Raw genomic sequence first — 144,179 nt, 5'->3', positions numbered from 1 at the left:
TTTATTCAGCTTTTACTTTCTTTTTAAAACTCATGATGAGGTCAGAGTAGCATCTACTAAACTTCTTACCCACTAGATCAGAAACCGAGATCTCCTAGCTCTCCCCATTAACTTTTATTCTTTGACAGGACATAGGACTTCTTAGGGAGTGTGCTCCAGGAGGCCCGCAATCTTTGAAAAGTGTGTTTTTTCTTCTTGTAGTTCCTTGTAGTTATAAACACTATCAAATAGGTGCCTCTCTGTCACTCTTAAACCCGAGTGTGCTTATAAACTGCTACCATGACTTGTTAAACTAACTTTTAAGCATGCATCCGTAAGAATTATGTTAGTGGAGGTATTTATGAGAGTGAGACACACTCATATTAACTAACCATCTAATCCACATCATAAGGCTATACATTCTTTTATGCCATTTGGTAGTTTGTCTTGTTTCTTGACCATTGAGTTCAATCTAAGATAAAAAATACTCATCCAGTAAGGTTATTAGTGACTGGGAATGAAACACAGTTGGCTATTACTTGTTCTCTAGCAGTAGGGACCTTTGCATGGTGCTATTGAGAGGGAAATGGCTACACACAAGTCTCAAGGTGCTTTTAAAGAAGAATGTAGGCTTATTCATCTCTAAACTGAGTTATCTTCTTGAAGTTGTTCAAATAGTCAATACCAGAAAAACTCCAACTGCACCAAAGAGTATCCCATATAGAACACATGTCTCCTGGTCTAGCCATTCCAGTGCGTCTTTCCAGACATATTCTATGAACACTGTTTTCTTACACATGATGGTAGGAATGGTGATGGCACACTATAACAGCTGCGATAGACATTCTGAGTATCTCACTTAATCCTCACACCCGATTTATACGATGTCCATAACCATCGGCCCCTTTAAAACAACTGTTTAAACAACCTGCCTCGCTGGTTCAAAAAAGCCAAGATTTTATTCCAGGCAACTCAGCTCCAAAGCCCAGGCTTAATCACTACAGTATTGGCAAATAATAATGCACATGCAATTTTGTATCTTTCATTGTTATTTATTGTTTAATCTTGGAAATTTAGTTTTATAGATGCATATAAAAATAACCCATTATTTTTGGCAGTTGAATTACATTCTGCTCCCAACTGAGACCCCTTTTGCCCTTCAAGGGACATTAGTAAGAAGATACCTTTTGGTTTTCATAGTGGGATAGACTGCTGCTACTGGCATGTGGGGCATAGAATTTCGAGGCATACCCTTACAGTAGACTGTTGATCAGCTCTCAATAACAAGAGTTTAATAATGGGAAGCCTACGTATTTATTTATTTGTTTGTTTATATTTATTCTTCCCTCATAGATTACATCATGACTGTAGTTCCTCCTCTCTCCTCTCCTCCCAGACCCTCTCCTCTACCTTCCTCTCCCCTAGCTCAACTTCTCCATTTCCCTTCAGAAAAGGGCAGGCCTCCCAGGTGTATCAACTAAACATATCAAATCGCAACAAGACTCATTCCTTATATTAAAGCAGGACAAGGCAACCCAGTTGGAGGAAAATGGTCCTAAAAGCGGGCAAAGAGCCAGAGACAGCTTCCCACTCCCCCCAGTTAAGAGTCTCACAAAAGACAAAGCTACACAACCATAATATACATGCATAGGACCTAGTCACACCTGTCCAGGCTCTCTGATTCTTGTTTCGGTCTCTGTGAGCCCCTCTGAGACCTGCTGAGTTGATTCTGTGGGTCATTTTCTTAAGGCATCCTTCATCTCTCTGGCTCCTATAATCCTTCCTCTTTCACAGGATTCCCTGAGCTCCACCTAATGTCTGGCCGTGGGTCTCTGCATCTGCTCCCATTAGTTGCTGCGTGAAATCTCTGATGATGATTATGTTAGGCTCTGGTCTGTGCACATAGCAGACTATCATTAGGAGTTATTTCATTGATATTTTTTTTGCCAGTCATATTTGGTTCTATCCTAGGTCTCTAAACTATCCGATCTCTGGTTCCTGGCCCTCCAGGCAGTGTCAGGAGTGGACTCCCTTTTATGGCTTGAATCTTGAGCTGGACCAGTTGGCCACTCCCACAAGTTTTGTGCCACAAGATGTGTAACCCAACACATCTTGTAGTCAGGACAAATTGTAGGTTGAGGTTTTGTAGCTAGGTTGGTAACCTAATCCCTCTCCTGGAAGGCTTGCCTGGTTATAGAAGATGGCTGGTTCAGGCTTCATATCCTCCATTACTAGAATTTTCCCCTAGAGTTACTTTTTAAGATTCCTGGGAGTTTCCATTGCTCTAGGTCTCTACCTCACTCCCCAATTCCAGTGGTCTCAGTACTTTTTTCCCCCATTCCCTACATCCTGCCCAATCCTGTTCCCATCCCACACACCTGCCAGGCCTCCCTTGGAATCTATTTTATTTCCCCTTCCCAGGGAGATCCTTGTGTCCTGCCTTGTCACATAGCCGCTCCGTGTCTGTGGATTGTAGCACAATTATCCTTTACAGCTAATATCCATTCATAAGTGAGTTTATACCACATTTGTCTTTCTAGGTCTGGGTTACCTTACTCAGGATGATCTTTTTCCCTAGTTCCATCCTTTTCCCTGCAATTTTCATGATTAAAAAAAAAACAGCTGACTAATATGCCATTGTTTAAATGTTGCACATTTTCTTTCTCCATTTTTTTTTAATTTTTTTGGTTGAGAGATACCTAGGTTCTTTCTAGTTTCTGGCTATTATGAATAAATCCAGTGAACATAGTTGAGTAAATGTCCTTGTGGTATGATATAGCATCCTTTGGGTATATGCCCAGGTATGGCATAGCTGGGTCTTGAGGTAGATGGAGTCCCAGTTTTCTGAACAACCACCATATTGATTTCCAAAGTGGCTGTTCAGGTTTGAACTACCACCAGCAATGGAGGACTGTTCCCTTGCTCCACATCCTCGCCAGCATGAGCTGTCACTTGTGTTTTTTATCTCAGTCATTCTGACAGGTGTGAGATGGAATTTCAAAGTTATTTTGATTTGCATTTCCCAGATGACTAAGGATGCTGAACATTTCTTCACATGTTTCTCAGCCATTTCAGGGAAATCTTACCATATACTTCCACTTAAGTTATTTCATACTTTTCTAAAAATTCAAATAAAAATTTGAGTTAGAAATTTGATTGTTCCAGGTGGTGGTTCTACACACCTTTAATCCCAGCCCAGGTGGGTCTCTGTGAGTTTGATGCCAGCCTGGTCTACAGAACTAGTGCTAGGACAACCAGGGCTACACAGGAAAACCCTGTCTTGAAAAACAAACATAAAAGACATTTGATTGTGTCGCTGTTGGCATTCTAGTTTCTATATAGTAGTAGAGTGTTTAAAAAAAAAACCAAAATCTAAATGAGAAGAGTCTAAATATTAGGGTTCATAGAAACTTTGCCCTTCTGTGAAATCCTTTAGGATCTGAGAGGGCAAAACTGAAAGAGTAGAGTTTTGAGTGATCTCCTCATTCCTGTTTACACGGAACAGTGCCATACTCTGACAGTGCAAAGCTAACTTCTATTTGCCTAAAGAGTTCACTGAATCCAGAATGCATTCAACCTCAGAGAACACAGCATTCTCTTTGCCCTCAAGAGAGGACTCCTGCCTGGCTTGGCTGCCAAGTCTCCTGCAGATCTGGAGCTCCTGGTGCGGGTGTCTTTAGAGATAAGCAATTATTCCCTGAAGAGTTTTACTTATATAACTTACATTTTTCTGTTAAAAAAAATAACAGTAGCAACTTAGTTGTGATCAGCCAGGTAATACTGAAGCAGACAAAGTAAACAATAATTTGCTTCCCTGCCTAACTTCACACTGTATAACCACTGTCAAGAAGAGTTTATCGCGGGGCAGGGGTTGTAGCTCAATTGGTAGAGTGTTCGTCAAGTATGGTGAGACCTTAGATTCAGTTCCCTAGCATCGCATAAACCAAGTGTGGTGCCACATATTTGTAACCCCCACAAAGGGGAAGTAGAGGCAGGAGAACCAGCGTGGGAAGGGAGATTCCGGGAAGCCAGGGTAAAGGGGAGACTATGGAGAGGAACAATTAACACTGAAGGGCATTTGAAAAGCTAGATATCCGACAAGGCCATCCTCTGCTACATATGCGGCTGGAGCCATGGGTCCCTCCATGTGTACTCTTTGGTTGGTTTAGTCCCTGGGAGCTCTGGGGGTACTGTTGGTTGATATTGTTGTTCCTCCTATGGGAATGCCAGGACAGGGCAGCCAGAGTGGGAGGGTTGGTGAGCAGGGAGAGGGGAGATGGATAGGAGGTGTTGGGGGGGGGTGGAGAATGAGGAAAGCAGATAACATTTGAAATGTAAATAAAGAAAATATCTAATAAAGAAACAAAAAAAGAGAAATCTACTACTGTAGAAGCTTCCTAAAATCTATACATTAATCATATTTAAGTAGCATCAATATATAACGGGGGAGACAATGCCTCACCTAGACATCTTATACCACCAAGGAAAACCTTCAGTGCCACCTTGAGTCTTGGACCCTTCGCCCAAATAGCACAAGCTTTTGCCAAGGCTAGTGGTTGTGCCCATAACCTGATGGTAAGTCCCTTTTGCTGAAAACAACACTCACTTAATGTCATGGAAAAGTTGAATTGGTGGTCAACTAGAAACGTCACATCTACTGACTAGAATTTACGAAGCTAGAAGATACCCTGCATGTTACTGGAGGAGAAAGGTCATCAATATTACCCAGATACTAAACTCTGCAACCTAAAATCATGATTTGCCTGAAAGACATACTGGTACATACATAACATTTGTGGCACAAATGTTATGGGAGTAGCCAACTACTTTTTGGTTCGATACAAGGCCCACTCAATCAGATGGGCTCCATACACGACACTGTTAACATGGCCAAAACCCTGAGACAAGACAGGTGATACATAGGCCTACGGAAAACCTATTGTTTTGGTAAACGACAAACTGCCACAATTGTAGACCACTGCACCCTGCTAAACCCTCTCCAGAGAGGCTTCTTGTAGTAGATGGTGATTACCAGAGGCCCATACGCCGACAATGTGCAAAGAAAGAGACTTTGGAGATCTCAGTCCCCAAGGATCAGGGATCATGCTTAAGGGTCTGTGTGGAAGAGGACGTAGGAAGATTGTCAGAGCCAGATGTGGTTGATAGTGCCAAGGAGATATTCTCCTCTAAAAACAGCAGGCATGACATGCAAACGAACCGACAGAGATTGCGACAGGATATACAGACTTGCACAGGTTCAAGCCTGATGACCCTGGCACACAAGGTCCTAGATCTAACCTAGATGCTATTTACAGTTGATACCTCTGGCAAAGGGAAAAATCAGTTTTCTCCAATCTAGTGCCACTGGGTACCAACCACACTCCAGGCAGGCCCCAGGCATAGCTGACAAACACAAAATGAACTCTATATTTTGTTTGATTGTTTCTTTTTCTTTTTTTTGGTGTGTATGTGTGTACTTTTTGTTTTGTTTTGGTGTTTTGCTTGCTTTGATTTTCAGTTTTTTAATAGAGAGGTAGAGAGAGAAAGAAAGAACATGAAGCTAGGTGAGAAATGTGAAAAAGACCTGTTAAAGAGGTGGGGGAGGGGGAACATGATCCAAATATACTGTACAAAAATTAATGAAAGTATTCTATAATAAACCACACACTCTAAATGATTATAAATTGTGCATACTTATTATAAACACACACATATAGATCACTCCTGGTGGTTACAGGCCTTTAATTCCAACTGGATAGGAAGATTGTAAACTCAAAGCTTACCAAGGCTACACAGTGAGTTTCAAGCTATCCTGGGCAACTTAGCATGATAACTTTGCCCTCAGACTCCAACATCTGCAGAGAATAAGGCCTGTGGCAAAGCTATTAGGGTAACCATAGGACAATGATTGGGTTTTTAGTTCTTACACATGTAGCTCTGAGGATTTTACAATGAATTTCCTTATAAGCCCCTCACTTCGACATCTGCCATTTCTGGAATTGCCTCTGCATAGTATATGGGACAGGACAAAAGAGGGCCAGTGCTGTGTTAGTTAATATGTGTTAATATGTGTTAATATGTATCACAGTGATAGGAAACAAGACAGTGTACAGGTGATACTCATTATAAATCGCTAATGGTTAAATTAAAAACGGAAACAAGTGACCATCAACATTTCCCACAGAGTGGTGCTGAGCCTAGAGAATCACTGGTTACCATGTCTAGTGTTTAAACAGAAAGGCTGTCTCTCTTCTATGCCCAGGGAAAATGGTCTGCAAGGCCAAACAACTGTTATTACTTACATCTTTGTATTTGCTCTTCTGTACGTACAGTTTCAAGTTTAACCAGACTAGGCAGCTGTCTGTGTGTCTCCATTTTCATAAGGCAATTTATTCTGAAAAGGTAAATATTCATTCAGTTCTTCTATATCCCTGACAGAAAGTTATCCTTGAATGAAGTGGTTGTTCTCTCTCTCTCTCTCTCTCTCTCTCTCTCTCTCTCTCTCTCTCTCTCATGTGTGTGTGTGTGTGTGTGTGTGTGTATGTGTGTGTGTGTGTGTGTGTGTGTGCATGTGTGTGTGCTGCACTATGCAGGATTTTCTTTCATGGCAAAATTGGAAATAGATTTCACTTATTCCATGGAAGAAAATGATCCCATCAGGCACGCTTTGAGACACTCCTCTAGTTAATCTTGGAAACTGGCACAACCCTTCACACTTCCTATTTCTCCCCAGAAATGTCTCCTTCCCATAAATGTACAGAGAAGCTCACAAGCTTGACACCATCCCCTGATTGGTTACACCCGTCCTTTCTAATGCAGTGCTTTCTATAGGATGCTCTCTCTGTGGTACATTCCTCTACCTTTCCATAGAAATGTCTAATTTTTTCAAGTCTCTTACTTCCAGACTATAGTGAGTAGGGAGATAATAGACAGAACTTCTTAGTGCTATAACTACCTGATGATTCCAAACATTATATTAATGCTTATTTTGACAGAAGCCATCTAGGAAAGGCTACGGCAAGCAAGTGAGTTTCCTGGAGATGGCCCACTGTTTCCATGGCTGCGATGGGTGCCCTCTGGAGAGGCTCAGCCCCAGAGACTTCATCCCAGGACTGCTTCTCATGGCTGATGTGCCTTTCCTGCCACTATTACACAGTCTAATGATTCTTGGGCCTTAGCCCACCCTATTGGCCAATTTTCCTGCAGATCAACATAAAGATAACGTTCACGAGGTAATGCTGTTAAGATGAATCAATGGCTTTATAGAATTCCTGATTTGATTAAAATATTTTAGGAAGAAAGTTTAAGGAGATGGTTTTAGTTGTTTTGCCAGAAAGATGTAATAAAGTTAGAATCAAGAATAGAGTGTCCCCCCTCAGAGAAAAATAAATAAAGGCAGCATAATAAGGAATACAATGAGCTTTCATAAATTGCACTAAGAAGAGAAATAGGTTCGGGACAATCTTGTGATCCAGGAAAAACATTCATTCTAGGTCAGGTCCAAGGATGAGGTCACAGGTGTGCACCATGACAAAACAAGGTCATGTGAAACTGCTGCTTTGAATTTAAAATGAACTTATAGAATGAAACACTGCTTTGAACTTACTATCAACATCTTTCTATAACTTCCCTTTTAACATTTTATCTATGAGGTAATTTTATAAACAATTTTTGTCTAAGAAGGTACAACAAAGCCAGAAGAAGAAATCCAGTGTGACTGCTGGGCCTCTGCTCCATCCATCAAACGTATTTATGTCTGTCTGCATATATGTATGTATACTTAGGAGTTAAAAGAGTTCAGAGTTTCTCACTGGGTATTCTTGCCTGCCCCAGATAACTTAGTTTTGTTCAGTAGTACTGACCTGTAAATCACCTGTTGCTGTCAGTGGGCCTCCAGAGTAAATCATCACGGCCCAATCACCAGTGCCATACCCACTTTCCTGCCTGCCCTGGTTTACCCTGAGATCTCAAATCAGGCCTTTGACATTATTTCTAGATAATTTCCCTACCAATAGACTAGAAAGGGTTATTTTAATAATCCTTATCACTTTGGTCAAGCCCTACCTTCGTGACTGTACAACATAGCTCTTTTCTGGGGGCTGTATGTAACTATTGTCATCTTGAACAATGATCACCCACAGAAGACATGCACAAGATCAGGCCTATTAATGCTGTCTTGTGGAGGAGGGAAGATGCTCGCAGGACTCCCTGGAACTGGAGTTCAAGGGGCTCTAGAACTTTCTGAAGGATCAGAAGGTCATCCTCATCCTGGGGTTGTATAGGAGATAAGCAATGGAGTGGAATTCTTCAGTAGCATAGGTCTGGCAGCTGCCCTTGGGACTCTTCCGTGCCTACAACAATTTTACTAGTCACCTACATTGCTGGGACTCTTTCCTAACATGGCCTCCTCAGTTCCTCAGAACACTGGGTGAGTCATGTTGGCTGTGCATAGGACTCTTCCACAGTGTTACTAACTGCCTTGAGTCATCCATGCTTCTATAAGTCACCCTAATGAACACCTTGGCTCACCGAGTTGCACTCATACACATTCTTTTCTTTGGTCTGTCCTGCTTTGTATATGATGAATAGGCACAGACGACTCAGTATGTCTTCTTCATAAAACAGTTTTGCCAGAGAAAATACAGTAATAACAACAGCTAGCATTTAACGAGCTTCCATTGCCAAGTGTGCTCTAACAGACCTACACAGTGGACCATTTTATTCCCCATTTTCCAGTTGAGAAACCTCAAGCACACAGAAAGAAACATATTCAAGGCCAGATGCCCCAGGGGCTCACAGTTCCTCGGGTAGAGACTCATACCCACTCTGCTGCTTCTCTTTCTCTCACAAGATACAGCTTTTGTTGTGTATCTTGAGTACACACACACTCACCAAATGGGGGGGCATAGGTTCTGGTTAGGCAGCCTTTGGTGGCAAACCTCCTGTTTCAACTTCGCAAAGGATGGAATTATAGATGTGAGATAGCATGTCTGGCTAAAGATTCTCTCTTTTGGCTGGAGATTATTACTGTAGTTTGTATGAGTGGAAAGCTTGGTCTTCAGCTAGGGTATTTCTGAGAGGGGATGAAAACTTAATGTGTGGGGAATCTAGCTGAAGGGTTGGGTACTTGGGGTATTTCCTTCACAGCCTTCTGTTCTTACTCTGCTCCTGGTGACCACAAGCCTTTGCTCCATTATGTTTTTTTGCACCCTGATGCCCAGATCTACTTTAGCCTGCAGGAATGGGGAACAAATAACATGGACTGAACCCTCTAAAACTGGAGTCACAATAAATAACTCCTTCAGAGTTATTTATTCCAGGTATTTTGTCCAGGCAATAAAAAGCAAACTGTGCTAGTTAGGGTACTGAGAAGAGACACCATGATCGAGATAACTCTTGTAAAGGAAAGCGTTTAATGAGGCTGGCTTACAGTTTCAGAGGTTCAGTCCATTATCATCATGGCGGGAAGCATGGTGGCTTCCAGACAGGCGTGGGACTGGAGCTGAGAGTTCTTGTCCCAAAGGCAAACAGGAGGAGACTGTCTTCCAGGTAGCTAGGATGAGGGTTTCAAGGCCCACCCCACAGTGAAACCCTTCCTCCAGCAAGGCCACACCTACTCCAACAAGGCCACACCTCCTAATAGTGCCACACCCTGAGCCAAGCATATTCAAACCACCACACAAAACAGCATAAATATCTCAGACATTCTTACTTCAGAGAAACTTAAGAATATGTTAGAGAAATGTAAGTTATGCTTATAATTTACGTGGAATTATATTCCAATCATTTTGAGAGAATCGGATGACTTTTTTTGGCATGTTTTTTATTTTTAATTAGTTTTCCTTTGCATTGAACAAAACATTTTTCACATGAGTTTCTTATAATAGATTTTTGCTGCTTTTATTAAGTTTTTATTAGATGTACTTTTAGATAATTTACTTCTGAGCTATTTAAATGGGGTCACTAGTTAAATTATGCCTTATATGTCATTACATCAGAGAAATGTTTAGAGTGCTTATTACATTTTTAAAAAATGCAACTGAATTTTGAGCATCAACTTTATGGGAAACATGTGTCTGTTACTTAAGGTTAGGATATTTATATGTGCTATCATCTCCATGTGAAATAATAATATTATTGTAGGGCATGGTGGCACAGCCTTAAATGCCAGTACTTGGGAGGCAGACCTGGTCTACATAGAGAGACCCTGTCTCCAAAAACAACAAAAAGTTCTTTTTCTTTTTAAGTTCTACTTTTCTTGCCTTTAAAAACAAGGCTGTTATTTTATTTTTTTAATTTTCTCCTGCATATTACATCCTGACTTGCCTTAATCTGCCTGAGGCTAAAGTCAAGAGACACCACGACCAAGGCAACTTTATAAAGGCAAACATTTAATTGGAGCTGGCTTAGAGGTCATATTGGAAACTCTTTGCTTTAACTATCATAAAATATATTTTCCTTAATGATTACATGTTTACTATAGATTAAATGCCAGGTGACAGTTTAATTTCCTAAGAAAAGTAGACAGAAGACTCACAGAATGGTGACTTTATTACTTCATTTATTTGCTGATGCAGGGTCTTACTACTTAGCCTAGTGTGGCCTTGCTCTGATGTCCGTCTGTCTCAGCCTCTGGAGGTCTGCAATTAAAGGTGTGTGTGCTTAAAATAATCATGCTTCAAAGAAGTATCCCACTTTATTTTCTACTCTCTGTGTTTAAGCTCTTGTAATATAATGTAGTAAATTAGGAGAAGCATGTCTTTCCACTTTTATGTCATATGATTTCACTTTTGTACCTCTGTGATTTTAAATTTAAAAGGCTTAGTTATTTCAAAAAACCCTAAATCCACTTAAAGTGCCATTAATTACATTTATTTTAGAAAAAGTCAGAAAATATTTAAGTATGAAAATTAATGATCATACAAAATATAAAAAGAAGTTACTTTTAAGAATGAAGCACCGTCCCTTTGTAGACTAATCAATAAATTGATTTGATTTTTTTCTAGGTTTGGTGGTCTACACTTGTAATCCTTGCACTTGGGAGTCTAAGGTAGGAGTATTGCTTTGAGTTCAAGGACAACCTGGGTTATACCATGAGCTCTGTACTAGCCTGTGCTATATACCGGTGAACTCTAAACCAATTGGTGCTGCCCATAGAGAGAAAACTTTGCCTCAAAAAATTATTCAAGTTTTTTTTAGAAACAACATAAAAAGTCTTAACAGCCTAAATAATCACACATTTTTATACACCACTGGAACCAAACCAGAGCACAAATAAGGCATTCCCACAGGAAATCTAAACAGTCAGCATTTGCCACTCTCAGACACCAAGTCCCAGGAATGAGTGCAGTTTACAAACATTGCCATCTAGTGTCCAACTTTAGAACTTTCTCTGTAAAATTCCTCTACCCTAAACTGATTATTTCAAAATGTAGATAGAATCTTGACTGAAATTTGAATTCAGAACCAGAGATCAAGAATGTCCTTTCTCGTCTCTCTCCACTTCTTCCTTTAATTTCTCTTCCCTCTTCCTCCCTCCCTTCTCCCTCCATATTTTGCCCTCCTACTTTTCCTCCCCCTCCCCGTCTGTAACTTACCTCCTGCCTTCCTGGAGAAAGGCCTGGCCCTGTAGATCAGACTGTGACATCCCTGACATATTCTTACTGACATTGGGATTACAGGTGTGCACCACCATGTTTAGCTAATGACAGAAACCATCAAGGTAACTGAGCCATGTTTTAAAAATGAAGGAAAGAAAATAACAGGCTACTAAAGATATGTATTTCCATTTTGTAGGATGACTTAGAGAAAATGCCAAATGTCCAGAATCCTTGAGGATGAACAAAGAACACGAGGAATTGATTGTATATTTTTAAGACTTGTGTGTGTGTGTGTGGTATGTGTATGTTTGTGGGCATTTGTTCATGCTGGTATATATGTATGCTCGTGTAACATGGATGTGGAGGGCAGAGATTAATGTCAGAGTCTTCCTCAGTCACCGTTCATGCTATCTTTGGAGACATGAACTTGGAGTTCATTATTGCCAGCCAGCAAACTCTAGCAATCCTCCTGTCTGCCTCCACAACACAGAAGCCATAGTTATGGAACTTCACTCAGCTTCTACATGGGCACTGGGGATTTGAACCCAGGTACTTATGGCTGTGTGACAAGTACTGTACTCACATTCATTTCCTCAGCACCAGGAATCAAGTCTGGAAAATGATGTAAAAGTAGTAGCTCTGGTCACTTTTTTTTTTTTTTTTTTTTTTTTTTTTTTTTTTTTTGTCTTTTTTTTTATTTGATATAATTTATTTACATTTCAAATGATTTCCCCTTTTCTAGCCCCCCCCCCACTCCCCGAAAGTCCCGTAAGCCCCCTTCTCTTCCCCTGTCCTCCCTCCCACCCCTTCCCAGTTCCCCGTTCTGGTTTTGCCAAATACTGTTTCACTGAGTCTTTCCAGAACCAGGGACCACTCCTGCTTTCTTCTTGTATCTCATATGATGTGTGGATTATGTTTTGGGTATTCCAGTTTTCTAGGTTAATAACCACTTATTAGTGAGTGCATACCATGATTCACCTTTTGAGTCTGGGTTAACTCACTTAGTATGATGTTCTCTAGCTCCATCCATTTGCCTAAGAATTTCATGAATTCATTGTTTCTAATGGCTGAATAGTACTCCATTGTGTAGATATACCACATTTTTTGTATCCACTCTTCTGTTGAGGGATACCTGTGTTCTTTCCAGCATCTGGCAATTATAAATAGGGCTGCTATGAACATAGTAGAGCATGTATCCTTATTACATGGTGGGGAATCCTCTGGGTATATACCCAGGAGTGGTATAGCAGGATCTTCTGGAAGTGAGGTGCCCAGTTTTCGGAGGAACCGCCAGACTGCTTTCCAGAGTGGTTGTACCAATTTGCAACCCCACCAGCAGTGGAGGAGTGTTCCTCTTTCTCCGCACCCTCTCCAACACCTGCTGTCTCCTGAATTTTTAATCTTAGCCATTCTGACTGGTGTAAGATGAAATCTTAGGGTTGTTTTGATTTGCATTTCCCTAATGACTAATGAAGTGGAGCATTTTTTAAGATGCTTCTCCGCCATCCGAAGTTCTTCAGGTGAGAATTCTTTGTTTAACTCTGTACCCCATTTTTTAATAGGGTTGTTCGGTTTTCTGGAGTCTAACTTCTTGAGTTCTTTATATATATTGGATATTAGCCCTCTATCTGATGTAGGATTGGTGAAGATCTTTTCCCAATTTGTTGGTTGCCGATCTGTCCTCTTGATGGTGTCCTTTGCCTTACAGAAACTCTGTAACCTTATGAGGTCCCATTTGTCAATTCTTGCTCTTAGAGCATACGCTATTGGTGTTCTGTTCAGAAACTTTCTCCCTGTACCGATGTCCTCAAGGGTCTTCCCCAGTTTCTTTTCTATTAGCTTCAGAGTGTCTGGCTTTATGTGGAGGTCCTTGATCCATTTGGATTTGAGCTTAGTACAAGGAGACAAGGATGGATCAATTCGCATTCTTCTGCATGCTGACCTCCAGTTGAACCAGCACCATTTGTTGAAAAGGCTATCTTTTTTCCATTGGATGTTTTCAGCCTCTTTGTCGAGGATCAAGTGGCCATAGGTGTGTGGGTTCATTTCTGGATCTTCAATCCTGTTCCATTGATCCTCCTGCCTGTCACTGTACCAATACCATGCAGTTTTTAACACTATTGCTCTGTAGTATTGCTTGAGGTCAGGGATACTGATTCCCCCAGATTTTCTTTTGTTGCTGAGAATAGTTTTAGCTATCCTGGGTTTTTTGTTGTTCCAGATGAATTTGATAATTGCTCTTTCTAACTCTGTGAAGAATTGAGTTGGGATTTTGATGGGTATTGCATTGAATCTGTATAGTGCTTTAGGCAAAATGGCCATTTTAACTATATTGATTCTACCGATCCATGAGCATGGGAGGTTTTCCCATTTTTTGAGGTCTTCTTCCATTTCCTTCTTCAGAGTCTTGAAGTTCTTGCCATACAGATCTTTCGCATGTTTGGTAAGAGTCACCCCAAGATACTTTATACTGTTTGTGGCTATTGTGAAGGGGGTCATTTCCCTAATTTCTTTCTCAGCCTGCTTATCCTTTGAGTATAGGAAGGCCACTGATTTGCTTGAGTTGATTTTGTAACCTGCCACTTTGCTGAAGTTGTTTATCAGCTGTAGGAGCTCTCTAGTGGAGTTCTTTGGGTCACTTAGGTAGACGATCATGTCGTCTGCAAATAATGATAGTTTGACTTCCTCCTTTCCAATTTGTATCCCTTTGACCTCCTTATGTTGTCGAATTGCCCGAGCTAGTACCTCAAGTACAATATTGAAAAGATAAGGAGAAAGGGGGCAGCCTTGTCTGGTCCCTGATTTCAGTGGGATTGCTTCAAGTTTCTCTCCGTTTAGTTTGATGCTGGCTACCGGTTTGCTGTATATTGCTTTTACTATGTTTAGGTATGGGCCTTGAATTCCTGTTCTCTCCAAGACTTTAAGCATGAAAGGATGCTGAATTTTGTCAAATGCTTTTTCAGCATCCAATGAAATGACCATATGATTTTGTTCTTTGAGTTTGTTTATGTAGTGGATTGTATTGATGGATTTCCGTATATTGAACCAACCCTGCATTCCCGGGATAAAGCCTACTTGATCATGGTGGATGATCGTTTTGATGTGTTCTTGGATTCGGTTGGCAAGAATTTTGTTGAGTATTTTTGCATCGATGTTCATAAGGGAAATTGGTCTGAAGTTCTCTTTCTTTGTTGGATCTTTGTGTGGCTTTGGTATCAGCGTAATTGTGGCTTCGTAGAAGGAATTGGGTAGTGTTCCTTCTGTTTCTATTTTGTGGAATAGTTTGAAGAGTATTGGTGTTAACTCTTCTTTGAAGGTCTGGTAGAATTCTGCACTGAAACCATCTGGTCCTGTGCTTTTTTTGGTTGGAAGACTTTCTATGACTCCTTCTATTTCTTTAGGCTTTATGGGACTGTTTAGATGGTCTAGTTGGTCCTGATTTAATTTTGGTATTTGGTATCTGTCAAGGAAATTGTCCATTTCCTCCAGATTCTCCAGTTGTGTTGAGTACAGGCTCTTGTAGTAGGATCTGATGATTTTTTGGATTTCCTCAGTTTCCGTTGTTATGTCTCCCTTTTCATTTCTAAGTTTGTTAATTTGGATACTTTCTCTGTGCCCTTTGGTCAGTCTGGCTAAGGGTTTATCTATCTTGTTGATTTTCTCAAAGAACCAGCTCCTAGTTTTGTTGATTTTTTGTATGGTTCTCTTTGTTTCTACTTGATTGATTTCGGCCCTGAGTTTGATGATTTCCTGCCTTCTACTCCTCCTGGGTGAGATAGCTTCTTTTTGTTCTAGGGCTTTCAGGTGTGTCATTAAGTTGGTAATGTATGCTCTCTCCATTTTCTTTTTGGAGGCACTCAGGGCTATGAGTTTTCCTCTTAGCACTGCTTTCATTGTGTCCCATAGATTTGGGTATGTTGTGTTTTCATTTTCATTGTGTTCTAAAAAGTCTTTAATTTCTTTCTTTATTTCTTCCTTGACCAAGGTGTCATTGAGTAGAGTATTGTTCAATCTCCACGTGTTTGTGGGTTTTCTGTTGTTTCTGTTGCTATTGAAGACCACTTTTATTCCATAGTGATCAGATAGGAGGCATGGGATTAGTTCTATCTTTTTATATTTGTTGAGGTCTGTCTTGTGACCAATTATATGGTCGATTTTGGAGAAGGTACCATGAGGTGCTGAAAAAAAGGTATATTCTTTTGTTTTAGGATAGAATGTTCTATATATATCAGTTAAATCTAATTGGTCCAAAGCTTCAATTAGTTTCATTGTGTCCTTGTTTAGTTTCTGTTTTCCTGATCGGTCCATTGAGGAAAGTGCAGTGTTGAAGTCACCAACAATTATTGTGTTAGGTGCAATGTGTGCTTTGAGTTTTAATAAAGTTTCTTTTATGAAAGAGGGTGCCCTTGCATTTGGAGCATAGATGTTCAGGATTGAGAGTTCTTCTTGTTGTATTTTTCCTTTGACCAGCAAGAAGTGTCCCTCAGAGTCTCTTTTGATGACTTTGGGTTGAAAGTCAATTTTATCTGATATTAAAATGGCTACTCCAGCTTGTTTCCTGAGACCATTTGCTTGTAAAATTGTCTTCCAGCCTTTTACTCTAAGGTAGTGTTTGTCTTTGACCCTTAGGTGTGTTTCCTGTAAGCAGCAAAATGTAGGGTCCTGTTTACGTATCCAGTCAGTTAGTCTGTGTCTTTTTATTGGGGCATTGAGTCCATTGATGTTAAGAGATATTAAGGAATAGTGATTGTTACTTCCTATCATTTTTGACGTTATTTTTTAAATTTGATTGCTTAACTTATTTGGGTTTGATGAAAGGTTACTATCTTGCTTTTTTCAGGGTGGAGTTTCCCTCCTTGTATTGGTGTTGTCCTCCTATTATCCTTTTTAGGGCTGGGTTTGTGGATAGATATTGGGTGAACTTGGTTTTGTCGTGAAATATCTTAGTTTCTCCATCTATGGTGATTGAGAGTTTTGCTGGATATAGTAGTTTTGGTTGGCATTTGTGTTCTCTTAGAGTCTGCATGAGATCTGCCCAGGACCTTCTAGCCTTCATAGTCTCAGGTGAAAAGTCTGCTGTGATTCTGATAGGTCTTCCTTTATATGTTACTTGGCCTTTTTCTCTTACTGCCTTTAGTATTCTTTCTTTGTTTAGAACATTTGGTGTTTTGATTATTATGTGACGGGAAGTATTTCTGTTCTGGTCCAGTCTGTTTGGAGTTCTGTAGGCTTCTTGTATATTCATGGGCATCTCTCTCTTTAGGTTAGGGAAGTTTTCTTCCATAATTTTATTGAAGATATTTGCTGGCCCTTTAAGTTGTAAATCTTCACTCTCATCTATGCCTATAATCCTTAGGTTTGGTCTTCTCATTGTGTCCTGGATTTCCTGGATATTTTGGGTTACAAGCTTTTTGCACTTTGCATTTTCTTTAACTGTTGAGTCCATGGTTTCTATGGAATCTTCAGCATCTGAGATTCTTTCTTCTATCTCTTGTATTCTGTTGTTGATATTTGCATCTCTGTCCCCTGATTTCTTCCCAAGGCTTTCTATCTCCAAAGTTGTCTCCCTTTGAGTTTTCTTAGTTGTTTCTACTTCTGATTTTAGATCCTGGATGGTTTTGCTTAGCTCCTTCCCTTGCATGTTTGTGTTTTCCTGTAATTCTTTAAGAGATTTTTGTGTTTCCTCTTTCATGAGCTCAGCCTGTTGACCAAAGTTCTCCTGTATTTCTTTAAGAGATTTTTGTGTTTCGTCTTTCATGACCTCAGCCTGTTGAGCAAAGTTCTCCTGTATTTCTTTAAGTGTTTTTTGCATTTCCTCCTTGTTGGCTTTTGTATTCTCCTGGATTTCTTTCAATGATTTTTGTGTTTCCCTTGCAAGGGCTTCTAACTTTTGATCCATTTTCTCCTCAATGACCTTCATGTGTTCCTGTACCAGCATCATGACCAGTGATTTTAAATCCAAATCTTGTTTTACTGGTGTGATGGGGTATCCAGGACTTGCTGGTAGAGGAGAATTTGGTTCAGATGTTGCCATATTGCCTTGATTTCTGTTAGTGACGTTTCTGCGTTTGCCTTTTGCCATCTAGCTCTCACTGGTGTTACTTGGTCTTGTCAGTGCTGGACTCACCAGTGCAAGCTGCCCCTTCCCCGTTGGCCTCTGGTGCACAGCTTACACTCTGCACTGCCTATAGACAGGGTGCTGTTTTCCAGGCTGTTCAGATCCCAAAGCAGGCACCTGAAGGCTCCCGCTGGGGCCCGCAGGATTTATCGGAGCACACCGACTTTTCCCAGCTGGCCGCCCGGAAGCCCCCACTAGCCTCTTGAGGGACCTGGAGATGTGGCGGCCACCCAGGCTGATCTGAAGCGGAGAGATTTGAGCTGGGGGCTTCTGCCTGAGGCCTTGCCCCAGATTGTGTCTGTGGACCAGGTGGAACCCGTGTGCACCCCCAGGGAGCTCCGAAGGTGAATGTTGCTGTGACCTCCCCTGTGTTCCGCTCACTCCGCTGGGCAGCCGATTTCCCCAACCGGGCTGGCGCACACTAGGTTAGCCTTGTCGCCTGGGCCCTGAGTCCAGGCAAACGCCTGGGAGGCCAAGGTCCGAGCAAAGTTCCCCAAGGGCTATGTCTGTTATTTGGGTCCGCCAGGTGACCCGGATGGCGGGCGTGCGCGTCCGCGCTCCGCGAAAGCACCGGGAGAGTCTGTTGTGCTAATAACCTCCTGGGCTGGTTGACACACAGATGGCCCACCAAGCCGCCCAGTTCTTGGGGTCAGTCCTGTGCCTTTTGGGGCCTAGACCCCCGTTTTGTTAGCCTCAGGCTACGCTTGTTAGCAGTCTCTGCCCTCCCGAGCACTCTGGCTCCTGTAGGCAAAATGGCGGCGCGTGCACCGGCCGGGGCAAAAAAAAAAAAAAACTCCTGGCTGGGTTGGCGCCCCGATGGCCACTCGAACAGCCCAGGGCCTGGGTGCAGGCCAACGCCCGTCTGGCTCAGACCCCTGCGGTGTTGGGCCTAGGATTATGTTTGTGTACCTCAGTCTGACTGATCTCTGGAGCCCGGGATCAAGATGGCGGTGAGTCTCTCCTGACTGGCGGGCAGCCGAGTTCTGAAGTGGCTTCCGTGCAGCGAAAGGCTCCGCAGAACCGCAGTTGCTTGCCGCCCGGCTGGTCAGCGAAGGTCAGTGGTCGTGGGCGCAGGGCCTAACTGGACCCTGTGTCGCCTTGGTTCCACTGCTGATGGCCCTTCAGCTGGAGCAGCCACTGCTACCGCCGCCGCCGCCGCCGCCGCCGCCGCCCCCCACCTCAGCTCTGGTCACTTAAGTGTTTTGAGTGAGAGGAAAAATCTACATTAAATGTTCATCACTTTTAAAGAATTAGTTTGTTTACTGACCTCTGACCATTGTTAAACATTTAGTGAGCTTACACATGAATGTTCCTGTCTCTCTTAGCAGTCAGCACTGAGCATGCCCATGGCATTGGTAGTGAGGTATCAATGTCGCTTCTACTTTAGAAGAGAGTTCTCTTTTACTCTTCCTCTCCTTGTGATATATATATTAAGGTATATGTGTGAGTGTGTGTATAAGTGTGAGTGTTGATGTGCATGTGTGTGTATGAATATATGTGTGTGTAGGTGTGTGTGTGTGTGTGTGTGTGTGTGAGAGAGAGAGAGAGAGAGAGAGAGAGAGAGAACTCTTTTAGTTTGTTGCCCATGCAGTTCAGAAGGTTCTGGATCTGCTGAGGCTGGTGATACAGGAGCCTGTGAGAAGCCTGCAGTGGTGCTAAAACCAAACTGTGGTCACCTAGTAAAGCTTGCTGGCTGAGTCATCTCTCCAGCCCTGTATTGCCATTAATTAAAGTGTGTTGGTTGTGAATTCCTTAGCTGAATTTCCATGCATTTCACATACAAGGCCCAGAGGCCCCTGAGCTGGAACCGACCAGAATTCATCCTCCCTGACCACTAGCTCTCAAGATACCAGAAGGCAGCATACAAGCTTCCAAAGGAAGGAATCAACTTACCCAACTATGACACCTGCGAACCACATCAGCCACCAGCACGGCACTGTAACCCTGAGGGTACAGTCACATGCATACCTTGGTGGTAACCAACAGCTGTCTAGTTGGACTTAAGACCTGATTAACAAGTAGGAAATCATGCCTGATAATGGAAATTTTACCACCTTCCCAGGGCTAGTGATTCATGGATCTTGGAGAAGAAGCTACAACTGCCACTTCACCAAACTAGCATGATTGCTAACTACATTCTAAATACTTGTCTTTATGCCCACAGATAAATGTATCTCTCACGTGTCATCAAGGAAACTTCTCTTTGCACAGAGAGGTACAGAAAATCACAACCCATAAAAATGCAGAGTTTAATGGATACATTTGCAACACATCTCCTGAACCTAAGGCTCAGGAGTCCCTCCAGGAGAGACTGAGAGACACTGTAAGAGCCAGAGGGACAGGGAGTTTGCTGTGAGATTGAACCTCCTAGGAACATCATGTCAGAAGCGACATTGATAGTCTCAATAACATGGCTATCTGAACATGAGCTGGACAAGGATGATATCCATGGACAGGCTAATGAGGAAAGGGGGAAGCTCAAGAGGCCTCAACCCTTCAGAAAGAACCATAAACAATGAAGGAATGCTGAGACGGACAGAAATAGCCCTCCCCAGGGAAGAACATACCAATTGTCTCTAGAGCACAAAATGGTCAGCTCTGAAAACATACATACATTCTACAGACTGAGCAGGCTGTGTTTATGTGTTTTGGAACAGACACACACCACACACACACACACACACACACACATGCACACACAAACACACACAAACACATACACTTAAACACACAACACATAACAACAATTAATGAAAAATACAATATGTCTATGAGGGATATATGGAAGAGTTTGAAGAGAATGTGGTGGTTTAAATATGTGTGTCCCAGGGAGTGGCACTATTAGGAAGTGTGACCTTGTTGGAGTAGATGTGGCCTTGTTGGAAGAAGTGTGTCACTGTGGGGGTGGGCTTTGAGGTCCTCCTTCTAGCTGCCTGGAAGACAGTTTCCTCCCGTTTGCCTTTGAAACAAGATGTAGAACTCTCAGCTCCTCCAGGACCATGCCTACCTGAATGTTGCCTTGCCTCCTGCCTTGATGGTAATGGATTGAACCTCTGAATCTATAAGCCAGCCTCAATAAAATGTTATTGCTTGTAAGAGTTGCCTTGCTCGCGATGTCTCTTCACAGCAGTGAAACCCTAAGACAGAATTTGGTACCAGGAGTGGGAGATTTCTGTGTTGGCCTGACCATGTTTTTTGTTTGGAGGAATGTGGAATGGGGACTTTGGATTTGTTAAGCAATGCAATGCTAGTGGGAACATGGACACAATTTGTGCTGAGGGTGATTTGAACTATGGGGGCTGGGCTCAAGTGGTTTCAGAAGAGAAGAATTTCACTTTGTGGCCTAGAGACTGTTCTTGTGATATTTTGTTGAAGAATCTGGCTGCTTTTTGCCCTTGTCTGAAGAGTCTGACTGAGGCTAAGGTTAGGTAAAGAGAATCAGATTAATTGCATTGACAAAGGAAGTCTCAGAAAAGCCCAGCATGGACTTTGCCCTCTGGTTTACTCTTATAAAGTGTGTTTTGATAAAGTGTAGCAAGCTTAAAAAGAAAAAAAATACAAATGTATGGTTAAAGTATTAAAGAGGGACCAGGAAGAGAAATAGAGCTGAATCCTGTGTTCAAGGAAATAAACTTATTAAGGGAGTGGTGACCTGGGGCAAGATCCCACCCAGCTAAGCTTATTGTTCCTGTGTTTGCGGTTGAACAGTTATGTTACCTTAGGTGTTATTACCTGGGTACTGTTTTCATTTGGACTTTTAATCTGGTATGAACTACAATCCAGAAGTGGAAGGTATGCCTGTGGTCCAGAAATTGAGGCTGGAAGACACAGGCTTTTGATCCAGATCTTGAGGAATAGTGGTCATGAAACCAGGTGTGGTGGTACACATTTTTAATCCCAGCATTCAGGAGACAGAGCCATGCGGATCTCTGAGTTCAAGGCCAATCTTCAGAGCAAGTTCCAGGACAGCCAAGGTTAGGCAGTGAGGAGGTTGGGAAGCTGAAAGATGATAATGTAATAGAACGAGGTGACCATGGTCCAGTTCCAGCAAGCAGCAGAACTCAGCAGCTTCGGCCATGTGCCTCTGGCTTTAGAGTCAAGACTAGAAGGTACTACAGGGACAATTGATGCTGGCTAGCCAGAGCTAAGACATTAATGGTGAGTAAGAAGAGACCAGCATTACTGAGGTGAAATTTTCTGGGAAGTGTTTTCTGAGAGCATTAAGGAGCTGTGTTCCAGAGACAGCCAAGGTTGTACCTTGCGCTGCAGCTCAACTTAGTAATATGTAAGAAATCCCCAGGTGGTACTTTGAAGAAATGAAGGGTCATGCAGAGCAGATTTTTGGCACTGTGAGGGGCCAGGGAAGGTTACTGGTAAAAGCGCAGCCTCAATTGCAGTTGAAGGCCCAGAACTGAAGGGATCATTCAAAGAAGTTGAGGCTTAGCACCATGAGGAGAGCCTATGAGAGGCTATTGGTGAGGCCTAGTTGCAGCAGAAGACCCCATCAAATTGGAGATGCTAGTACTATGGGATGATTACCAAAAATAGCAGCAGCAGTAGACTCAACCAGAAGTTAGAGTGCTACAGAGGGCAGAGCTGGAGAAGTGACCCAAGCTCCCTTTGGAGGAGCCCAGAAGATCATGTGTGGATTCCAGACACTGGATCAAGAAGCTGTAAAGTTGAAGTTGCCTTGGAGACCCCAAGAACATAGAGATGCCAGAGCCTGGAATACCTGCTGAGGAAAGTGGCTAATGTGGAGTGGAAACAGGCGAAGAGAAAGAAGTGCGCTGCTGCTGAATGTCAAATTCGTTAGCAGCAGTCAACAAGTACGAAAGGAGCTGGAGATCTGAAGAACTCTTTGAGATTGGTCATGGGGACTCAGAGTTTGGAGTTTCATTTTTGGCCTTGCTTTGATCCAATATTTCTTTGCTATGATGTTGGCATGTCCTGTGCTATGATATGTTGAAAGTATGTGATCTGCTTTGTTTATTTTGATTTTATAGAGAAAAGACTTTGAACTTTGGACTTTTAAACATTGATCAGACTGTGATAGACTATGGGGACTTTTAAAGTTGGACTAAATATACTTTGCATTATTCTATAGACAGGTATGGCCCCTATAGATTCATGTGTTTGCACAAACTTGTAGGTGCCCGGGATGAATTGTGGTGGTTTGAATATGCTTGTCCCAGGGAGTGGTGCGATTAAGAGGTGTGGCCTTCTTGGAGGAAGTGTGTCACTGTTGGGGTAGGCGTTGAGACCCTCCTCCTAGCTGTCTGGAAGACAGTCTCCTCTTGTGCCCTCCCCGCAGCCTCTGAGCTGGAATTTCAGACCTAGATGTTAACCACTACTTCCCACCTAGGGTGGAGCTCTAGCCCATTGTTCTTTAAGGACCTTCAGTTTCCTGAGGGTCACTAGCCACCTGCTAAGCAACCGAAAGCAGGCCTTTGGGGGAAGGGTCCCCGTTGCCCCCCTATATATTTGGAGCCCCTCATTAAAACTTTGAGCCTTGATCAGAAAACTTGTCTTGGCTCCTTATTTCTCTTGCAGGCTCATTCTATTTCATCCCCAGCTTTCCTTCCAGGTAACCCATCCAAGTAACTGTGGGCAGTTACATCCTCTTGCTTGCCTTTGAAACAAGAACTCTCAGTTCCTCCAGTGCCATGCTTGCCTGAATACTGCTCTGCTTCTTCCTGCCATGATGATAATGGACTGAACGTCTGAACCTGTCAGCAGCTCTAAGTAAATATCGTTGCTTTTAAGAGTTGCCTTGGTCATGGTGTCTGTTCATGGCAGTGAAACCCTAACTAAGACAGGGAGAAAAGAGAAAAGGAGGAAATGACATATTATAATCTCAACAAATAAAGAAATGATTAAAACCAAAACAACCTCCCAAACATATATATATATATATATAATTCATTATGTTAAATTGTGTATATATGTGTGTGCCTGTGGGTGTAGCTCTGTGCAGAAGAACGCGTTGGGTTCTCTGGAGAAGTCAGCTACAGATGCTTGTTAGTTGCTTGATGTAGATGCTGAGAACTTGGAGCCTCTGAAAGAGCAGCCAGAGTTTGTAACTGCAGAACCACCTGATGATTTCTTACTGCATTCTAGGATCCTATCTAGATCATAACTTTACTTCGTTTTTCTTTTTGTTTTTATTTATTTTATTTTTTTGGACGTGTCTCCATTGCATTCTCTTGCGTGTGCTAACTTCTGAGTTTTCCAGTGTTTTCAATGGCCTTGAGAATTCTGAGCATTATTTATTTGGGGTTATGTAGCATATCCTACTATTTGGAATATGATTTATTATTACGTATTATATCAATAGGATAATGATAATTCTGAAAATGTGATTTGATCGCAGAGGAAGAAATCACAGAGGCTAAGATTCATTTTCCTCTACGGTATGAAGGCTATGTACTAGCAACCTCATTGTTCACTTGCCCTGGCTCCGGTACACTCTGCCTGTTTCCTCACAATCAAGTTGCCGTTTCCTGCTTTGTTTCTATAACACACTCTATGGGGGAAAGCACACACAGCCCACGGTAAGGGCCAGAGGGCTGCTCTCCTGCGCCTTCAGAGGCTCTACAACATCAACTATTTAAAGTTCTGCATGGGAGGTTTCCTCCTTTAACTCCTTGAACCTCTTCCGGGCATCAGAGGATTCACAGGCATTTGTTTTACATTCCTGATACTCCAACAGCACAGTATTTGCTCCTCAAATGTCTTCAACTTTGGCCACTGGGAGCTCTCTCAGTTGGCGCCTGTGTTCTTTGGACAGATCCTTGTAAGATGGTGGATTTGTTTATTTAACATCCTTCTCTTCCCCTCTTCCCCTCTCCCAGGTCTTCTCTTTCTTCCTTTCAGCATAGCACCCAGTTTACAAAATGCTGGGATTGAATTTGGGGCTTTCTTTCTAAGTGCTAGTTGAGTACTCTGCACACTGAACTATATCCCCAGTCCTGCATTTTCTTATTTTCTCAGTAAAATAGGCTCTAGCTCATCTTATATGGTTTCTTCCATATTCCCAGAATCAGCCATTTCCCCATGGAGCCCTGGATCTTTTTATTGGAAACAAGATTAGAAAACATCTCCTTGTTTGTAACCGCAGTGGCAACGGAAATCCATTATCTTCATGCTAGGCATGTGTTCTGGTGGATGCTACTTCTCCTGAGGCCCTGTCAGCAGACAGATGAAGAGATACATTTGCATATTGGGCTGCACAAAATATTTCAGTTTCCTCTTACCTTGCCTAAGTTTCACTTTCCACCCAGTGTCATCCACCTATCTACTTACTGTTCAATTCCTTCACACTGACATCACGCAGTGAGAACTGTCATCTGGTACTCCTGTGTTGAGAGACTTGATCCTCCAACTCCTTCTGTCCTACTTTTGTTTCTTAAGATAAGGTCTTACTATGTAACCAGGGCTAGCCTGGAACTTAATAGAGACTAAGTTACATTGTTTAGGGAGGAAGTCCATTGAAATGGTGGAATTTAAGATTTAAAATGACCATTATTGCTATAAAGGGGCACACAAAACGGAAACACCCATAATAATTTTTACAAGCATCTTTTGCTTCTAAGATGAGGTAGCAGAGACTTGGATGCTCTTTATCCTGACACAGCTAGGAAAACCCAACAAAGGTAGGAAACAGTTTTCTGAGTGTGGGTAGCAGGCAGGATGGAGCAGTAATATCAGATAGTGAACACCCATTATAAGTAACTTTTGCTGAAAGGGATGGGCTTCCCCTGGGCTTACAGGGTAACTAAATGCAGGATGAAAGCTTAGGATGATATCTGTTTTTACTTTGTGTCTGTCCCCATCACTGTTTAGCCTGTTTAATTTCTGCATGTAGCTCTGTTAATCCCTCCAGGAATGTCTATCTAAAACCCTTTGAGATCTAATCTATCTCATCCCTCCCCCCACTCCGTCCAGACTGAAGGGACAAAGGTTAGGAGCCACTGTCCTAATCCTGAAGTCATGTAGGGTGGAACAGTAGTGCATCAAAGGATAGAGCACACCCCACATGCAAAAGAGTATCTATGATGGGTAGGTACTACCCTGGAGTCAGAGGAATCTTCTTATGGGTACCAGATTGTTCCCTTCAGGCAATGAGAACTGATTCTGCTCCCCTCGCAGAACCAGAATTGAGATAATGATCACCTAAAACACTCTTCTCCCCTGCCTCCAACCTAAAGCTCTACTTAACCAATAGCCTCTCTACTTAAAGCTTATATCACTGCCCTAAAGATGAAAAGCCGAGTCACTGTAACCTTTTATATGTTCCCCTCCCCAGCATGCCACACAGACTTAATCTCCGTTGCTTTTCTAGCATTACTTAAATTGGTGTATTGTGCCAGGCGATTCCCTTTAAACTCCAGTAACAATGAGAAAATAAAAGAAGCCCTATAATTGTCCCAGCCTATTATCTGCCCAGACCATTGTCCAGGGAGGAAGAGCCAGGGCAGAGATCAACTTTACCTTAACTAAAGAGATGGAACTGGGGAAGGAACAGCAGAAATGGAGGAAGAGAGGTGTGCGAAGTGAGCTCCGGAGATGGCAAAGCCCACCTGAGCAAGAGCCAGGGGGAAGGAACCTAATCCAGTCAGGGAGATGCCACTTAAAAGTGTCTGAGGAGAAATGGCCCAAAAAGAATTTGTACTCTCACCAGTCATCAGTAGCAGAGTAAGCAGCTAAATTTTGTGAGACTGTGGACGATTACGGTTGTGGTTATGGTGAGCTTTAAGATTATGGGGATGAGCAAGAAGGGTTATAACTCCTGGAGGGGGCCTCGCCCTTTCAGCCCCATTCTTTTAGGAATATATGTGGTTGAAAACGCTCTTTATAGGCGAGCATTCCGCTTTGCTTACCAGAGGACTTGGACTTGAGTTCTCTGTGAGTAGCAAGTACTAGAGAAGCCCCTTTGTGGCTAGTCAGTGGCGACAAACACTGCATAGCCATTTCCTGATATAAAGTGACTCTCCAAGTGGGAAAGGAGTTCCCTTACAAACACTTTCTAATCTTTGATGAGATACTGGTTGATGTCAAAAACATTGTGCACTGAGTAGGTATTGTAAAGCGATGAGCAACTGTAAATGTCAATTCGAAGTCGGCCTAGTTGACAAGTGTGCACAAATCGAGCCTGTGGAACCCATGGGCTGGATAACGGAAGAAAAAGCTAGAGAGCACACGTCCTGTGACCCAGGAGCACACGTCAGCTTCTTCCCCTAACAGCCTCAGTTCTGGGGAGCATCTCTCACGCCCAGTTCTGCGGGCGGCACTCCGGCTCGCTCACTGCGCATGCTCAGCATCTGGAGGCTTTGCCAACAAACCCTCAGACCACTCCCCTCCTCCTGGGTCAAGGCGGAGCTTCAAGCGCCGCTCTTGGTGATTGGATATTGAGGTCTCGACCCTGCGCCTCCTGCTTCGCCCCGCCTTTCACGCCTCTCGGACGCCGGGCTCTGGCAGAGGCGAGCACTAGCTAGAGCGCACGTCAGCGCGCGCCAGAGCCCGGGGGTGCAGGTCCCGCCCCTTCTCCCGGCTCCGCCCCGCCTCCCCGGCCTCTCTCTTACAGCTCGGCCCCGGGGCGCTCAGCAGCTGTGCATCCGCGCTCCACGGCTATGGAGATTCCTGGGAGTCTGTGCAAGAAAGTCAAGCTGAGCAATAACGCGCAGAACTGGGTGAGTGGTGGCCGCAGGCCGGAGCGCGAGGAGCGTGGGCTGCTGTGGGAGCCGCGGGCTGCCTGTGCATCCTGCGGGAGCCGGGGGCGGGAACCTGGGCGGCGGCGGCCCGTGAAGGCGAGCCCAGGCCCGGAGCTGTCCCTTAGGCTGGAGAGGCGGAGGGCTGCGGCGGAGGCGGCAGACTAAGGCGGCTCTGCACGTTCCTGCTTTTCTTGGCTTCGCCGGCGTGCTTGGCCCAGGTTTGGGTCGGTCTCCGAGTCTTTACATTTCTGAGTTGCAGTATGCTGAGAGAATAACAATGTGGCCATTCATGGATCGGGACTGCAGAACTGAGGTTCTTTGTGTCTCTGTTTTAAATTGGAATGTCTGAGACAGATGTACTTTTAAAGACTCGATTCCTGGTGACAGTTAGGTGAAGATTAATAGTTTCCAACACTGAGCAGCAAGCGCCGGTTGGCCAAGTACTATGCCTTCAGAGGCTTGCTTCTTTTTGCAGTTATTCATTGGTGTCAGTAGCTAGGCTGTTAAGCGCGAAGGTGGAGACTATCCAACTTCGGAGGCTGCAAAGGCCCTGGTTTCAGGTTTAGATGAATTTTTTTTCGTTCTGCAGGTAACAGGATCATGAAGTTTAATTACAGCCTTGTAAATCATCACTTGCCCTTGGCGAGTCAGGAGGAAGGAAAAAAAATGCTGTTTCAGGCTAATGTTCTTTTGAAGTCATTAATTTACTATGTCTGCTGTCAGGTTCAAGAATTCTCACTGTTTTCTTTCATCCTTTAACTTCTTAGAAGGTGAGAGGGACAGTGAGATAAAAGGGAGATTAGGATGTTGGGAGGAGGCAGAATCCTGGCGTGGGCTCCAGTCCCTGCTGGGCTGTGCCATTTGTAAATTGGATGATCTTGAGGACAGTCACTCGAGTCACTTTGAATCTCAGGTGACTGTGGGTGTAACAGTGTCTCCTTCACAGGATTGTCTTTATGAGCAGAGAAGAAAATGACCGTGAAAGAGCAGTGAAACCCTTGCTCTGACACACAGATTCAGTATCAGTATTATTGCCAACAGGTATTTTATGTGAGGTAAGTTGACTAAATTAGAGTATTTAAAAGAAGTTTCAGTAATACCGTCTGTCTATAAGTCATTTATTTAAAAATTTATTATCTTAGGAGTCTGAGTGTTTTGCCTGCATGTATGTATGTGATGTATGTATGTGCACCATGTGTGTGCCTGGTGTTCCAGAAGGGTGTGTTGGATCCCCTCAGGCTGGAGTTACAGGTAGTTGTGAGCCGCCATGTGAGTGCTGGGAAATCCTCTGTAAGAACAAATGCTCTTAACTGCTGAGCCAACTCTTCTGCCCTAACTCATTTATATATTACATTATTTGCTATGCAGAGATCTATGCTAGACAGCTATAAAAAAAAAAAAAAACAAAAAAAAAACCATGGGCTCAGTGCTGGCTTTGCAATTGCCCATGGCAACTGATTGTAAGGGCATATGTTTTTATGGGCCACAGTGAGTGGCCTAAGATAGGAGTTTTATTGTAGTTTAGTGGCAAGGTTAGTTTGGCCCCAGGGGTTTTTATGATTGTACAGAGGATCTCATATTTCCGAAGTAGGTGGAGCCATTACATCCCTGAGTGGAGACTTGTTTGACTACTGAAGGGAGTTTTTGTTGGGGAGCAGAGATAAAGATGGGGTGGAGCTGGGTTGTGTAATGTAAATGTTTGGCTAAAGAGTTAGGATGATTTTCTTTTTCTAGGAGGTTTGGAATGGAGCTAGAACTTTTAATTTTCTGAACTTTTCTTTTTTCTCTCTAAAAGCATGACCTCCCCTAACACACTTAACTCAACCGATGGGTATGAGTGTAAAGAATCTATGCACTATTAATGTTCATGTTCCCATTTCATAGAACGGGCAATCCATTCCATTCAAAACAGAAGACTTGCTTGCAGAAGAAATGCAGGCACAGACTGTACCATCTTGAGGATTTAGTTGATATACTAGAAGCACAGTTGACTGTTTAAGGTGTTCTTGTTGTTGGCTGATACAGTGTGAACAGTCGAATGGCATCAAAGGGAAGACCAGACTAGACTGAGGTGATGACCAGGAGAGAGACTTTAAAAGGTGGTGCTGAAGTTTTGGTCTGAGAAGTTGGGAGATAGGCTGAAATGTTGTATCTAAATTTGTATCTAAATTAACTTGTTGAGTTTTTGCGGGGGTTTCCGTGGGTGTGGCTTACAAACCAGGACCCTGAATGTGTACATCTGCTATCCCAGAACGCAGAGTTACCTACCACATGTAGCATCGCCATTTTATAAATGAGGAAACCGAGGGACAGAGTTGTTAAGGTGGCAACTGGAATTTTAAGCCTGTATCTGAAGGACAGCCATCGTTGGAATTATAATTTGGTGTTAAGAGAAATTGAATGACCTGTATAACTTAAAAGAAAAGGACATTAAAATAAGTGAAGAAATATAAATTAAATGTCAATAATACTATTTGTTTAGCTTAATATAGCCCAAATAGTTTCATTTAATTTGTATTTTTAATATATATACAAGCTCAGTGTTATTTGTAATCAGTGTAATCAGCACATTGTTACAGGTATTAGGCTAGGCTAGGAGTAAAGACCTAGTAGCTAATTTGAGCAGGACATAGAAAGAATGTTAATACAAGATTACAACAAGAACACCTTAAAACTGATGCTTTGCCCTTTTTTTGTACATACTGGTCTGGAGGGTGTTTTGCATTTATCACACACCTTAGTTCAGGGCAGTCCTTTCACCCCTGCTTTCTGGGACCTGTGCACATTGTTACAGGTATTAGGCTAGGCTAGGAGTAAAGACCTAGTAGCTAATTTGAGCAGGACATAGAAAGAATGTTAATTAACATATTGAAAGCAGGTTCTAAGCTTTAGACACTGTCTTCTGCTGAGGAGCTGGAAAAAGTCAGTAAGTAAGAGGTAAGAAAATGTAGTGGTTTGACCTGAGGAAGTACGTTGTCCAGCTGTTACCATATATCAACAGGTGTAGTAAAGAAAGGCCAAGAGTCTGTTTTCTAAAGGATCCTCCTTTGATGTCAGTCAGAAATGTAACAAATGCCATTCTCTAGCTGATACAATCTTTCTTGCAGTGGGAACAGTTTCCACCTGCCCTTTGTAACCTGTCTCTTTGGCTCTGGGAAAATTGGGGCTGCTTGTTTGAGACTCAGGTGTCACCCTTCCGTAGAGTCATATCCAGCTGAACCCCCTGCCCATGCATGCTTTATGACAGACTGGCTTGTACAGGGTAGTTTTCCTGCTAGTATTTGTTACTGTTCTTCCCACAGAGAAGGCTGAAATGGGAGATTCTGAAACCTACATAGACAACTCATTCTGGGTTTCCCAGTCCCCTCTCCGACCACTCCCCAAAGCCCTGAAGCTCAGCACATCTTCCTTTTTACACGTTACATCCTTAGAGTTTTATATTTTCCTGCTGCGTAGGCTGCCTGGACAGCCTCTTAGCGAGGGACTCTTCAGCGCTTTGGGCTATTTGATCTTAAGTATGTCGCCATGTGGGTCTTTTCCATACTCCCGTGCTCCTGGGTTGAATTGCTTGTGCAGCTCTGTGTGTGTGTGGTGATGCTATTCTGTATGTGTAGACATATTTCACTAGAGCTGCTCAGTATCTACTGAGCTCCCATATGGCAGGAAGGCCAGAGGGGTAGAGTGCAGAGTAGCCTGGGTGCTCTTGAGAACAGAAATCCTTGGTCTGTTTAAGGGAACGAATGGCATATACAGAAGGGTTTAGATTGAAGTTCTGTCCTTTAACCCTCCGTACAGTCATGGGCACGGTCCCTGAACTCGTCTGTGCTTCAGCCCTCTCATCTGTTATACGGACCAAACAGCCATCATAGCTAGGCCGAATTACACAGATGTCAAGAGTACAGAGGATCCGTAGGTTAAAAGTTAAAGGCTCTGTGTCCTCAGCACTGTTTAGTACCGTTCTTGCTACTATTTAATAATTAATTGAATACTTAATACCTGCCTTGTTTTCGCCACTGTTCCTCTTCCTGGGTGTGCAGAGGAAGAAGGAACCAAAGGAATTCTGCTCGGGTGGGTCTCACCTTCAGCCTGAGAGACAACCAAGTAAATGATTCAGACAAATGATTTTACATCTGTTCTGTACTGCTCTGTACTGTCCTGTCTTAGAAGGCCGGCATCCCATTCTGGAGGTGGAGGCGGACTAAGATGGAACAGAGTGACTCAGGCTTAGGTGGGACACGGAAAACACTGTCCTCTGTCTAGGCTGGGTCAGGTATTGGTCATCTTAAGTCTATAGTCTGGGAGCTGATGCTACCGGAAGTGCCTAGAGGCGAGGGAAAGCTCAAATTCTACCAAGAAGCACACTTTTAGTGCTGCCTAATGTGGTTTGCATGCACGCCCTCCAGAGGCCCGAGAGTCAAAGCCTGGTTGCCAGCCCATGCGCTATGGCGGGTGGTAGAGCCTTTAAAAGGTTCTGGTGGGAGGAAGTCTGGTCTTTGGGGGCATTCTTGAAGGGACGGTTGGAATCCTGCCCACTTCCTGTCACTTTCTGGCTGCCATGTGGCGGGCATCCTGTTCCTCATGTCCTCACCGTCGGTGACCAGAGCAGTGAGTGGGTCCCAGGGACCACAGCCTGAGGCTCCTAAATCCACGAGACTGTGCTGATTTCTGTTACAGTAGTGGGAAGCTGACTAATGTTTAAAAAGACGACGGTAATGTCTGGAAGGGTCTTTGTTGTCTAGTACGGTAGCCACTAACCACACGTGGCAACTTTATTACATAAAAACCTGAATTACATAAATTCCTGAATTGTACTGGCCGCTTGCAGGCTGATGACTCCAGCCTACAACCTCCCGTCTGTGGGCGGTCTGTGTCTAGCCTCAGACTCACTGCCCTTTCTTTTATTTTATTCTACTTCTCTATGTAGTTGTGTATTCCTACTTTCTTCCTAGGGCAAGGCATTTCCAGAGACAGTGGCCACTCTGCAGTTTGGTTTTTGGGCAGCGTGGCATGGGGTGTCTAGCTGTGTTGGCTTTCCTTTTTAGCTTGGTAGCTCTTTTAACCTTTGAAGTGTACCGCATGTTTGTACCACATTTACTTTTGAGGCAGATTCTCTTCTCAGTGATTGTCAACTGGGTGAGATTTTTGCCACCTTCAGGGTGATTAGCAATTCTGGAGGTTGGTCTGTCCTCTCTCTGTCTCTGTCTCTCTCCCTCTCCCCCTCTCCCCCCTCTTTCTTTCTTTCTTTCTTTCTTTCTTTCTTTCTTTCTTTCTTTCTTTCTTTCTTTCTTTCTTTCTTTCTTCCTTTTGTGTGTGGCATTGAGGGGATGATGCTTCTGACATCTGTTGGAGAGAGGCCAAGGCTGCTACTAAATATGTACCCTCACAAGGCAACTTTCAAAAATGAAGAATCACGAACTCTCAAAAGTCATTGATACTGAAGTTGAGACTCCATGGGCGATGGTGGAATCACTGTTGTAGAGTAGTGGGTTTTGCAGTGGGGGGAAGTGGCCATGTATGTTGAGTACTGAGTACTGGTTGCAGCTGTGTCTCTGGTAGTCCAGCGCAGTGCTGGGGCCATGCCCATGGGCCTTACAGGGTTAGAGATTGCTAGCATTGGGGATCGGCACCAAGGGAATTACGGACACAGAAGGCGTGTCTTTAAACCCTTCAGGGAGGAACACTAGTGGTAACAGTGGTGGACTAGTTGCACAGGTCCCACACCCCCAGGTACAAGATCCTAGGTGTTCTTCAGGTCTGAGCAATGGCCACCTGTTCCCCTCTGGTACAGGGAACTACACGGACTTGTGTTCTGAGGTCACAAGTGCAGTCAGTGAGGTTGCAGCCTTCTGTATGAGTGTGGCGGCTTGTTGGTGGAGCATTCGCTTGCCCCTAGCAGAAGGTATTCTAGAGACTCCTGTGCACCTCTCCCTGGCTGTCAGGCTCTTAAGGCAGTGCACCTCGAGGAATTGGAGTTGACCAAGGAATCCCGTGGTGTGGAATCAGAAAGACAAGGTGGTACCAGCAAGAGGAAGAACTCCTCCTAGGAACAGATTTCCCACAATTCTGACACCAAACCAGAATGCATTGTGGGAGAGACTGGAGCCAGGACAGTAATAGGTTAGGGATGGGCTGGACCACATCTTGACCAGGACCTGTTAGCTTATGTGTTTCTCCTGCCCTTTGTTTAATCCCAAATGTCCTCTTAGTTCCCAGAAGATGGACGCAGGGGTCTCTGGGCCTTTTATCCCTCTTCCTGTTGCGGCCGCACTGAGTAAATATCCTTGCACCTCTCTCGTTGGAATATTGACCGTAAGTGATGAAACCTAGCTCACTAGGGTTCCCAGACTCACACTTTCCTCTTAGAGACTCCAGCAACACCAGGCACGGTGAGATGTAGAAACTTCTGTACCCAAGGCAGGATGGGCTTCAGCAATGGCTCCTCTTCAGCCTGGCAGCAGGGCAGGAGAGGTTCTGGAGGTGGGATGGGCAGACAATGTTAGGGTCTTTTCTAAAGCAGAGATTTACTGTGGACTTCAGGCAGCCCTTCAAGTCAGGTTCAAACCTGTGATGACCGTAGTACTGCCCTGTGGCTGGAATGGCTGGGGTTCTGATGGTGGGGTCTGTTGGACTCTCCTGTGAGCCTTCTCCCTGGTTCCATGGCCAGGTTTGCCTTAGGCTTTGCTCTCTGCTCTGCACACCAGGTCTGTGTCTTTCTGGGCTCCCACCTCTGCCTCCGTGAGCTCCTGGGTCCCTCCTTAGTCACTCAGCTTGAAACTGGAACTATTCATTTGTTTATGATTTTTGGTTCTTTCTTGTGGATAAGTCGAGCAGTGGACATCTTTGCTTGGCTACCTTGGACTTCTCCAAATTCAGATTTGTTTATTTTAATAGTTACTTTCTTATCTGTTTCCTTGTTTTGATAAGATCTGATATAGCCCATGCCAGCCTTAAACTTTCTGTGTAACTGAGGCTTGTCTTAAACTCCTAACTTCTTGTCTCTACCTTCCTGAGCTTGGATTGCAGGTGTGTGAACTGCCACTCCTGGCTTCAGATTTATTTTTAAATGTGAAAAGTATCAGATATATGTAAACAAAAGTTTTCTTATACCCACGCCCCCTTGGTTTTCTGCCGGAATCATCTTCAGTGTAGCAGGCAAGGAACCACCAGGGCATGCACTTTCTAGTGATTGAGTGAGCTAGACTCTATGTATCTTGTATTTTCTCCCGTCCGTAACTTCAGCAGTTTATAGTTTTGTTGGGTAATTTTTATGTGGTTGACCTCAAGTTTAATAAGAAAAAAGAAGGAAATATTTCATAGGAACAAAACACATTAAAACACATTAGATACAGGTTTCTTCTTGTCTAGGAGCAAAGTGACTTAGAGTCAGACCGGTTTGGCGAATCAAGGACAACATTTACCCTGGAGTACCTCTTTGTTCCTTTCCAGCAGACACCTAGCTCCCTTCTTGGCAGCATTGATGGGAGCTCACGATAGAGCCATTCTCTGCTTTTCACAAAAGGCCGAGAGGCCAGTATCTGTGTCTGGAACCTTTCAGGCTTGAAATGCACAGCTGCCAAGCCTTGTTTCCTTCACAAATGCATCCAGTTTCCCATAGAGATTTCCATACGTATTTTTTATGTAGTACACTTTTATTGGAAGCATAGCGACTAGTCAAATTGATGGAAGAAGGGTGTAGCTCTTGTGGAATGCTCGTGAAAACAATTGTCACTCTGTTCCTTTGACCTCTGGAGATTTCCTACCTCAGGGCCATGGGTAGTGAAAATCATTTGGGCAGGAGATGTTTTTTTTTCTGTGCACATTCACATGCTTTTCCTGTGTGTGATTATGAAAGGGAAAGTGGGAAGACAGCCTTACCTTCAGGCACTTTTATAGCAGCAGCTGGAGAAGAGCACATGGATGATCTGGATGGAAATTGATTCCTTAAATGTAGTCTCAGCCTGGAGAGATGGCTTAGGTATTTAAGAAAGCTCAGTTCTCCCAGAGCTCTCAGGTTTGGTTCCCAGCACCCACATTGGCTGGGTTACAACTGCCTGTAACTCTGGCTCTCTGGGATCTAATGTCGTCGTCTTGTCTCTGCAGGTCTTTGCACACACAGGTACACTCACATATACATAAATAAAAATTGAGAGAAAATTCAAGAGCGATGGCTTCTGTCTGTTACATCAGCTTTCAGGAGGTGGAGGTAGGAGTATCAGGAGTTCAAGGCCACCCTTGGCTTGAGCCAAGTCTGGTGTCCATGAGACACTGACTCAGAAAGATAAGAAATGTGGTTATTGTTGGACATCTGCAAGAGAGCAGAATTTCAAGTGCTTTTTCTCTGGTAAAAGATTAACAACACTATACACAGAATGACCTTCAAGAACCACAAAAGATATCATAGTCTTGTGAGCATAGCATAGAAATAAAAGATAAATGTAGTGAGGGTGGGAGGTGGGGGGGGGGGACGGGGCGGGGATGACTTTGTACTCTGCACATACTCTCCTGACCCAGGTAACACGGCTTGGAGAGAGATGCTGTCTGCTTGGGGCGAGTAGGAGTGAGCATCTGACTGAGTCTAAACTAACACTGGACTCATGCAAGTAAAATCCAGCCCCTGTTAAGCTCCTGCAACTCCAGTCTCCAGGTTGGTACCAGAGGTGGCCTCCACACCCAGGCTAGCCCCACTGTAGGATTCTGCAGCCTAAATTTCAAGCTTGCCATACAGTTAGGCTGACCTCACAGCTTTTGTTAATATATATGCACCAAACATTGGGGCTCATAATTTTATAAACACTGATGGTCAGATTGGCCTTGAGCGATTAATAGTGGGTGATTTCGGTTCCCCACTCTCATCTTCAGCTAGGTCTTTCTGATAGCTAGTCAAGAAGATATAGACACCTTAAGCAGCTCCTTAGCAGTGAGTGAGTTAAAGCAGTAATAAAAACCCTCCCAGTGAAGACTAGGTCTAGATGGAGTTACTGATGAATTTTTAAGGAAGAGCTAACCAGTACTCCACAAACCGTTTCATAACACAGAAGGAGATGGGACACAGTCACTCTGTGACTCCTGTGTTACCCCAAATCTAAGCTCAGAAAGAACTTAACTGTAGCAAATAATATTATTTTAAATGTCAGCAGGAACTTGATAGGGCAACAGTGTTTCTTAAACCTAGCTAGTTCCCAAGTAAGAGAGACTAAGATTAATTTACAACTTAAAAGCACAATAACCAGGCATTATACTTCTGTTCTAATCCTCTAATCTGTTTTACTGCCTTCCACCTAAAATCCTCATAAAACTTGCACTTAGGACCTTCTGTGCTCCAACTGAACTCTCATGATGTCTCCTTCTGAATCTCCTCTGCCCTACTCTCTCCCAGAATCCTTTCTCCTCCCAGATGCCCCACCCTATTCTCTCCATTGCTTAGTCTTTGGGCTTTTCTAACTTTTATTGACAAGACAGAATAAATGATGAACACTGTTTACTGTTTACACAGGCTTGAGACAGGAGATTCTTTTTTTTTTTTTTTTTTTTTTTTTTTTTTTTTTTTTTTTTGGATTTGGTTTTTTCAAGACAGGGTTTCTCTGTATAGCCCTGGCTGTCCTGGAACTCATTCTGTAGACCAGGCTGGCCTCGAACTCAGAAATCTGCCTGATTCTACCTCCCAGAGTGCTGGGATTACAGGCATGTGCCACCACCACCCGACCCGGCAGGAGATTCTTAACATAAGCATCATAGTGTGATGCTTACCTGAGACCAGATAGTGGGATAGGAAGATCAGCATTTGAGTACTACAAGGCTAATCTTTACACAGCGGACAAAAACATTTTGCCTACATATAATGAAGAAAGAAAATTGTAGACCAACTTATCTGAGAAGGAGATGAAAAAATTCTCAGTGAAATTCTTAACCAAATCCAGTGGAAGAGTATTATGAAGACATTCGTACATTGTGACCAGACTGGCTTCAGCTTGGAGATGAAGCTTCTTCTACAAATCAGAACGTGCAATCAGCACCTAGATTTGAGAGCCTAAACCACATGATCCTCCTCTCAATCGGTATGGAAAAGGCCCTTTCACTAAGCTTATCACACCGTCATTATAGCCAGCCTCAAACTAGGAGGAGAGGGATTCCAAAGGTACACAGTAAACCTATAGACATTGCTCTACTGATTGGGGAAGAACTGAGAGCATCGCCTGTAAAATCTGGAATGGGACAAAGGTACCCACTCTCTCTGGTCTTACCCAGAACTTTGCTTGAATTCTTATTGGTTAGAGCATTTAGCCAAGAAAAATAAAAAGGATACAGCTAGGAAAGAAGCTAAATTATTCTTATTTGCAGACCACACAATTCTTAAAAGACCCTAAAAACTCCATCAGAGAACACAGATTAGATAAATATTTCTAGCAAAGTCACAGTATGCAAAATCAACATTTAAAAAGTAGCTTTTTTATATAACGATAATAAACTCATCACCAGATGTGATGATGTACACCTTTAATTCCACCACGTTGGAGACAGAGGTAGGGGGATCTCTGAGTTTGAGGGCAGTCTGGTCTACGTGAGTTCCAGGACAGCATGGGCTACACAGGGAAACCTTGTCTCCAAAGGAAGACCTTACTGAAAAATCAGGGATGAGGTGGTGGGGTGGTGGGGTGGTTGGGATGGAGGAGGAGACCCTCATTCACTGTAGCTTCTCAAGACAAAATGAAACAAAACAAAACAACAGTAGGGTAAGCCCAACTAAGGTGGTGAAAATCCTCAACAATGAAACTCAAGAAAGAACTTGAAGAAGACACTAGAAGGTGGACTACCTTGCTCATGGATAGACAGAATTAGTTCCATGAAAATGGCTCTATTAGTGAAAGCAATGTATGGAATTAGTACAGTCCTTATCAGAATCCCAGAAGTAGAAAACAACCACAAAATTCACAGGGACGCGTAGAAGGTCCACAACCAGCTGAAGTCATCTTAGAGGAAAGACTAATGCTGCAGGGACCAACACATGATCTCATATTGCATTTCAGAGCCACAGTAGCAAAGTATCCACTGACACAGAACAGATCTGTACAGTACAGCTGTGGAATCGATCTGGAGACCCACATAGAAACCCAGACACAGCACCTAATGTTTCACAAAACTGTGAAAAACATACGTTGGAGAAAAAGATATCCTGGACAGACAATTCTGGGAAAACGGAATTTCCACCCAAGAACAACTGAAACTAGATCTTTCTCTGACCCCGCACAAAAGTAAATTAAAAAGGGATCAGAGAGAACTTAATTTAAGACCTAGAACTTTGATACTGCTAGAGGAAACTTAGACATTTTGAGATAAGGTACAAACAGTTGTTTTCTTAACTCTGGTGGCATAGGAAATGATCACAAGAATTGACAAATTGGGTTATAGTAATAAGATTCTGTAGGCTTCCAAGATGGCTCAATGATTGGGCAAAGGAATTTGGTGCCAAGCCTAATGACCAGAGTTCTGTCTATCCCTGGAACCCACGCAGAGGAAGATGAGAACCCTGTCTTTTGACTTCCAGATGTGTACTGTGTCAGGTGTGTGCACATGTACAGATCCAAGTAATTAGCATAGAAGGCTGCCTGGGACCACAGCATTGATGAAATATTTCAGAGTTTGCACATATAAATACATGTAAAAATATAAGAAGGTTCTGTACAGCAAAGAAAACATCACTGGAGTGAAGAAACAGCCTACAGAAAAGTCTTTGCCAGCCATGCGTCTGACAGTGTGCGCCAGCCCGAGCTGCTGACACATACCTTTAATCCTGGGAGGCAGAGGCAGGTGAATGAATCTCTGTGAATTCGAGACCAACCAGGTGTACACAGTGGAGCTACGATGGAATCATCGCAGATGTTCATCAACAGATAAATGGATGAAGAAAGTGTGTGGTCCTATGTACAGGCCGTTCAGGGTTACATAGTAAGATCCTGTCTCAAAAAGAAAAAAGCCCCGATTCCCCCCTCCCAGCCCCTCTCCCCGAAAAACAAAACCAAGTGAGAACAGTGATGGCAGGGACTGCATAAGGAAGAACCCTCATGCACCACTAGAGGGAGTGTTAGCTTGTGATACCATATGAAGTCAGTACAGAGGCTCCTCAGTATTCTGAAAAGAGAACTACCACACGGAGCTGCTCTGCTACTTGTAGTTAGGTTTTTCCTGGCTCTGATAAAACACCATGACCAGAAGCAACTTGGGGAGGAAAGGGTATCTGTGTCATTACTGAACTCAAACAGGGTAGGCAAGGGCTGTTGTAGAAGCCGTGGGGGAGTGCTGTGTACTGGCTTGCTCAGCCTGCTTTCTTAGAGAACCCAGGACCACCAGCCTACTGTGACCCCACCCACAATGGTACTCAACTACTAATTAAGAAAGTGCTCTGCAGGTGTGGATGAAGCCTGATCTTTAGGGGAGGCAGTTCTTCAGTTGAGGTTCCCCTCTTAAATGATTAGTTTTGTCAGGTTGACGTAATACTAGCCAACACATCACTCTTGGTTATAGAGTTTTAGACCCTGAGTCAAGACATTTCATAGACATTGGGCATCGTGGTGTGTGTGTGTGTGTGTGTGTGTGTGTATGCGTGCTATCTGTCTATCCCTGGAACCCACGCAGAGGAAGATGAGAACCCTGTCTTTTGACTTCCAGATGTGTACTGTGTCAGGTGTGCACATGCGCAGATCCAAGTAATTAACATAGAAGGCTGCCTGGGACCACAGCATTGATGAAATATTTCAGAGTTTGCACATATAAATACAGGAGGCAGTTCTTCAGTTGAGGTTCCCCTCTTAAATGATTAGTTTTGTCAGGTTGACGTAATACTAGCCAACGTCAATAATACGTCAATAAGCCAGGAAATGGAACCATCCCAGATATTCATCAGCAGATAAATGGATGAAGAAAGTGTGGTTCATATGTACAATAGGGTTTTATACAGCCATAAGGAAAAATCTAACTCTTACATTTGCAGATATAGATAAAAAAAATCTATATTGCAAAATAGATGAAATTGGTAATCATTATCTTAGGTAAAATAAGCCAGCTTCACACAAATACTTTATATTTTCTCTTGCACCTAAATTTAAAATTGCACATTTATTAAATTAAAAATAAGCACATTTTTGTATGTACGTGTTTATATATACATATATGTGCTTTTATTCATTGTTTACAAAACTAGAAAGTAGATCATAAGAGAGAAGAGATCTTAAGGGGTGTAGGGAATAGTGAGGATTCCAGGCAGAAGGAAAGCAGAGGTGATGTTAACTGGGGGAGGAGAGGGAATCAGCTGAAGGGGTGTGTGGGAGGGATTGAGAGCTGAGTATCATTTATACATAGGTGTGGAGGTAGTTGTGAGGAGTTGAAGGGGATATAAGGGACGGAGGTGTCTTAGGGTTTTACTGTTGTGAACAGACATTATGACCAAGGCAACTCTTACAAGGGCAGCATTTAATTGGGGCTGGCTCACAGTTTCAGAGGTTCAGTCCATTGTCATCATGGTGGGAAGCATGGCAGTGGTACTGGAGGAGCCTAGAGTTCTACATCTTGATCTGAAGGCAGCCAGGAGGAGGCTGTTTTCTGAAGGCAGCCAGGAGGAGGCTGTTTTCTGAAGGCAGCCAGGAGGAGGCTGTTTTCTGAAGGCAGCCAGGAGGAGGCTGTCTTCTACACTGGGCAGTGCCTGAGAACTGGGAGCCCTCAAAGCCCACCCCCACAATGACACACTTCCTCCAACAAGGCCACACCTCCTAACAGTGCCACTCCCCATGGGCCAAGCATATTCAAATCACCACAAGTGGATATGCTCTAAATTCAGTATATGCATGCATGAAATTACTAAAAAAATTTAAAAATTATCTTGATTAAAAAATATACATTAACCCTCTCCCCATAGAACTAGAAAAACAAATCAGATAACTGGTAAAGGACTTCAGAAAGTCTCAGATAGCCAAGCTTTCTTAGCAGAAAAGAACCAAGCAGGAAGTATCACCCTGTTTGATTTTAGAAATACTCTAAGGCTATGATGATCCAGACGTACATTAAACCACAGGTGCAGAGTAGAGAGTCCAGAAGTAAGCCCACACACAGTTGAGTTTTGACAGAGGTGCCAAGAGCACACAATACGGAAAGATTTTTTTTTTTTTTCATTTAGTGCTGTTGGAAAACTGCATATTCCCAAGGAGGTGAGTGAGCCTTGCAGCCCTGCCTTTAGGAGCTGCTGTCTTTACCCTTCTGCTGAAGGAAGCACTCTTTCTACATCTCCCATTCTCTCCTACTCTGTTGTCTTTTTAATGAGGTGTGGTTGACTTGTTAGTTAAATATAAGGCCATTAAGGGTGGACTTTGTTTACTTGACATCCTAGATGGACCTTAGTAATTACTGGTTGAATGAATGATTGACTAAAGTGTGTGAAAACAATGAGTGCTGGAATATTCCAGATTCTACTCCTGGCTATGAGATCTTGGGCAAATTATTTAATAACTTTTCTCAAGATTAATGCCTTCCATAAAACTTCAGTACCCAGAGTACCTATGTCACTGGGTTGCTATGAGGATTAAGTTGGCTGTAAATGTAAGATGCTGAACATTATGGAAGTACGTTGAAGAAAATGAAAGCGAGTCTAGCTTTTCCTTGTGTTTGGCATCTTATACAGAGTATATGTTTACAAGGAACATTTGTTGACCGTTTAAAGGACTTGTGTGATCTAGAACTCTTGTTTTCCTTTCCCTCTTTTTCTAGGGGATGCAGAGAGCAACCAATGTCACCTATCAAGCCCACCATGTCAGCAGGAATAAGAGAGGGCAAGTGGTGGGGACCAGAGGTGGCTTCCGTGGTTGCACAGTTTGGCTGACAGGTATGGTCAAGAGAGCAGTGAGTGGGTGTGGTGGTGCGGGCCTGGAATCCCAGAAGTGAGTTCAGGACCAACCTGGACCATGTAGCAAGACAGTATCAAAGCAACAGCAACAACAAGACTAGGAATTGGAACAGGGCTATGGGTACCTAGGTGCCAGTGGGCACAAAGGAATCACCAAAAGGTCAGGTAATGGCAGGAACCGTGAGGTAGGGGAACCAGACACAAGCTGTGCCCTTCCATGGGAGTTGTGGCTTTCAGTATTCCCATGAGGTGCATGGGTCCATTGCTTGGATTTTCTAGGAAACTGAAGTCCACATTCCATTTTAAGATTTCTTCTGACATCTTCCTCAAACATTGTGTCAGGTATAGGGGACCCACCTCCCCAAATTCCATAAACCACTGCCTAAGAGCAAATCAGCAGCGGCTGGTGGGAGGACGTCCATCTACATACCAGGATGCCACACTGCTCTCCACACGGGCCCAGGTCCTACACAGCCGCCATAAACCAAATTTAAAAGAGATTTTTTCCTTGTGTTTAGTTGCTTCTCTAGGATATGTCCTGACGCTAGTTCAGTCCCTTCTTCTGGAGACATTTAATTGACCAGATTGCACTTAGATAATGTTTCTTGGGAAGTGTTTTTACATGGGCTAGATATAAGTTCCTAGAGCCATTGTAACCAGTCATCTAAAACCAGTGGCTTCAAGCGACAACCGCCACTCGTGATCTGCAAGCCATCATAATTCTGAGTGGCAGGTGGCATCTGCCCACTCCTTTCTTGGCATCTGGGTCATCTAGAAATCTTCTATGGTTTGTACACATACTGCTTCAGTCTCTGCTGAAGGACAAGTGCTGAGTTTGGGGCGCAGGAACTGTGCAGTGACGGTCTGAGGTCCTGGTGGCCGTGATGGGGAGGATGACACAGCCATATTGTCTTCTTTAGGTTTGTCAAAGCTTCCATGCTTTACATGATTGTTTCTGGCTTTTTCTTTTAGCCTCTTGTTTCTCAGCAGTCTTTAGTCTTTAAGACTATATGTATTCATAGACTGTGTAAGCAGACTCTTTGGTTAGTTATGGTTATGGTTATCTGTCTTGAACACAAAACATAATTTCAGATCTCTCTCTCTCTCTCTCTCTCTCTCTCTCTCTCTCTCTCTCTCTTCCTTTCTTTTTCTTTTTTCCTGCCGGTACTTGGTTCTCAAATAGTATTTAAAACTGGTTAAAAAAAAAAAAGATGAGTGTTATCTCTACTTTTAGTCCCCATACCCAGGAATCTGAGGCAGGAGGCCTACTGGTATGGGCTATAAAGTGAGTTCAAGGCCATCCTGGGATGCATGGAAAAACCCTGACTCAACCAAACCAAACCAAACCAACCAACCAACCAACCAACCAACCAACCAACCAACAACAAACAAAGAAAAGCAGCTGGAAAAGTAGTTGAGCCCTCATGTCTTCACTCCTGGCCTGTTGTTGGATCACAGTGACCCAAAGCTTCATGGAGTGGGACAGCGAGGGGCCTCTGGTTCCTCAGCCTCTGGTTCGTGCGAAGGCTGGACTCTGGGCTGTGTTTTGCCTGACTCTCCCTTGGTTGTAGTCAAAGTCCTTTGGCTGCAGTGACCTTGTTAGGCGTCCTTGTTAGGTGGGAGCTCAGCTGATTGACTAGAATAAGCTAGTGCTCTCTGTAGCAGCGCGCTCTCACTGGGTTCTGTAGCTGGCATCTCCAAGTCCATCCAACACTCACAAGTCACAGGCCCACTTCTAGCTCAGCCTTGGAAAGCTGTACAGTGCCACTCACTATATTCTTTTCACTACTGTGAGCCCCTCAGCCAGCCCAGACTCAAGAGGGTGCATTAGATAGTTTGTGTTGAGGGGAGAGTGGCAGGGCACACTGTAGAGGAGCTTGTAGGGTAGGCTATCATCCTGTTGTCGCTGTCTTTGGGGGAACAGAGTCTGCTAATGCGTTAAAGCGGCTGCCCCTCTAGTGATCAGTCAGTGTGCCTGTCTCTCTTTTTAGCCCTCTGCGCTGCCATCATTTTGTTCTAGGTCATTGGCATGTTAGACTTCCACATTTATCTCTTGTCTTATTGTTCTCCTGACTCTGATGTGTAATTATAGTCTCCAGGGTGGGGAAGTGTTTGTATATGAATGTTTGCTTTTTCCTAGTCATGAGAGTTGAGTGAATAGAAATTAGAATTTCCTGGTCAGATTAATTATTCTATGAATTGACTCCCCAGTGGTTTATCATGGTTTATAAGATCCTGGAACGTGGAGGAGGTAACGTTGCATTCACTGTTTGCATTCCTTTCCCTTTCCTTGTTATATATAATTTGTCATTTGACTATAAAATTGTGGCATGTGGCCAAGTGAGTATACCTACCCAGCCATGACACTAAAATTGGTTAATAATTTTTGGAGCTTATTGGTGATTTCTGGGTTAAGTTATCAAAGATAGATGCTTAAGGACAATACCTCTAGATGCCACCCCCAGATCATAAAGAAACTCTAGATGCTTGTAGATATTTTGAGTAGATAGAAGGGCTGTCTTAAAGAAATCGTGGGCTAGGTGTTTCCGAGACATGGCATTGAGTGTGAGGAGTGTCAGCGCTTGTCCTTAGATTCTTGGTTCTCACTGCACTTGGAATTTGCTTGGACTCTTCCCTACAGGATTGTCTGGGGCAGGGAAGACGACTGTGAGCATGGCTCTGGAGGAGTACCTGGTGTGCCACGGCATTCCGTGCTACACCTTGGATGGGGACAACATCCGTCAAGGTCTCAATAAGAACCTGGGCTTCAGTCCTGAGGACCGAGAAGAGAACGTGCGGCGCATTGCAGAGGTGGCAAAGCTGTTTGCGGACGCTGGCTTAGTGTGCATCACGAGTTTCATATCACCGTACACACAGGTACACAGCCGCCCTGGGCTGCCAGCGCTTGACAGTGCGGTGTCAGGGGAAAAGAAATTCAAACATTGGCCTGGGGTTTGAGGCTAAATATAACTTTTTTTTTTATTTCCCTGAAATACAAATAACTTTAAAAAAATTATATGCTGTGATTTTTCTGAGTAAATTCAGTTTGGGTAAAACTTACTATTAAAATACCCTGAGGTACAGCAAAGTTCTTGAGATGAAGCCATTGGCTGAATTATTTCAAGTTTAGCACCCACGCACACCCACATGCACACACATTTGCAATACATATACACATATACACAAACCAAGGTACAGAATCCCTTTTGTCCATCCTTGATGTTAGGACATGCAACTTCTTATTGATGACGTTTTATAGATCACTTATTGAGTCCAAGAGTATCTCCTTTTTCTCTGAAGGATCGCAACAACGCGAGGCAGATTCATGAGGGCGCAAGCTTGCCCTTCTTTGAAGTCTTTGTGGATGCGCCTCTGCATGTCTGTGAACAGAGGGATGTCAAAGGGCTCTACAAGAAAGCGCGGGCAGGAGAAATAAAAGGTGAGGGGCATTTTCTTCACACTTTCCCTTTGTCTGAATATTTCATGCTTTTGTGTACATCTGATGCTCCTGTTTTCTTTTAAAGATTTATTTATTTTATGTGTATGAATACACTGTAGTTTTCTTCAGGCACACCAGAAGAGGACATCAGATCCCATTATAGATGGTTGTGAGCCACCATGTCGTTGATGGGAATTGAACTCAGGACCTCTGGAAGAGCAGTCAGTGCTCTTAATTGCTGAGCCATCTCTCCAGCCCTGACAAGAATCTTATTTATTTATTTATACATCATTTATACAGTGTTCTGCTTGCATGTATACCTGCATGCCATAAGATAATATATATTATATATACTATGCACCAACTATTAACTATTATTATATAAATGGTTATGAGTCACCATGTGGTTGCTGGGAATTGAACTCACGTCCTCTGGTAGAGCAGAGAGTGCTCTTAATTGCTGAGCCATCTCTCCAGCCCCTGCACTTTTCTTTTAAATTGAATTTTAATTTATGTGTGTGTGTCTGTGCCTGTGAGTGCAGGTGCTGTGGAAGCTGGAGGCATTTGCTCCTCTGGAGCTGACATAGGTTCTAGGAACTGCACTCTGGTCCTCTGCAAGAACAGTCTATGCTCTTAACCACCAATCTGTCTCTCCAGTCCCCAGAACTGATAAGTCTTGTCTAAGAAATTGGGAGTGAGAAGTGACTTGGGCTAGTTGAGAGAGAGCTGGGACTCTGAGAGGTTGTGCTGAACCCACATTATATAATTAGGTATCTAGAATTAGGTTGCCACCCATCACTACCTCTCCTGTCTTTGTTACACTTTGAAAGTGCAAGGTGTCCCACACCTGCTGGGAAAATGCCTGAAGTGTAAGGACGTTAGGAGAACGCCCTGTTTTCATGTCCTTGTACTTGAGAAGGCTCTTTATGCAGCCTCTCAAGATTCTTAAATTTGAATTTACCTACTTCTGATTCTATGTTTAGCTTTTGTGGGCTGTTCACAGTTTCAGTGTGTGACACATGAGGCGTGGAAGGGAAATGCAGAGCCCATCTTCGCTGTTGTGTTTGATACTGTGTTAATTCTGTCAGCATTTGTAGGAACGGGGCACGCTGGCCTCATAGAGCACCAGAGGTGGCTTGCAGTAAGCCTTCTGTAGGGGGAGTCACGCAGGTGACCTGCTTGCCTTCCCAGCAAGGTCCAGGAGCCTAGGGCCATTGCAGAAGCTCTGAATTCTAGATTTGGTTATTCAATTTTGGGCTCAGGAAAGATTAAAGGGAATTGAGGAAGAGAACGTTTGCTGTCCGTTTCTCCTCTGTGTTCGGGCCTGGGAGGGAAATTCTGCCTGCTGGGTGATGTCTAGTCTTGCAGGCTAAGCTGATGCTGAGCCTTGTTGCCTCGGGGCTCAGCTCATCGAGGAGGCCCCTGATGGTTGTCAACTCTCACCCACTGAGCTGTCACCTTCCTGACTCAGAAGGAAGGGGCCGCCTGCTTGGAGTAACTGATGACATCGGGAAAGACGGCAGAGTAGCCATTTTACAGTTTCATGTAGTTTCTGAGTGGTGTTTAAAATGAGGACCCAAATGCTGAGACTGCGGTGTAGCATTTCTGTTCTGTAGTACAGTTATTTCTCATCAGGCCAGAGGACAACTGTAGGAGATGGCTCTCTGCTTCCACGGGGTGGGTCCTAGGAGTGAACTCAGGTTACTAGGTCCCACTACTTACTGAGCCATCTTCCTGGCCCTGCAGTATCGAAGAGCAAGGATTCGTTGCTTTCCTTCCAGCTGTGCTGGACTGTGGCTGTGAGGTCAGGGTAAGTGAGCCAGTACGCTCAGTAGGCTGCCTTCAGACAGACATGCACAGGACACCCGAGGCTGGTGGGAACCCAACCTCGTGTTTCACCAAGGAGACGTGCGCCAGTGTTCACGTCATTAGTATTTCTGACGACTTTATTGAACATTGCTACAGTGAGTAATGAGAATTGGCTGTATGTGTAGAGAAGAAATAGTGTTTAATTAGGACTCTCCCGAGAAAGGCATCGGTATCATCACGCCATGACAGGGCATCGCTTAGTAAGCCTTAACTGCAGTGCGGATTGGTACAGAGGAAATGAACGTCACATTTCTGCCTCTGTTGTCTGCTGACCTTTGAAGGCTTCACTGGGATCGATTCTGAGTATGAGAAACCAGAGGCCCCGGAGCTGGTGCTGAAAACGGATTCCTGTGACGTCAATGACTGTGTCCAGCAAGTGGTGGAGCTTCTGCAGGAACGGGTAAGACAAAGAGGACAGAGGGGAGACTGCCTGGTAACTCGCCCTCTGAAACGACCTGACCGAGTAGTGTGTATTTCAAGTTCTTTATAAAAGCCAGTAACTTCCTGTATGCTGCAATTTTAGCATTTTGGGGCTTACACAATACATGAAATATCCCAGCTATTGTAAATGCCAGAAAAGTTGTGAGTCATAGGATCTTTTATTTTATCATTAATTTCCCTACACTTGTTCTGCTGTAGGGCTCGAACACTTGTTGGCTTGATGTTAGACTGTCTATGTTGAGGCACACAGAGTTGTTAACTTTCCGTAGGTATCTGACAGGTTCCCACCTGCCTCCAGTTGGTGATACACGTCCTGCTAGATTTTTGAGTAAAGTCCCGCTGAGAGCAGGTTCCTGGTTTGAAGTCTCTCTCCCTGGCTCCTGGGCATATATGGAGGCATAAGAGGCACTGGGGCCGAATAACAAATATATGGTTCCCTTAGAATAAGAACTGCTTATTCGCTTTTAGAAGAAGTAGTTTTTCTTTCCTCTAAACTGCCCATTACCTCTTCTTTGAGTCCACTGTCCCATAGTTTATTTTAGCTGCAGAGGATGCAGCTATTGTGTGGGTGGTGGAACTTGGTGTGACAGTGTTCCATCTGACTGTCCTGTGTCCCCTGCCTTTGCTGACCTCTTCTCCTGTGTGGGAAGCGGGGGTGGGGTGAGGGGATGGGATGGGGAGTGATATGACATCATCCCCTGTTCTATCCTAACCGGGTTGGGATTCCTTTTTATGTACAAAATTCTGACCAGAATTCCCTCTCATCTACAGTCTCTCACTCAGTCCTCTGCCCAAATATATATGTTTCACTTCTGAAGTCTTCTATATTATGAAATACATTATATAATCCAGGTAGTTAGCATAAGACTTTTCCTTTTTTTTTTCCAAGGCAGGGATTTTTGGATAGTCTGGCTGTCCTGGAACTTGCTCTATAGATCAGGCTGGGGTCAGTCATCTTCCGTCCTAGGTTTCCTGTTAACTAACCACTGGGCTTTACTGTCGTGCTCTGCCCTCAGCTCCCGTCATCTCTTCACAGTGGTCCTGGTGGCCATTTCTCACCTTCTACCAACCATAGAGTAGTCAAAACCCTATTCCTGCGGTTACTGACAGACCCAGGCACTAGCAGTGCTGAGGTTAATCAGCCAGGATTCTGTCCTTGGGTGTTTGCATCGCTGGTCAAAGAAGAAGAAAGAGGAGTGTGTGACTCCTGAGAAAGGTGTTAGACAGTGGTTCACAGTGTGTCTGGAGGCCGAGAGGAGTGCTGCAAAGGTTCCACTTGGAGAATCTTTGTCAGCCTGCTCTTTGAAAGGCAGTTTTGCCAGGTGGGATTTCTTTCTTGTAGTCTTGGACAGATGTCCCCCGACAGTCAGTACATTTATCTGAGACAGGCTTTTGCTGTGTAGCCCTGGCTGGCCTAGAACTCCTGGCGTAGACCAGCTGCCCTCTACCTTGTCCCTGCTTTGCCAGTGTGGAGATGACAGGAAGATATGCCTCACACTTCATTGACTGTTGAGAATTGGTGCCCATTGCATTGTTTTAAATGTGTCTTTCTTTAATTGACATGCAGTAGTTTCCATGTGTGTAGCTGTGGTGCCGTCAGTGGGTGTGTCCAGCGTATAAGCATCACGCCATCCAGACTGATGTGTTTGGCTTCAGCACCTCTTTTCTAACAGGGACTCCAGCTAGCCGTAGCTGTGTGTCAAACAGTGAGACCCTGCTTCACAGATGCCCTGCTCCTCCCAGCTAATATTTTAGCTTTGATTATTTGAGTTTATCTATTATTAAGTTTCTCCATTATTGTACCTACTATGTTGATATGCTTATAGAAGGATTTTTTTTTTTAATTTTAAGATAGGGTCTCTCTACAGTCCTGACTGTCCTGGAACTCCCTATGTAGGTCCGACTTGCCTCAAACTGTCAGACATCTGCCTGCCTCTGAGTACTGGGATTAAAGGCATGGGTTACCATGCCTCGCCTAGGAATTTCTAAACTGTGATAATCATTAACAAACAGTTTTGGTGCTGGAGAGTTGGCCCAGTGCTTAAGAGCACTGGCTGCTCTTCAGCAGTAGCGTCTTTGATTTCCAGCACACACATAGAGGCCCAGAGCTGGCGCTCCAGTGCCTGGGAATCTGATGCCCTCTTCTGGCCTCTAAGGGTGCCTGCCATAAGTTATACATAGACACGTGTGCTGGGCAAAGCATTCATACACATTACAAAAACAGACAACAAACAGACCACTCACACACATTATAGAAACAAGCAAGCCAACCAGCAAACAAACACAAAACAACAAAACAAATAAACAACCCTCAAATCAAAAAACTGGAACACTTAAAAAAAACCCCACAGAAAACAAAACTAATCCTGTCATTGTTTGCCCTTTTTGTCTGTCATGTAAATCTCTGTTGAAGTTCTCTATGTACCTGTGCAAGCTGCCCGGGTTTCACTCTGGGTTTCACTCTGTCATGTGAATCAGTTAGTTAGTTAGTTAGTTAGTTAGTTAGTTTATTTATTTATTTATTTATTTACTATATGTAAGTATACTGTATCTGTCTTCAGACACACCAGAAGAGGGCGTCAGATCTCATTACGGATGGTTGTGAGCCACCATGTGGTTGCTGGGATTTGAACTCAGGACCTTTGGAAGAGCAGCAGTCAGTGCCCTTAACCACTGAGCTGTTTCTTCAGCCCCATGAATCCATTATTTTCCAGTTTGAGTCACCACTTAATGTCCCTGTTGATGGTTAAACTCCTGGTAGGCCATTTCTGGATCTAGCTTTGGTGGCATCAGCACGTGACTGGGTGGTTTTTTTCCCTTTGATTATCTCGTAACTTTATCATAGCAAAGACTGAGATAGTCTTTTTAATGAACTACATTTATGCATTTATTACCTTTGTATATGTATGTCTGGGTAGGTGTGAGGTCAGAAGACAATTTTCTGTATTTGGCTCTCTCCTTCTGCCGTGTGGGTTCTAGGGATTGGTCTCAGGCTTGGTTGCAAGCGCCGTAATCTGCAGAGCCATCCCACTGGCTGAGATCATAGTTATTTGTTTCTCTTTGTTTCTTGAGGAAATGTTCTCCTGTTGTTCAGGCTGGCATTTTACTGTCTACGGAGCAGGATGACCTGAAAGATTTTCCTTCTGTCTCACAAGCACTGTGCTTACTGGTGTGCACTGCCGCCATGCCCAGTTTATGTGCTCCTGGGACTGAACCCAACGTTTTGTGCATGGTAGTCAGTCACTCTGCCCAAAGGAGCCACACCCTCTCCCCCTTTTAAGTTTAAAAGAGAAGACCAGGTTTGTTCAGTCTGTGGTCCAGGGTAGCTAAGAGTGTGGCCCAACATAAAAGTACCCTCAGGAAACCATCATAGCTCTTGTGACTTTTATGACCATTGTTTTATCTGTCTCATTGTGTGGCGGCATGGTATGCTCTCCCAGGCGAACGTGGTGGGAGTGCTAAAAGGCTGGACATGCTCATGCTCTGGACGCTCCTTGATGTGTCTGCCGTGCGGCTGGTGGAGAGGGCTGAAGTTAGTGCTTACCGGCTTCTCCAGGGCCAGCTCGTCCTCACGCTCCGTGCGGGACGTGCTTATGTGTGTCTCCACTGAGCTTATGTTGTTGTACTTAAATCTTGTCAGCTGTAAGTTAAAAAGCTGTACGTAGTCTAACTTTATAATTTTTATCTTTCGCCTATAACCAGCAGGTGCTGAACGTTTTATAGAATCCTAGGAAGCTACACAGATACTCCTGTGTGGTCTGCAGACACTGCGCAGCCACCCACTTCCGGGGGTCGTGAGGCTCAGTGTGGATTGCCTGCTGCTGGGCCCCCTCTGTCCTTTCTTCCACTTCTTCCGCACTCAGATAGCGTTCTTTGGAGTTCATGTTTTGCCTGCCTGAATCGGCCTCAGGCCTCTGCTGCTGCTGACCCCCAGCCCCCTTTACATGCAAGGAAGAAGATGATTATGTTGTCCCCTGAATGTCTGTTCTGTGCAGATACTGCAGTTCCAAGCCTAGGAACGGCACAGAATGAATGGCACAGAGTCCCACACACCATTCAGCCAAATGCCAAGTATGTCATGTGACGTTTTCCACGAAGGCTTTCTCTACTCAGAGGATAGGGTCAGTGCCACTGTGATCTTGTGACCACACCTTTCATTTGTGCCTTTTATTTCATGATAGGTCATCCATAGAATCATCTCTCTGAAGTTTAGTCTAAGTAGATCCTTTTTATTTATTGCTCATTTTTAAATTAATTACATGTATTCATTTATTACTATTGCTATTATTATTCTTGGATGTGTATGAATAGGTGTTTTTTTCATAGAGTTAAGGTAGTTTGTGTGGAGAATTCTTCGTAGTTTGGTTCAGAGCGGCATGCTTTGTCATTCATGATACAATGAACTGTCATTGTGTATTCTACCACAGCATGCACTCCCTCCTCCTCCTCCTCCTCCTCCTCCTCCTCCTCCTCCTCCTCCTCCTCCTCCTCCTCCTCCTCTTCCTCCTCCTCCTCCTCTTCCTCCTCTCTTTCTACCTTAGTCTCTGCAGTCTATGCCTTCTTCCTAATTATGTCATCCTAGTTAGAGGTTGTACTGATTATCCTTTTTGTGTGTGTTCTACGTGCCAGACAGGGTGCTGACTGGACACTTTCACCTGCTGCCTCACAGAAGCATGGAGCAGACTGACATCTGCCGTGTGTTGTAAAGGGCACACATGTAGTGCGTTGTGTCTGTGAAAGTGTAATTTTTTTCCTGACCTCCGGGGTCAGAGGCCCACTTTCTCTCTCAGCTTATAAGGCCTTCCTTGTTGTATTTTTTTTTTTAAGTTAAAGATTTGAGTATGTGTATTTCATGTGTATGGGTGTTTTGCTTGCACACGTGCCTGCACCCTATCTGTGCAGTGCTCTTAGATTCGAGAATGCCCGGAACTAGAGTTACAGACAGTCGTTGGCTGCCATTAACACTGGGTGCTGGGACTCAAACCCATGTCCTTTGGAAAAACAGCCAGTGCTCTTAACCACTGAGCTTCCCTCCTCGCCCCCCAGTTTCTGTGGCGTCTTCGTGAGAGATCTTCGCGCTTAGTTCTTTTTGTGTGCTGCTGTCTCATTCTATCCACACAGTATCTTGGCGGTACTTAACAGAAATTGTGAGATTTGCTCATGACTGTGCTGAATTATGCATCTGGAGATTTCACAGTGATTTTTATGTATCTCTGTCCTTATTTTTCTGAGTCTTCTCATTACACTATGTCTAGAAAGTCAGCTGGTTGTGTGGATTTAGAGCAGAAGTTTTCTCACGAAGATTGCTTTTTTGTCATAGAGTAGGGTGACTACAGAGAAGAAATCCAAATGCCTTTACTATAACTATGCTCTCTTGGCATCAGCCTTGTTTGGGGAGAAAGATCTCAGTTATACGCTTTCCTAAGCAGATGACTTCTCTGACAGCATGGGAGTACCACTCTGCCATGCGTGCTGAAGCTCGTTATCAGGAGAACGTTCAGGGCCACGTGTGGTGCACACTGCAGCAAACGCTAGGATGCGGCAGCCAGCCAAACAGCACTGCTGCTTTATGGACCTGCGTGTTTAGCCTCCTCCACTCTGACTTAGTTTATAGTGTGTAGACAGGATGGCCATGTACTAATTAGTTTGTTTCCCCCTGTGTAGCATGGTGTAGAACTTAAAATTACCATTGGAGGAAGAGACACACAGACAGAACTACATCTGTCGTGGCATGAGTTCTCTTTGATTGCTTCCTAGTAAAGTTGTACCTCAGATAAGCCTGAGGCACATGGCAAAGCCAGGGAACAGCTGGCAGATCACACTTCTAAGCTGGTGGGCTGCACACTGCTTTCCCACCTACAGGCGATTCTGGTATAGTGCACACCCTGCCCAGAGAGCCAGGTATAGTACGGGTGAGTCACCTTCGGTATTACTGCAGAGAAGTCTCTGACATTTTCCAGAGATGCTTAGGGGAGAGCACATGGTGGGATCTCAGATAGACGGAGGGTGGAGGTCTGAGCATGTGGAGAGCAGTGGTGACTCAGAGCAGAGGAAGTCAACCTGACCGGTTCACAATAGGCTCAATGCCTGAGGAGTGATTGTAATACCACTGTTTTACTGAGGAGAAGCAGGGTCAGGTCTGTGATGCAATCTCAGAGTAGTTGGGTCATGTGGGCTTGGCGTTGTCTCAGGGTAGATTCTGCAGCCAGTACTTAGGTCTTTCTAGTGGACCGTCATTTCTAATTTCTGTATCCTCCTGTTTCAGTGCACCACTGAAATATGAACCTTTTATCTGATTCCCTTTCACATTCCTTGGTAGTTGACTCCTGAGTGCAGATGGGATTTCATTGATCTTACAAAGACTGAATACTTTTAGGGAACTTTAAAGATATCCTAGAGAAAATCAAGGATAATGCTTTTCCATGCTGGCATGGAAAAGAAAGAAATTCATGCAGAGAAAGAACCTTCTTAAGTTTGAATCTAGATGATGTGAAACGTTCTACAGTGTGGGAAGTGAGGTCTTCGTAGGCTAGTTTTATTTACAGGTTTATTTATTTTTGTGCGTGTGGATGTGTGTGCATGCGTGTGCGCATGTTTGCTGCCCGGCATGGATGTTAGAAACTGAACTTGGGTCCTCTAAAAGAGCAGCAAGCATTATTATCCACAGAGAGATATCCCTCTGAGTTGTTTGTTTGTTTGTTTGTTTATTTATTTATTTATTTATTTATTTTTAAAGATAAGGTTTTCCTGGCTGTCTTCGAACTTGCCATGTAGACTAGGTTGGTCTTGAACTTGAAGAGACCTGCTTGCCTCTGCTTCCTGAGTGCTAGGATTAAAGGTGTGGACATCACATCCTGCTGTGAGACAGGGACTTTAAAGGCTAAGATAGGAGGCTTTACAGGTCTTTTCGACACAGTTGTCCCAGGCTGCACAGGTCTTTTTGCATCGTGGCATCCAGTCCCAGGTGGGCAGATAGGCGTGCACAGGTGGTTTTGTGCAGGGCTGCTGGCTATGCTTCAGCAGTCCCCTGCGGCAGCTCCTGTTGCCACATGTGCACGAACTCCTCTTCTTTGTTAGAATCCTAATCAAATGCTGCTTATCGTGACAACCTCATTTCTAAATAAACTAAGGAGAATTTGTCTCTGCCTTAGGGTCAGCTCTAAGGGGTTTTGTTTGGTTTCCCTCACTGAAGCCATCCTCTTACTTCTGATGTCACTGGAGTCTCCCAAGACTTCAAGTCAGTTCTGATCTTTTCCAGAGTTTAGTTCACAGCTTAAGGCCTAGTCTCAGAGTGTTGCTTGTTTAGATATGAGTCATGAGTGCAGTTGTCTAGGTCACCCAATCTTCTGCCCAGCTGTTTGTATAACTTGGGCTGCCTCTCCTTACGTAATTGGTTAGAATGCCTCGGGAGAGTATTGATTGTTGCTGGTTTATTATCCATTCGGGAAGAGCTTTATGGACAGGATGTAGAGGGTAGTGTGGTGCATAGTGAACCAAGTTTCCATGCCACCTTTTGGCTTTCTCTTTTAGCACCTCTGAACGTAGAGCTGCCCGGAAGCCTTAGAACTCCGTTATTGCGAAGGTCCCTGTTGGCAGTGACTAGTGCAGTAGGCGAGAGGTGAGGCTGCAGGTTACCAGCCTGCAGACAAGGTAATCCTTCTGCTGACAAAACCTGATCTTGAAACTGTCCAGGAGACGTCAACCATGAATTTCTCCATTTGAGAGATGTTATCACTTAGGAGATTCAATGCTTGTAGTTCTGTGCTAAGAACTGGGGACAAAGACCAAATGTATAATGGATTTCACCTTGTGCTGTGGCTTTGGGTAGAGAGAGAAAACTAGCACCGCCTGGGACTTTTAAGAGAATGAAGGAGCTTGAGGAGTCTGGGGACAATGGTGGCAGATGACTTTTTTTTAAAAATCACCATTATTCTGGGGAGAGTCTTCTAAAATGACTTCTACCTGTTTTATTTTATTTTCAGTTTTTTGAGGCAGTTTTTCTGTGCCGCTCTGGCTGTCCTTTAACTCATTCTGTAGAGTCCAGGCTAGCCTCTAACTCTCAGAGATCCTCCAGCCTGTGCTTCTAGAGTGCTGGGATTAAAGGTGTGTGTGCCACCACCGCCCATCTTTAACTGGTATTCTTAACTGTCACCAAGGAAGATAAATATTTATTTTGCATGTTCAAGAAAAGTGGGTATTATAGCCATGAGGTCTTTTTTATGTGAGTTCTTTAGATTCTAATTTCTCTTCCAGTCTGGTTGCGGGATATAGCCACTCATGTCTCATTCTTTAATCAGAGGACTGTTGTTTTCTTAACTTGATTCATTTGCATGCACTTATTCAAGAATATAGAAGACAAGCAAGCAGGAGACTTTGTCTTTTCTTTCCACTACCCCTTGAATGGTCACTAGATGGCCTGCTAGTATTGCATTTTAACTTGGCCTGTTAGAACACAAGGGAGTAGGCTTCTTGCCGCTGGTTTTAATCTAAAGTGATATTTTAAATGCTGTTTTTAAATCTACCAGGAACTCTGGATTTACTAGTGCTATAAATTATTTAAAGGTTTGTCTTCTTACAAAATGGTGGGTTAGTGCTCTAAATGGATTTTATACTGCACATAAAAAGCAGACTTTGTAGCTCAGTTTTAAAGTGTTGCCAGAATGTCCCTTGCTCGTGCTTTGGATGCATGCAGTTGAGATAATAGAAACTTAATAGTTGCATGAAAATGTGAACGGGCCCCAGCCTTCAATCTGCTGAGCAGATCTGGCTCCGGAAGAAAGTGCAGCAAATTCATGGAGGGAAAGCCTTAAAGCGGGGAACTGCTGACTCTCAACACGCCAGGCTTCTACAGGAAGAGTCAAAGGAGAGGACCAGGATCGATGGTTTGAGGTGATGAGTGAGCGTCCCGCTCACCAGTTTCCAAGCAGAAAAACAGTTGCCCAAACAAAGATGTAGGTGTAACATCCATCAGTCATAGTGTTTAGTCAATTTAAAAAAAATGGGGTATCCATCTTTTAAACTGAATAAGTATTTAACATTCATAGTATCTAAGATTTCTGTCTTTGGAGGTATGAAACACACATTAAGGGTAATGTGTGAACTGTTCACTGAGCTCTGCTTGGGACACTTAGGCAGCCTGAGTCCCTGTTACTCTCACGCTGGAAAAGAGGGCCTCTTAGAAGGGTGAGGTGTCTAGGTGAAGACTTTCTCTGGCCTGGCTAGTGATCTGTTTTTTGTTTGAAGGGGAATTTGCTGAAATAAAGTGCATTATATGAACAATAACAGCAGCACAGTGTTTCTGATAGCTAGGTGAGTCTGTGGAAATCCTGAGGAATCCCACACAGAACAATTCATGTGGCAGGGCCTCTGCATTCCGCTCCTTAGGTAGCCAGGCTCACTTTGAGCGAGTATCAGTCCTTTTGGGTGTTTAGTGCTGGTTTAAGAGACTGAGGTTTGGATTAGAATGTGGTAGAAACTGGCTGTGTCTGCATTTAAAATAAAAAAAAATATGTGTATGGGTGTTTTGTCTGCAGCTATGTCTGTGCACCATGTGTGTGCCTCGTGCCTGCAGAGACCAGAAGGCGGCATTGGATCCCCTGAAACTGGAGTCACAGATGGCTGTGAGCTGCCATGTGGGTGCTGGGAATTGAATCCAGATCTTCTGGAAGAGCAGCCAGTGCTCTTAGCCGCCGAGCCATCTCTCCAGCCCTGTGTCTGCATTTTTTTTTTTAAAGATTTATTTTATGTATGTGAGTACACTGTAGCAATCTTCAGATACAACAGAAGAAGGCATCAGATCTTGTTACAGATAGTTGTGAGCCACCATGTGGTTGCTGGGAATTGAACTCAAGACCTCTGGAAGAGCAGTCAGTCTGCTCTTACCCTCTGAGCCGTCTCTCCAGCTCCTGTGTCTGTGTCTGCATTTTTAAGGTTCACTTTGTACTTCTGTTAAGCAGTTGCCTGTCTCTACACAGACTCCGTAGGGATCACCTCCTCTGAGCAGATGCTTCGTGTTCCCCTGGACTCATCCCCTTGGCTCATGGTGTTTGTGTTAGTTCCAGAAATACTCACCTTACCCCTTCAGAAGAAAACAGAGGCAAACTCTTGATCTTTTATTTAGCATTGGTTATCCACCAGAAGAAATGCATACCACACTGTAAGGCTAAAATTCATTTAAAATACTGTTAGATACGAATCTACAAAGGGAAGAATTTTGTCGAATGTATGTGATGAAAAACTACTTTGGCTTAAAAATAAAATATTTTCCTGCATAATGACAGCCTCCATGTTGATATTTGAAAGCAGCATATGACTAAACTTGCATATATGTGGATGTACAGTGCCTGTGAATGAGTTCCTTTCTGACATCATTTGGAGTCACTTGGGTTACCTCTGCCTCTCCCGGTCACCTTGGAGGCACTCAGCTTTCCCACAGATCATTTGTGTGTTTGTGGGCTGATGTGGGCTGGTCAGAAAGAGCCTTTTACTTGTAGAAACACTGGCTCCTTTGCAAGATCTTGCTCTGTTCAGGGCAGGCAGCGTCAGATGGCTGAGGACACGGTCTACGTTGTGTTTCTGAGGAGGGCTTGCTCCTGCTTGAGAGAGCGTCCTGCTCCAACAGCCTTGTGCTTGGGACATTGCGCTCGGCTGGTCATGCTGTTCTTTGATTTTGGGGAGCTGCATCTTGGGGTTGCTGGCAGAGGAAACCAGCTAGAAATGACAAGTACCTGTTGTATCAGATGGAGTTGAGAAGACTTGCTGAGCGCCTTTCTTCTGACCTCTCTAGATTGTTGACAGCTAGCCACCAATAGATGTGGGAGAAGGGGAGAGTTCCAGTCCCCTCCACCGCCAGGTGCCCCTCCACCGCCAGGTACCCCTCCACCGCCAGGTACCCCTCCACCGCCAGGTGCCCCTCCACCGCCAGGTGCCCCTCCACCGCCAGGTGCCCCTCCCCCAGCCCCTCCACTGCGTCACACAGCAAAGAAAGAACAGACAAAGCAAGCAGCTGGAGAGGGGCTCTTCCCAGAGTGGGGCTGAGACTGGTGTGGTGGACATCCCATGGCATTTACTCCTACGCGGTGTACTCTGATCTTCAAATGCTAAGCGCTCCGAGGCCGTGGGAGGGGAGCGTGGTTCTCAGTATACACGGCAGAGAGGGCTTGAAGAGGTGCGTTTACAGCTGTTCACATTTCACCACTAGAACTTCTCCAGGCCAAACAGCAGTGCTGACTATCTTTTTTCTGAAGAACATTACCAGTGTGTGGAAAGATACTACACAAAACTAGAAACCCCCAGACACCTATCAACTGATTTTTATGGCCTTGGAGAAATAACTTTGTTTCTGGCCTTGTTTCTTAAGTAGTGATAGTCATTAGTAATAGTACTTGCCTTGGCGGTTACTGTGAAGTCTGTGAGCTAACGGACTGATGTGAGTAGCTAAGGCTGGACCCCAGCGTGTGCAAGCGGCTAAGGCTGGACTCTAGCTGGACTCTAGCTGGAGCAAGCACTACAGTAGCAGTAAGAACATCAGCTATAACTGACGTACAGTTTCCTGCTGCCTTCCATCTCCCTTTGGTTTGAAAACGTGTCCCTTAAATTTTGTGATTAGTTTCTGACTTCTGTGTCCTTTCTGTGAACCTTACTGTAGTTGTCCTTACAGAAGCCTAATGAGTTGCTGGCCTTGTATGTAATTGATACTTTCAGGATTTCTATTCCAACTTTAGAGGATGTTAGTCTTTTATGTTGCAACTGCCAAGATTATGTATGGTTTAATGTGACTTTGGGGGCTGGCTATGTTCAGCTCATTGAGTTGTGTGCTGCTGTCCCTAAGGGACAGACAGGGGTTTCTGGACTGTCACAGGCTCGGTAGAGATTGCCAACAGGCCATCTACCCTGCCGTGCACCCATGGCAGGGAACAGTTAAGCAGTGTAATAGGCAAACAACATAGAAGGATTTGGGGTGTTGCACTGTGCCCATTCCCAACCCCTACCAACTACTGTTTTCACACTGTGCCTGTGCTGCTTACCTGACTTTAAAGAAGGATCTTTTCCTTTTCCTGTTGAGTGTGATTTCCCTTCTTAGGTACATTCTTAAAGCCGGGCATTCCACAGAAGCTTCTGCCCCGCCCCTCGACACCGACACACACTCACTGTGTTGTGGGTTTATTTACGTGAGGCAGTAGTTCACCTTATGAGGATATGGTTGCGCATGAAATTCACCAAGTCGGGCCAGAGGCAGCTGAAGGAGCTGGGTGCCTTGGTTCACTTTCTTTTTTTCTTTAATGACTCGATATAGTATTTCTCCTCAGTAAATACAATTGATAAATTTCTACTAGAAAATATGGAAGGTCTGGGAGGCTTGTAGAGAGTAGCTGGGCAGTTTGTGCTGCTCACACGTGCTTCCTGCTCCCTCCTTCATTAGTGGGACATTGAGGGACAGGAGCCTCTTGAGAAGTGCGCCTGTGGACCAGGCGTGGTGCTGTGGGCACCTGTGGACCAGGCGTGGTGCTGTGGGCGCCCGTGGACCAGGCGTGGTGCTGTGGGCACCCGTGGACCAGGCATGGTGCTGTGGGCACCTGTGGACCAGGCATGGTGCTGTGGGCACCTGTGGACCAGGCGTGGTACTGTGGGCCGGCCGGCCTGCCTGCTGTAGCTGGTTTTGGATTTTGTTATTCCTTTTTCTGTATGTGTAGTCTTTCTTATTTCTTACTCTTGGGTTTATTATGAGGAGGTCAGAAGCCTCCTTGAATATAACCACAGGAGAAGTCAGGTTTTGTCACCTGATTGAACTGAGCAGTGTTTCCTTCTGTTGTGCCATTGTGGAAGCAGAGTATCTGAGGAGATAGTGCTGTAAGCCACTGGTACCGTCTAGATTCTCCTATCCCATAGGGATTGCTTAAACAGGCAACCCTGTCTTCATGTGCTCTTTTGGCATAGACATGTGAATAATAATAATAATAATAATAATAATAAATAATGATAATAATAATAATAATTAGCCCTGCTGATTAAGGTCAGAGTCTGCCGTTGCTCAGATGGCCTTCTGAGCTCAGGGCAGTATGGAGGTCTCTTTTCATTGGCAGAACGTTCCTCTTTCTGACCATGTCTGGGGAGTTCAACTACGCTCCCCGTCTCTACCTACAGAATGCCATGTAGCCTTGGTTAAGATTACAGGTTCCACTTCCTTTCTCCAGATAAGAACCCTTCAGCTAGCACCTGAGCTTCCTGGAATGCATCTCCGTGCTAATGAGGCATTTGGTACTGTAAGCCTTCGCCCAATGACCTTTGCCCATCCTGGCTATTCTGACTCCCATCCCCCAGATCACTTAAGCCTTGAGTCACACTAAATAAAGTCATTCTGTCTCCCTGCAGCTGGTGCCGGTGTCATTACTTACCAGATGGACTTGCAGGGCTTCCAGCACTTCCCTGCCCCCATCCTTGGGCACAGGGAGGGTTGTAGGTAGGGGAAAAAGGAAGTTGATATGAAATGGGTGTTGTGAACCTGCGTAGAAGTGGTTCCTTTGGGAAGTTCCACTCTTTGTTGTCAGGATACCAGCAGTCCAGTTCAATAGCAAACACCAACCACGAATCAGTAGGAATCGGTAGCAGCTTCTCCCCGGCTCATGACCCAGCAGAAACAACAAGCCCCCACCAGATCGGCAAGGGTCAGTGCAAGAATCAGCCAGAATACCACAAGGAGTTCTTTGGCGTTTCTCTCTCTGAGGTGAAAACCAATGAAGACCAGTGAAGGCCAGCAAAGACCAGCGAAGCATTGCAAGGTGTAGCAATGCAGTGAGCATCCTCTCACTGTCTGTGGGGTTCCATTTATACTTTCTAACCAGTGCCCTCTCAATTGTCTGTTTTTAGCACAACATCACATGCTCTATCACAAGGCAGCTTCCAGAAAAACATCATGTGATACAACTGAGTTGTTAAGCCAGAATGTTCCACTTTGGAGGATCCCTGCTGTTGTTGTTGTTGTTGTTGTTGTTGTTGTTGTTGTTATCTTTTGCTGTAGAATAAAATCCAGTCAGGTGCCACTTTGAGCTCATCCCTTAGGGGAGTAATGCTCTGAGAAATGTCTTGGGAAGCAGTTTTGTGGCTGTAGAGTCACTGGGCTACTTTGTGGCCCTGCTGTCATGTCATATACCACTACGTCCAGACTGTTTCATGCAGCGTCAAAAAGGACTAGTTTTCAATGACTGCGAGAGGAATTTGACACATTCTAAGATACTAATTTTATGAATAAAATGGTGTTTTAGTGACACTAAGGATAAAGGAACACAAGGAAAATGGAATAAAATAGCGTGTTATGTGGGTGGTTTCGTGTGTGAAGTCTTTGTTGCATTGTATCTGAGATCAGCTCTGTTTACCTTGCCTGTTCTGACACAGAGTAGATTCTAGGAATTTACTCCTTCCCAGTAGATAATGGAACATGGTGCTACTTCTTGAGCGTGGGTGTTACTGGGGAGTAGACCAACTAATATTAGGGAAGTTGAAGAGGGAGCGTGGCCCTAAAGCCCCGTTTTTTTGTTACAAATGCTGATTTTCCTTGGTCTCTTAAGGATACTTGCCCTGTTGGATGAAATGTCTAACTGTCCCCTTGTTGTTATGAAGGACATCGTCCCTGTGGACGCCTCCTATGAAGTGAAAGAGCTGTACGTGCCAGAGAATAAACTTCACTTGGCCAAAACGGATGCAGAAGCCTTACCAGCCCTGAAGATCAATAAAGTAAGTTCTCCGCTGCTTTTCGTAGCAAGCGATGCAGCTTTCCGCAGAGCTGTTGGCATGATGAATGTGAGGCTTGGCGGTGCGTTTGAAGCCGGGTAGCAGTAGCAAGGTCAGGGTGGTGTGGTGTATGTCACAGTTCCGAGGACAGGCACTGTGTTTAGTGGGGTACAGTATTCCCACATTACCATGACTTTGATTTGCTTTTAGTTACATTTGTTTATTTTGAAATATCAAAGGACAAAGATTATGTGAGATTTGGGGGCATAAGAGAAGGGATTGTTTCTAAAGCATTAAGAAATGCTAATCCATATTAATTAAAATGAACTTTTACTCTTTTAAACATGTTTCTCAATTTCCTGTTCGACACTCGACTCTCCCTTATATGAAGAAAAATGGACAAATTAGGAATGATTCTGTTGTACATCTCTGCCTAATGGTATCATTAGGTGCCTTTCTCAATTAACAACTGCGGTGTTAAACTAGGCAGGACGGGAGTGGAAACTGTGACTTAGTTTCAAATCTTAGGAAACTTGAAATTGTACAATTTCTACATATTTTAAAAGCAGATATAAAAGAAAACCCAAGGAGAGAGCCCCACAAAGGTAAGGAATGAGTCCAGAGTAGCCACTGGCCTTTCCTTCAGCCCTTCTTTCATTCTAACAAGATTCTGGAATAGTTAAGGAAGTGTTACCTCTCAGCGCTGAGGATGGAGAACTGAACTCAGCCTGCCCAGAGACAGGAGTCGGTCTTTATGGGCTTTGTGTGGTAAGTGTCAGGGAGAGATGGTGTAAAACAGAGTTGTTCCAGTCTGCTGTTGTGGAGGAGCCAGAGTTTGTGCAGACAGGGGGAACGAGAGATCTATATTGGGTTGCAGGAGACAGATGTAAACTTCTCAGTTCAAGAGGTCACAAATCTGTTGTCTGCACATCCTCACAAGACCTCTTTGGTCACTGAAGGCTAAAGCTTCAACCTAAGACATTTGCGGGCACGCAGGTGTTTAGTTCCTCACAGATGCCAGCTGGAGCTGAGACAAGCAATGACCACTGACGTGGGCTTAGGAAAGCTAAGTCAGGAAAACTTGAAAGTGGAAACACAGTCTCCACAAAGAGTTTCTCCTGTGAATTGAGGCCGTGTAATTCCTCGTGTCTCCTTGCACACGCTGGCCGGCATGCTTTGGGGATAAACTCCTTAGAATGAGACTCCATTTTACTGTACGCCATTGGCCGCTCTCAGCCGTCTCTCATCGGGGATCCATTGCTGAAGGACATGAGCAGTTCACAGGCTCTTTAGTATTCTGAGGGGATGTACCACAGGCCCTGAGGTTAAAGCAGTAATGATCTTTGTAAGGTGAAGGCACCGGGGAAGAGAATTTTTGGTAACTATTTTGTTTAAAGTATTTTTTGATTTAGGATAGTGACTATCAATATAGAGTTTCTAAATCTTCACTGTCTCCAGTTCTGGGAACTTGGCAGAATTGTAAAATTTCCATCGCCTTGGAAATTAATTGTGATGCAATCTGCATTTGTTTGTTTGTTGTTTGTTTGCTTTGAGACAGTTTCTTGCCTGACTGACCGGGAGACTTATTGTATACGCCAGGCTGCATTTAAAATCATAGAGCTCTGCCTGCCTCTCCCAAGTTTGCACCCCCAAGCCTATTTAGCAATCTGTATTATAACACTCCTTTCAGAAGTTGTCTGACACACGTTGAAGTTTGAGATCCACTGGCTTAGGCGAGGCTGTCCCCGGTAGAAGTGTGCGTTGGGTGATGTACTATAGATATGCTAGAAGGAAAGCTTGTTCTCCTAGAGTTCTTAGTTTTTCTTCCATTTGTAGGACCCACAGCTATGTCTCTTACCATTACTTTCAAAATTAAATGTATTAGTTTTACTGCTTGGGTTCATAAATACTGGACATAATTGGTTTTTTTTTCTTTTTATTTACTGTCTAATTTGCTAGGTGGACATGCAGTGGGTGCAGGTTTTGGCAGAAGGTTGGGCGACTCCTCTGAACGGCTTCATGAGGGAGAGGGAATACTTGCAGTGCCTTCATTTCGATTGTCTTCTGGATGGTAAGATAGTCCACATCTAAAATGGAGCTGTGTGCGGAGGTGGCGTGGCATGGTTTAAGGTGTTGGCCATGTTTCATGAAGGGCGTCATGGCCTCTTTCACAGTTGTCCTGAAGACTGAGCTGTCTTCCTTCTGAACACTGTAAGGGAGCCGTGGGATCTCATCTCCACTTTAACTTCCCGTGATTGGCTCCCTGTGCCGGGCCAGCCTGCTCTCCCCTCAGGGTACACATCGGAACCGCTCCTCTCCGAAGCCTGAGACGCATGGGCTGTTTTGTGTGTGTGTGTGTGTTTGTTGTCTGTAAAGATTAAATGTTACATTTTGATTGTCTTCCTTGGAGTCAGCTGTTTGACTCAGCTTGGAATATAGTGCACATTGGCTTATTATTTTTTCATCTTAATTCCTAGTAATTTCATACTTTTTAGGAATTTTATAATTCCTAGTAATTTCAGAAGGGCATACAGATTCATTCATGGCTGACAACTTTTGTTCAAATAAATATGTTTTTGTCCATGATTTTTTTTTACACAGTACAATTACTTCAATATAGAAATTCAAATAGGAATTTAACAGTACATTTTATCTTTTCCATCCTGTATATGTTATAGTGACTTAAAAGCACGCACGTGTGCACACACACACACACACACACACACACGGACATGGTGGCACACCAATTACCTTTAATCCTAGCACAGAAAAAGAAAAATAGATCTCTGTGAGTTTGAAGCCAACCTTACCTATAGAGCCAGTTTTAGGACTTCCAGGTGTCAGTAAAGAGACTTGTCAAAAAACAAAACATTCACAGGCTGGGAACAGAGACTGTGCCTTGGGCTCACAGGTGACACAGTTTAGATCAATTGGGGCCACTGATTAGTGCCTTTGTTCTTGGCCAGTGACAGCTGACATTGGTTTGATTCTCACGGTATTAAGAATGTAATTAAAATGGGTGGAGAGAAGAGGGTTTATGGGGCATATGGGGAGTGGGGAACCAGGAAAGGGGAAAGCATTTGGAATGTAAACAAAGAATATAGAAAATAAAAAGAATGTAATTAAAAACGGGGAGGGCTGGGTAAGAGGCTCCGTGGTTAAGAGTGCTTGCTGTAAGGAGCACGCTGTAAGGACCTGAGTCCAAATTGCTAGCACCTTTGTAAGAGCTGGGCATGGCGGTGTGTCCCTGTGACCCCAGTACCGAGGAGTGGAAAGGCGGATCCTGGGAGCTTGGTGGCCAGTCAGCTCTCCTGAAATGCCAGGTCAATGAGAGACTGTCTCCAGGGAACGAGGTGGGGGCGAGAGGGGACACACAGCATCCACCGTGGGCTGGGCATACACCTGCTCACATGCACACAACACACACACACACTAATAAGTTAATAAATAAGTAAATGTAGAATGTTTGTCATGCAAGTATACTCAGGGATACATAGAGTTATTTAAATGTTTTCGGTAAAGATTAAATTTTTCTTGGAAAGGTCAAAAATAGAGTTCTTGGTGTCATTCGTTTAATGGGATGTACAGATTATTTTTGATAGTGACAGCCACCTGATGCTTCCTTTGCAAATTGCTTCTTTTACATCTGTAATTCTGTATAATTTTTTTTCCCCAAGGACAGTTGGATGACTTGTAAGAATTAGTATGTGATATAGTGTTGGTTCTTTTGTTTTTTTGTTTTTTTTTGACAGCATTTCTCAGTGTAGCCCTGGCTATCTTCCACTCTGTAGACCAGGCTGGCCTTGAACTCACAGAGATCCACCTGCCTGTGCCTTCCCAGTGCTGGGATTAAAGGCCTGCACCACCACACCCAGGATTTACTGTTTTGTTACATTACCTCATTAATCATTAACTGTATGTGCATGTTCATTTGTGTGCATCTGTCGTCGTTCATGCCACAGACACGTGTTGAGGACAGAGGAGGACGTGTGGCTGTCAGTTCATCCCTTCTACCATGTGGGCTCCAGGAACTGAGCTCTGCTGGGTTTGGTGGCAAGTGCCCTAAACTGCTGAGCCATGTCACTGACTCTGGTTCTTTAAAAAGAAATTGTTGTTCTTTGAGATGTGTCACTGGGGACTAAGACCCAGAGAGTGAGCTGTGCACCTGTGTGTCCTGCAGGGGGCGTCATCAACTTATCAGTGCCTATAGTTCTGACAGCTACGCACGAGGACAAAGAGAGGCTGGACGGCTGCACAGCGTTCGCCCTGGTGTACGAGGACCGCCGCGTGGCCATCCTCCGGAATCCTGAATTTTTTGAGCACCGGAAAGAGGAGCGTTGTGCCAGACAGTGGGGAACAACTTGCAAGACTCACCCCTACATCAAGGTCTTGACTCATCTGACAGTAACGTTTGTGATGAAATGGGGCCATTGCCTATGTGTTAATTGTTCCTCTGGGTTGTGGATTTTTGCAGAATTGAGACTGGATCTTAGATGAGTGTCATGAGCAGATGGTCTTGCCATTTTGGTTCATGTAAATATTCGGTGACTCTTTGTAGTCTTTTAAAACCATTCATGCTGGGGATTAAATCCGGAGCATGCTAAACCTGTGCTTAGCTCTGTGTATACCAGTGTGTTAAAATGTTTACACACAGTTAAAATATACATAGTTAAAATACTGTGTTCCCTTGTGGTCTAGCTGTAGGGAAAGATTTTTTTTTTTGTCATTGTTGGTTTTTTTGTTTGTTTTGTTTTGTTTTGTTTTTCTAGACAGAGTTTTTCTGCGTAGCCCCTGGCTGTCCTGGAACTCACTCATAGAGGTCCACCTGCCTCTGCCTTCCAAACACGGAGAGTGAAGGCATATGCCTCCACTGCCCAGCTGGTAGGGAAAGATAGTCACTGTGTTCTCACAGGGAAGATTCAAAGGCAGGCGGCAGTGGGAGCCCACACCAGGGCAGCTTAATATTCTAAACCCTTTAACACTGTATTCCTGTGGAAAATCAGACACATGTTTTATCTCCTCCTATGTTCACTGAGTGTGGACCAGGGCAGCTTAATATTCTAAACCCTTTAACACTGTATTCCTGTGGAAAATCAGACACATGTTTTATCTCCTCCTATGTTCACTGAGTGTGGACACGTCAGCCTGGAAGGCAGCTATCTGTGAGTTGTTTAGTGTTTTAAAGGAGACTTTGAGTTTTCGAAGAAGTGAACTGCATTTAGGTGTCAACCAACAGTGTAGGGAAGGAAGGGCGGCTTCAGCTGCACCCTGTAGTGTGGACCCTGTGCGTTTAGACTTCTAGATGCAGGGCAAGGTGAGTGAGGGCAGATAGAACGGAAGGAGCTGTGCACGAATTTGTCTGTGAGCTTGACAGATTTGAACACACTTGATTGTCAGCGATCATTAGTGCCAAGTGTTTGAGATAGGAAGACACACAAGACAGGTGCCCATAGGTTGCACATTACTGTCAGCTAGCATCTAGTAACAGAGAGAAAAAAAAAGAATGCTTTTATTAAAACTGAGTAAGAATCATTCGCTTTTTTGGTTGCTTTTCAGAAATTCATCCAAGCATTATGTCACAAGTATTTTAAGAAATTACAACATTCCTATTTCTTCAGCATCTTTAATTCCCATGGCGTTCATAAGCCCAGCTTGGCCTTTAAGATGGAGACCAGCTTTCAGAAGCTGTGCTTAGCTCACATGAGAGTAATGTTCTTATTTCTACTGTAGCCAAAGATTTCCTCTTGCTTCCTGCTAGATGGTTCTGGAGCAAGGGGATTGGCTGATTGGAGGAGACCTTCAGGTCCTGGACCGGATTTACTGGAACGATGGTCTTGATCAGTATCGTCTGACCCCTACGGAGCTCAAGCAGAAGTTTAAAGATATGAATGCTGGTAAGGTGTGAACCTACTCATCGAGTGTTAGAGAGATTATTTGGAGAGAAAGTTCCAGAAGTTTTTTCCTAATACTACTGTGAGGTAATCCAATATATAAAGAAAAGCACAGTCAAGCCTGGCCACTGTAGTCTGTTTTATTTTCTTACATTCTTAGAATTTGATCCAACATTTTGTATATGGTGTAGGAGATGGATGCTAATAGCGAATTGTAAGTTTATTGTAAAACTCACACGTTAAAGCTAAGTAGAACTATAGAGGAGACTTTATCAGAGCTGTTCCCTTACGCCATAGTGTACCTCACAGAACGCGTGTTGGAGCGATGCCCCCTTACTGTGCATAGTCCGCTAACCTGTATTGTACATCTCTGTCTGCTCACGTGCCAAGTGCTGAGGTTTCAAAAATAAACACAAGAGGGGCTTTATGGGTAAAGCAGACAGGGAGCAGCAGTAGGAAGCAGTTGCCTCAAGAGCAGTCCCCCTGCAGTGCCCTCCTCGCTTGGGTGTGGGATGCAGTGGGACCCTGTGTTCTCCGCAGCTCTGCATGCACAGGCTGCAGGGTTTCTCACCGAGCACACTCCGTGGGTGTTGGTAACCGGTGTGCAGTGTGTGCACCAGACACCTCTTCCCGTGCTCAGAAGGCGCGTTGTTGAGGAAAGCATTCCTGCAGATGAGGCCGGCCTGTAGAGGCTCCAGTGTTCCGCCATTGCTACTGTACTCTGTCTACCCACCAGCAGAGCTGGCTGGGACCACTCCTTGCTGCTTTCTGTGTGGAACTCTGTGGTTGCCAGTTTGGAAGCTAGCTGGTCACCGACGTATATACTAAGACCCTGCAGCCTCTGTTCCCAGTGATGATAGAGCAGCGTAGGCAGGACAGCCATGAACCCAGCCGTCATTTTGTCCTGAGTGTGGATAGCATCCTGTCTACCATTTGGGAGTTTCATATCTCATTTTCCTCTGTGAGGCTCAGTGACCGGTTGATGAGAACACTTATGGAACTGAATGCATAGGGTTTTATCTTATTTATTTATTTATTTGAAACAGGTCTCACTGTAGCTCTGCCTACCCTAGAACTCACTATGGAGACCAGGTCTCAAACGCACAAAGATTTGCCTGCCAAGTGCTACTAGGCCTGGTGTAGGGTTTTATTTTAAAAATCAAAATGAGTTCAGATGAACTCACTGTGAGCAGCGCCTGGCCCACAGTGAGAGAGTAAGCTGTCTGGATTTCTGAAGGAGCTGAAGTTGGTCAGACAGCTTCACGAGGCTATGTTGTTGTGAAGATTAGAGAAGGAATGTCTGTTACTCCGAGCCTGCTATATGTGGCTGGGATTTGCAGTCATGTGACCATGAGGTAGTGTAGACATAGAGGCGTCTATGGGCCACACACTGCAGTGCTCAGTGGCATCCATTCAGTCTGTGTTGGTCATTGCTCATTCACATTTCCCCCTTCCCTCCCCTCCCCTTCCTTCTCCTCCCCTCCCCTCCCCTTCTCTTTCCTCCCTTCCCCTCTCCTCCCCTCTCCTTCTCTCCCCTCCCTTCCCCTTCCCTCCCTTCTCCTTCCCCCCTTCCCTTCCCTCCCCCCCTTCCCCTCTCTTCCCCTCCCCTCCCTTCCCCTCTCTTCCTGTCCCCTCCCCTCCCTTCCCCTTCCCTCCACTCTCCTCCCTTTCCCTCCCTTCCCCTCCCTTCCTCTCCCCTCCCCTCCTTTCCCTTTCTCTCCCTTCCCCTCCCTTCCCCTCTCTTCCCCTCCCCTCCCTTCCCCTTCCCTCCCCTCCCTTCCCCTCTCTTCCCCTCCCCTCCCTTCCCCTTCCCTCCCCTCCCTTCCCCTCTCTTCCCCTCCCCTCCCTTCCCTTTCCCTCCCCTCCCTTCCCCTCCCCTCCCCTCCCTTCCCCTTCCCTCCACTCTCCTCCCTTCCCCTCCCTTCCCCTCCCTTCCTCTCCCCTCCCCTCCATTCCCTTTCTCTCCCTTCCCCTCCTTTCTTCTCTCCTCCCCTCCCTTCCCTTTTCCTCCCCTCCCCTCCCTTCCCATCCTCTCGCATCCCCTCCCTTCCCTTCCTCTCCCCTTCCCTCCACTTTCCTCCCCTCCCCTCCCCTCCCCTCCCCTTCCCTCCTCCTTCTGGTTTTTCTGGTGAACAGAGACACATTCAGGACTTGTTGAGACTTCCTCCTTAGTTTGTTTTTTTTGCCAAAATATGAATCTACATCTTGGATCAATATTAGTCAATTATTGGCACTGTTGAGACCTTATCAGGGAATTATTGTTCACAATTAGAGCCTTTCCTCTTCCATCTGTTTTGTGCTCTTTGTGGCCAAACATTTTAAGTCATTTAGGGAACTTGTTGCATAATGAGCGATTGCAACTTTTGTTTAAAGTAGCGGAGAGCCAGTTATTAGCCTTACAGCAAACAACAAAGATTTGTGGTGTTATTTTGTTTACTTTTCCATTTTAGACCAAGGCAAATAAGCAACAGACCGAGGGAATTTCCTTTGTAGTTCTTGTTTCCTCCTTAGGAAGCCAGTAACAAGCAGTCTACTGATGTGTTCAAGAGAGAGAAAGCAGTGGTGGTCACTCATTGTGTCTCCAGTGTCTGCTCAGACCTGTCTTTGCCCCTCTCCCCCCCTCATCGTAAGTATTTTGGTTACCTATAGATTGTTGTCCCACATACATGGCTGTAACAGTTTGGCTGTTGGAGGCCATTTGTAGCTGAAGGAATTGAGATTCTCTTTTGCCTGCATCGCTAATTAGAAGGTGAGCTGTTTCCTAACGGCAGGTTCTTGGAATCCAGGTGATTGATGGCCTAGAGAAAGGAGGATTTCACCGACCCAACTAAGAATCTGCTAGTGTTTATTCTGCACAGTGTTGTGTCCTGCCACCTGCTTTCTTTGAGGCTAGCATGGTACTGCAGAGCCCCGAGTCAGTCTGTGTGAGCTTTGTTGAATTGTTGAATTACACACTCTTTTAAAAGAATGAGTAGAGATGCCAGGAGGATATTTTCGACAGAGTTGGGGGCAATATAGGAGGTTGGTGAGACAGGAGCAGAGCATCTGTGAAGTCAGTGTGCTTTCTTATGGTAGGGCCTTTAGCTAGAGGTGTTGCAACCAGAAACCAGATAAGAAGAATCTTTCTGGTAGGCTCTGGCCACAAGATAGTCTTTGCATAGGGTCTAAATTTAAGTGACCGTGGAAGAAGAGTTGGGCGCCATTATGGGAACCCACATGTATTGGGCTGGTAATATCAAGTAGGGGGCCTTGTCTCACTGTATAGCTAGGTTGTCTTTGAATTCATGGTATTCTCCTGCCTCAGTCTCCTGGGTACTGAGATTCTAGCTTTGAGCCCTGTGCTCAGCAGGGATTTGTATTCTGATGCTAGTTGCTAAGGCAGTTGGGAGACATTGAGATGCGGCTGAGTGTGGGGGGCGCTCTGTGAGGAGGTATACAGATCCTAATTCTGTGAGGAACTGTGGCACTATGGGCGTGGCTATGAGATGGCTCAGTGAGGAAGCCCAAGTGAGAGGCGCTGTGGGCATGGGTTGGGGGGCGCTCCAGTTGGCAAGGCTCCTTCCTGTAGCTGTTTCTTCCTGTGTCCTCTGGCTGCCCTGCTGGACCCAGAGACTCAGTACCTTTCCTCAGTAAGCCTGGAGTGACCCTGTCTGTCCTGGAGAGACACCAGAGGCAGAGATGGCGTGGAGAGTGGGCCACACAGAGACAGTGAAAGAAAGCTTCCTAGCTCACATCTTGAGAATGACAGTGTGTTGTTGTCGTGCTTTGGGATACTACTAGCTTGAGGAAAGGCTAATCGATATGCTTGCATTCACCCTGTGCCCTGTTATCTTTTTATTGATTCCTTATTATTTTTGCACTAGATCCTGGCATGCCATTGGGCGGTTTATCCATGACCTGCCTACACACATCCAGGGAGTTGGCACTTGACTTATTTTTCACCCTCAGGAAATGCTGACAGTGGTCCCTTACTTTCTAAGCAGTGGAAGACAGTCTAGGAAGGACTGTCTCCACTCTCTTCCTCCCCTCTCTCTTGCTGGAAGGAAAGGGCTCCATTGTGTTGCCTCCTGGCCTGGTGGGGAGGAGTCCAGAGAGCAGGGAGGGAGAACTTGCTATGAACGGTCCTTTTACACAGACATGTATAGGAGGTTGGGGAAGCGATGTGGAATGGACTCCGGGGGGGAGGGGGGTGAGATAGTGACTCTAAAGTGGGAAGACAGAATGTGCTGGGGTGATTTCACGGTGTCCTTACCTGATGAGTTGGGAAGTCAGGCGGTAGAGCTATGGCTGCAATACCATGTGTAATTGAGTACAGCTGATGGTGGGGGTCGAGTGGGTGGTCCCTGAATGATGGGTCGGTAGAGCTTTGCACCACTGTCCAGCAGTGAACTCTGCTGCTCCAGGTATAAAGTGAGAATCAAGTGGCTAGACCCTGAGTTGGAAATTTCACATATATTTGATGATGTAAAATATTTACACAAAGGATAACTAGAAGACAAGGCAAAAATCAAGCATTAAAATCAAATACAGGGAGACTGAAAAAGTCTCTTTACAGTTTCCCCTCGAGTTCTCTGCTGTACTTCATGCTTTTCATTTTAAAGAGGGCTTAGGTAAAGAGGGGACGAGGTTAGGTCAGTGCCCGTTCAGCAGGTGGTCAGCTTAGCTGGGAGCCCGTGGCTGGACCCTTGCATACAGACAGACAGCACGGTGTCTTTGGGATTTGGCAGGAAGTTCATGCTCGCTGTGTGGTAGAGCAGGAAGCCACAGGCTGGCTGCGTGAGTGTGGTCTGACAGTTCCGTGTGGAGGTGAGGAAAGGAAGCCATGTTCCTTTCTTCCATCATGGACTGTCCACACTGTCAGCAGCCTTCTCTGCAAACCAAGCTGCCCGAGTTGAGAGAACTGGATTCCTTTTCCCAAGTGTTTGCTCTTTCCTTCTCTGACTAGATTGCAGACTCCTGGGGACACAGACACCCCCCTGTTACCTTGGGGAGAGCTTGTCAGAACTTGAGTTTTCTCTGTTCAGACCTTCCCTGTCCCTGTGCACGCCTCTGTCAGGCTGGGATGGGGAGTAGACAGTCCAGACTGTGGCGGTGAGATGATGCGGGTCTGATTGCATCAAGGCAAGAGAGGAGGGCCAGACTGTTCTAGGGGCTGTGCGCCCCGCTACGGCGGGTGAAAGACTGGACATGGGGACAAGGGGCAGGGATTGAGGCAGCCAATTTCAGATGACATTGGGACGCCAATAAGCAGGAGGGGAGGTGATCTGAGCTTAGGGCCATGCTATGCTCAGTCAACAGAAATCTGCTCTGATACAGAGCCCCGCCCAGTCCCCTTGGCACTTGGGACCTGTCACAGTGTTCAGGGTGTGGTCTGCCGGGGGAATTGGCCCTGGGGGACAACTTGGTTAAGGGAGGAGAGAGAACAGGAGAGTTGGCAGAGTTCTGTCTTATGTGGGAATGTGTACAGTGCTTCTATCTCCAGCTCACTACTTCCCATACTCTCCCTTGTCAGCCTGATATAGCATGATTGGGCTGATTTTCTACAGAATGTCACAGGTCACTTCACATACTCACAGCTCTTAGTTGGTACAAGCATCCTTTCTAAGGGGCATTCAGAATGCATGTGCTGTGTGCCCCCCCCCCCCGCCCCGTCTTTGACAAAAGGGATGATTTTATGTCTCTGGGACAACTCACCCCCTCTGTGGCAGGGATGCTGCTACACTTTTCCTCTTGGCTGGGATTTTATTTTATTTCTTCCTGTCCCATCTTATTCCACAAACTGTAGCTAAATCTGGCAGTCACAATGTCGTGGTACATTGCCAGGCTTAGGGGTTCCGGTGCTGTCCCTGGGCGATTTTGCACTGTGGCGTTAGGGTGAGAGGTCACAGCAGGGCCCTGTGGCTTGCAGAGCCCCAGATGCCTTCAAGGCTTTCTAGGAGTCCTTTGCTTTCACGCGTGGGCAGTGGTCTCAGTCAACCGCAGAAGTGAGGGTTATATAACTGAATTTAAAAGCAGTTCTGCTCTGGATCCCCCACATGTGCCTTCCCTTTTAAAACATGTTGTTGCAGGGAATTTAAAACACACGCAGAGGTGACAGCATAACGAGACCGCCGGTCGGCTGGGTCAATGGCTTTTCATCTGAATGCTCTCACCATATTCTGAGTCAGCTCTCAATCAGCTTCCTGTGTCATCTCATCTAAATGGTTCAGTGTGCATCTCTTTAACAGGAAAGGCCCCCACAGCACAGCCACAGTACCCCCGCTCCACCCCAGGAAATAAGTTTACTTTAAAACTGACAGATGTCTAGTGCTCAAATCCTAGTATTTTCTTTAAATCAAGTGACTCTTTCTTCAGCTCATTTGAAATGTAATAAGTTCTACAAATTGTGATTTGTAGATATCTCTCCTGTCTTAGTTTTCTGCTTTGTTTTTTTTATTTTTTATTTTATTTTATTTTTTTTATTCGATATATTTTTTATTTACATTTCAAATGATTTCCCCTTTTCTAGCTCCCCACTCCCCAAAAGTCCCATAAGCCCTCTTCCATCCCCCTATTCCCCCATCTACCCCTTCCCACTTCCCTGTTCTGGTTTTGCCCTTTACTGCTACACTGGGTCTTTCCAGAACCAGGGGCCACTCCTCCGTTCTTCTTGTACCTCATTTGATGTGTGGATTATGTTTTGGGTATTCCAGTTTTCCAGGCTAATATCCACTTATTGGTGAGTGCATACCATGAGTGATCTTTTGAGACTGGGTTACCTCACTTAGTATGATGTTCTCCAGCTCCATCCATTTGCCTAAGAATTTCATGAATTCATTGTTTCTAATGGCTGAATAGTACTCCATTGTGTAGATATACCACAGTTTTTTCATCCATTCTTCTGTTGAGGGACACCTGGGTTCTTTCCAGCTTCTGGCTTTTATAAATAGGGCTGCTATGAACATAGTAGAGCATATATCTTTATTACATGGTGGGGAATCCTCTGGGTATATGCCCAGGAGTGGTATAACAGGGTCCTCCAGAAGTGTCATGCCCAGATTTCTGAGGAACTGCCAGACTGATTTCCAAAGTGGTTGTACCATCTTTGCTTTGTTTTTTAAAAAGATTTTTTTTAATTAATTTTAATTATGTATATATTTTTATTATTTTACTTAGTTACCTTTCAAACAGTGTTCCCTTCCTGGTTCCCCCTCTACAAGCCACACACCCCCTTCTGCTCCCCTTCACCTCTAAGAGGGTGCTCTTCCCCCCACCCACCCTCTCCCACTCAATCCTCTAGTCTCTGGGGCATTCCCTGTCTCTGGGGTATCAAGCCTCCACAGGACCAAGCGCATCCCCTCCCCCTGAGGCCAGAGAATACATATCTGCTACATATGTAGAAGATGCAGACTGGCCTGTGCATGCTGTTTGGTTGGTGGCTCAGTCCCTGGGAGCTCTGAGGGGTCCTATTAGTTGATACTGTTGCTCTTCCTATGGGGTTGTCATCCCCTTCCGCTCCTTCAATCCTTCCCCTTAACTCTTCCATAGGGGACTCTGAGTTTAGTCCAATGGTTGGCTGTGAGTATCTGCATCTGTCTCAGTCAGCTGCTGGTAGAGCCTCTCAGAGGACAGCCATGCCAGGATCCTGTCTGCAAGCACAGCATGGCATCAGCAGTGGTGCTGGGTTTGGTGCCTGTGCATGGGATGGACCCCAAGTTGGGGCTGTCTCTGGATGCCTTGCCTTTAATCTCTGTTCCATTATTTGTCCCTGCATTTCCTTCAGATAGGAACAATTTCTGGGTCAAAATTTTTGAGATGAGTGGGTGGCCCCTCTCTCCACTTGAGAGAGGGGCCACCCACTGTCTGTCTGTCTACTGGAGGTGATTTCTTCAGGTTCTGTTTCCCTGCTATTGGGCATTTTGGCTGAGGTCATCCCTACTGGGCCCTGGGAGCCACAGTGCTACATATTTCTATTCACTCTCCTGGCTCTCCGGGCTTCTCTCCTGAACCTGCCCCCCTTCCCTCCCCGCTCCCTTCTCCCATCAAGGTCCTTCTCTCTGCCTCCTGTGATTATTTTGTTCCCGCTTCTAAGTGGGATTGAATCATCTACACTTGGGCCTTCCTTCTTGTTAAATGTCATGTGATCTGTGAGTTATATCATGGGTATTCTGAACTTTTTAATTTTAAAATAATTTAAAACTTACATAAATATTCCAAGGCTAAAATCCTTATACATTTTAACTGGGATTTTAACTAACATTCACCTTATTAACATCCTCCTGTTGTTGTTTTTAATCATCTTTGTCTTTGAGAGTGGCTTTCAGGCACAAAGCCCTCGTCCAACAGGTAAGGTCTTTAGCCTACCTGGGCTGGGCTCCATTAAAACAGTGCTCCTGGCTCTGAGTTCTACCCAAAGCTTGCAGTGAGGTCCTTAGAAATAGTCTGTGTATGAGTGTTTTGTTTTGTTGTATTTATATCAGGATCTGTAACTACTCCATTGTTACCATATGTTTGCCTGCTTTTTAAAATTTGTGATATATTGTTGGCCATTGGGACCAGGGCCTTACTGTGCTAGGCATACATTGTAACACTGCCGCACCCCCTTCCCCCCTCCCCAAGGCTACCTGCTAGTTTTAGCCTGCCTCAAATACTGCCAAATGGTGGCACTCTGATTCTTGATCCTCTGGTTCTGCCTCTGTAGACCCAGTTCAACCTGGGTAAGAAGTACTCAGGAGTAAAGTCGTGCCTTTGCTGAGAACATGCAGACTCTGTTATCACTGCTCCCCAGCCGAATGGCGTGCTGCATGCCCGTAGCACTGATGGTTTGCTCTCCATTGGGAGGGACCTGAAGACACTGTAAAGAATGCAGAGGCATGTGCTTATGTCACCTACGAATAGGATGCCACTGCCATAAGGAGCTACAGCATTCCTGTGGTTGGGACTCGTGGGGTGTCTGGGAGTCAGTTCTCCCTGTCTCTCAGGGTCTGGTTACATTCTTATTCTCTCTCTCTCTCTCTCTCTCTCTCTCTCTCTTGCTCTCTCTTTCTCTTTCTCACTCTCATATATGTATTTCTGTATCTGTTGATACAGCTAGAAACCATAAAGATACACTGGCACTTTTAATTCTAGCCCGCATCATGTAATCTATTTGGTCTCCTTCTATTCTGTATTTAGGTCTTCCTTCTATGGTGAAAACCTTTGTCAACTTCCCACTGTTCCCACTGCGCCTTTGTATGTTAAATTGCCCAGGCAAACAGGCTGCCTTCTCAGCCATGACCCTGTTGCCTCCAAAATCAGCTAGTTGGTGTTTCCCTAAGTGCTGAAGACTTCCTGCAGCCCCCCCCCACCCCGTTGTAACTCAGACCAGTCAAAGAGTGCGGGTCACTCAGAGTAAGGCCAAGGAGGAGCAGCCAGAAAAGAACACTCAGTGGTGAGAGTCAGGCTAAAGCCATGTTCAAGCAGCAAATCCCTCAATGAAGAGGGATGCTTGTGCTCCTGTTAGGCAGCCTTCGGTTCTCCAGAGGTCCACGTACAGGAAGTGTGGAAGTGAAAGTGCTTCTTGATCTGAGGTGAACTATGAAGGCCTGAGATGGCTAGGATCTTGCATGTCCCTATGTAAAAGTAGGATTCCAGACATTAAAAGATGAAAGTGGTGATCAGTTCTGGACCCGCCCTCCAGGAGGAAACTGAACAATGTTGAGTGCTCTTGTCTTCTATCAAGACTTTTCTGTACCTTGTACCTAATGACATATCACATCTTTTTAGGATTAGAAAAAAAAGCCTCCTGATGTTTGAAAGGCAATTTGAGAATGCCTAAGGATAATGATAATATTCCAAAATTAAATATTAAAGGACAGATACATCAAGACAAAATCCCCCAAATCCTAGTCATTTGTGACAGTTTTTCGTGCCTCTGTCATGGCGATAGAGGGATCAGAGTTAGATCGAAGAGGATGTCCTCTGTGACAGGTGGGATTGGAGTGGTCCATCAGCAGCTATACTACTGGTCTCCACTATTGGTCTCCTTCTATTCTATATTTAGGTCTTCCTGACCTAAATGACCTGCGTTTGGTTCCCAGCACCCATGCCAGGTAGCTCACAACTGCCTGTAACTCCAGCCCCAGGGGATCCTACACCTCTGGACTCTAAGGGCGCCTGCACACATGTGCATATACCCTACACAGACATACACGACTGCACATAGTTAAAAATAATAAAGGTGAATCTTTTATTATGTGTAATAAGAACAAAAATAGATAACAGTAAAAAATACTGAGTATCTGAGTCAAGCCATCATGGCGGGGCGATGGGGCAGGTGTTTAGAACGGTACACACACAGCTCGCATGCCAGGATTGTTTTCTGTTCTGTGAAATTACTCTATATCCCAAAGAACCCTAACTTCTGACAAGAGGTCCCCTGGTAGCCAAGCATGGAGGAGTGAAACCAGGATTGTAAGCAGACAGTGGCTAATCAATTCAGTTCATCTTGTAGCTTTCATCATTTGAATAATAGCAGTGACCTTCTGAGATAGTATAACTGCTGTATTGCGATCCTGAGTCCAGAGTCAGATGACAACAGAGTGGTTCTCTGAATGATCTGCTTGTGGATAGCAAGTAAAAAGGGAAGCCATAGCTCTCTTCATATTCTGTCTCTTTATATAAAGCCCTTGAAAATGAGTAACCCAACTCAGGTCTTTAGGGCATTTGGAGGATTTGATGGGTCATTGATACACTGACTTTGAATTTCCACTTATTGAAAGCAGTTGAATTTTAGGGCTGAAAGAAAGCCTGACGGTTGTCATTTCCCCTGAACGCAGGAGTAACCTCCTGAGTCTGTGGCTCCCGTATCACATGTCCTCCTGTGAGCAAGGGCTGTTAGTACTTAATAGTAGTGGTGTACGGACAGCTGTCTTGGGATAAGCTGTCACCAGTCCATGGCTTTACACATTTGTGATTCTGAACTTGTACGTTTGTTACTCGTGAGCACCGATCAGGAGAGACTAGCTGGTCCCATGCAGGGTGATGCGGGAGAGTCCTAACTCTGGAAATTCTTTTTGCAGATGCTGTCTTTGCATTTCAGTTGCGCAACCCGGTGCACAATGGACACGCCCTGTTAATGCAGGACACCCACAAGCAACTTCTAGAGAGGGGCTACCGGCGCCCTGTCCTCCTCCTCCATCCTCTTGGTGGCTGGACAAAGGATGATGATGTCCCTTTGATGTGGCGTATGAAGCAGCATGCTGCTGTGCTGGAGGAGGGCATCCTGAATCCTGAAACGACAGTGGTCGCCATTTTTCCATCTCCTATGATGTATGCTGGGCCAACCGAGGTAGGCTGCTTTTAAGATATCACTGTAGTACTAAAGCCATTCTTGTGAACACTGTAGTATCACCTACTGACCTATTCCATTCCCTGATACCTAGATGTGTTCTAAACATTCAGCATTGCTGAGTTTTCATTCTCCTAGTGTTGGGAATGCCCTCTAGCCATGAACAATGTAAGGTTGTTTTGTCCAGCCCAGGTCTAGATACAGTCATAACAGCATCAATATTGATCTTTTAACAGAGGCCCAGAGCAGAGGGCAGAGCAATATGATTTTTGCTTTTTCTAAATGTTTCAATAGCTAAAGGAACTTTAGGGTACAAGCCAGCTGTTTTCACTGTACAAATACCTGAACTAATTAACTCATAAATAGAAGAGGTTTTGGCTCATGGTTTGAGTGCTTTAGTAAGTAACTGGTTGGTCTTGTTGCATCTGGGCCTGTGGTAAAATAGTCTATCATGGCGGGATTGAATGGCAGAACAGAGTCTTTGCATTGTGGCTTGACAAAGGAAGAGGACGGGGCCAGCGTCCCCCAATTTCCCTCAAGGACAGGACCCTCATGACTTTCCTTTCTCCTAAAGGTCTCACCACCACTCAGTAGTTCCAAACTAGATATGAAGGGTAACTGTCAAGAACCAAACAATAGTTTTGCCTCTGGTCCCAAAGAAGTTCATGTGCATGCATCCATCTGAATGTGAAATGCAGTCAATATTTTAGAGATGTATCCAGGAGGACCTTAAATTCTTGAAAGGTTTATTTTTACCTTTGTGTGTCAGTGTGAGGTTGTGGGCATGCATCTGAGTCCAGGTGCCTGTGGAAGAGGCTAGCACTGGATTCCCCCACTGGAGCTGGAAGTACAGGCTGTGGTCAGCCATCCAGCATGGGTGCTGGGGACTGAGCTTGGGACTTTAACTCTTCTGGAAGAGCAGTACTGGATCTGACCTCCTGAGCCTTCTCTCCAGCTCCCAGGAGACAATCTTCTTTACTTCCTGAATCAGGAAGTCAATTTGCTACCTGATATGGGGGCAGAGTTTTGGAATTCTCCCCATGGTCAAATAGAATGTTTGAGATCTTTTTGTATCCATATGTAAAGGAGCTAAAAATTATATTTCAGTTTCAAGGTAGAGTAGAGTAGACTTTCAAAATATATTTGCTGAATGAGTTAATAAGTCGGCTGAGTGACCTCAGAGGTGGTGGGTGGGAACTTCCCAGCCTGCCTTTGGTGTTTTCACAATAAAAATGGCCTGCACATTATCACTGCACTTAGATTTATCTGAGAGGCAAACTCATTTTTTAAAAAGATCTAAGTAATTTAGTGATACAAACTCCTTCAACCATTTAAAAAGATAGTCCAAGACATTTGACTATTTGGGATGGAGCCTAAGAATCTTTATTGGAGCTTAGTTTATGGGGTCGAATTCTCTGTTACCACTTACACAAGAAAAGCAGACAAACAAGACAGCAGACTAGAAGATGAAACCAGTCGGCTCTTCTTTGGAGTCCATGTTCACTAATGCATTGGAATGCTGTGTGTGTGGCAAACATCCCACGTTGCTCCTCTCTGTTGGAGTAAGGTGTTGGCTGGAGTTGGCCGGAGATGGCCCTGGGTGTTTGCCGTACCCTCATGACTTCTGTTTAGTTCTTGCATTTCCCACGTTGTTTAGTAGTTCCTCCAGAGGGGGTGAGAGCACCTGGGAGAGTCGGGCAGATAAAGAGGTGGACTAAAGTCTCACGCAACAGCCAACTTTACTCAGACCCCCAGACCATTTATACTCTGAGGGTTAAGAAAGGTCACATGAGTAAAGCTGTCATAAAGCTCAAACTGTGTACAATCAACAAGGACAAGCAGTGTGTGGCAACAACAGGTTTTTCCATAGAGGCATATAAAGGATATTTTAAACATTTAATAGAATAACAACATCAAGCAATGATGAGTAATCTGAAGTAAACTCACTCCTATCCACTATACCTGGGAGGTTCACGAAACACATTCCAAGAACAGTTCTGTGTTTTGAAGAAACTGAGGTCATTAGATGTCTGTGGAGTCTCACAGAAGTCTCCTTACAGGACAATTTCTGGATTGTGTTCCAACAGTACTGATTATGTGAGCCTCATCATTTTAAGCAAATAATTTGATCTGAGGTTGTCTAGAACGGTATGACATTGTCTAGTGTAGGAGTGACCCAAATGATGTTAGGGCAGTGTGCTGGCTGGTTTTTACGCCAAATTGGCACAAGTTGTAGTCATTTGGGAAGAGGGAACCTTGATTAAGAAAATACCTCTACCAGGTTGGCCTGTGGACAAACCTGTGGGCATTTTCTTGATTGATGGTTGATATGGGAGGGCCTGGTTCACTGTGGCTGTTGTGTAATAAGAAAGCAGGATGATCAAGCCTCAGTAAGGCCTGGGCATCAGTTCCTGTCTCCAGGCTCCTGCCGTGAGTTCTTGGCCTGACGTCCCTGAGTGATGGGCTGGCTGTGTAAGCTGTAAGCCCATCCCTTCCCAAGATGTCTGGTGTTTATCACAACAGAAACCATAACTGGGACAGGCAGGAGTGGGTTTGTGAGCAGTGATCTCATTAAATTCCAGCTAAGAAGATGAGCCTCCTCTTTTGGGACCTGTCTTGTTCACTTTGTGATTCTTATGTTTGAAGGTGAGGTTGGTGTGAGATTTTATTCAGTAAGTTAACTAAAAATGCTTCAAAAAGCAAGGATGGGAGGGTCTGTAATGAAATAGGTTATGATAACAAACAGATCCTTTCTTGAGTTAGGGTTTGGGGAACATGGTCTCATGTATCCCAGGCTGGCCTTAAACACAATATATATCCCAGGCTGGCTTTGAGCTCCTGGTATTCCTGCCAGTACTTTCAGAGTCCTGGGATTGCAAGCCTGCTGCACCGTTCCCTGGTTTTGGTTGGAAAGATCTTATGCATTAAGTTCTGTCAGTTGTACTTCTGCAGGAAGGTTCAGAAGTGAGAGTAGGGGCTGGAGAGATGTCTTAAAGATATGTTTGATCCCAGAACCTTTGCCATTTCAAAAAAATGGGCATGGGATGGCTGTACGTGTTCTAATAACCTAGGCACCTAGGCACCATGGAGGGTAGAGACAGGAGGATTGCTGTAGATGCCGGCCTAGCTCTAGATTCAGTACGAGACGTTGCCATAAAGGAATAGGGTAGAGAATGATAGAGCAGATATCCTTCTCTGCCTTCTGTGTGCCCACTGGCTTCCCCCTACCCCCGTCATATGCACAAACAACAGGCACACAGCCTCTCACACGGGCATACAGACACACAGATGCAAGACACAGACACACAGACACAGAGATATAGTGAGTTGGCCTGATGCTGCTTGTATTCTAGTGTAAAATACTGGTTTCTCAAGATGTGGGTGGTCCCAGTGAGCAGATCCTCATGTACTCAAAGGGAGCCATGCGAACCTTCTCCCCAATTTAAGGTTCAATAAAAGGCTAGAGTCTGTGATTGGGCAGTGGAGGGAGAAGGGTGGCAGGGCTCAGGGGGAAGATGAGCTGTAGTTCATTCAGTCTCTGGTGTTAAGTATATTAACTAACTCGACTCTTGAGCCAGCACTCTAGGGAAGGATAACCCATGTAGAGAGTTTGCCTAGCTTGCTCAGAATCACATGGTGGTGAGTGATGGAGTCTGAACCCGTGTACACCGAAGGGTTCTGGGAGACTCTTTAGAGATGCCCTGAGTTGCATAGAAACAGGTATCATAACTGTATTGACCAGACATTGGTCTCCAAGGAAGGTGCCTCCTTTGGGCCTGCTGCTCTGTACAGCAGGGTTGTTTCTGAAGAGAGATGGCAGCGGTGGGGTACCTGCCGGCTGCACTCTCAGGACCAGATGCTTCTCTCATAGTCCTGCAGTGACCTGGGCTGCCACAGCGTCCAGGCCAGCCTCGCTGTTACACCTGTCTAGCTGGAATCTGATGTGGCCTCTCTCACTTTACTTACCCCGGCTCACTACAGTCAGTGGTAGACTGCTCACTCTCAGTATGTGGTGTGTGACTTCCTGTAACATGGTTGAGTGTTATTTGGGCTGGGTCCCATCCGGTTTTTGCTGTGAACAGTGAGCTGGTGTGGATTTCGATACTTGCCTTATGTGAATCTCTATTGGTTACTGTTGAGCAGAATGGCTGGATGGGAAGGTGTATTTGTTTGGTCTTAGGAGAGGTCTCCCTCCGGTCTGTTCTAACGCAGATGTGCCAATTCACAAGGCACAGCATTGCGTATGCTCACCAGCTCTGGATTGTCTCGCATATGTTAACCACTGTGGCCCTCTGACCCTGACTTTTTAGCCACATTCTCTAAAACACTGCTGTTTCTTAACCTATCTTAAGCATCTTTGTGTTGGATCAATTTCACTAAAGAAGGAATAGAGATGGATTATAAATGACTGTAGTTCTAGGTAGTGATTAACAAATAAAATGTCCTTTTGATGGTGTCCTTTGCTTTACAGAAACTTTGTAATTTTATGAGGTCCCATTTGTCAATTCTTGATCTTAGAGCATATGCTATTGGTGTTCTGTTCAGAAACTTTCTCCGTGTACCGATGTCCTCAAGGGTCTTCCCCAGTTTCTTTTCTATTAGCTTCAGAGTGTCTGGCTTTATGTGGAGGTCCTTGATCCATTTGGAGTTGAGCTTAGTACAAGGAGACAAGGATGGATCAATTCACATTCTTCTGCATGCTGACCTCCAGTTGAACCAGCACCATTTGTTGAAAAGGCTATCTTTTTTCCATTGAATGTTTTCAGCCCCTTTGTTGAGAATCAAATGGCCATAGGTGTGTGGGTTCATTTCTGGATCTTCAATCCTGTTCCATTGATCCACCTACCTGTCACTGTACCAATATCATGCAGTTTTTAACACTGGTACAAACATTCTGAAAATCAGTCTGGCGGTTCCTCAGAAAACTGGGCACGTCACTTACGAAAGATCCTGCTATACCACTCCTGGGCATATACCCAGAGGATTCCCCAGCATGTAATAAGGATATATGCTCCACTGTGTTCATAGCAGCCCTATTTATAATAGCCAGAAGCTGGAAAGAACCCAGGTATCCCTGAACAGAGGAATGGATGCAAAAAATATGGTATATATACACAATGGAGTGCTATTCAGCCATTAGAAACAATTAATTCATGAAATTCTTAGGCACATGGATGGAGCTGGAGAACATCATACTAAGTGAGGTAACCCAGTCTCAAAAGGTGAATCATGGTATGCACTCACTAATAAGTGGATATTAGCCTGGAAAACTGGAATACCCAAAACATAATCCACACATCAAATGAGGTACAAGAAGAACGGAGGAGTGGCCCCTGGTTCTGGAAAGACTCAGTGTAGCAGTATAAGGCAAAACCAGAACAGGGAAGTGGGAAGGGGTGGGTGGGAGAACAGGGGGAGGGAAGGGACTTATGTGACTTTCGGGGTGTGGGGGGGCCAGAAAAGGGGCAATCATTTGAAATGTAAATAAAAAATGTATCGAATTAAAAAAAGAATATAAATGAAAAAAAAAAGAAATAAATGTCATAGACCACTGAAACTTTTGTGTATGTGTATATGGGTGTCACATGCTTGCTTCAGGCCCATGGAGGCCAGAAGAGGGTGTCAGAACTGCCGGAAGTATAGTAACCAGCGACTGTGAGTTAGCCTGGGTGCTATGGAAGAGCAGCCCATGATCTTAGACATGGAGCCATCTCTCCAGCTCCTAGTCGCTCTCACTGTATGTGCCAGCCACTTTGCATATGTTAGCTTAGTCCTTAGAAAGACACTAAGAGCAGGCACTGTTCATAGTTTCTGTTCACAGACAGGCCATGGTAGAGGTTAAACAGCTGCTCGAAGTCAGGTGGTAAGTCATGGGGATGGGATTTGCATCCTCACAATCTGGTCCCAAAGCCTTGCATTGCAGTTCCAGTCTCTGGTATTGTTTAACATTACAGTAGTTGAAAACCGCAACTGGGTATGTTTTGGAAGCAGACTGGGAGTACATTCATAGATGGTCTAAACTAATGAGTCGACGTGGCTCTGGCAGGCGTTTCTTAGAGGTGGAGTTCCCTATTGAATAGCTCATGTATCTGCTTGTTGTAGTCCAGAATGGTAGTCTGTGCTTTTGTGGTGTAAGCTGTATTCTTATGCTTTCTAAGATTGGGACATGATCCTCATATTATTAATGATGCATGCCTGTGGGTTTGTTTTGTTTCTAGACAGGATCTCACTTTGTAGCTTTGGCTTAGCTTGGGACTCCCTATGTTCCTATGGCATCCAGGCTGGCCTTGAACTCAGACATCTGCCTGTCTTTGCCTCCACAGTGCTGAGATTAAAAGTGTGTGCCACTACGCCTGGCCCTTTTGTGTTTGTGCTACCGGTTCTATTAGGAGTAAATAGGATAACTGTAAATCGTATATATCTCACTGTCTGACTGATACCAATATGTAAAAGTATGTATTATTGGCTGGCTGAAAAAGAGTAATTACTTTGCTGCAGGCCTTTACCATCCCTATCTTGACTCCACATGTAAGTGCTGTCTGCATCTCTTAAGAATGGTTCATAAGTGTGTGTTAAAACCTTAGAACTTGGGATGTGGCAGAGAACCTGGGCTCACTTGCCGCTCGTAGGCTTCCCGTCAGAGCGTAGTCCTTGGCCTGACTTGGAATGGCCTTGGTGTCTAACTGTAGAGTCTTAATAAGACAGAGAAAGTAGAACTGACACTCCATGTGCGTTATGTAACCCATGGATTTTATCCCCACTCTACCCATGAGGTTTCTGGAGCCCAGAGAGTGTGTAACTCAGCTGAGGTGTGTCAGAGAGACCTAGAGCTGAACAGAGCTAAGGTAGTGGAGTCAAATGGTACCCAGAAACCATTGCAGTAGCAAAAAGGCCTCGGTGTAGAACCAAGCTCCACTCTGAATACAGCTTGCCCATTGGGGGTTTATGGATGGGGAGCACGGTGCAGGCCAGTGGACAGACTACCAAGAAGAACAGAAGTGAGCAGCAAGTGACGTTAGCAGAGCTGTGGCAGGCCAGGACACACAGACGCCGCCTTGTGTGGCTAGAGGACCTGGGTGTGTGCAGGCATGGAGCATGCATTGAGCACATGTGCGGCCCTTCAGCTGGACACTGAGGGCTAAGGCTAGCAGGCTCAAGGGCAGCCGGCCAGAGGCAGGCCAGCTGTAAATCCACAAGACACATAGCTGATGCCCACCTCGCTCCAGGGCTGTTATGACTACTTGGCCTGCCCCTTGGGCTTCATGCTCTTTGACAAGAGCACGCCGCTGCCAGAGGTCTTCAAGTAGCCCTCCTCTGATGGTGGGTGGGAGGGTAAAGACCGTAGGCTCCGTGGTGCACGTTCAGCTCTTGGTGTTCTGGGCACCGTGGAGCTGAGTCCGCCCCTAGCTCTGCACTCGAGTGTGGACAGTGAGTAGAGATGCGTGATCAAGTCAGGATGCTCCAGGTTCCTTTCCAGAGCAAGGGGCAGTTTTAAACTTCTCAGCCTTTGATGAGGAAATTAGAAGTCGTAGCAATTGTTTTAATTTTTTAAGTAGTTAAATGTTTCAGTGTTTATGACCTGGCATGATTTAAGCAGCTTATGTGAATCTACCCATTCTTCTTACTCTCTTCTTCCCCTTTCTTTTTGAGGTAGGGTCTTGCTATGTAGCCCAGGCTACTCTCTATCTCACAGTGTAGCCCAGGCTATACAGTGCTCTTTCCCCTGCCTCCCAGCTGCTAGGATTCTAAGAGTGCCGCCATGCCTGGTCCCATCGTCCCTTTCCCGTTGTGCCTCACTTATGTGCTTGGCTTACTTACAGCCCTTAAATGGAGACTTTTCTTATAATATTAATAATAAAAAAACCTCTCATTTTTCTAGTTTTTCCAGTGACATCAGGAACAAGGCTGCCAATAAGACATATTTGCCAAATTGTCATAATAAAATACAAACAGCGGTCCTCCTTTAATCGCTCTCTGGGTTATTTAGAAGGCATTGGTACCAGATTTGTTTCCTTAGCACAGATGCACTTCAGAACAATGAGCAGCTGTCAAGGCTGCGCGGTTATCAACAGGATGTTCCTCATTTTCCAGTCTATAAAAACTTAATGGCTTGGTTCTGAAATTCCATCCTCGGGATGGAGTCAGAACCATGAGGGGAAAATTTTTACTTTCTAATGCTTAAAACAGTGTGACTATGTAATTTTAATCTATATGAATAATTAGTTGGCAAATTAAAAATTAGTTTTTCTCTTGTCATCAAATACTAAATTTATCTCCTAAAGAATAATTTTGCTTTCTTAAATCTGTTATGTGAAAGTGTCAAAAAAAAATAGATGGATTTGAGAATATATAACTAACAGCCATATTATGATCATATGAAGTTGTAATGAGCATTACCATTTAGGTTTTTTCCATGAGGAGGGGGTGTGTAATGCATTGTTGGAGGTGGGGACTTCTCTCTGTCAGGAAAGTTATTCTCCAGTTGTTAAATGAGTCTGTGTTAGAAACATTCTATGTAAGTGAGTGGAGACATGTAAACAGTGCAGCTGGAACACACGGCTGTGTGGATTCTTGCCTATTTTCTTAATTAGGTCATATTTTACACCAGTATCTGGTAGCCAATACAGTATCTATTCGGACCTGAACCTGCCCTGTGACTCCTTCCAAAGGCCGGGCTCCCCCCCCCCCCCATCCTTTTGTCTGTCCAAGGCTCAGCCTCCATCCTGACTTGTAGTCTTGCGAACTGGAGTTTGAGCTCTGTGAATAATAGCTCCTTATGTGTATGTAAAAGCTTACATACAGATATATGCACATCTGCATATCTCATAAGCAGATAATCTATAAATATATGCACATACATATTCATGTCCAGTTTTGGTTTTGGCTTGGGGGCCTGGTTTTAATGCTAGCTCCCCAAGAAGACCCAGTAAGCAGTGGGACTTCCTACTGTTAGGCGGTGGCGATATGAGACATATGTGGAGGTGCTGCTCAGTGGGGCAGCTGACAAAGATACACACAGTCATCAAAGCGCAGTGATCTAATGTGCAGACATCTATTCCAGGTCCAGTGGCATTGCAGGGCTCGGATGGTGGCCGGAGCCAATTTTTATATTGTTGGACGAGACCCTGCTGGCATGCCTCATCCGGAGACAGGGAAGGATCTCTACGAGCCAACCCACGGTGCCAAAGTGCTGACGATGGCGCCCGGCCTGATTACCCTGGAAATTGTTCCCTTCCGAGTAGCAGCTTACAATAAGAAAAAGAAGCGGATGGACTACTATGACTCCGAGCAGTAAGTTTGACCCTTCCCCCACTGACAGAAGCTTTGCTGCCTGAGCTGTTTCTAGGGTTCAGCACATCGTCTGGTCTTTATAACTTCTGATGGGGGGGCTTTGTTGGAGCCATCTCTGGAAAAGTTACATCATGGAAGCTAACTCTCATTGGCCTGGAGTTAGAAGTGAGAGTAAACGTTGGTCTAGGCTGAATGTGGTAGCTTACACTTTCTCATCTAAGCATTTGGAGGCAGAGGCAGGGGCAGCTCTGTGAATTTGAGGCCAGCCTCTTATACACGGCGAGTTCCAGGTCAAGTAAACAAACACACTGGATCTAATTTCAGAGTTGGTGCTTTGGGGGATTTTGTTGTGTGGACCTTAGGGGCATGTTCATATTTATATGTTTGTATGATTGCTAGCAACTTTCAGAATACATGATTGGAGTGCTAGGCTTCGTTGTAGAGGCTGGTATTCCCAGCTTATCAGAAGGGCGAGGCAGTAGGATCACATGTTTAAGAATAGCCTAGGAAAGGTAGGGAGATCCGGTCTCAGAATAAAGAGCAGAAGGGCTGGGCTTATAGTTCAATGACAGTTTCTTAGCACACATAAAGCCTTGGCGCAGTGTTTAGTATGGCCAATGTGTGCATTCATACATATGCATGTACATACATACAGATATGCATCATGGTAATGCTCCTCCTGAGTGCTGGGATTAAAGGCACGCACCATCGGCTGATGTTTGTGTATAATATAGACATGTGAGTTTTGTCGATAGCCTCTTAGTGTACCTTTTTAGTACAAGTTACAATTCATAGTCAGCAAGCAAAACCAGTAATTCATATAAAGTATAATCAGCTTTAATTTGTGTCTTATCAATTTTAGCTGCACTGACAGCGCATACTGAAAGTCGACACTGGCTTAGACACATCCATTCTGAGCATTATGTACACCCCCCCCTCCTGTGTTTCTTCATGGGCTTCATGCTTAGGAATAATGTGGACCCTGACCTAACGTCGTCATTTAGTGTGACCCATTTTGCCACAGAAGGGACGGGAAAGGAAGAAGAAATCTTGTGGAAAATTAAGACAGCACTCTCTTGTTTCTGAAAGACATAGAAGCCCACACTGTTATCCCAGCACTCGGAAGCGGGGACAGGAGGCCCAGGGGTTCAGGGTCATGCTGCTACATAGATAATCGGGGACCAGCCTGTGTTACATGAAATCCCTGTCTCAAAAAATTGAAAATCAATAAGTAGTAAATAGTTTTACTCTTGGTACAAAATTGTGTTCCTAACCACATGGGCTTGTTTTTTAACCTTAAAGATGACTATGTATGCACATATACATACATGTATACATGGACATAGATGTATATGTGCAGAATTGCACCATCGCAAAATGAAGCTCCAAGGAGATAGCATAGAGTCTTTTAAAAGAAGAATATTAAAGAGGATGTTATCAATTACGATAAGCTGTATTACCTCAAAAGGTGATGGAAATCTCAGTACACGGAGCACGCTCTTGGGCTGACACATATCATCCCTATGGTCCCTCTGCATGGTCACTGCTTTAATCATACACAGGACCCTTGACCCCATCTGTGTGCAGTTGATTAATGTGCTGCTAAGGCCCCTGATAACTTTGATGTTTGACTGAATCTGTGTAGTACCGCTTTAAGTTTCTCTTTTAATCATTTAAAAGCTAAATAATTACATCAGTTCTCATAAGATTTTCCAGAGATGAATTCTATGTCAGTTGCATGAGTAGCTCATTTCCTTGGAATTTTTTTTTTTTTTGAGTTACCAAATCTTAATAAGTTAACTTGGGAAGCTTTAAAAATGCCTTAGTTTTAAATTTTTTTCTGTATTTGTGTTCAAATATAATTAAGCTGATGGGAATATGTTGGAAAGTGATTAAAATTTTGTGAGAAGGCGATTGTCTTTGATGTGGCGAGAAAACAGTTATTAATTATGCACATATGAGCTTGTTCATGTTTGATTAATGGATGTTACTCAATGCCAGCTTTTATGTAATTAATGATTTTGTAGATTTTGGTTTGATTGAATGGTAGTGTAAGACAAGGCTTAGAGAGGGAAATATCCTGAAGATTTCATGCAAGATAATTATCAATAGGAATTATGATAAAAGTCATCTGTTTACGTTTAGGAAGTCAAGAAAACTGTGTTAGCTTTAGAAGTGACTCAGAGACATCGAGTTGTAGGATGTCAGTTCCATTACAGATATTACCAGCTGTTAGGGCATCGGTTTTTTTGGTCTTATTTTCTTTTTTTCTCTTTTAAAGGGTAAATACTTATATTCTGGTCAACAAGTGCAAAATTATTTTTTTTAAGATTTATTTATTTATTATGTGTAAGTACAATGTAGCTGTCTTCAGACACACCAGAAGAGTGCATCAGATCTCATTACAGATGGTTGTGAGCCACCACGTAAGTTGCTGGGATTTGAACTCAGGACCTTTAGAAGAGCAGCCAGTGCTCTTAACCACTGAGCCATCTCACCAGCCTGCAAAATTATTTAGATTATGGAAATAGCACACTCTGTAGAAGGAGCGTGCATGAGTAAAAAGTGCCCACATCACTGATTAAGTGAAGGGATTGAAGGGCAAGTATTCCTGGGCTGGCATCATTGCATCTTAACAGATTTTGTTGGTGTTTGTAATGATGGAGTGTACTTTACCTGATGGCCTGCTAGAGCGGGAACTCTCAGCCGTTGGACTTGCCTTTCTTACTATCTAGAAGACGACCTCTTACCATCTAGAAGCTTCAGTTTCTATCTAGAAGATGCCCCCTTACCATCTAGAAGCTCTCCCTTGCTATCTAGAAGACGCCCCCTTACCATCTAGATGAAAAACAGTTTGGTTTTGGAAACGATGGCCGTACCCATCCTTCAAGGTGTCTTTCGATGTCTTTGAGTACTATCAGTGGCAAGCCCACCTAGTACGATGGTTCTGAGCTATGACTCTTAAACCTGTATGTCAGTGTTCCTCTGTTGCTAACGATCAGTTTTATATGGCTAAAATAATAATTTTTGTACAAAACAACATGTGTAGCTGGTTAGATCAGAAAACCAGGTTCTCCGTCCTCTAGCCAGGCCAGGCTCTTCTGTGCCTTCTGTTTCTGAAGTCTCCTCCCCTGGTAATCCTTTCCAGCAGAATTCATTTCCTTGAAGAATTAATTTTATGGTTAATTGGTCAGCAGTTTGCATTGTATCACCACCATTCCCTTTGTGGCATTCTTATAGTATACTGCAGCATACAGTGATAGTGACATCATGGGCCCAAGGTCAACAGGACCATCTGTAAATTCTGCCAGTCACACTAGTGTGAAGTTCTGCTTCCGTTCTTGATATAAATTACAATGCTCCGAATAAACTTTACTCTCATAACATATCCAGTTCTAAATGTAGTTAGTTACTCATGTTTCCCAGTTGTGATGTCCACTGTAGAGCATTAATGTGACAGAGTCACCTGGGAGCATGCCTATGGCAATGGTTTTCACTAACTGAGGTGGCAAGACCTGGATGCGTTGTGGGTGGCGCCATTCCCTGTTTGGGAACCAGAGCTGTGTAAGAGAATGTGAGCTGAGAAGCAGCAAGCATTTATTCCTAGTTCCTAACCGTCTTAGTGGGGGTTTCTATTTCAATGACAAAAACCATGACCAGAAAGCAAGTTGGGGAGGAAAGGGTGTGTTTGCTCTCCATTCCCACATCACTGTTCATCTTTGAAGGAAGTCAGGACAGAAACCCAGGGCAGGAACCTGGAGGCAGGAGCTGATGCAGAGGCCATGGAGGAGTGCTTCTGACTGGCTTGCTCACCATGTCTTGCTCAGCCTGCTTTCTTATTAGCACCCAGAGCCACCAGCCCAGGGGTGGCACCCCTCACAGTGGGTTGCGCTGCCCCGCCCCCAACAATCACTATTTGACAGATGTTCTACAGGCTTGATGTTATGGGGGCATTTTCTTATTTGAGTGTCCCTCATCTCAGATGGCTTTAGATTCTGTCAAGGTGACATTAACTCTTCAGCACACTGACTGCGCGTGGATGCAGTGTGACTTCTTGCTTCAAGCTCTTGCTACGTCGTCTCCCTGTCCCTGACAGACTGTACCTTGAATTATGAGCCCAAATGAGCCCTTCCCCCCTTAGGTTGCTTTGGTCAGGGTCTTGTCTGACAGTAACAGAAAAAGAAACCAAGGCACCGTTGCATAGAGCATTGTGGTCTCCTTTGGTTCACCCTGCCCTTCACCTTCACGTTGTGTCCTGATGATTGAGGTATTGCTTGAACACTCACCTTTCCCTGCCCCACTGCACAGTCCTTGCCACGCACAAGCCCTTCTGTGAGGATACTGAGAGCTGACTTTCATGCACGAAGTACCTTGTGTTTACTGGTGGTGCTATTTTTCCTGTTAAGCTGGGTTGTAGCCTTGTGAGTTTATCTGTTACCAGGATCTCACACTCCCCCTCACCCCCACACCCACTCCCGCTCCCGAGGCTCCGTAGTCTTTGTGGTCTCTGTACGAGGAATTCAGAAGGGACAGACACACAGAGCATACAGAGTGGAGCACCGGTGGACTGAAGGCACAATGCGCAAAGCACTCTCAGTGGCGAGAGGGCCGTGCCCAGAGGTGATTGTGTTGACCTACAAGCTTAGAGAGGTTTCCTGCAATTTGCTAGCATTTCTTGAACAGATGGCTTTCTTGGGAGCATTTTCCTCTTCAGGTAATTGACAAGACCCATTTAGATTAACTCTTAAGGGAGAGGATACCAGTGTGTCTATTATTTTTTTAAATAGCTTCCTACTAGACAGTAATGTTATAATCTTCTTGGTAGTTTAAAACAAATATGTCTCTTCACAGAGGTAGATGTGGCTAAGATCCTATTCTATTGATTAAAAATCATGTGACAGAGTAGATTAAAAGTTTAAAAAGAACTCCCCCCCCCCCCAAATAAAAATATAGCCAGGGCCCACCTACTAGCAGCTCATGGAAGCTAAGGACCTAGGGTGGAGATAAGGTTTGGCTTGGGGTTAGGCCCTGAGTACTTGGGAAGGCCTGCACTTCCTAGCAGTTTGGATTTGACTGCCTGACAGGAGTTCTATTAAAGATCGTATGAGCTCAGGTGCTGGCTGAACTGTATGTAGCTCAGTAACATAGCACTTGGCTGGCAAGACTAGCACCTTGCCTGCAGTACACAGCACTGTAAAAATAATAAATAAATACGTAAATAAAGCCAATTAAAAGAGTGAGGCTGTAGATGGAAAGCATATGCTAATAAATTTAGATTCAAGTGGGGCGTAGTGGTGCAGGCCTTTGATCCTAGCACTCAGGAGGCAGAGGCATGTGGACATATTTGAGTTGGAGACTAGTCTGGACTACAGTTCCAAGACAGCCAGGGCTACATTGTGAGACCTTGTCTCAACCCTATCCCTCCCCCCCCCAAATAAATTAGATTCAAAATAATGAAACTTAAAAGAAATCCATGTGTACCTGTGTGACTGACTCGCTGTGGGTGTGAGTGCAGGTGCACGCATTTACTGGTGCAGATGGAGACGTCACAGGACAGCCCGGGCATCACACAGCCCTTGCCTTTCAGCCTTGTTTGAGACAGGGTCTGTTTGTCGTTCTGCTTGGCTTCCAGGGAGCCTCCTGTCTGCTTCCCATCTTAGCGCAGGCGCACTGGAGCTGCAGATGTGGTCCACCAGAGCTGGCATTATGTGGGACCTAGGAGTTCAAAACGAGGGCCTCCCACGTGCGTGGCCAGCGCTTTACTCACGGAGCCGCCTTCCCAGCCCCCAGATTAAACTTTACATGTATTTCATCTAGTCTTTGATTAGAAAATAATAGGAAAAAATAATAAATAAAATCATCGTATGTGATGCTGTCCAGTGTGGTTTAGGCTCTGAAAGAAAGCCATAAATGTTTATCTGGTTTTTAAGAGATCATTTTAAATCACAGTCTTACGAATTTTAGTGTTTTGATGTGTTTATAAATGACCTGCTTTCAAGTTGGATGAAACATTAATTAGAATAAAAATAATTAGATCCACTTACAAGTCACCACCATTGATTTTATTTCTGTCAAGGGAGAAAGTCTCTTTTGCTCTTCTGAATTGCTGATCATCTAATTTGCATCCTGAAAATGTGAGCCTTCAAAAGCTTTACGTGGAGGCCCTGCTCTTATCTGAATGGCTAGCTCTTCCTTGTAGCTCTGCAGGCTGCAGATGTGGACTGAAGGACAGCAGATGGCTGTGAAGATTTACAGCCGTCAGCAAGCGGCCAGAAGTCAGTGCCTTGCAGCCCTTCAAGCTGCTGGCCACATGTGGTTGGTGTGGTAATGGTCCCAGGGAGCTAGCTCACTCGCCCTCCCTGGCGTCCCAACCTTCCCCTTTGTTTTTAGGAGCTAGCATTTTTGTCTGTCTGCTGTAGATTATAAAGAATCTGTAATCCAGTGGCTTTGAAAGGGAGGAAAAAGGCAAACATACTTGGAGTTTCTTCTCTCCAGGTTGCCGTGGAGGATTAGCTTACTGGTGTTATGAAATGACTCAAATTAAACTCCTCTGTAGTGAAAGGGAAGGGCCTTTTCTGTTTCTGGAAGACTCCTGATTACTCATAGGTAAAGTTTAGAGCTAACTTTAGATCATCCTAGAAATTTCCCAGATTCTATTGTATAGAATTATTTCTATAAAACCACCCTATTATGACACTCTGATTTAATTATAGACAGTGACTCTTGGGGTCAAGTCCCCGAACCTGGCATAATAAAAAGCAAAATCCTTACGTAACAGAGATAGGCACACTGAGCTGGGGCTGGAGCAGTGTGCTGCCGTAGCCAGGGTGGAGAGCCACCACTGTGTAGAAGCAGAAACTCCCATCTCACGAGATGAAGAGATGCCTGCGGCATGCAGGGCAGATAGCGTGAAGTGGATTCAGGAAGAGGTGCCCAGGCACCTTGGCTTAGAAATGCAGGTTCAGAAGGAATGCAGGCAAGTCTGGATTTTGGACAGTTTAGCATTCTGGAAGGAGGAAAGGGCTATAATTGGCCTGACTTTTCGGGCAGAGTCTTCCAGGAGCAGCCTGCTCACTTATCTATAACCACCAAGAACCAGCAGTTCTTGTGTCTGACTTGGGCTCTCATTCCTGGAAGTAAAACTTCAATTTTACATGAGCAGGAGCTCTGTTTCCCCAGGGAAGCTTCTTGAGGTGCTGCACCTCTATAGGTAGCGCTCTCAGGGACTGGAGACAGAGCTTTGCTGCCTGATTCTCAGCTGGACTACAGTTTTCCCTCAGGTCATGGTGAGCTGGCTCAGGCCTCTTTGGTGTTCTCTGGCCTGAAGGTGATGCAACTGATTGCGCTGACAGATTCTGTCCCACACTGGTGCTTGTGGCCCTCAGAAGGCAGGGTGGCTCCTCTGAGGGCGGGGTCTGTCATTTTCCAGCTCTCAGTCCCCACCCTGCCTGTCTTGGGTGCTTCACAGCTGACCGTCCTCTTTGGCAAAGCCTGGTCCCAGAGCTCCCGCCACACTCTCTTCTCCCGCTCCTGTGTTCCTGGCCTTGGTCCCTTCCTTTCTTTCCAGTTTCCTGACATCTCTTTTCTTCCGCCGGGATACTTCTTAAGTATCCCACTCTCCTTTGGCACAGATCATGCCTTTACCCCGCGTGGGTCGTTCTGTGATTTGCCTCTTTCCTTCGTCATCACGGATCATCTCTTGTCCTGACGAACTTGTAAGTTCTGATTTGCAGTTGTGGGTGTGGTGGTTGCTTTGCCCTGGGTCCCCATGGCTCTGTAACTTGTCCTTGTCTCTGCCTGCCATTCTGGTTTCCTCTCCATCCTCTGGCAAGTGCTTTTCCTTAGTGCCAAGTCTTCCTACTTTTGAAATCTTATTTTTCTCAAATTCACTTTTCATTTTAGCATTAGAAGTATACAAATTATGTTGCCAATACTTTTCAATTTACATAAGAAAGGGGAGATAAATGTTCTATATATCAGCCACAGTAGCCAACCTATTTAGAGGCCAATATATCTAAGGTTAAGTGGCCATGTGTATGTGTGTTTGGCCTACATGTATGTCTGTACACCACATGTCTGTTGCACACAGAGGCCAGAAGAGGGTGTTAGATTCCCTGGAGCTGGTGATTCACACTTAATGATTGTGAGCCTGTTTCTGAGTACTGGGAATTGAATCTGGGTTCTTAACCACTGAGTCATCTCTCTAGCCCCCAGGTTCACTCTTCTTATAAGATATTGAACACAAAGTACTGGGAGATGAACCCCACATTTAAGCTACTAGATGTTTGTTTTTTTGTTTGTTTGTTTGAGGCAGCATTTGGCTAATGTTTCTGTTTCACAGGAAGCATTTCCTCATTTTCTGTATTCATTTAAAAAGTCCTCCCACATTGCTTAAAGAGTCAGAACACTTATGTTTACATTCTTTATGGTCCAGACCCAAACCTAGACATGCTACAGAGGGAGTGGACCGCTCAGGGTCACTGCGTGGAGTTGGGTTGTCTCAGTGATCTAACAGCAGGTAGAAGTAGACCTATGACTGAGGGTCAGGTGGTCTGAGGAAAAAGACAGTTGTGGTAAGGAGATATGTAGCCCTGCCAGGTGACGTTGGGGCTTGGAGGCTAATGGTGAGAACGCTGGCCAAGACCCTGTGTCCCCATGAGCAGTCTGGATGTTAAGCACACACACCAGAACAGTAGAAACCGCATGTACAGTGGATCACCAAGGTTTGTCTTTCTTGTGTGGAGACTATTTCCGGTCAAGGGACAACTTAGAACTCTGCGTGTAGGAAAGACCAAATGGCTGAGGCTAGGAAGAGAGCCTGCCGGGTGCCCCACAGAGGAGGCAGGCAAGGTCTGAAGGAAATCAGGTCTGAAGGGGTTATGAAGAAATCATTGTAAAGGGTCCTGAATGTAAGTAATCCAGATTCAGATTAAAAGGAAATGGGGAAGTAGCTCAAATAAACCCAAGCATTTATAAATCTTAGGGCAACAGGAGTTCTGTGTTGATCTAGCCAGATTTCTGTGTATGCACACTACTTTTCCATGGCTATATATTTACCCAGGGTTTACTAAGCCCCTCCAGTGGAAAGATAATATAGAATTTGATCTCTAATCAAACATTTACTATCTGTGTCCTGTGTCCCTGGCACTGTCCTGGGAGCCTCTTTCTGGCTCTTGTCTGTCATGAAGGGATGGGTAGGGCTGTGGTGTGGTGGGCAATGGCTCTTGTGACCACTGTGGGGACAGAATGCACTAGCAGTGCCCTAGTGAATAGCTTCTCAGGGAAGATATTCTGGTGATTGAGGATTCCAGTTAATTTAAGGTTACAGTACTTGAAATGATTTGAAATAACTTTAGAAATCTTAACAATAAGTTTTACTCACTAGGAAAAAACTATCAGTAATTATTTATTATGTATCTGTATCTTTGAACAGGTCTCCTTTTGTAGCCCTGGCTCGCCTTGAACTTGTAGCAATCCTCCAGCCTCAGCCTCCAGAGTATAGGATGAATGAGCAGATACTTTTTGTCTCCTGGACAGATTATTCATTTTGTCACTGGAAGCATTCTTACTACTGATAAATGTGTATGATATTTGATTGTGGTTGTATTGATGACAGTTGAAAATCACGTAGGAGGCAGAGTGATCACAGCAGAAAGACCTGCAATATCACTTCACAGAAAATTTGAGTCTGAAGCCTCCTTTCTTTCTCCAAATTTTGACAGAATTCTAGTATCCGTCTGAATTCGGGCCACTGCAACAAATTCCCCTAGTCTGAGTGCTTTAATGGCAGTGTTCTTCGTGGATGCTGAAGTGGGAAGTCCAGGATCAACGTGCAGAAGACTGGGTCTGAGGGCCAGGAGCTGTTTGCAGGCAGCCAATCAGCTGGGGGAGCCTGAGTGTCTGTTTAGAAATGGGCGGATCCAGTCATGGGATCTAGCTCTCATGACCTTATCTACCTCCTGTCATCTCCCGAAAGACCCTTTCCCTACCCGCAGCCTCATTGGGAATCAGGCCTTCAGTGGGAACTTGGGGGACACAAACCTTCAGTCTACAGAAATGCTGTTCATAATGCGTACTATCCTGATGACGTCACTTATAACTGTTAATTACATCTTAAATATTTTATTCCACACCTATGGTAATATTCTAATCAGGGCAGGTACTAGATTAACCAGCAGGCGGTAATGGAAGAGACCTGGAACTCTTTCTGGGTCTAATCAGCTTTCTAAGTTGCTTCCGTGTTTGAAGGAAGCAGGTGAATTGTAAGTAAGAAGCATGCACTGTAAATTAGATGCTCTGTGCTTATGGCCTAAAGACTTTCATGTGTTTTCGTATGTTTAAAAGACGCATGCCTGTTTTCCCTTTGGTACCTCATCTAAGGGACAGTGTTGGTTGTTACTGTGTGTATTGCACCGTGTCCCAAAGTCATTTAGACTTTCAGATTAAAGATTTCTAAAATGTTACATCTGCACTAGGCAGATTTGACCTTGTGTTTCGCAAGGATAGATAGTAAATGAATCCAGGACTGGGGAGATGGCTCAGTGGTTACAAGCACTGGCTGCTCTTCCAGAGGGCCTGATGTTTTCCATCAGCCATACCAGCCACCTGTAACTCCAGTCCTGGGGCATGCAGCCTCTGCAGGCACTGTGTGTGTGTGTGTGTGTGTGTGTGGTGCATGCAGACATACTCAGATACTCACACATATACATTTAATACACAAATCTTAAAAGAAATGCTAAGCATTTCCTGGGGACTAGGGTGAGCAAGACAGGGAGATAGGGCGTGACCAGGAAAAGGGCAACCAGAGGTCCCCAGAGGGTTTGGGACTGCCCTGTGACCTTGCAGTGGCAATTCCCTGAACCTGAGTAGGTGATTATCTCGATCTGAATAGTCACTCAGAGAAAAGAAGAGAGGACAGCCAGGGAGGCCCGAGGGTCATGGCTGCTCCTTTCTGTCCATTACCTCTCTTCTGTCATTACCTCTCCTCGTCAGTACACTGTGTGAGGAGGGGTGAGGTACGGAGGACACAGAATCTTGCTGTGTTATTGTTTATAATTTTTGTAAAACACTAATCGATCTCAATAATAATTTGTTTTTGTTTGTTTGTTTGTCCTAGCTCTAAAGCTGAAGAATTGTGTGGTGGTTTAGCTCAGTGACACATTAGATATAAGAGTGATACTTTTTCTCACTGGTCTAGTCACCTGACATAAACCGGAGGGACAAATTCTTACATTTTACTGTAACTTTGTGAAATAGTGAAGTGATTGGCCTTTTTCTCTTTCAGCCATGAAGACTTCGAGTTTATTTCAGGAACAAGGATGCGCAAGCTAGCACGAGAAGGCCAGAAACCTCCAGAGGGCTTCATGGCCCCCAAGGCCTGGACTGTGCTGGTGGAGTACTACAAGTCCTTAGAGAAAGCCTGAGCGGCTGAGCCGGGCACTCCACCAGCACGCATGGCTGAGGACCAGAGGGGACCACGCAGTCACCGACAGCCCTTCTCCGAGCTGTCTCTCTGGACACGCGGCCTGAAATCAGGCCGTTTCCCTCCGCGTGCATCGGTTTCCGTCTGCCTTGGAGTTCTGTTTCGAACTAGTGTCACACCACGCTGGCTCTAATGTATCTTTTCCACTTATTGTTAATATTCTTATAATACGATTTTAAAAATCTTGCCTTTTTATATTGTATTTATGCTTCTGTCTTACGATTTTCCAAACTGATTTATTAGTTATAACCAGTAATACACACATCATCCAGCTTTTCATTCTTTAAGAAAGGGGAAAAAAATCACTAAACAGTAAAGTTGGCTAGACCTTGTTTGGGGAATTTTACAAATTTTAAAAACTATCTGTAGCAATTAGGGTTTTTATTTTACATTAAAAATGTAAACTGCTCCCTCTCTCCCTCGCAACCCTACATGTTGAGATATTCTTGCAATCTGTGTTATGTACTGAATGAATGCCTTGATTCAATAAAATTAATTTTTGGCTTACTTATGTTTTGTGTGCATATACCCCCTTGCTGTGAAAAAAATTCAATGTGAAATTTCCTGGCAGAGGTGGATTATGAAAGCATCTTTAATTTCCAGGGTCTGGTACCCAGCTCCTAATGCCTTGATGTCTGCTGAAGTTCAGTGTATCAGGAACCTATGCTCCGTAATGTAATTACAAGTGAGAAAATTAAAAAAGGATTCTCTGTCCTTCTGAAATCTCAGTTCTGCCACATACCCTTCAATGTTCTAAACACCGAGACTGGGATGATCATGGAACTCGTGGCTTTGAAAGCTGTAGCCACTGTGTAGGTCATAGCTGCTTGAAGCCAAGAGGACTGGCTCCTGCTTTACCTGGTCCATCCCCACGTGCAGACTGTGCTTTGTTTGCTTTGATCATTCAGGTTGTGGTTGTGAGGCAGACTAGGAGGATATCAAAACTGCTGGGAGCATGAAAAGAGGAGCTCCCCGCCCCCACCCCAGAGTCTGACTGAAGCCTCTTGCCAGGAAGAGAAGCAAGAATCCCAACACACGGAACTGCTGGAGTCCCATCACTTCTCCCTTCAAACCTACAGTTTTCTAGGAATTTCACCAGGAAACTAGTTTATAGGGAAAGGACTTGTACCAGAACCCTTGCACAAACCTACTGGCTTCTGGTCTTACCTCATAAGATTATAACACTGTCAAAGACATCTTCAGAGCCACCCTTTAATTTCACTTATCAAAGAAAAAATGGAGGGGGGTTCAGTAGGCTTTTGAGGTGTATTTCGAGAGCTACCAAAATGGCCCCTCTGGTTTGCGCTAAGCTATTAACAGGGGCTGTCCCTTGCACAGCCTGTATTTACACTTTGATACATCCTGAACTCCCTAAGAGAAGTGCACACCCATGCATCCATCTCTGCCACTTTGTGTGTCTATGACAGAAAGAGGTTTCAAAGGAAAACAGCATAAACATAATGTTCACATCCAGACATGGTGCCACGGGCCTGGGTGTGTGCTCCAGACATTTAGGAGGCCAAGGCAGGTTTGCAAGAGTAACAAATGAACCTAAAATCAAAGCAAGATCTTGCCTCAAAGAATGTCAGACACAGGCTTGGAAGTATTCAGAGAATCCAGAGAAGCATCTATGTTACCTGCTGAGTCACTGGGGCAATGTTGATCTCATAGCCCCATGCACATGTAATGAAGGGCCAGAAAAACTTCTTCCTCCATGGGAAGGTTGGTAGAGCTGCCAAACTTCCAAACAATGCTGCCAACCCCCCTTTTAAAAGTTAAAATTTAGAAAAAAAGTTTTTAAAATGTCATCCATAAAACAACATTGGTCCTTGGGTGTTGTACACACTTATAATCCTAGACCTTAGGTCTCGGAAGCAGGAAAACTGAATTTAAGGCCAACCTGGACTACATAGCAAGTTCCAGTTTGGGGTTGCCCAGAGACCATGTCTCCAGCAAAAACAAAACAAAACAAAAAAACAACAAAAAGAAAACTGAGGTGGAGGAAGAAGAGGAAGAAGAGGCAGAGGCAGAAGAAGGAAGAGGAGGAGGAAGTCTCAGCAAATCGTTGATCTTAGTAGTTAGGGATGACAGGGTTACAGCCTGCTATAGGATGCCATGATGGGCTATGTGCAAATTCTAGAAGCAAAGAGTTTTACATGTAAACGGGCAAGATGATGTAAATTGTTTTGAAATAACTGTTTCTGGCGATGGACACAGTCCAAAGTCAAAGGGCAGTTTCTCGGCAAACATCTTTGTAGAAGTAGTTTTGTGCCAAGTTGTGGTTTGGCAGACTCTCTTCATGAGCATTTTTGATATCAGGCAAATATGTGTGAGGACCACCCTCGCAATTCCTCTTCATAGTTCATCAGGTCCATTTTCTTTGGGCTTAGTAAATCAGTCTAGTTTGACTCTGATAGTTTTCATAGTCCCCTTTCCATTTGTGACCAAAATTCTTACAGAATTAAGTCGATACGGCAGAAACAATACTAACAGATGAATCAACATCCAAAGAGTCACCTTGTAATTTATTAGGTAGCTGTCCTGGGCCTCTGCCCACTAGAAGGATGTGTGGTAAAACCATGACTCCAGACCGCATTCCCTTGGGCTTAGCCACCTACTTGTGTGTTTTAGCAAAACACAGAAGAAATAAAAGCAACCAATAACTTCCACCAGCTCACAGACTGGCATGTGTTTCTAAAGCTGATAAATGTGGAAATTTTATTCTTTCCCTTCCTAGTTTATAAAAAGAGACCAACCCGATCTTTAAAACTTCCAGCTCTTCTGGGGAATGACTCCTGCCAAGTGGTTTCAGAAATCTAAGTGCCTTTTAATCTATTCATCAACTGGAGACGGGAATGGAAAAATATTTTTTTTAAAGGAAGAAGGAAAAGAAAGTGTGATGGTCTTGGCAGAAGCGAAAGCGTCTTAAATCTGTCCGTTCTTCTATGGTGATAATCAAGACCACATATTTGAGCTTCATTTCCATCCAAGAGGGGGGGCAATCATACCTATCTCTTGGAAGTCAGCCTTCAGATACTTCATCAGGAAAAATCTGGAGGTTGTGTTTCTGCGGATGGCCTATTTTTATGAGCACATATGTATCCAGGAATGGTTGGCTCACAAGGTAAGGAGGTATTTGCCCGCTGGGCCTCTTACATGTACAGCGTCTTTCTTAGCCTCCAGATCTCTTTGCTCGTGTTGCTGCTTGATGCCATTTCTGATTCTACATGGTCTTGTTCACGGTCTTGCAAAGACCACCCTGCCCACCCAACTCTTAGTTATTTCCCTGGACTGAAGTGAAATCTAGCTTCCCTAAAACTATATATTTCTAGACTGTAGTTCTCTTAGCTTCCCGTCCTGTCTTCCCAGATTGCCAAGGAAAATGGCAGCAGGGCTTAGCACTCTGCATTGATAAGCAATTGGGAGTCAGAATGTGGGCTTATAGATCATAGCTGGGATACTGAGGGCTGGAGACCAGACTGGGCCAGAGTGAAGTCTTGGCATTGGCCTCTCTGAGTTGGCTCCCCATCCTTTTAATGCCTGTCAAGGAAAGGGAGTCAGAGCACTTGTTTTTCAAGAATGTTTGTCTCTTTCACATAAGAGAAGTCCTTGGAAGGCTTCCTTCTGCATCTGTTGGTTGCCATGTATCTCTGCTCAAAATGTGTGTAGGACAGTGTTGTCTGTTGGGGTGGCATATTCTTGTTCTGAACTCTGGTAGCATTGATTGATGTAGGCTGATGTGGCCCAATACAACTGCCGTCCCTTTGAAAGTCAAGTAAACAGTTTAAAGTGGGAGCTGGAGAGAGCCCGGACCATTAGACTGACTGACAGACACATTGAAATTGAGCAACAGTGTTTAAAACCAAGCAGTCAGGAAACTAGATTATGGAATATAACTTCAGTACAGTAAAGAAAAACCAAAATGGGCCAGCGAGAATAGTTCTGTAGAGCGTGGTTCTCAACAGTCCTAGTGCTGTTCCCCTTTTATATAGTTCCTCACGCTGTGGCAACCTCTATCCCTAAAATTATTTCATTGCTACTTCAGAAGTATAATTCTGCTACTGTTATGAATCGTAATGTAAATATCTGATATGTGACCCCTGTGGAAAAGTCTTTCAAATTGCAAAGAGGTTGCGACCCACAGTTCAGAACTCCTGCTCTAGAGCCAAGTTACTGAAGTGACCTAGCCTGTTCCCTGGTTTTGCAGATGAACACTGCCACACTTCTTTGTATACACAGTGTCTCTAACAGCAGAGTTGAGTAGTTCAGATACAGGCCTCATGTCCTCATCAGCTGGGACTTCTCTTCTGGCCCAAGAATTACATCTATAGCGCAGGATCCCCACATCAGACCCCCTCTCTCCAACCCGTAAAATAGTCAGACTTGGAGAATGGAGGGACACACATGGCTATTAGTTTGCAGATATCACCTTTCTGTTTCTCTCTCTAGCTCACTGAGGAGCTGTGGAATGGAGGGGGGTGGCAAAGGAGAAGAGATGAGAACCTTCCTACAGGTTTGCCACCGCAAAGTCACGCACAGGTGTCCCCTGCTCTGTCATTGGGCACAATGGCAGTGCAGCTGTCCAACAGGTCAGTTAAGGATAGGACAGACAGGAGGTGCTGCCACTTGGGTCCATGGGAGCTTTTTGCTCACTTGATCAGAGCTTTTAAAGCATTGTGCTGCTACAGCGATTCCTGCAATCGGAACAAAAAGGACTTAGCTACGTACTTATAAGGACATAGCTTTTTTTTTTTTTTTTTTTTTTTTTTTTTTTTTTTGTCAAACAAAAAGTTGCTTTAATGAAACCACAAACTTAGTAATGGGATGAAGGAACAATGTCTTTTTTTTAAATTTGATATATTCTTTTTTTTAATTTATTGCTTTTTTTAATTCAATATATTTTTTATTTACATTTCAAATGATTTCCCCTTTTCTGGCCCCCCACTCCTCGAAAGTCACATAAGCCCCCTTCCCTCCCCCTGTTCTCCCACCCACCCCTTTCCACTTCCCTGTTCTGGTTTTCCCTATACTGCTACACTGAGTCTTTCCAGAACCAGGGGCCACTCCTCCATTCTTCTTGTACCTCATTTGATGTGTGGATTATGTTTTGGGTATTCCAGTTTTCCAGGCTAATATCCACTTATTAGTGAGTGCATACCATGATTGATCTTTTGAGACTGGGTTACCTCACTTAGTATGATGTTCTCCAGCTCCATCCATTTGCCTAAGAATTTCATGAATTCATTGTTTCTAATGGCTGAATAGTACTCCATTGTGTATATATACCACATTTTTTGCATCCATTCTTCTGTTGAGGGATACATGGGTTCTTCCCAGCTTCTGGCTATTATAAATAGGGCTGCTATGAACATAATGGAGCATATATCCTTATTACATGGTGGGGAATCCTCTGGGTATATGCCCAGGAGTGGTATAGCAGGATCTTCTGGAAGTGAGGTGCCTAGTTTTCGGAGGAACTGCCAGACTGATTTCCAGAGTGGTTGTACCAATTTGCAACCCCACCAGCAGTGGAGGAGTGTTCCTCTTTCTCCACATCCTCGCCAACACCTGCTGTCTCCTGAGTTTTTAGTCTTAGCCATTCTGACTGGTGTAAGGTGAAATCTCAGGGTTGTTTTGATTTGCATTTCCCTAATGACTAATGAAGTTGAGCATTTTTAAGATGTTTCTTCGCCATCCGAAGTTCTTCAGGTGAGAATTCTTTGTTTAACTCTGTACCCCATTTTTTAATAGGGTTATTTGGTTTTCTGGGGTCTAACTTCTTAAGTTCTTTGTATATATTGGATATTAGCCCTCTATCTGATGTAGGGTTGGTGAAGATCTTTTCCCAATTTGTTGGTTGCCGATTTGTCCTTTTGATGGTATCCTTTGTTTTACAGAAACTTTGTAATTTTATGAGGTCCCATTTGTCAATTCTTGATCTTAGAGCATACACTATTGGTGTTCTGTTCAGGAACTTTCCTCCAGGACATAGCTTTAAAACACAGTGTAAGGAAAGGATTGTGGGAGGGAAGACTGGGTGGGCGACAGTGAGCGAGATGTAAAGTGATTAAGTAAAAAGTAATTAACTAATTAATTAATCAAAAAACAAAACAAAACCCAAAAAGCTATCATCCATGTCCTCTGAGAGACTCTCCCAGCAGCTGACTGAGACTAATGCAGATACTCACACTGGAAGGAGGTCAGGTACCCCCATGAAAGAGTTAGGGGAAGGACTGAAGGATCTAAAGGGGATGGCAACCCCATAGGAAGACCCACAGTGCCAACTATCCTGGACCCCTGGGAGCTCCCAGAGACTGAGCCACCAACCTAAACACATTCAGGGGCTGGGCTGAGGTCCCGGCACTTGTGTAGTACAGGACTCCTTTGTCCGGCCTTAGTGAGAGGATATGCCTAATCCTGAAGAGACATGATGTTCCAGGCTGGGGGGATACCTCAGGGGCTCCCTTGCGGAGGAGAACCAAGCAGGGGAAGAGCTCTGTGAGGGGGGCAACATTTGGAATGTAAATAAATCAAGCAATTAATTAATAAAAATAATAAGCTTGAAAAACATAGTATGAGGAATAAAATAAATACAAATTTTAGTAGACAATGATCCTGGTAGGAGGCTTTCCCCCCCTTCTACATTTATAATGTCTGGTTAGGAAAGTATTGATTGACACAAGTTAGTGACCATCAGAAGCACCAAGTGTGGGGAGCTGACAGGTTGCCATGCCTGTGAGCAAGTTGAGAGCATTCACTTCAGGATTTTCGTTGAATCCTGTGTGCTGTGTTAACATTTCTCTTACATTTAGTTCCTTTGAAAACATGAGGACAGTGTGATTCCAAATGCTTAATCTCTCAGGGAAATTACAAGATACTGACTACAAGGTATGCTGTGGGTGGGAGAGGCTCAAAGTATTTTTGCATTTTTGACTTTGTGAGAAGAGGGAAGGGACAATGTTCGCTTTACTCATATTTCTATGGATTAAAAATATGATGCTTAAAGTTTACATAATTTTCTTCTCCTACTGACAGAAATAACCAAAAGACAACAAAGAGCTCCGGTAACCTGCTCACGTTACCGGGCAGTGGTGGAGCACACCCTTAATCCCAGCACTTGGGAGGCAGAGGCAGGCAGATTTCTGAGTTCGAGGCCTGGTCTACAAAGTGAGTTTCAGGACAGCCAGGGCTACACAGAGAAACCCTGTCTCGGGGGGGGGGGAGGGGAGAAAGAACATGTCGTAAAGACAGACTTGAAAACTCAATTCAAAATTTTTTTCTTTGATAGGTATGCTTGTCTTCCTGTATTTATGTGCACCGTGTAAGTGCAGTGCCCTCAGAGGCCAGAGGAAGGCGTCAAATCCCCTGGAATTGGAATCAGAGAGAGTATGTGGTGCTGAGAACCAAACCCCAGACTTCTCAAGAGCAGCACTACTTAATGCTCTAGATCCCCAAAACTCAATTTTGAATGGTTAAGATTACATCAAAATACTTAAAAAATTTTTTAGAAAATAGTTCATAGTGATCATTCCTATTATGGTAAATCTGAAGGAGACCCAGAGATGATATGGCCAATCGAGGAATGTCGGTTTATAATAGAGGTTGAATAATATGTTACACTTTGAAACAATGTGTACTTAACCTGTTCTAGAACTTCTGTCCCAGAACCTTGGGGGTAGTAGTATTGGATTATACTTGTTGGCCCCTTTGGGGGTTGTCTTAGTCAGGGTTACGATTGCTTTAATTAAACACCAAGGTCAAAAACAAGTTTTGGGGGAAAGGGTTTATTTGGCTTATACTTCCACATCATAGTCCATCAATGAAGGAAGTCAGGGCAGGAACTTAAACAGGGCAGGAGCCTGGAGGCCAGAGCTGATGCTGACACCATCCAGTGATTTGTTCTCTATGTCTTGTTCAGCCTGCTTTCTTATGGCACCCAGGACTACCCGTCTAGGGGTGGCCCCACCTACAGTGGGATGGACTCTTCCACATCTCTCCCTTTTAAAGAAAACACACGAAGGGTTTGCCTGTAGTTTAGTCTTAGGAAGTCATTTTTTCAATTGAGGTTCCTATCTCTCAAATGACTCCAGCCTGTGTCAAGTTCACATAAAACCAGCACAGAGGTAGATGCCGAGAGATATCTAGTCTTCATTTCTCCTTAGTTACAGATGGGATCCTTGCTTTGTTGAAGTTGCCAGTGTACCGGGGACTAGGGGATGGGTCATAAGGCCTTGTTATGACAAGCTTGCCTGTCCCCAGCCTTTCATAGCCACCCCTGGCTTGAGACCAGGGGATCTGTTCAGCCAAAAAGACCTACAGAGGATTCTAGGGTTGTGGGAGCTCTTCTGTCCTCATAAAAGGAGACAGAGCTCACTACAATGGTTCCTTTTGAAAACTGTCTGTCTGGTAGGCAGATTCAAGAATATTCCCTCAACAAGTTCTGTAAGAGGAGAGGGGAAGGATGCCACAGAGCAGCTTCTGTTGAGCTGTGTGCAAGAAGGGCCTAGAGAAATGCTTTTTAAAGCATTTCTGTGGCTTGATCCATTTATACTATCATTAGCTAAACTAATATTTTTAGGTCGAATATAGGATTGTACATTCTAAATATATGCTTTGAGTCATTCTTATATACATGAAAGTTTGATATTTAGTGTCATAAAAGTTGACATTAGGTTTTTTGTTTTGTTTTAATAAAAGTGTTTTGACTGTATGTGCATTTTAATGAAAGACCTTAATAAGGTTTAGACTTAACTTTCAGCTACAGAAGTGAGAATTATGGAGAAATTAAGGCATAGAATAAAGAGAATAAAGGCTTGGTTCTTGGGACATTTTGATAAAGATTTTAAGTAAGCTTCATTTTAAACTGAATCCAGGAATGAAGCTAGGGTTTTGATAAATCCCTTATGATAAATGTTCAGTTTACACAAATCTCAGGGATTCCTAAAGTCTTAAAGGTCCAAATAATCTTTTTAAAGATGAGAATGATATCACCAATACCAATAGCAATAAGAATTCTATCTACCTACCTATCTACATATCTATCTATCTATCTATCTATCTATCTATCTATCTATCTATCTATCATCCATCCATCTATCGTCTATCTATTCATATCTGCCTATCTGCCTATTATGTGTGCCAACATGTATATGAGCTCTCAGATGCAGAGGTAAATGCTTATGAAGATCAGAGGACAGTTTTAGAGTGGATTTCCCCCTTCAACTTATAGAGTCTGGGTTTTTCTTGTGTCTCCAGCTGGTATGTATGTTAGGCACAAACTCACCAATGTGTCTTGCAACCAATGTGTCTTGCAATCACAAGTAGGGAGATGATCAGTATGGTAATGTTAATAGGAGAGAGAGAGAGAGAGAGAGAGAGAGAGAGAGAGAGAGAGACTCCAGAGGAAAGTAAAAGGGGGTGTCTTGATGCCCTGCTGAGACAGACTCTGAGTTGTGTTTGAAGCTGCAGGAAAGGAATCAATTAGATGTTATTAGACTTACCTTGTAGAGAGTTTTTCTATAGTGAACAAAGAAGTTAAATCATGTATGGCCATCAAATAGATCAGAGCTGTGACGCTCTGCCCCACACTTCCTCCTCCTCTTCTTCCTCCTCCTCATAATCATCATCATCATCATCATCACTGTGCATGTGTGTGTGTGTGGTGTGTGTGTGTGTGTTAAAGGCACTATCCAAACAAGTTCTGACAGGTTAGGGAAATTATCCAATTTCACAAAACCAGTAAGAAGTGCATGTCAGAACTAGATTCAAACTCAGGGCCCTGAAAGTTGGCACCTTGTCTTCAGGTGCTCAGAGTGAGGCCTGGTTCACACGGACTTTCTGAGTCTCGTATTTGGCACCAGGGGAACTCCATCATGCAGAGTGCAGCGTTTCCTAGACTCCTGGCGAATGGAAAGCGCCTCTGATGGGGGGGTCCTTCTCAGAAGGCCCCACTGGCTCACCCAGAGCAAAACACAAGTATGTGGAGCCTGATGGGGCCCCAACTTGAAATGTCTTCCAAGGGGCTGATGCCACAACTCATTGGCTGAAACAAGACACAGGTCACCCCAGAATCAAGGGGAGAGAAAATGGTTTCTTTGTTGATGGCAGGAACCAACCAGCCACATAAAAGTCATTCATATTGCAAAGGCAAGGAGGGAGGTAATTTGTGGTGTTCTCTTTTCATTCAGGCAGGAACCCCACAAGCCAATAGGCCTGAGGAAGATCCCTTGTCCCTTCAGTTCCTGGAATCCTAGCTCATCACTCCCCTTTCCATGGCCCAGGGGACAGCTGTCCTGAGTGTTATAGAAACAGAATGGTACATTTTGCAGACCAAGCCTCTGGGACCATGGAAGTCTCACCTCCTTTCTCTAAAGAACTAAAGAACTGACAAATTGCACCTTAGAGATGCTGTTTCCATATTTTCAAGTCAAGGAAAATCCCCTCGACTGCTCTCAAGTTCCTGTTCTTTTCTGGGATAACAAGTGGCTGCCAGTCATAAGCCACTACTCACTGAGTCGGAAGAGGGCCGCTCTCCACGGTGGACGAGGGGTTGTCCCACCCAGGTTCTCCTTGATCACTGCTCAGCTTAAATGCCAGCCTCCTCCTTTATGCAGACTCTACCTGTCTTTTTCCTATCTCTCCTAAGGACACCTTCTGTTGGAGTTAAAGACTCATTTGGAAGGTATTATACTACTACTACTACTACTACTACTACTACTACTACTACTACTACTAGACTCATTTGGACAACATAGGATGATCTTATTGTAAGATATTGACTATAAATACATCTATAGAAACTTCTTTTTTCTGCCCAAAGAGATCACATTCTTAGGTTCCGAGAAAGTGATTCCAGTCCATGAATACCAGGATATGAAAAGAAATAGGGTCCTTTCAAAGAAAAACCTAAGTGTGTGGAGTCACAAGTGGATAGCAATGGGTCATGGTGGGAATTCTGCCAGAGCCCTTAATGTGCCTTGAGGCTCAATAGTTCAAAGGTTGTTGTTTTTTTTTTCCCCTGGGGTTTAAAAAAATGGCTTACCTCCCTGTCTTGCTTGCAGTCCTTGAACAGAGCAACAAAATGAGCATTCTTCCTGTATAATCAGGATAGACACTGTTCATGTACACATCTCCACCCTAGTGGCTTGACAAAGAAACTGCTTATTTCCTGAATTTGGATCAGGCTGTCTTTCTGCTCTGCTGCTTTTTATTATGTGGGTCTTCCTGGGGGTTTGTTCTCTGGTGGGATATGAGGTCCTGGGTCCAAGACTTCCTGAGAACAGCAAACAAACAAAACTGAGCAAATTCTCCTAGGCCTTGGCTCCCTCAGTGCTGTAGAGTACATGTGATGAAGGGAAAGCTCACTTGGGATCTTATGGTGACACTGGAGAGCTGCTGACCTTACTTCCTACATGTTCCCTCAGCCATTGTCAGACATGTGACTCTAACCTAACTCCAGGGAAGGCTATTTTCCTCCGTTCTCAAGAAGACTTACAAGGATCAAGGAGTATTCAGTCACTCTTTATCACAACATCTAAACAGTTTCCTGATTTTTAATTTAATTAGTTAATTAATAATTTAATTTATTTTTATTCGATATATTTTTATTTACATTTCAAATGATTTCCCCTTTTCTAGCCCCCAACTCCCTGAAAGTCCTGTAAGCCCCTTTCTCTCCCCCTGTCCTCCCACCCACCCCTTCCCACTTCCCCATTCTGGTTTTGCCGAATACTGCTTCACTGAGTCTTTCCAGAACAAGGGGCCACTCTTCCTTTCTTCTTGCACCTCATTTGATGTGTGGATTATGTTTTGGGTATTCCAGTTTTCTAGGTTAATATCCACTTATTAGTGAGTGCATACCATGATTCACCTTTTGAATCAGGGTTACCTCACTTAGTATGATATTCTCTAGCTCCATCCATTTGCCTAAGAATTTTATGAATTCATTGTTTCTAATGGCTGAATAGTACTCCATTGTGTAGATATACCACATTTTTTGCATCCACTCTTCTGTTGAGGGACACCTGGGTTCTTTCCAGCATCTGAAAATTATAAATAGGGCTGCTATGAACATAGTAGAGCATGTATCCTTATTACATGGTGGGGAATCCTCTGGGTATATGCCCAGGAGTGGTATAGCAGGATCTTCTGGAAGTGAGGTGCCCAGTTTTCAGAGGAACCGCCAGACTGATTTCCAGAGTGGTTGTACCAATTTGCAACCCCACCAGCAGCAGTGGAGGAGTGTTCCTCTTTCTCCACACCCTCTCCAACACCTGCTGTCTCCTGAATTTTTAATCTTAGCCATTCTGACTGGTGTAAGGTGAAATCTCAGGGTTGTTTTGATTTGCATTTCCCTAATGACTAATGAAGTTGAGCATTTTTTAAGATGCTTCTCCGCCATCCGAAGTTCTTCAGGTGAGAATTCTTTGTTTAACTCTGTACCCCATTTTTTAATAGGGTTGTTTGGTTTTCTGGAATCTAACTTCTTGAGTTCTTTATATATATTGGATATTAGCCCTCTGTCTGATGTAGGGTAGGTGAAGATCTTTTCCCAATTTGTTGGTTGCTGATCTGTCCTCTTGATGGTGTCCTTTGCCTTACAGAAACTTTGTAGTTTTATGAGGTCCCATTTGTCAATTCTTGATCTTAGAGCATACGCTATTGGTGTTCTGTTCAGAAACTTTCTCCCTGTACTGATTTCCTCAAGGGTCTTCCCCAGTTTCTTTTCTATTAGCTTCAGAGTGTCTGGCTTTATGTGGAGATCCTTGATCCATTTGGATTTGAGGAGACAAGGATGGATCAATTCGCATTCTTCTGCATGCTGACCTCCAGTTGAACCAGCACCATTTGTTGAAAAGGCTATTTTTTTTCCATTGGATGTTTTCAGCCTCTTTGTGGAGGATCAAGTGGCCATAGGTGTGTGGGTTCATTTCTGGATCTTCAATCCTGTTCCATTGATCCTCCTGCCTGTCACTGTACCAATACTATGCAGTTTTTAACACTATTGCTCTGTAGTATTGCTTGAGGTCAGGGATACTGATTCTCCCAGAATTTCTTTTGTTGCTGAGAATAGTTTTAGCTATCCTGGCAATTTAAAAATATTGAAGATACAAAGGTTCATAGAAGAAATGATAAAATATGTAAATATAGAAATCCGAACAACATGGTAGAAGATGGTAGTCAGAGATATCTTGTGCTTTGGCCTGTGAGCTTAAAGTTATTTTTAGTACCATCCAACTGAAGACTGTATGTCTTAATTTGACAGCTCAGAATTCATGACACAAATCAATTTTTCTATGCTTGAGCCAAACCAGGCATTGAAACTGGAATTCACGTTCAGTCTCATCCATGTTATTTACCTTTGTCATTCTCATGGTGGCATTCCCAAACAAAAATCACAACTATGACTGTCATGTCAGCCATTGTCACGGTACTTGGGTCCTCACGACATCCAGACACCAGTCTGAAAGGGCTCTCCTACCAAAGCATTGCCAGGGGACTTTGCTTTTAGTGTGTACATTGACAGTGTCTTTGACTGCCAAGGTGGATTGGGTCAGAGTAGGACGCTTACATCTGCCAGACCCCGAATTAGAAGCTCTAGCTCCTCAAGAAGAGGCAACACCAAATGTGGTCTCTTCATTTCTCAATTGTCTTGCTCACTGAATGAGAGATTCAGGGTTTGGTGAGGTAAAATATCTGGAAGCAGTTCACTCAGAGTTTTTGGTACATCAGACAGGATTCACAAATATTCACTGAATTCTCTGGTAGTTGTCCTATGTCTCCTAGTCAGAGCCTGTGGCCCACTGTCAGGAACACCACTTGAAGAACAGCAGCCTGGTCTCTCATCTCTGTGCTATGACACCGAGTAGTCTGCTCATTCTGAGCCTGTGGAATTCTAGGTATATTTATAACACTAAATAACACCAACTTCAAGCCAGAATTTGAGTCTTACAGAGATAAAGATTGTGGGTGGGAAGCTTATTGTCATAATCCATAAGATCTATTTTGGGATGAGGGGTTGGAAGAGAAAGATAAATCTAGAGCATGACGGATGATCTGGCCCTGAGTGGTACTAGGAACTCCTTGGCAAAGAGCGCATCAGGGCTTTGGGGCTCTTCTTTGTTCTCTCAGATCCACTAGCCAAGGAAGATCTGAGCAAGCAAGGTTGGTCTTCTGCCTGGAGCTGTCTCATCAGCTTTTTATCCTATATTTCTATTCTCATCCGTCTGAGTCTAGACTACACATGAGGAAAAAGTATCAAAGAGAGATGTCAGCCCTCGTCTTTCATCAGCATGTAAGGCCATCAGCATTTACCCAGTGATCTTGCGGAGCTCTTGAAAAGACATCTACTCTTGCAGGAACTAGAAGGAAAGAGTAAGGTCTGCCATCTTGGAAAAATTCATGGAGGTCAGCCAACACAGACTCTTCTACTCTTTTCATCGTGGGGGGAGTAGGGAAGTTTGAGGAGGGGAAACATTTGCTTTTGCAACTCCTGGATTCTGTAGCAGTGTTTTTCTAGCCTCTCACACTCAATACTATTCTTCTAGAAAACACTAGTTTTCTGCCAGAATTTCAAACCTGGGGTATGTGAATAAGATGCATACATTTTATATTCCCTTCCAATTATATAAAAAGCCCAACCCATTCATATATTTGTATGCATATTTATATGTGCATTTTCTATGGATTTTAATAGATTCTCACACATGGCCCCTGCCCCCTCCCCCTGCTCTTGACATGCTGGAAATCACTGGTTAGCATGGCTTAGCTTGGCTACACTGGATCACACCATTGGGTGTCCATACTGTATTATCTAGAAGAGGGTAACCACTATTATTTGGAACTGATCTTGTTTACCTAACTATCTCTGCACAGGTGAATGGTATAATTCAATGAGTTTTGGAATTCAGAATTGGCAAGAAGATTTCAGATACTGATCCTTCATCTTTATGATCACACGACTTGGGCCAAAAAGCACTGCATTTCCATTTCTTCAGTTTCTCTAGGAGTTCTTCCTTCTGCAGGTCACAGGAAGCTTGAAAGAAGTGCCCACCCAGACTTTATTTCCTGTGTCAATAAATCTTCCAATATCTTACTTTCTTTATTAGCATACAGGGTAACAAACTCTATGCTGAACTATAAGCAGATTTTGGCAAGTCAGTTTCATGTAAAAATTCTGCTAAAACCATACAGCCGTGGGTTGTAAATTTTCAATTTGAAACTGCTAAGTTTGGAAAAGTAGAGAAGTCAGTTAAGGTGAGAAGAAACCAGTTACAACCTCACTACAAGTGCTCTTTTAAAATCCAATGCCAGCTTCAAGGCAAGTAGAAACCATTTACAACCTCACTACAAGTGCTATTTTAAAATCCGATGTGAATTTCCCAGTCTTGTTTTCATGAAGAATAGGTTTTAAAATATGTATTCATGATTGCATTCTATGTCTCTTTAGTTTTGACAGTGTGTGAACATACTTTATTTTAGCTATCTTCTTATTGTTGGGTTTATGCACTTTCAAAATACTAGTGATTTGTCATTGATCATTAGAGATAAGTCTCTTGTTTCTGAGGTAGTTTCTTTTGTTGAACTTATGACAGTCCTCTTGCTTCAGCATTCCAAGTATCAGAATTACAAGCATAAGCCACGATGGATGGGGTAGCTGGGGATAATTTTTTTTGAAGAGTATACACTACCTGTAAGGTAGATTCCTAAAAGTGGAATTAGTATAACAGAGAGAATTAACCCATCTTAAAAAAAAACCACATAAAATTTGTTTTAAAAATTATTTTTTCTACCTTTCACATCATGCAGTCAGATTTCTACACAAGTAGAAAATTACACATAGCCACAAGCGTAGCTTGTTTCTTTTTCATTTATTTTTTTTAATAGCAAAGTAAAGCCAAGTTTACTCCTATTGCCATTGCTGGAGCTGTGTTCTCATATCCCCGCTGGTCACTCGTCCCCTGTCACCCGCCCCCTTCCTTGCTGAGGAAACCACAGCATTTTTTATTTATAGTTTTATCATTGAAGTCTACATCCCCCCAATACTAGTTCAGTTTCTCTCGCTTGTAAAATTTTATATAAGTGCAGTTGCATGGCATGTGTACTTTGGTCTGACTTTCAATGTTTGGTTTTATGTCTGTGAGATTCCTTGATGTTTGATGTAGCTGGCAAGCTTCTGGGGACTCCAAATGTGGGTGACATTACACCCTGGGTCCACTCTCGTCTCACTGTTATGCCTAAAGGGGTTGTTATATTTAGGAGCTCATAAAAAAGCACGGCTTTCATTCGGACATCATTAATCTGAATGTGTAAGGGAAAAACAAGTATGTTTTGTATGTGGGCTTCAGTTTTTATGTGTGGGGTGTGTGATAGGGAAAGTAACTAACATACAACATATGGAAAATAATCTGTTCTGTAGAGGTTGTTGTTTTTATTGTTTTATTTTGTTGTTTGAGAGAGGGTATCATTCTGTAGCTCTGGCTAGCCTGGGACTTATTATATAGACCAGGCTGGCCTCAAACTCACAGAGATCTGCATGCCTCTTCCTTCCAAGTGCTGGGATTAAAGGGGAGTTTTACTATATCTGGTTTAAGTATTCTTTATTTTGAAGACCTAAGGTCATATATGTATGTGTTATGTATCTGTGTGTGTGTGTGTGTGTGTGTGTGTTTGTGTGTGTGTGTATTTGTCTGTTTGCTTACATATCTATTGTACTGGCTGGTTTTGTGTGTCAACTTGACGCAGACTGGAGTTATCACAGAGAAAGGAGCTTCAGTTGGGGAAGTGCCTCCATGAGACCCAGCTGTGGGGCATTTTCTCAATTAGTGATCAAGGGGGGAGGGCCCCTTGTGGGTGGTGCCTTCTCTGGACTGGTAGTCTTGGGTTCTATAAGAGAGCAGGCTGAGCAAGCCAGGGGAAGCAAGCCAGTAAGAAACATCCCTCCATAGCCTCTGTATCAGCTCCTGCTTCCTGACCTGTTTGAGTTCCTGTCCTGACTTCCTTTGGTGATGAACAGCAATGTGGAAGTATAAGCAGAATAAACCCTTTCCTCCCCAACTTGCTTCTTGGTCGTGATGTCTGTGCAGAAATAGAGACCTTGACTGAGACATCTATGAAAACTTTTTCCTTATGGAAAGAAAAAGGAAGAAATATTTCTCAGAGAAGATTGCCTCTGCCTCACTCTAATGCGGCTCCTGCTGGTACATTTTGGTCCCTGGATGAGGGAAAGGTCATAGAGGATCTGACTTTGCAGTTATTTCATTTCTTCTCTGCATCAAAAGATGTGATTCTGGCTCAATTCATTAGAATACACATACATATATAATTAAAAAGCTTCGATTTATAAAGTACTATAAGAACTCAAGAAGTTAGACCCCAGAGAACCAAACAACCCTATTAAAAAATGGGGTACAGAGCTAAACAAAGAATTTTTACCTGAGGAAATTCGGATGGCTGAGAAGCACCTTAAGAAGTGCTCAACATCATTAGTTATTAGCGAAATGCAAATCAAAACAACCCTGAGATTTCACCTCACACCAGTCAGAATGGCTAAGGTTAAAAGCTCAGGAGACAGCAGATGTTGGCAAGGATGTGGAGAAAGAGGAACACTCCTCCACTGCTGGTGGGGCTGTAAGATGGTACAGCCACTCTGGAAATCAGTCTGGTGGTTCCTCAGAAAACTGGGCATGACACTTCTGGAGGATCCTGCTATACCACTCCTGGGCATATACCCAGAGGATTCCCCGGCATTCAATAAGGACACATGCTCCACTATGTTCATAGCAGCCTTATTCATAATAGCCAGAAGCTGGAAAGAACCCAGATGTCCCTCAATGGAGGAATGGATGAAGAAAATGTGGTATATTTACACAATGGGTACTATTCAGCAATTAAAAACAATGAATTCATGAAAATTTTAGGCAAATGTTTGGAACTGGAAAATATCATCCTAAGTGAGGTAACCCAATCACAAAAGAATACATATGGAATGCAATCACTGATAAGTGGATATTAATTAGCCCAGAAGCCCTGAATACGCAAGATACAATTAGCATATCAAATGATTCCCAAGAAGAAGGAAGGAGAGGGCTCTGATCCTGGAAAGGCTTGATCCAGTGTTGTAGGGGATTACCAGGACAGAGAAATCGGAGGGGGGTATTGGGGAATGGGTGCAGAGAAGAGGGCTTATGGGACATATGGGGAGGGGGGAACTGGGAAAGGAGAAAGCATTTGGAATGTAAACAAAGAATATAGAAAATAAAAAAAATACTATGAATGTGAAGCAAACATCTTTCTTTCTTAGACAGATCCACCTTTACAAATTGGTTTATTTAGAAATAGACTTACCTTTCTTCATGTCCCAGGATCTTTTCTCTCATTCTCCTTTGACTCTGAAGGGTGATTCTTGCTGATTGTGTATTTCTTTAGCAACATCAAAGTCTAAACTAGAAGTGCTTCTAAACAAGGGTAGTGATTTTCTACCCACTTCTATGGTGACCTGGCAAATAGAACCTTCCTTTAAATATTTCACTCTATTCAAAATGCTACCTTAGCACATGTTAATGTCTGTCCACTTTGGACAGTAAAGGACTGGGAGGTATGACTCTCTGCTCATTACAGTGTTTAAACAAGAACTGCACTGCCAGCACAAGGCAAACAGGAAGAGACCTTAGTCATGACCGGATTCCCAATTCCTGCCAGCCAAATCTGGGCCAGCACTTGTTACAGCAACCACTGGCATCCTTGGGATGATGGGCAACGGGACAAACACTGTCTTGCCCATTGTCTGCTGGCTCATAAAGAAATGGGAGAAATCTTTCGCTAGAAACTCGTTTTTTTTTTATCCCCCTAGACTAGGCAATTTCTAGTAAGATCTTCGAAATTCTTGAAATTCACCGAACCTCAATATTTATCACTCATTTCTGAAATTTATGATTTTGTGCAGTGAGTATGACTGGAGGATTATTCTCCACATCTTTCATCAGAAAGCACCGAAGACATCATTTCACAATGGTGACATTCTACGGACTTCTCTATTAGGCAATTTAAACTGTATATAAACACCATAGAACAAACGCACAGAAACTAAGATGGTTATGGTGTTACCAGGTGATCTAACCATATCAGTTCTTGCCACTGGCATTTAAGGAAGGGAAATTTTAATATGTACAGAAAGGCATTTCAAGGTATCTTCTGGAGAACTCTGAGGGGAAGATAGTTAAATCAACTTTGCAACTTCAGCATCTGATCCTATGTCCTACGTATTTTGAAATTTAATTAAAGGAGATTGCAGACCTCTAGAGGGAGAGGAAGTTACCAGGAAATGGTATTGGGGGGGTGGGGAACCCTTCACCCAGCTTATTTATCATAGGCTGGGTTACTTCCCAGCCCATGTGTGCCTCTACAGAAAGTGCATATCTTTAAAAATATAAAATGGTATGTATATACTGGGGAAGAATGGATGGTGGGGTGGAGTTGTAGAAGTTGATTGACATTGTAGAATTACCTTTTTTCCCACGAGTATTCTGGGTCACGAGTTGTCTTGTGCTTTGTCTCTGTCTCACGGACAGATAGCTCTAGAGGTTAGGAGAAGACAAAAGCTGGGTTTAGTTTGTTCTGTTACTCATTTGCTGGTTGGTTAACAGTGGCATGCCTGCCTTGCCATCTATAAGATGGGCTGATACCTGCTTCTGTTACTACCTGGGGGCATGAGTCTCCTTTTCCTAATTATCCTTTGCATTCTCCATACTAAACACTCAAGGTAGTCTAGAAGGTGAATGTAGATAGTCACCTTACTCAAGGATCAGCTATCCCTCGAAAGCAGTAATCCAGTGAAGATGCCAATCCACCTGCTACTTAGCAAATGCTCAGTGCTTTACAGCCATAGGTGGTCAGTGACTCTTGTGGTCTATCCTCCAAGCCCCCACCCTTGACCCCCAGAGGCCTTCGATTTATGGTTCCTAAATCCTTTAGTTACTTTTCCTCTGGGAAACTTCTGTTATTCATACTGTGTTTTGCAAAGATTCTTTGGCTGGCTACCCATGGATACTTTTCTCCATTTAAATGTGGTGATTTTGAAAGAGAAGAGGAAGATCTGTCACTAAGGTCTGCACAACAGGGGAACTCTGCACGAAGACCCATGTTGTGGAGACCTGGTTTATCCCAGATATACAAAGTCAACGTCTTAAAGGGCACACAAAGCACCTTCGTGTCCTCCCAACTCCCACCCCTGTTCTGGAGGTTATAGTGTGACCCATAGCTACAGGTATCTGCTTTCATGACTAGCACAGTTCATGCCTCAGTGAAATGCTCCCACATGGCTTCTCCTCTGTCCTCTAACAAAAATACCTCTGTCTGTAGCCCATGTGGCTGTCCTGCTGCCAATAGCAGAAACTAGGTCAGTGTGCCAGAAGAATTCAAATGGTCAGAGAACTTATGTAAGACAAAACAAATTCGTCAACTCATCAAACTCCTTCTTTTAGGGAATGGAAGGATGTAACAGTCTCCTGGGTCAGGAATTATTTCCTGTTAGTTCTGAGAACCCATTTTCGATGAGCTACGTGTGAACACAGAGGAACATCTCCAACAGTCTGTGTGTGACTGCCGAGGACGAATTTCCATTCTCAGCATTTCAATTACAGTTCCTATCACACTTTCCGCACATAGGGCCAGATGCAGCATTGCTGAAGGGTGACAGTAATCCTCTGATACTGGCAACTAGATGGGCCTTGTACATTAGTTACAAATAGTTGGATTTCTATAAGTATACTGTATAAGACATACTTGTGCTTACTTAATTTTTATTCATTTATTTTTAGATGGCATCTTACGTTGTCTAAGATGGTGTTGGGCTTGTGAACTCAGGAGGTTTGGTTTCCTACCTCAGACTCCTCAGTCGCTTGGACTCTTGGTATATGCCATTCATTGCCATTCAATGCACCTGGTTCGAGCCATCTTTAAAAAAAATATTCAATTAGATTTGTTTTTTTACTTATGTGATTTTTGTTTGATAATTTTTAACTTGTTATTCTGATATTAAATAATGCTTTTATTTTGCCTTTTGGTTCCCATACAATTTTGACGTTAAAAAAAGCAATAGCTTTTAAAAATACATAGAACTTTAACTAAAATTTCCAACTTTATATCCCAAGAAAATAATTATATTTTATCTATCTATCTATCTATCTATCTATCTATCTATCTATCTATCTATTTGGGTTTTTAAGATAGGGTTTCTCTGTATAGCCTTGGATGTCCTGGCCTCTGTACTTTGTAGACCAGGCTGGAACTCAAGCTCACAGAGATCTACCTGCCTCTCCTACCATCACTAAGCTACATTTGAATTTTTAGTTATCAGATCATGATTGTCAGTAGGTCTCTACTTTGATAAAAGATCTTTATTATAGCAGCATAGTGATTATACAAATCACTAATAGAATATTCAGACATGAAGAATATTGGTTCGATCCAGGCCTTTAAAATACATCACCAGCTTTTGCGTGTAATAAAAATCATAGCTTTCTTTAGTCTTATCAATGCCATTGCTGTGGAAGTGTTTGTCATTTAATGGGAACTGACTCTGTCTCAGCTTGGATTTTAAGTACACAGCAGCTGACTTAGAAATCAGGAACCACAGGAGACCTCACAGAGCAACCCGAAGGTATGTCTGCTCTGTGCAGTGAGTGGCAAGACAGAAACGTTCGAGAGTCATGATTTGAGCATAAGCACCTTTTCCAGATCTGACGATGAGCAAATTTATCTTCTTTATGCTGGATAATTTATGTTAACTTGACACAAGATGGAGACATCTGAGAGAAAAAAAACAAAACCTCAATTAAGAAAATGCCTTTAATCCCCCTGCCCTCCCTCGGCCTGGCCACCCAGACCCCCGCCACCGGAGGCTCACGCCTTGCTACATGGTCCTGTTCCACCCCGCCTGAGGGGGGCGCTCTCCTGCACCACCGCTCTTGTGCGGTCTGCCCTGACTGTGGCTTCCTGAGAGCTAGACTGATTTCATCCCATCCGTTTCTTCCTGTTCTTTTCCACATCACCAATTGTTTCTACACTGTAGTGGCTATTCCTGGTTGTCAACGTGACTACATCTGGAATGATCTACAATCTAGAATTGGAGGGTTCACCTGTGATCCAGATCTTGAGGCTGGAAGACACAAGTTTCTGACCTGGATCTTGGCATGGAGACCTTGAGGCATAGTGGCTATGAAAAATTTAGGGCAGGGCAAGGTATCCCAGGAGACTAAGGCAAGGAGATCTGAGTTCAAGGTCATCTGAGACAAAGCAAGTGTCCCAGATCCAGGCGGGGTGGCACACACCTTTAATCTGGGCCACACCTTTAATCTGGGCCATGCCTTCTGCTGGAGACCTACATAAGGCTGACTGCCCCACTGTGGAGGCCCACACTACACCGACTACAAGTGACATCGTTATTCGCAAACTCACCCAGATTTTGTCATTCCTGAGGCAGGGAACCCGAAACAAGAAGCTCAAGAAGGAGAAAAGAAAACTGGAAGAAAAGAAACCCCCTGAGGTTGACATGAACATTTTTGAAGACATTGGGGATTATGTTCCTTCCACAACCAAGACACCTCGGGACAAGGAGCGTGAGAGGTACCGGAAACTGGAACACGATCGGGAACGGGACAGAGACAGGGAGCGAGACTGGGGACAGGAACGAGGGGAGGAAAAGAAAAGGCACAGCTACTTTTTGAAGCCGGAAGTAGATGATGAGCCCACGGATGTTGACCAAGGACCTGGATCTGCAAAAGACTTGATCGAGTCCATCAATGAAAGATTTGCTGGGTCCCCTGCTTGGGAAGGCACTGAACCACTGCAGAAGCCAGAAGATAAGAAGCAGCTGGGTGATTTCTTCGCGCGTCCAACAGTTATGCAGAATGCTATCCAGCCATGATGGACGACAAGGATGGAGATAGTGATGAAGATGGAGATTACAGCAAAACGGACCAGGCTAACAAGAAGGCTCCCTCGGGCTGCTGGGACTTTGATACTCAGGAGGAGTATAGCGAGTATATGAACAACAGGGAGACTTTGCCCAAGGCTGCGTTCCAGTATGGTATCAAGATGCCTCAAGGACGGAAAACCAGATGATTCGAAGAAACCAATGATAAGGCAGAGCTCGATCAGCAATGGAAGAAAAGTGCAGTCACCAAGAAGAGGAAGAAGATGGAGGCAGATGGGTTTGAAGTGAAAAGACCAACGTACTGATCTCCAGTTCCAGCCGTCAGTGCAGGGCCCTTCTTAGTTGCTGGTTTCTACCATTCCTCAGAAGGTTGCAAACTGGTTTAGTGAACATTTATAAATGTTTATTGTATTAACTCTATAGATCTGTGTCTCCAATGCTAAGATTAATGGCAATGCAACACCATGTCCAGCATGTTCCATTAAAAGTAGTTACACCTGCAAAACAACAACAACAGCAAGACACTATTGAGGTACATTGTCTTACAGTGATGAAAGAGGCATTGTTTAATTCTCGGGACTGTATCACCCTATTTTTCATGTAAACTATCCGATTAAAATCTGTTGATATAACTTACTAATTAGTGAGTGGTGGAAATGGCTGCTGTTTCTAGCTCTCCTCCTCTTCTCCTTCTCCATCCATTTTTTGGGGGCAGGGAAGCAGTTCTTAAGTTATTCTGTTTACTATATAGCCCGTAACTTCATGCACTTGAGAATTTCTAAAAGGAATAAATAAAACTGAGCTGATACTTTTGTTTTGGCCTTGGTCAAGCCCTCCCCACCTCTTCCCCCCACCCCCCACCCCAAAAAAGAAAATAAAATGCCTTTATAAGACCAGGCTGTAAGCCTGTAAGGCATTTTTGTAGAAGTTAGTGTGGTTCCTCCTCCCAACCCCATGCTCCCAGAAATAAGACTCAGACTCAAAATATATTTACAAATACCTTGGCCATATAGCTAAGCTCTTCTCTGACTAGTTTATAACTTAAAATAACCCACTAATTCTAATCTACATTCTGCCACATGGCTGGTTACCTGTGCTCAAGTCAAATATATCTTCCCTAGAGTAAATTGTTTTTGGCAACAGAAAAAAGCATTATCTTTCAAATTGAAATTATAAATATACCTTCTTTATGTGGATAAATATACCTATATTCCCCTTTCTCTTTATATAAAAATTTAAGATATATATCTATATATAGAAATAAATTAATAAGGACATACCTACTGGTATTTTAGATTGTCCTTTGCAAAGTGCTGTATCAATCCGCAGGGGTCTCACCCTATTTCATTGTTTTGTGGGAGCCTCTAAGCCATCCTGCTGTTCCTTCTCTCAACAGTCTCAGCCTGCTGGCAGAGGTTCCTGTCTGCTGACAACTCAAGCCCTTGTGTCCTGCCATGCTTGGCTAGGCTGGAGCTTCTGGCCTCTGACCATTCTGTGAAGGTAAATTCAGGGGGTTGGCCTGGTTCTGCTATGTATTTAAATGCTAAATACTAGACCCCAAGATCTGGTTATCCCTGATGAGGAGATCCTCATGTATACCAAATGATGCTGTGTAAACCTTCCCCCCAAGTTATCCTTGCTAGGTTAATAAAGATGTCTACATCCTTGGCTGGGCAGAAGAGAGGAAGGTAGAGTGAAGGTTCCCAGGCTTGAGGTGTCAGACAGGGACCACGATAAAAGGGGGAAAAGGAAGGACAATGCCGTGGGGAAGTGTGGATTGTGAGTACACTGCGGCCTGATGGTAGGAGCGGCCTATCACTGCAAGTGTTATCTCAGAGCTCACCATGGGGAAGAAGACAGAATAGCAGAGAGGGCTGATGTCTGCCCAGCTGTAGTGCTTTTAAGCTTATTATAAATACAAAGGATTTTGTGTCTTTTATTTGGGAGCTGTGTGGTCTAAGTGAGGTAGAACCCTCTAGTAGACAGATAAAGACAACAAGGGGATACAGCAAACCCCAGAATAATAATAATTACAACACATTTTCTTAATTAATTGATGGTGGAGGGCCCATTGTGGACCCGAACACTGAGTTTGAAGGGTTTTTTGAGACAGTGTGGAGAAGCAGAACTTCTTGTGGGGACATCAGCTGAGGACGAAGGTCAGCTGGGAGCTTTCTTTGCCTCTCTGAGCTAGCAGGAAATGTTTGGTACTGAAAGCAATAAACCACTTAACCCACTTTTAAGCCTAAGTCCTGAAGGCCCCTCCCAGTGTTCCATCCTCTGCTTCCCCCCCTCCTTCCCCTAGTCTTCCCTGATCCCCCACCCCATGCTGAACCCAGGATCCCTCCATGGGAAGCAGATACTCTATCACTGAGCTACAGCCCTGACCCTTCCACTTCCCCCTAACGAGCAAGACGGGAGTCTTCATGATGACCACAATAATGTGTTTCTGGCATCTCTGGATGAATCGCTAGTATCCATGACTGGGTCCTTCCTGGATGTAGATTCTGATTAGTAAAGTTTTCTCCCTCGTTACTTAAGGAAGAAGACATATCTCACAGACCTTAAGCTCACCATTATTTATTCTCCCCAGACAGCACAACTGAGAGCACAGTACTACTGCTAAAGTACTCTGTTTAGCCCTACCCTTACGGTTTGACAATGTGGGTGTTGTTTAATAGTTCATGGGAAAATTCGACCAATACCCTATAAAGATCCCAGTGTTATTCTGGCTGAGGGATAATGGTAAATAAAGGAATAGACTCCTGACGTTCTCTCTGTCCTCACGCTGTGAAGCTTTATGGGTTCTTCCTGCTTCTGAGTAAGGATAACAGGTCTCCATATTAGGTGCAGACAGTTCTCATTATTGGGCATGGGTGATGTCCAGACAAAAGAGAAGCGACTGATAACCCGGTCCTTATCACCTCTTCCCGCTTCTGCTCTGTGTCTTTCCTTATGGAGGACGAGGGAGGAATATTTAAACTTCAAAACATACAAATCACAGGAATCAGTTTTCTGAATGCAGGTGAATACTCTGTTTTGGTAGCATTCCTGTTTGCTCTGAGCAGCATGCATTTACATATCCAAACGACATAAAAAGAATTTGTCTCAGCACAAGAGTGCTCACTCTCATATCTAACCTCTTGCTGGTGCTATTTAAAGGTGTCAGGGATTTTCTTTGAAGTTAGAACAGATAACCCCTAATCAGAGTACTGGTAAGATTGTGCCCAAATCTAAAATAATAAAACCCAAACTCAATTTAATATGACAAATTTGTAGTGAATGTCTTTGATGAGCAAATATCTGATCTTTTGTTTATGAAGATTAAAATGTTTGGGAAACATGAATGGACATTTCAAGATGGTACTTATATCTCATCTCAATACATTTGTGGAACAGCCTATAAAGTTCACCCTATACACGTATATAAAGCAGTATGTTTAGTAATGACTCATATATAATAGTGTCTGCAATGTGGTTCCTATTATCAGTATATTCCTCATCTGTTAGTAACTTTCTCCAAATTTAGTTTTTTTTTTTTTTTAGGTTGAAATTTTCCATGCCCCATTTAAGCTCAAAGCTATTTAAAAATTAATTTTTTAAAGTCTCAGGGCAGTTCCTGGGCCTAGCATAGAAACCTGTTCTAATTCCAGTGAAGGCAAGAAACAATAAGACGTCTTTGTGTGTAATGGATGGCATTTATGCCTGTAACTGGATCCCTGAGGCTCACGTAATCCATTTGTGCTATGATCACTGCATCCTTGCCGTCCACACCTACAATCACCACACCTAATGTAGCCCATACGTATGGTCACTGGGTTGAACTCATTTTCTAAAGCAACTGGAGTAGGCTCCCTGAGACCTGAGGAGTCTCCATCATTGCATAGCTAGTCTTCTGCATGGAAACAGGTTATAAACATCCGTAGAGATCAGATGCCCAGGACATTACTGTATATCTAGTCAGCTGATAATTATGATAAATGACGGTATCATAGCTCAGGTCTCTGCTGTGTCCTTCTCTTCTCTGCTTTATTCTATGGAGCAAATAAAATCGTTAAAAAATTTTGGAAGTATTTTGCTTCCATAAGATGTGGGCAATTATAAATTTTTTTGATGGCTTTTATTGAAAAAAAGAAAGCACTGGTCTTAGTTGTGGAGCGATATTGTCACAGAGGTCTCCGAGCCGGTCTGCAGGCTCTATTTTAGCCTTGAATATCTATCTCCCTGTGTAGCTGTAGGTACATCTCTCACCTCTCTGAGGACAAAATAAACACATGTGCCTCAGGAAGGCCTTTGTGTGCTGAAGCTTGCTGCTATGTGAGGAGAGACAGTCACTGAGGACAAAAAGTACCAGAGGAAAGAAACTACAGGTTAGTCTCCTTCTGGAGTCACATAAGAAAAATGGCATCCTTTTATCTAATATTTTCTTGTGTCATGAATCTTTACCTCACAGTCGATTAAAACTTTATTTTTATCATGTGCCATTAAAAACCCATCATTTTTGAAATCATGTAGCTTAATATTTACTTTAAAAAAAGACAACTATTAACTTGCCCCAGGGTTTTAAAAAAGATGACTTATTACTTCTGTCTTCCTGAAGGCATAGCCACGTGTGTATCTGAGTTTGTGTCTGTTTATTCTCTTCCTGTAGGTCCCCCATGTAGACATATACATATATATTCGTGAAGGCTCACAATTTCCCTCAAGAAAGAAAGAGAATTTTGTAATGAAAAGCAACATTTTCTGTGGCTTTATGCCAAAGTACACATCCTTGTGTGTGTGTGTGTGTGTGTGTGTGTGTTTGTGTGTGTGTGTGTGTATTCCCCAGTTGATGCATCTTAACGATTCTCTGTCAGGCAAAAACCTCTGTGAATTTCGCATGAAGTCTCTTCCAAGTACCACATCTGCCTCTGCTTTTTGGGGCTCAGTTCTGGGTAACTTTGTCTCTTAGACCCTCTCTCATATTCAGTGACAAACTGGAGTCTGTTGTTCTGAGGGTGGGGCTCGGGGAGACATAATTAGCAACAACAACAATAACAAGAGTTTTTCTTCACAAGAATTTGGTTCACAATATTCCTGGAGAACTTTACCAGCTTTCTTTGTAGTCGGAGCCTAGCTTATCATTTCTTCCCTGTTAGACATAGGCTGTTGGGCATGATTTCATCGATTTTAAGTTTGAGAAAGTATAATACATTGTCTGTGTTTCCTTTCATCTTTAGAATGTGGACAGAGCTCTGGGTTGTCTGTAACTGAACTCTGGTAGAACTTTCTAGGATAATTGGGAACATTTGACAACCTGTTCCCTTGCATTTTGTAGCTTAACTGGGGAAATGTGTTTTGTATGACTGAGAAACTGACTTTTAAATATAATTTAAAATGCAGTTAATTCTGATTTAACTCAGTGCATGGCCAGGGACCACTCTATTTTACATCTCAAGAGTAGAGAATTTAAATCTTAAAAACTGTCCAGGGATTTTTGGCAAAATGACTTTTAGCATCCTCTACTAGGACTAACAAACAGCTCCAAACTTAACGGCTATAAGCAGTATTTTGTTGCTTTTTCTTGGAATTTTGTGGAGTGGTTGTGCTCAGGTTTCAACTTAGACCCCTGCTGTGTAACAATCAAGTGTCAGGTAGGGTTGGCTCTTCTGCTGTATTCCTTGGACATCGGACAATAACGACTTTCCACTTTATGTCAGGTCCCTGGCCTGCTTTGTCTGGACAACGCTGGGGCCACTGTGGCATCTTGTCTCCAGGGAGCTTCTGTGTGTGACCACTGTTGTTTTTGCTCATAGCATGGCAAGCTCAGGAAGTTAAGATTCTTACAAAATGTCTAGCTTCCCCATTGTTCATGTTTCAAGAGCTGGGAAGCCGGTGATGTTGTGTTTTTCAGGTTTAGTATTACACTTGTGAAGATTGTTCAGAACAGTGTCTGGGTTTAAGAGGAAATGTCCTGAACTTCACCTGTGTTTCGGAAAGGGTAAAAGAATCGTGTCTGTGAATAGTTCTCGCAGTTTCTTTGCAGTGGTGTGTTCTCCTAAGTACAGCCAGAGGGAAATGTAAGAGGCAAAGCAATTGACTTCTCTGTGTGACCAGTGGAGTGATTTTACCTGTTTATTTGGTAGCTAAGAAGTGGGTGGCAAGAACAAAGACTTCTGTGGTTCTGATGGGGATTTCAATTATAAATAAAAGGAACCAGGGATGCCCAGCGAGTACAAATGGATTCTTTGCCCCTAAAAGTGCCAGTTGGGGATTACTATGAGAGAAGCAAATTAGATTAGATTAGATTAGAGTCATTTTCAAATTATTGGGAAATCAAATTCTGAATACAATACCTCTCCACAGTGCATGTATACCAATGCATGTGCATATTTGCAAATATAACAACACATAATTATTTATTTCGCTAATATAGCATCAGTGCATCATTCTTTCTCTCCATGTACATATATGTGCATGGTGTATTGGTGCATTGTGTGTGTTTTGCACATGTGTGTGTATGGTGTGTGAGGTACGTAGAGGCCATGGGGGCTGTCACATATCTATCTTACCCTGTCCTTTGCATCTTATTTGTAAGCGTTTTATTACTCTTACTAATTTATTGATATGCATGCACCCTGGCATCTGTGTGGAGGTCAGAGGATAACTTTCAGGATGCCGTTCTCTCCTTTCAGTGTGTGAATTCCAGAAATCACCCTCAGATCCCATCATGCTTTGGGGCAAGCACCCTCACCCATTGGTCCGTCTCACCTGCCAGCCTCAGTGTTTTTCGTTTAATGAAACTTTTTGGTCACATTGTATTTAGTGTCAGACTTTTTGGTGTCACACTTTTTCTTAAAACAATAATTAGTAGCCCTACTCAAATAAATATCCCCCACTTTCTATGGGCACTACATAAGCCTAAGAGAGCTCTGGATTTCTCATGTGGTTCAACAGAGAAGTTTGCCTGTTTGATATGTGTTTTACTTAGTATTCAGAACATTTTGGTTTGGCAACAGCTGTCTCCATCTTTGAAACATCTGCATGGTATCCTGCTCACAGCCCGTGTTCACCTGTCATCCAGGAGAATTATGTCTAGGTAACATGGCTTCTGTCCCTGAACCTGTCTTACATTTCCAGGACTTCTGGGAATAATTTTGTCTTACCATTTGGTGTTAATCAGTACTGTTCATGGGACACCATGAAAGGCTCGAGTCTAGGTGTCCTCATCATGGGGTGGGGTTGCACTTGCCTCAGATGGAAGGATTTTGGCTCCTTCCTGGAAGGACCCCCATCCCAGCTGCCTTGTCAGAGGCCTCCCAGAATTTGCATTTCTGTTCTTTGTTTCTTAGATCTTTGTGGTGGAGAGTGTTTTTTAGGTAATCAAATACAACAAGGCTTTAAGATCTTCCTTGCAGAAGGAAGTCTGGCTTTGTAGGGCTTGTGGATGTTCCCTGATCAAAGGAATCCTCTTCTTATGGTTTGGGGGCCCCACTGAGGGGTGACTGGGATCCTGATGATTTTTCCTTGCTCTGCTGTCACCTCCATTCTGATCACACAGGAAGCCACATACCATGTTCCCATCAGTTTTGCCTGGGCCTGTTTTGTGTTGGTCTGCTTTAGTGGCTGTGGCTGAGGCTACGGCCCTTTCTTTCATGACTAATAGCTGTGCCTTCTAGCACCAGGTAGGACATTATTATTATTACTGTTGTTGTTGTTGTTATACTACAGAGAGGAAGGAGTGGATAACAGATGTGTTTTGGAATTGAGGATGTTTCCAGGGTGGAGGCAGCATTCTCTGGAAGCTAAAATGTGATCTGCAGGAGGTCACACTGCTTCTCTCAGCTCCCAGTTGCATCAGATCTCTAACAACTCACCCACTCTTCTCTCCTTCAAGACAGTTTTTATCTCCTACCAAAGAGACCCCGTTAAATGTTGCCAGATCAAGTCCTGCTTCCCCCCTCCACTTCCGTTTGCAGAAATTCAAATGTCCTCGCTGCGATTGAAAACCGCAGCTTTGTCTGCTTTTCAGAGGTATCTCTTGTTTCTCCCCATGCTCTAATTCACCTCCTAAATATCCACAAGCAAGCGCTACCATCTCTCCTCAGGTCGCTTCTGCACAGCTACCTCTTCCTTCTTCTTAACCCTTGAGAGCAAATACCAACACGCGTGTCTCTGTTAAGGTTTCATTTGAATATCGCTGCTTTCTTGGATATCCTGTGTGTCATGGATTTATCCCCTTCATGCGCTCCAGCGGTTCACAGACGGAGCTGATGTTGGCGTGGGCCAACTCAAAGCCCTGGATCTGAGCCTGGGTGGTAGTTGATCTGGTTAGTTTGCTAGCACTCCCACAAGTGCACCACCAGGGCCAGCTCTCCAGCACTGCCCAGGCTAATGCACCCAAGTTTCATACCTACCAAGGGGTGGGGCCAGCTCTCCTGCTTTTATGCCCTCAGGGCCAGCTCTACTGTGCTGCTTCTCACACAAGGTGCAGCCTTGCTCTTCTGAGTGCAGACAGCCAGTAAGGAGCAGGGCCAGCTCTCCGACTCTCCCGACTCTCCCGACTTGGGAGACAGCTCTCCTGCACTCTTGCAGTAGAGTAGGCTCTCCCACGCTGCTCAGGGGATGGGCGGGGCCAAATCGACACAGTGCTTGGGCATCAACGTGGCCTCAAAAATGGCATCCCGGAAGAGGAACATTTACCGGGTCTTTGGTGGTTACACAGGCCTCAATTTCAACACAGATGCACCCTGGCTGTGATAGGAACACAGACATGGCGCCCTGGCAGCAGCATGGTTGAGATATCACACTCAGATCAGCATGTGCCCCATTGGCAGCATGTCCCTCAGACAACTACTTGGTCTCAGGTGGCAGTCCAGACCATGGACATCCATGTGGTCTTTAGTGGTAACTCATGCTATAGACGTTGGCACAGAGCCCGGTTACAGCAGGAGCATGGACTCAGCCACGGCCCTTGGCGGCAGCATGGGCCCAGACATAACCATGGCACTGGTGACTGCATTGTACTCCATAATGATATGTATTTATAATGTGTCAACTCTCCAAACTGTTAAATATTAACATGGATTTCAAATTATGCAGCAAATATCGATAAACAACCTTATAACAAACATTTGAATTTTATAGAAAATGTTTTTGTTTTTGTTTTTTTTTTTACTTCTTGACTCTACTTTAAACGATAACTATGAAAAGTATCTTTGGAACAGTTTATAGATCCACAGTGGTGACAGTGCCCAAGGTATTTTTAGATAGTACTCATGTACAAAAGTAGTTGTATGTTGAAGACAACACAGAGGAAAGAGTTTTTATTCTGTAGATAGCCTTGTTCCTTATTTGATTCTACTGGGCATTGCGTTGTGTAAGTTCATGCCTAGCCCAGCTTACATGAAAGGCTCCATTGGCTTTTAATAAGTCACATGGTAAAAGCATCCACACATATTTCTTCTGATACCTCCAGGCACTGCTACACAGCTGCTATCCATAAACAAGACTAGCCAGTAAAATTCTAGGACGTTGTTGCGAGAGAACAGTTTATAACCAGGAGAATGATAGAGTGGTCGGCAAGAATACACGGAGATAGCAGGGATGTGTGATTCGATATTTTGCACAGGTTTGACCACCTGTATTGCTGAGGGCAATACAATGCTAGGATGATTAGCAAGGACCAATTCTGTTCCTATGGATGGCGATTTGGTCCATTAGAAGTGCTTCAGACATTGTCCCTTACTGAAGCCACTGAAAGGACCTACAAACACAGACTTAAAACACAATAGTAAGCCAGGATGGGGGTGGGGTGGGGTGGTGGTGGTGGTGGTGTTGGTGGTGGCACACACCTGTGATCTCAGTACTTGGGAGGCAGAGGCAGAGGCAGGTGGATTTCTAAGTTCGAGGCCAGCCTGGTCTACAGAGTGAGCTCCAGGACAGGCAGAATTCCACAGAGAAAGCCTGTCTCAAAGAAACCAAAACCAAAACCAAAACCAAAAACCACAATAGTGTTTGTAATTCTGTTGTTTCTTTACAGTCTCCATCTTCCCTTGTATAAAAAAATATTCCCCCCCTTTACATACATTAAAATTTTGATAACATTGAAGCTCAGTTTTTGTGATAGCCTTTATAAAAACGCTTTCAAAACCAAACCAAACCCATGATCCAAATGGAGGCTGTTTCCAGGTGCATGGGGTCTTTCTGCCTTTCTGTGAGCTTCCGTGCAGGATTCAGAATTTTCACTAGCTTATTTAATATATAAACAAGTAAAAACTAGGCAAAGTGCAAGCATTTTGGGCAGTTTCTATATTATCCCTTATACCACACTGTGGCATCCTGATCAGAGCTCACGTCTGCTGTAGAGCCTTCTGCTTCCTTGTATTTTCCACACTTTGCCAGCGCTGAACCCAGTTGCCAATTTTTTTTTCTTGAGTGTATATGTACCTGTGTGTGACATATGTATGCTTGTGAAAATGTACATGTCTGTGTGCTTGTGTAGCTGTGTGTGTGTGCATGTATATATTTGTTTTGGAATATATTAAATGACTAGATTTTTTGTTTTTTTATTTTTTATTAAAAAGGGAAGTAAAATACTTTATGATAAAATTAAAGATTTACATGGAAAATATTTCAGATAAATACATTAAAATTGACAATTTTCGTGTAACATTAAAAAGTAAAGTGGTAGATGTGTAAAATATTGCTAAATTAATTGAAATATGGAATAGAAACAGTTTATGATAGAATTGAAGATTTATGTGGAATATATTTCTGATAAAATTGTAGAAAAATGTAGAAAACATGTTAGAATTGAAGATTATCATGGAAAATTTTATATAGATATAATAATGGTAGGCATTCCTAAGTTGATTGATGCTGAATTTTTTTTTAATCTTCTCTATTATTGCCCTTTTAACCTTTTTTTCTGGCCTTGTTGCAATGCTTACCTCAAAGCTGGGACTCATGTACACTAGTGACATGCAAAGCTTCTCACGTCCCTTGTCACCTGAAACATGACCAATGGCTAACAAAAGAGATTTTACAGCAAATCTTTTGATCAGCAATAGATAACATTTTCTCTTCCCTTGCACTGTAATGTGTTAGAGGTGATGTCTTATTTTCATTTTCCTATTCCTTCTCTTTCTTTCCTCTTTTTATCGTGTATTTTCTTGTATTATATGTTCATGTGTTTTAATATTTTCTTTTTGAGTCTGATGATTTTTTCCAGATTTTAAAAACTAAAATAAGTTTTTAAAAAGGCATTTGCAGTGTGACCTCACTGTGTGTTTGTTTTTCAGACAGAACTTTGCTAACCAGCATAGGCTTGTCTTGAACTTACTCTGCAGCCCAGCTGATCTCAACCTTGAAGTTTTCTGGCCTCACCCTCATGAAAGTGTCAAGTTTTCAAAATAGTGTTGTTTTTATAGTTTGGAAAATATATAATAATGTAATTACATCCAAAGTACATCAAGTGTCTCTGCATATAAGATATAGGATAGTTTGCCTTTTCTTCCCATGTAGCCAGCTGTTGGGATTTTTGTTTTCTTTGGGAGGTATGCTGCTTTAGGATACTAAAGGGACCATTCCAAAGGAACAGGAAACACAAGGGATCAGCCATGTATAAACTCCACCATAGCTTTCAAGCTAAGCCCTGAGTGCTTCTTCAGGAAATGTCTTTTCAGAGGTGGGAGTGATGGACAGCTATCATTGCTTTGAACGGAGGTTGTGAAGAGTGCTTTAGATACTTTAGGATTTATTGATGCTATCACAAGCTGTCAAATGGTGCTTGAACATGAAGACACGCCCAAATGCAAAGAAACACTTTGAGGGTTGTGTGGGTTCTAAACTGATGGTGTTATGTAGAGATTGGTATTTAATAACACTTTTATTCTTCTCTCATACATTACATCCTGACCAGTTTCCTCTCCTTCCACTCCTCCAAGTCCTTCCCTCCACCTCCTTTTTCACCAGATGAACCCTTCCTCCATTCCCCTTTCCCCACAAAAAGAGCAGACCTCCAAGGGAAATCTCCTGAACATGACCTAACAAAGTACGATGAGACTGGGTACAAACCCTCATATCAGGGCTGGACATAGAGATAGGTCTGAATAGCTAGAATCAGCAATGTGACATCTATCAAGGAAAATATTGTAGGCTAAAGAATCCATGGGAAAGAGGGCTGCAGGTGAATGTTCCAGAATATATAATAATGGTAGGTGAATGAATACTTTCATAGTTTGAATTTTATGTATCCCCAGCTCAATTTTATAAGATCATCACTAATGGTGTTAGGAGGTGAGACATTGGAGGCCAGTTGGTCCTGGAGGGATAACCTCAGAAGTGGGATTAGCGCTCTTCTAAAAGAAACTGCTTTACTGGTACATCCATCTTGGAGGGACACAGTGAGAGGGCATCATTGTAGACCAAGAAGCAGACCCCCATCAGACACTGCTAATGCCCTGAACTCAATTTTACCACTTCCAGAACTGAGAGAAATTCAATTCCCACCATAGTAGCAGACACTTAGCTTATAGTATTTGCTGCCACTGACCCAGTATTATATATAAGGTATTTTCTAACTATGCATTGCAAACATTTTGAAACTTAGAAGTGTCTTAAAATTCTTTTTTGCTCTTTGTTTTGAAACCAGATATTTTATGACTGACTGTTGAAATCCACAAGTATGCAACAGCTTGCCTCCTGGGTTTAGATGTTGTTCCTCAGTGGAGTTCATGTCCCAGTCTGTGATGGATGCTTTTTTTTTTTTTTTTTCATCTCATTTGCTGAGTTCTGGTAATGTTCAGTCTTAGTGTTCACACTCCAGTCTTACTTTGCCTGGTGCCTGATAGGGTAAACACTACCACAGGCAGATGGCTGGAGATGTTCCACCTCCGAGTCACAGCTGCAGCACAACAGGTCTTAATGGCTCGAGTCAGCGAAGCAACATTTATGGAGAAAAAGGTGTAGGCTAAAGACCCTATCGGAATGAGAGCTGACAATTCCTCTGCCATCTTGCTTCTACCATTAAGACCAAAGAGACAAAAAGGGGAGGGGGGGCTTCCTGCTGGTTTCTCTTTTAAAAACAACAACAACAACAACAACAACAACAACAACAAAACACTACCAAGGGTGCTAGAATGTATATATTATTCTGAAAGAGTTTGTAGGAAAAAAAATCTGAACAATAGCAGTCTGTTTTGAATGTATGTTGTTTTCTCCTAAACATATATTGGTATTTAATCATTATTCTGAGTGTTGAAACATTACAGTGATGTATTAAGGGTGGGGGGAAAGCAATGTGACTATAGAGTATAAAGGAGGACCTTTGAGGAGGCACTTAGTATTTCAGAGGATCAGAAAGGGGGAACTCCAGGGGTTGAATACTAAATGTTTCATAAGAAAAAGGGGACATAGAGACAGACACACAAAATCTGATACTGCCTTGATACTCTATCAGCAATAAATTTATTACTGTCTGCTAGGCTGTGGGTGCCCTAGATATCAGAGTGTAACCTGAAGGTCATGGTGCAGGTTGGATTAAAGATATCACCACTGACCAACAACCAACCAAAACAAACAAACAAAAAGCAAAATAAAACCCAAGCTTACACAGAGGCCTAAATGTTGACCTGAGGTCTGGGACACCTCAAATGTGAGTAGAACTGGGGACAACAGCATTGGAGGGCATTACTTTCAAGAGAAAGAATAAAGGAAGGCTGGAGAGATGGCTCAGCAGTTAAGAGCACTGGCTGCTCTTTCAGAGGCCTTGAGTTCAATTCCCAGCAACCATATGGTGGCTCACAACCATCTATAAGCAGTTCTGATGCATTCAGTTATATGAAGATAGAACACTCATATACATAAAATAAATGAATAAATAAATATTACAAAAACAAACAAAAAAGATCCTCCCTTGTAGCAGAGATAGAAAATGAGGCAGTAAAAGATGGAATTAGTAATCATACAGGAATAAAAAGACCCACAATCAAAGAAGTCATCCATTCAAGAAACTAGACATTGGTTTTCTGGGGTCTAACTTCTTGAGTTCTTTGTATATATTGGATATTAGGCCTCTGTTGGATATAGGGTTGGTGAAGATCTTTTCCCAATTTGTCGGTTGCTGATTTGTCCTTTTGATGGTATCCTTTGCCTTACAGAAACTTTGTAATTTTATGAGGTCCCATTTGTCAATTCTTGCTCTTAGAGCATAAGCTATTGGTGTTCTGTTCAGGAACTTTCCCCCTGTACCGATGTCCTCAAGGGGTCTTCCCCAGTTTCTTTTCTATTAGCTTTTCTAACCCAGAAAACCAAATAACCCTAATAAAATATGGGGTACAGAGCTAAACAAAGAATTTACACCTGAAGAACTTTGGATGGCTGAGAAGCATCTTAAAAAATGCTCAACATCATTAGTCATTAGGGAAATGCAAATCAAAACAACCCTGAGATTGCACCTCACACCAGTCAGAATGGCTAAGATTAAAAACTCAAGAGACAGCAGGTGTTGGTGAGGATGTGGAGAAAGAGGAACACTCCTCCACTGCTGGTGGGGTTGCAAATTGGTCTCTGGAAATCAGTCTGGCGGTTCTTCAGAAAACTGGGCACATCACTTTCAGAGGATCCTGCTATACCACTCCTGGGCATATACCCAGAGGATTCCCCAGCATGTAATAAGGATACGTGCTCCACTATGTTCATAGCAGCCTTATTTATAATAGCCAGAAGCTGGAAAGAACCCAGCTATCCCTCAACAGAGGAATGGATACAAAGATTGTGGTACACAATGGAGTACTATTCAGCCATTAGAAACAATGAATTCATGAAATTCTTAGGCAAATGGATGGAGCTGGAGAACATCATACTAAGAGAGGTAACTCAGTCTCAAAAGATCAATCATGGTATGCACGTACTAATATTAGTGGATATTAGCCTGGAAAATTGGAATACCCAAAATATAATCCACACATCAAATGATGTTCAAGAAGAATGGAGGAGTAGCCCCTGGTTCTGGAAAGACTCAGTGTAGCAGTATAGGGCAATACCAGAACAGGGAAGTGGGAAAGGGTGGATGGGGGAATAGGGGGAAGGAAGAGGGCTTATGGGACTTTCGGGGAGTGGGAAGCAGAAAAGGGAAAATCATTTGAAATGTAAATAAAAATATATTGAATAAAAAAAAGAAACTAGACATTACTATTTTGACAGAACAGACTGATGTTAAACTAGAAATCCTAATGTCTAATAGGATTAGTAGATGACCTTCCTAAGGAAGGTGCTATGAGAATAAAACAGAAAGATTTCAACTGGTAGACATTTCCTCCAAAGAATTGGTCAGACAGCAGAATGATATTTCATCCTGTACTGGCTAGTTTCGTGTGTCAACTTGACACAGGCTAGAGTTATCACAGAGAAAGGAGTTTCAGTTGGGGAAGTGCCTCCATGAGATCCAGCTGTGGGGCATTTTCTCAATTAGTGATCAAGAGGGGAGGGCCCCTTGTGGGTGGTGCCATCCCTGGGCTGGTAGTCTTGGGTTCTATAAGAGAGCAGGCTGAGCAAGCCAGGGGAGCAAGCCAGTAAGAAACATCCCTCCATGGCCTCTGCATCAGCTCCTGCTTCCTGACCTGCTTGAGTTCCAGTCCTGACTTCCTTTAGTGATGAACTGCAACGTGGAAGTGTAAGCTCAATAAACCCTTTCCTCCCCAACTTGCTTCTTGGTCATGATGTTTGTGCAGGCATAGAAACCCTGAGTAAGACACACCTCAAATCCAATTTTACCAGGCAAGCATGAAATTTAAGGACTGCAGCTTCAGGCTGGAGAGATGACTCAGTGGTCACAAGAGCTTGTACCTCGATGGGACCTAGGCTGAGGTCCCACATCACATGGCTCACAGCTGCCTGTGACTTCAGTTCTAGGGATCTGACACCCTGTGCATGGGTAGGTACCTGCACATACATAAAATCACACATACACTTACATGTACACATACACATGCATACATACATATACATAAATAAGTATCAGTAGATCTTTCAAGAAGGAAATGCAGCAGTATCCAGATGGGCTTCTCTTAACTGAGAAATGAAAAGGGACTTGTTGGCAAGGGGACTGACATCTAGAAAACATGATTATAGGTCCAAGACCAAGACCAAACAAGGCTTGTGGTATATATATATACCACACCATATATATATATATATATATATATATATATATATATATATATCATATTAGAATAAAATTAAAGTGGAAAGAACGGGGAGAGAGAAAGAGAAAGGGATTAATGCATATAGAAAGAGACAGAGTAGGTCAACATTGTCAATAAATGGATGTAAGCTTATCCTCCCTTTGAAAAACAAGAGGGGCTTATGGAACAGTCTTAATTTTCTGCTGACTGTAAGAGATGTATCTGACACAATAGAACTGAAAATGCTGACCTGTCAGACAAAGCAGATTTTGTACCATAAAGAAAAAGAAAAAAAAAGATTAATCAAGGCAAAAGAAAAGCTGAACCACAGGTTACAACCAACCCGCAGTAGTTCCGAGCATCGTCATGTCAAACAGCACAGCTGTCAGTGCTGTAAACTAGAAACTATGAAACACGAAGTGAAGAATGTGCTGGAACACACAGCCAAGGAAAGAAAAAGATAAGGCCTTCACCAGGGGATGAATATATAGAGAATATCACACATTGGCAAAAGAGAATTTCTTTTTCACATTCTCATGTTGCACTCATAAGTAAAGTATATATTAGACCATAAAGAAGATATTGATGCATTTCATATAGTAACAATGTTATAAATAATATTACCAGATCATAATGTATTACAAATATGATCTTAATATGATTTAAATATCAAAAAACTTACATGCTGTTGAAATATACTTTATGAGGTTAAATCTTGAGTGAAAGGGGAAATACAAATAGAAGTTATAGAATTTCTGGAAAATAATAATGAATCCTTCATAACCACCTCTGGGCGTTATGTTTAAAGCAGTGACCAGAGGGAGAAAGGAACAGACTGAAATTTCTTAATAAGTGCAAATAAAAGATAAAAATAAAGTAAATCCTAACTAAACATATCCAGAAACAGACAACAAAACCAAATAAAGAGAAAGCACGTGGAAGGGTAAATTCCAAGCAGAATTTCATGAGTAAAGAACAAAGAAACTGTGTATAAAAATCAATAAATAGTAACTCCATTTCCCTGGAAAATTCATTAAAATGCAGGAACCAATGGCTAAGTTAGTAAAAAAAAATGTACAGATCACAAAATGAGATATTATAGGGAGAAAATAATTGATTACAGAGAAACTTACATATCATAAAAGACAAATTTGCATATCTCTGAACATAACCTTGAAAACAGATTTACTAAAATTTATCCCAGTGAAACATTTGGATATTTCAATAGGCCAATATTCATAGGGAGAAAGTCACTGTGGAAGGAGCACACAATGGAAAGGAAAAAGGCCTAAAATCATTCCCAGGAAAAAAAGTAACACCATCTTAAAATTAGCATCCATAAAATCAGGAAAATGAAGATAACTGCCCACATTGTTCAAATTCTTTCAAAGAAGTTAGTCAAGTTTTGTTAAGTTGACAAATATAGTGAGAGTATATCACTTAAGAATAGTGGCGTGAAATCATCATAAAATATTAATGACTAGAGTTTATCACATCAAACCCAATAAACCAGGTCAAGTGTGATTTATGTCAAAATTCAAGATGACTTAGTACTATAAAGTTTATTAATCTTAGTGTATGAAAGGTTGGTTTTGAAAAATAGCCTTTGACAGATTTTCATTCTAATAAAGACATTATGGAAAATAGGAATAAAAGGTTAACATAATAAATCTTTATTAAAATACCCAAATAAAATTTCCATGAGGACCTAAAACCTGAGTCAATCTACCATCTCCTATATTATTTGGCATTAAAGTGTTAGGCAATGTGATTAGGGAAAAGAAAACAGAAATAATGGCATCAGAAAGGAAAAATAGCTAGTAGTAGAGGGTAGTTAGAGTCTCTGGAGTTAGTGGTGAAACTAACTCATGCGCCGAAAGATTCCAAAAAAAACCAAATGGCCAATATGAAGGCTTTTAAATGAGCTCCTTCATCCAGGAGCTAAATGGAAGAGAAAAGTAATCTGTAATGGCAGAAAATACCCATAATATGGTCAAGGTAGAGTAGGACATGTACAAAACCCACAAGAATCGTATGTACTCCTAAACACAATGGAAAACCTTTGACCAGGCTTCTACGTGTAATTGTCCACACATCAATACAATGTAGATAGCAGTGAGCCCAGCAAACATACCAGCATGCTCTCAGGTGCAAGTCAGGTTGACTGTGAGGTTCATACAGAATAAGATGCAAGAAAGCCAAGAAAACGCTGAAATTGAGTATAGGGACAGATGGCAGGATTGGAGAGGACCGAAATGGTTTTGTATGAAGAGGTTTGTATTAATTGATTAATTAATTAATTAATTAATTTTACATCTTTACCACAGTTTCCCCTCCCTCCTCTGAAAAGGGGTTTTGATAACTAAGGTTTTTATAAATTAAAATTATGTGGTACTGGGGCCTAGATACTCAGGCCGATAGAATAGAATGGATCACTTAAGTGAGACCCAAGAATATGTAAGAGTTTACCGCTGTACAAAGTTTGTCTCTGAAATTTCTGGGCAAAGACAGAAAAAAAATGACATTAGGACAACTGGGCAATTCTTTTTAAATAATGTTATAACTATTCATCAAACCACATGCAAGCATAAACTTGGAGCTCATCAGAAATAAAAACAAATATAAAGTGTGTGTGTGTGTGTGTGTGTGTGTGTGTGTGTGTGTGTGTGAGAGAGAGAGAGAGAGAGAGAGAGAGAGAGAGAGAGAGTGTGTATGTGTGTGTATGAGCACACGTGTGCTCACACTACCCACATCTAGAGTGGGTATCCCCATTTCAATTAATCTGATTCAGAACATTCACTGGCAGGCCTAGAGCCTAACCTACTCTAGATAATTCTTCACAGGTTTGCCCAACACTTGTTTAATGAGTGATTGGTTCTAGATCTTGTCAAGTTGGTGACTAATATTAATCTCCCCAAGAACAGGAAACGTAACCAAGCACATAACAAAATCCAGTAGCTAGGACCACGCCTCAGAGCTTCATTTTTGAAAAATAGCACCACACACAAGATCTGGAAAAAAACAAAACAACCTATGAAAAAATAAGTGACAATCTAAAGGGCACCCATCCCCCACATTATTGATGCTGAAGGGAAGGGACTGGGAGTTGTTTCAGAGGGCCATGTTCGGCCTGCTGTCTGTGAGGTCCCTTGACTGCTCTGGAACTGGGCACTGCGTTTCCGCTCTATGTAGTTTTAGGTCCCAGTCTTAGACTTCCCATTCCCCTTAATAGTTGCATGACTTCCTTCTCTCATGAAGAAGTCTCACTCCTCCAACCTCCACCTTCAAAAGTCTTTCCTGTTTCCTTGGTTCTTCTAAACACAAAACGGAGTAGATCCTTCTTTCAAAACCCTTCAGGTGTCCCATCCCTTCCCTCCACACAGAAAAGCGTTGCTTTACAGTGTGGCCAGAAAGGTAAACCTCAATGAAACAAAACTAGTGATTTGAGACTATCCTGAAGCAGATGTTTCCACACACAGACAATTTAATTAATGACAAAGCAATAGCCATTTTAGGGTTTGTATCTCAGTCCTGGTTAGAAGGCAACATGTTACTTGTCTTACTTGAAAGCCTCTATTTCAGAATAGCAATTGTTGTAATAAACATTTGGGGGAGTTAGCTTAATGTAGAATTGTGTATGGTGGAAATATTGGACCAGAATGGTAAACTGGACATGCTTGACTCATTGGCCAAACTCTTCACATACAGGCCTTTAAATTTTTTTCAATTAAAAATCCAGTTTGTTTTTCTCTAGCCCATGACTTTTCCTTCAAACAGTTGAATTTGGTAAACTCTCAATGTGTCTTGTTAGACACTTTTTGCCTGTAATTCTTTAAAACCATGTGTGACTTAATCCATATGCTTTTCATTCATTTACAATCAAATCATCAAAACACAGCCTTAAAGAGCTATTTGATTTCAAAGAACATTTTTTAATAAGCATTTAAAGCCCTTTGAGAAATAAAAACGGGATGCCACATCTTTCTAAGCGTAAACACAGCACAACCCAAACCACACTCATGGCCAGAGAAATCCAAGCTTCGGGAGTTCTCATTTTTTTCCCATTCTTGGCTAAATGAGCCATCTTCTATCTCCCTTTAACTCTCAGCGAAGCATGAAGTGTTTTGAGACGAGGAAATAGTACTTTTCAAATTATTTAAAATTCAACTTAGCTACTATTGAGCAGCTCCTGCTGAGACATGACTACGTCCCAGCCAGTGACCGAGAGAGTTCAAGAAAAGCCTTATTCTCCTGAGTTTAGATGCCACTCATCTCGAAGATGTTGGAAGAGAGGTAGCAGAAGTTCCTGATGGCTCTACGATGCCTGTGTGGCCTCTG

At 43.6% G+C, this 144,179-nt stretch overlaps 1 protein-coding gene and 1 pseudogene across 2 annotated transcripts; both read left to right on the top strand.

Moving 5' to 3' along the window:
• The first annotated feature begins 27,184 nt into the window (after positions 1-27,184).
• Positions 27,185-101,249, top strand: Papss1 (3'-phosphoadenosine 5'-phosphosulfate synthase 1). 2 transcript variants are annotated; one of them, XM_052179230.1, is made up of 13 exons: positions 27,185-27,386; positions 28,354-28,462; positions 42,159-42,273; positions 44,936-45,171; positions 45,595-45,733; positions 47,884-48,002; positions 62,660-62,773; positions 64,730-64,841; positions 66,951-67,156; positions 68,529-68,664; positions 79,701-79,969; positions 89,031-89,260; positions 100,545-101,249. In XM_052179230.1, the coding sequence occupies exons 3-13, from the start codon at positions 42,162-42,164 to the stop codon at positions 100,681-100,683; spliced, it is 1,812 nt and encodes a 603-aa protein (XP_052035190.1). In that variant the 5' UTR covers positions 27,185-27,386; positions 28,354-28,462; positions 42,159-42,161; the 3' UTR covers positions 100,684-101,249. The 2 variants fall into 2 exon arrangements, with proteins under 2 accessions (XP_052035190.1, XP_052035189.1); XM_052179229.1 differs by lacking the exon at positions 28,354-28,462.
• A 21,976-nt stretch (positions 101,250-123,225) lies between these two features.
• On the top strand, positions 123,226-123,980 carry LOC127682087 (protein Red-like; annotated as a pseudogene).
• Positions 123,981-144,179: the final 20,199 nt, after the last annotated feature.

This window comes from Apodemus sylvaticus, chromosome 4, assembly GCF_947179515.1.
Source record: "Apodemus sylvaticus chromosome 4, mApoSyl1.1, whole genome shotgun sequence".
Classification (NCBI taxonomy): Eukaryota; Metazoa; Chordata; class Mammalia; order Rodentia; family Muridae; genus Apodemus; species Apodemus sylvaticus.
Note: the sequence above shows the minus strand (reverse complement) of the source record. Positions and strands in the feature narration are given on the sequence as shown.

Coding starts and splice junctions, on each gene's coding strand:
- Papss1 (XM_052179229.1), top strand. CDS start 27,327: ATGGAGATTCCTGGGAGTCTGTGCAAGAAAGTCAAGCTGAGCAATAAC. Junction 45,734..47,883: donor GCGGGCAGGAGAAATAAAAG/GTGAGGGGCATT, acceptor TGACCTTTGAAG/GCTTCACTGGGATCGATTCT. Junction 79,970..89,030: donor TGTATGCTGGGCCAACCGAG/GTAGGCTGCTTT, acceptor CATCTATTCCAG/GTCCAGTGGCATTGCAGGGC.